The sequence below is a fragment of the Cervus canadensis genome, chromosome 1 (assembly GCF_019320065.1).
Source record: "Cervus canadensis isolate Bull #8, Minnesota chromosome 1, ASM1932006v1, whole genome shotgun sequence".
In the NCBI taxonomy this organism is placed as follows: domain Eukaryota; kingdom Metazoa; phylum Chordata; class Mammalia; order Artiodactyla; family Cervidae; genus Cervus; species Cervus canadensis.
The window spans coordinates 23,570,351-23,714,529 of NC_057386.1; the positions used below are offsets into that span (position 1 = coordinate 23,570,351).

The 144,179-nt window shown below is 44.1% G+C and overlaps 2 protein-coding genes, 1 long non-coding RNA gene and 3 other non-coding genes across 13 annotated transcripts; 3 read left to right on the top strand and 3 right to left on the bottom strand.

The window, feature by feature from the left end:
- Nucleotides 1–495: 495 nt before the first annotated feature.
- ZNF652 (zinc finger protein 652) lies at nt 496–64,201 on the bottom strand. 4 transcript variants are annotated; one of them, XM_043470825.1, is made up of 8 exons: nt 63,857–64,201; nt 60,672–60,821; nt 60,332–60,400; nt 21,292–22,455; nt 17,944–18,091; nt 17,495–17,610; nt 16,894–17,038; nt 496–9,588 (listed from the first exon to the last, which is right to left on the bottom strand). In XM_043470825.1, the coding sequence occupies exons 4-8, from the start codon at nt 22,192–22,194 to the stop codon at nt 9,077–9,079; spliced, it is 1,824 nt and encodes a 607-aa protein (XP_043326760.1). In that variant the 5' UTR covers nt 22,195–22,455; nt 60,332–60,400; nt 60,672–60,821; nt 63,857–64,201; the 3' UTR covers nt 496–9,076. The 4 variants fall into 4 exon arrangements, with proteins under 4 accessions (XP_043326760.1, XP_043326750.1, XP_043326733.1 ...); XM_043470815.1 differs by having other exon boundaries at nt 60,332–60,821; XM_043470798.1 differs by lacking the exons at nt 60,332–60,400; nt 60,672–60,821.
- Nucleotides 25,197–25,303, top strand: LOC122424863. Its single transcript, XR_006264582.1, has one exon. It is a non-coding gene; the product is annotated as a U6 spliceosomal RNA (small nuclear RNA).
- Nucleotides 64,202–64,343: 142 nt separating the features above from the next.
- LOC122443051 lies at nt 64,344–76,262 on the top strand. 4 transcript variants are annotated; one of them, XR_006269887.1, is made up of 4 exons: nt 64,344–64,477; nt 69,971–70,193; nt 71,425–71,723; nt 75,468–76,262. It is a non-coding gene; the product is annotated as an uncharacterized LOC122443051 (long non-coding RNA). The 4 variants fall into 4 exon arrangements; XR_006269886.1 differs by lacking the exon at nt 75,468–76,262 and having other exon boundaries at nt 71,046–71,866; XR_006269883.1 differs by lacking the exon at nt 75,468–76,262 and having other exon boundaries at nt 71,425–71,866.
- Nucleotides 76,263–94,940: 18,678 nt separating this feature from the next.
- Nucleotides 94,941–105,561, bottom strand: PHB (prohibitin). Of its 2 annotated transcripts, none has more exons than XM_043470858.1 (7): nt 105,482–105,561; nt 104,128–104,242; nt 102,512–102,673; nt 99,931–100,073; nt 99,679–99,795; nt 97,412–97,507; nt 94,941–96,078 (listed from the first exon to the last, which is right to left on the bottom strand). In XM_043470858.1, the coding sequence occupies exons 2-7, from the start codon at nt 104,213–104,215 to the stop codon at nt 95,866–95,868; spliced, it is 819 nt and encodes a 272-aa protein (XP_043326793.1). In that variant the 5' UTR covers nt 104,216–104,242; nt 105,482–105,561; the 3' UTR covers nt 94,941–95,865. The 2 variants fall into 2 exon arrangements, with proteins under 2 accessions (XP_043326793.1, XP_043326801.1); XM_043470866.1 differs by lacking the exon at nt 105,482–105,561 and adding an exon at nt 104,675–104,758.
- A 4,806-nt stretch (nt 105,562–110,367) lies between these two features.
- Nucleotides 110,368–110,474, bottom strand: LOC122424803. Its single transcript, XR_006264540.1, has one exon. It is a non-coding gene; the product is annotated as a U6 spliceosomal RNA (small nuclear RNA).
- Nucleotides 110,475–115,169: 4,695 nt separating this feature from the next.
- On the top strand, nt 115,170–115,276 carry LOC122425092. The gene has a single exon (XR_006264693.1). It is a non-coding gene; the product is annotated as a U6 spliceosomal RNA (small nuclear RNA).
- Nucleotides 115,277–144,179: the final 28,903 nt, after the last annotated feature.

Here is a 144,179-nt window from a genome sequence, read left to right on the forward strand (position 1 = left end):
CATGAGAGCAGAGACTATCTTGTTTATGGTGGAACCCGCAGTGGGCAGATCAGTGCCGAGTACGTGTTAGGCACTCCATAAACATTTGTGGAGCAGACAAATGAATGCATGAATGAATGGGGAAGGGAGCCTCATCAAAGTACCACATTTTATAATCATTGCTTTTCACTGAATGTGCTTTGTAAGTGTTTTCCATCTGGCTTCTTTTTCTTCAGACTGATTCAGAACCCAATCATGATCCTTTTTTCAAACACTGTTTTCTAGGATAGGTTCAGATTATTGCTCAGTAGACAGAGTAGTGTTACTGAAACCAATCAGCATTGAGCCAGGCAGCAGAGAAAAGAGAGAACTAATCACTCTAACTTTGGCCAGCAGCCGTGAAAACATGCTACCCTTCATACAGAGGTCAGCAGGATTAATGGGCTGGACAGCGTGTTATGAAGACTGTCAACTGAGGATAAGGAAGAAATGAAGTGAAGAAAGACACGCAATGGATATGGCTACTTTTTTTTTTCTTTTACTGTGAACATTAGCATTAAATTGGTTACCGTACACATCCAAAGGCCCAGCATCTTGGAAATATCATGAAATGGCACACCTTGTACCAGAGTCTCACAAGAATAAAATAGACAATGCTACATCAAGTGGTTAAAAATACACAAAAAAGTAGTTTTAACAGTCTATAAATTTTTATACTTAAAATCATGATTGAGTTGAAATAAAAAAAGTGCATTTCAATTGCTAAAAAAATAATATTGGTATAGTTAACACGAGGCGGGGGGGGATCAGTACATTGAGGGATCTGACAGGATGCTGGAATACAGAGGACTCCGGGAAGCTGGGCACGTTTGGAGACGTGGGAGGGAAGCTTGGTTCCCCCTCACCAGGGTTCCCTGGGGCCGAGCAGCTCTCCCTCCCCAGGGTCTTTCCCATCTTATGAGATCCTGTCCCATTACCTGTCACCTCCCCAACTGAAGACTCCTCTAAACTTCTTTGCAGCATGAGAGGTACCTGCCCTACATGAGTCCAACTTGACCTTCAACTGCATCCTCACAGAGGTAGGAGAGGGACTCTGCCCTCTTCTGGACTTGACACAAGTACCCCAGCCACATGGCCTTAATCCTTATGACCTAGCAGGCAGAACAGGGACCAAGCAGCTTCTGTTTCGTCAAACTCCTTTGGACAAATGTTCAACATTCAACAACAAGCTCTGTAAACCTAACGCTGAACAACTCCTGGCAAGCCAACTGGATTTTTTCTTTAAGAAATGAGGAAAAGTGCAAGTGATTTCAGTACTGTCAGGGAAAACAAAAAATAAAGACAAACAAGTCACACCTGGCCCCGTTACCTAAACCAATCACAGCTTCAGTTCTCTTTTTCATCAAATGGAGTTACAAGCAGATGCCTCTGTCTACCTATAGTGCTCAGGGTCAGATTTGGCTGGGGAAGAAGGGCCAGGCAGACACCCGTTTGGAAGGCCATTTCAGGTGCAAACACCTCCCACTTCTACAGGCTAAATAGTTAGGGTCTGGGGTTTCCTCTTGGTTGATAACTGACCTGCGTCTTGTGAGGAAGACGCCGCTATAAGCACAAACAAACCGTGTGATCAGAGAGCTGACGAGGATTAGGAGCCTGAAGACAAATAATTGACACAGAGGGGACTTGAGCTGAACTCTAACTGGGCGGAGTGGAAGCCGTAGCAGACCTCCCCCAGGTCAGGATGCAGAGCTGACCCCGATGACGTGCTCCCTGCTATAACAGACATGTGCTCGGAGCAGAGAAGGTAAGAAGCATTTCCTCATTCGTACTCTAGTTATCCCTGCCGCTCTTCTTCTTCTTAGAGGCGTGATGGCCCTGCACTGGTGGTGGGATTTGGGAGGCAGTAGTAAGGAGGGTGGCCTTCCTGCTTTGCATTTAGCACAGGACAGATCCCTCTCAAGGGAAAGTTCTGGCTTTCGATTCAGATGCCTGACCCACAACGACACCTGACCCACACATCAACCTTTGTTTCCATAAGGCTGAGCACTTAGTAATATGGGGAAATGTCTTGAAAACCAAGATCTGAAAACAAATATTGAGTCAAGAAAGGATATTCTGTAAGAGACTTTAAAGTGGGACGTTGCTTTAGAAGGTGAGAATAAAGAAGCTGAAGTATTTTGTTGCTCCCTTGTGGACAAAGCCAGTACTGCTGGTGGAGCAGAATCAAACTGCCCGTGTCAAGAAAAGAGGAAAAGGCATACTCAAACTTGCATAAGATTTAGAATTCATCTGAGGCTGCATATGTATGGTTGGGGATACAACTCTAGCAGGAGACACCAAAATTATGCCACATAGTTTCTTTCTTTTCACTTTTGGAAAAAGTCTCAGGAGTTGAATGATCAAGCATAGAAAAGGTATTTCTAGGTCAAGTTAGAGATTCTAAGAGAGTCAAGTATTTCCCCATGAGCTTTCAAATGCAGTTAAACATAGCCTCAAGTCCTATGCAGAAAGTGAGTTGGAGTCTCTGGCCTTGCAATCACAGTGTCCCTTTCCACCCGTAAAAGGCAGCTAAGAAGGAAGCTGTGTTTGTCAAGGGAGCTGGATATTTAGAAACAATGGGACTCTTTGGCGCATCCACTACAGAGACAGGCTCTTTGGTTGACCAAACCCAACAACACAAGTACCAGACTTCCTTCCAAGTTTGGAAGGAAAATTCAGCTCCTACCCCTTCTTGCCCTGTCCCCCAAATCATTTTCAAGTAATTTGTAACATCCCGGATCTCATCAGGGAAGCTCAGATAGTGTGAAACTAGAAAGTGGAGGTGACACTTCTCCGGGGCAAAGATCCTTAGCTACCTGTGCCAAATGTCTCACACAGACATGGACATGAAACAAGTCAAGTCTGTCTCAGGGATGTGGCTCCTCCGTGTGAGCCCCCCATCGCTGCCACTGCTGTACTACCTGAGAGTCCCAGGAGAAAAGCCAGATATACAGAGTGGTTGCTTTCAGTAGAAAGTTACTACATAAAAGAGGCAAACTTCTAGGTCAATAATGGGGACTACCAAGGCATAGCAAAGTAAAAAGATTTAAAACAACAAGAAACTTTTGTTACTTATTTCTGTAGAAATCAACTTTTTGCATTTCGGAAACTAGTATTCCCATTCAAAATAGCCATTGAAATCTTCAAATGTCTAGAACATATTCATTACCAAACATAAGCATTCTCACAATTTTGCACTACCCCATCAATAACATACTGTCACCAGATAAAAAGCAGTAAGAATTTATAAACAGCTGCCTTCTTAGACTCCCACTTCATGTGGATATTAGTTAGTCTTGAAAACCTGAGTATTAGAATTATTAACTTTAAGGAAAGAGACATGACATTTCAAGTCAGAAAGGAAAGATTTTGACTAAGGCCAATATACTCAACTTAACAGCCTTCTTTTACTTAAAAAAAAAAAGCAATCTAATTTCCTTATTTGAAAGAATTGAATTTGTTTTCAGTTTCGGAGGAGAACTGAAAGGGAGCAAGAGACCTGTACACAGCACAAACTACAGTGTTGACCGTGAAAGGTGAGCCAATGACTAAAAATGTTTTTATCAATAAGGTGCTCATATCACATGGAGAATACAAAGAAACCTCCTTCTTATTACGTCCTTCATATATTACGTATCAACAATATTTTAAAAATTAATTAGATGAGAACAGTAGAAGAGAAAGTAACTGGAAGTTTTTGAGGGATAGGATAAGAGGCAGATCAAAAATCAGTAAGGGACTTCTGATAAACCCAGAGAGCAATTTGAAATTAGACTAAAATAAAATTATGAGTACAACCTTGCAAAATGTTTCTAGAAGAGAGCGAGCACATAGAAAGAGGGCATAGCAACAGCAGCATTCATGATCCCTTACTCAGAAAGGGGAGGCATTCAGGAAGACTAAGATGAGAAAAAGATGTTCAGAAGAGATACTTAATGACCTTTAATTTGAAAGGAACATCTAGTTTCTGGTGAAAAACACATGAGGAGTAAGATAAGGATAAAATATTTCATCATTAGAGATGTAATACATGGAGAAACAAGATATAAATAAAAGTTTAAAGTGTAATCTAAATGGGGGAACAAAACAGAAATGTATAAAAAATTCACACCCAAGGTTTCAGCAAGCTGGTAGAGACAAATCAACTGGAATATAGGTGCGTTCCAATAGTCGTGGAGGATGAAATATTCAGAGGTAGGATTCAGATCAGGAAAAGAATGTTCCAGGATGCTGGCTTTTTGAAGGCACTCGAGAACAGAGTGAGAGGGACTGAAGTGGCAGTGAGAGAGATCAGAGAGATGGACACTCACTAATCTGTCGTAAGAAGATTGAAAACAACTCCAGGAGCACTGTGACAATACATATATTACCAAGTTATACACAGAGTATAACAAGGTTGAAATCCACTTTGTAAGTAGTTTCTGACAATAGTATAGCTTCTACTTAGGGGATAAGGAAGAGAAGTTTGTTTTCTGGATATGCAATTCTGCAAATGATAAATGGTATACTATCTAATTCTTTAAACAAAAGTACTGAGTTACAGCTTCAAAGCTGGGACAATCAAGGAGTGTGATTTTCCTTTGAATACTGCAAAACCTATCCTCTAAGACAAAAAGATCTGATCACAAAGTCTATAAAAAGTCCAGAGAGTATAAAAGTACAGAACTATGAAAGTAGATATCTTGATGGCAACTTTTATGGCTTCCATAGAAAGTCTAGAGAGGATCTCTGGTTTGCTTTATCGAGGTAGTGTCCAGGGTTGGAAGGTCATTGTTATTTGTCACAAATGCTACAGATGACAGAAGCAGGTTAGCTAGGGTGTTGCTAGTACATAATAATGCCAGTATCTCTTAATGGCTGACCTTTCATTCCTGAAAAAAAAGAAAGAAAGAAAGATCTTTTGGGAAATTTCCTATCTTGGTTCAGGCAAAGGAAAATTAAAACCCAATATTTACTTGCTCAATTTTAATAGTCTGAAGAAATCCAAGTGAGTTGATTTTTGTAATGGGACATAGTTCATAAAATTCCTAAATGTAATTTATCCCTTTTTCATCAAATACTTCCCATACCATCTGGAATAGCATCAAAATGTTCATCATGTTGGTCAGCAACATAATAATAAAAGTCGTCTCTTCTATACAGTAGCTCAAACAGAAAGGTTTCTCTAACTTTAGTTTCTCTCTCTTTTTTCAGACATTAAAATCCCACCCACCATTCTGTATTTCACTAACTGAAATCTTTAAGATGTGGTAAATACACACACAGACACACACATATATATATACACACACATCTGCAATGAATTTCTGTTTCTGCTTGATTTTCTTAAAATTTCCAGTGAAATAAAAATTAAACTAAACAAGCCATTCAACAAACATAAAAACTGAAAGAAAAAAAAAGTCAAGAAATAGAAAATAAAAAGTTTACAAGCATCTCTTCAGAGTATTTTGCCTTTAGAATACAAGGGACAATCAACCACACATATAGAGTGTATATAGGGAACATTCTAACCACAATGAAAATGTTCTTCCAATCAATGTTGGTTTAAGAAAGATGGTATGACTATGGTAATGTCCATGTTGTCGTTAATTTAGAACAGAAAATGTAAATGGTAGACTGTAAAAGTATACGTAACTGATTTGTAAAGGCTACTGTGAACTATGTAGCGAAGTTTTATGTGGAGACTTCCCTGCCTGCTAAAAATAGGAATCAAATCACAAATATGCATGGAAAGGAAGCCACATGCTTTAAACTGCTCATCTTATTTTCTTCATTCAAATGGAAAAAATCTAACTCTGTATAAGCCTGCCCCTCTCAATTTGAGAAAGCAACAAGCAGCCTTTCATTAAGGATAAGGAAGAGTTTATATTTGAATGACAAATCTACGTGAAAGAATAGAAAAATGTAAAAAGTAAATTAAAAAGCAATTTATCAATTCAAGTTGGGAATTTCTAAGTAAGTCTTAATTCTAGCAATGGTACAAGCCTTTGAAGACAGTAAAATTGAAGTCATGAAAAACAGCCTCAATTTGATATCTATATTAATGCTGAAATGTGGCCTTTGTTGTCTTTAAAATTTAAGTACAGATAAGGGCTGAGAACTCAATTCCTCCAGAGTTCTTTTTTTCATAAACAGATAACAAATAGGTAATAATGTCTGAAGAAGTCACAGGGTGCTGTACTATAGGTGGGAGGGAACACACCACACAACACAACTTTTATCTTAGTAAAGGATCCCAATCAAATTTTTAACCCTGAGTTTGAGTCTTAAGCGTGTTAAACCTGATGCACATAAATGTTTAAGGCTTCATCCTGCAGTTCTTCTATTCAGAAACACTGTTACGAATATTCTCAATGCATTTCATTAGGTATATGTAATCTGACACTGATGAACAGCCAATATGCTCCGAGCAGTTTTCCTGAAGACCACAAACCCCAAATCAGGGAAGATATACTTAACTAGGGGAAAAATTTAAGTTTCCAGGTTGTTCCATAATACATTTCACTAAGAACTGTGTGAAAACAATGCTGATTTTTTAAAAAAAGATAATCTTTTTTTTTTGGCTTCCATTAAGGGTGGTAGTGATTCTTCTGCTTAGTATTGGTTTTCCTACATAGCAGATATTTTCTTATGGCTATATTCACTTGAATGAAAAAAGAAATATGACTACCTGAATTTTCCAGTGTGTAGTTTATAGTACACCTCATAAAATGGTTGAGTCTGTAAGTCTCCAGTTAGAATTCAGAACTGCAGCCCAATACTGTAAATTTATTTAGAATAAAATAAGGTATAACCAATTAATTAAGCTCAATTTACATCTTAAAAATCATTTTAATATTATAAGCTTGGGCATGAAAAAATGGTATGTCCACACAAAGGTGTATACCCACAAACTTGTCATGGAATGGAAATTGTGGAAGTAAGGGGAGGCAGCCACTAAAGATAGAGCAGTCATAAATAAAGAATTAGCTTTTCTTATTGGTTTGGGTACTTGAGTGTTCAAAGAATGTATACAAACATTTAAAACAGCATTCTTTAGAAGTTACATCCAAAAATATGGAGAAAAGTATGATACTGAAGGTACTTTCTTGCCTCACTTCCAAATTTTGCTATGCTCACTATAGAAGACAAAGGCGATAATCAGAAAGAAAAAATTTGGAAGTATTAAACCAAAAAGCTAGCAGAGAATGCAGTATTTTAAAAATAGGGACTTAACCTCAATGGAGAGTTCCAGTTTTTCCTACCACAGTTTTTCCGAGCTAATAAGCCAGAAAAGTGCTGCAAATATTTCTGCACACTTAATATTAAAAATAAAAAATAAATAAAAGTCAGGGTTCCGAGTCACGCAAAGATTTAAAAGCCCGAGGAAAGAAAAATGAAGAAATTTCAAGATTAAAAAAACTGAGGAAGGAAGAGAGAGAGAAAGTAGACTTTGCACTGGAACTCAGTTCATTGACATGAAAAATTACAAAACTTTTAGCTATACTGAGTCTGGATAAATGTGATCAGTTAAAAATAATCTGTTAGCCCTTCTTCTCAACCTTTCCTATAATGAACCCCCGATTGACCATGCTCTTTATAAGTTACCCAAACGCTTCCAAACCTGCCCCAAATTAGAGACTGGCTCTTCTTATCACCAAGAAGACTGCTACCAGGTAATTACTTGCAGAGGACAGGGCAGCAAAATGTCACTTTCTTTCCCTCACTGCAATTTTAACTGTGTTGAACAGCTTGAAGTTGTGACTATATCCACTGATACAAGAGACATTTTAAAAGTCGTAACCCATTTGTGTTCTTATCCAAATTTCTCAGCCACTATCAGCAACATCATGTTTTGATTTTAATGTACTATTTTATCTTTCCACAACAATTCTAGAAAAACAAAGCAACCTCAAAATGAGCAGTGTGGCAGGAGACTTCAATCTGTCATCCCACCAAGGTTGAATCTGAACACAGTTCTGAGGGAAGTGAGACGTGACTGAGCTGAAACAGCCTCCCCAACTTCCTCCTCTTGATGGTGTACAGCTTGACTCAGATTTTCAAAACAGGCCAGCTTCAGGTGATTTCCCTGGAAAAGGCTCAACCCCCTGCAAATCATTCCATTTAACACACTAACTGAACCAAACAGAACATGGAGGACAGAGCATGTCCATAAGCCTAACAGACCCCCCAAGTGTTAAGCAGAGATTAAAAAACTACCAAGGACTTACGTCAAGTTCTGAAAGCAAAACCTCATTTTTTGCAGTAACTTGGTCTGGAGACCCTCTGAGATACATCTACTTTCTGAAGCACCTTTGAGTTGTACGGATGTAAGAATAACTTTGAACTATAGAAGTTATATGCATCTTTAAGAATCACATTTTGATGATTATAAAAATTTTTTCTATTTTACAACATAGGTCCAGCTACACTGAAAAAATTACACCGCTTATTGAAATACATTTCATTTTAGAAACAGACTACTAAAGAAGTCTATACAAAAACTCTAAAATAATTTCTGTAGTAAAATAAAGAGTGCATTAGGAGAGCTACACAAAGAAGAAAATTTCTGTCTTTCTCTATAATGCTTGATATACTGTGAAACACAGCTAGCTCAACTCTGAAGCCAGCACCAAAAGCTGAAAATAATTTGTTACGATACACAGTGATACAATTAATGCTCTGGATTAATCTCACAGCCTTCCCGATTAGTACAAAGGAAACCAGGCCTGTCCCCTCTTTGAGGAGAAGTCCAGGATATAAAAGCAAGCATACCTCATCAGCTGATATGAAATTATAAAATTCCACAAGTCTGAGTATTTGAAATTTATAAAAGTCACCAGAAAATGCAAGCAAATTGGGCTTTACTTCGGTGGTTCCCTGGTTTAGATGACAGTTCCCTCTGTGAGCTCACGGTCTTCTCGTTCACTCCCTCGGATGTGCTGATTCACCAAGACAATGACAAAGCTCCTGGTGGAGGCTGAGAGTCTGACAGCTACAGAAATGCTCACCAACCCCCTCTCTGCAAGCTCACACCGGGGCACGTGACTCGTGGAGAACACACTTAAGGAGATGGATGTTAGTGATGCTGTGCTGCACTGCTCTTCTCTGCCAGGTGCCGCAGAAACGTGTCCTCACCCTGGCCTCTGTTATTTAAAGGCTCACTCTTAAAGAGAGCTGGAGGCGGGGGGAGGTGAGGGACGGGGGGAATGGGCAGGTGGTGTGGGTGGTGAGGGTGAGCGTGGATGTGAAGGTGTGAGAAGGGGTGCGGGATGGGCCGGGGGGGCAGAGTGCCGACAGGGTTCACACTGACGGGAGGGGCGGGGGTCGTGGGGGTGTTCACCGCAGAAGGAACTGGGGTGGCTGGGGAGGTTGTGAGTGGGATCTGGACAGCAGGCGGCACGTTCACGGGGCTGGTCACCCGGAAGCACTTCTCCTTGTGGGCCTTAAGCATGTTGGAGAAGCGGAACCGCTGGCCGCACACGTCACACGGGTAGGGCTTCTCGCCTGTGTGAGTCCTACGGTGCCTCTTCATGTTGGGGCGGCTGGTGAAGCTTTTGCCACAGATTTCACAGATAAAGGGTTTCTCTCCTGAGATGAACACAGACACAAAGACATGATTAACACTAGGCGGTAAGTATGTGCTCCAGCTACCCCTCACATTAAATGAGGAGGTTCCCACTCCTCTCCCTTACTGCATGTTATATTCTAATAGTCATAAGAGAGTCCCCCGAAGTTGGGACTTCACAAAAAACAGCAGACACAACTAAAACTTACATACAACCTACCACTGGGGCTTGGTTAAAAGATTTAAAAAAAAAAAAAAAAGACATCTACAAAAGTGAGCTTCCATATCCTACAGGAAGAAGTGGTCAGATGGCTTTCCTGTGCTCACGGGGACCAAGCCCACAGAGGAATCTCTGCTTTTAAGCTAGGCAGGCTGATCTGTGAGCAATTTCTGACATTCCAACCCAAAGTAGAATTTTGCTGAAAATGTCCCATGGAGTAAATAAGTCTCCTTATGTCTACTCGTACCCAATCCATAGCACGTGGCTTACCTTCTGGAATTTGGGGAAATATTGGACTGACTCACCCTACAACAGGGCTTTCACAATGCGGTGTTTCTCTGTAGGCAGTTCTCTACCACATGGGACTGTCTGCACGTCTGAAGAGCACTCAGAGGCCTGGTTCCAGGCTACTAAATGCCCCCAAGACATTCTGACCATCAAAAATGTCCCCATACCATTTCCAAATGCCCATGGGTGTGGGGAGGGTTGAAAGGCAGGCTACCGTTCCTGGTGGAGAACCTTTGGGACAGGGACTCAAAAAGGAAACAAAACCCCGTAATTCTAAGTGCGCCTGGGGAGGAACTTGGGTTTGGGTTCTAAGGGATTAATTTTTAAGCTTTCCTTTGAATTTACTGCATAGCGGACTTACTGCTTATTCTATGCGTTTCCCTGCCCCTCTCCCTCCCTACTGTTTGGGAGAAACAAAATGATGTTTGAGCATATATGTCTGTGATCACTTCATCCAGGATGCTGTGGTACAGTGTGAAGTACCTGTACACACGTGCATCAGTGACCATGTGCTTGTTCATCAATGCTTAGTGTATGGAGCTTCTGTCTTTACTGCAGCTCCTGCTACAAGAGTTTGCTTTCACTTCAATCATTGCTCCCTTTCTTTCTAATAGATGTCCTTATTCTACTCAGTATAAATAAAAGCTACTGCATATTGTTCTAATATGCAGTATTACTTACTTACTGTGTTCTAAGATCTCATTAACCTTTGGTGATCCTGACAACCTTATGAGGGATGTATGTTGTTATCCCTATTTTACTGATGAGGAAATTAAGAAACTTGCTAAAGGTTCTATGGCTAGTGGAGAGGCAGGATTTAAAATTCTGCAGAATGGCTCCAGACACAAAAAGCACAGCACTTTACACCCCAATGCGTTGTGCCTTCCTGCACACACAAAGGAATGTTGTTTTCTTACTGTTTTCCTCCACTTCAAGACTTCTAACCCTTTGGCAAACACCTCTTTATCCATATTGCAGTCTTTACTTCTTCTGTCTGCCTTTGAAAACGGACATCTCCTGGTGCCCTCCTTCCATGGAAGCCAGAATTGTCCTCACTTCCTGAAGACTGAATTGAACCGTCAGGACAGACCAGTTTTCTCCACTGTTACCAGTACTATCTGCTGACTTAGAATATTTCTTTTATCTTCCTACCTTTCATTATTCAATCACTGCCACTCTTCACTGTGATTCACATTCATCTTTCTAGATAAATTCTGTACCCATTTGCTTTCCTTCTTTTTTTTTTTTTTGCTTTCCTTCTTTTTAATCCATTTCCTCCAATTAAAAACTTAAAATTCTATGTTAAATGGAATCGAAATTGTGGTATAATTATCTAATGGAGAATGTCATTAAAAACAATATTTTAAAAAGTATAGAAATGTAATTATTAACATGAAAATCTATAATCTATTATCTGTAGTCTATTAAGTAAAACAAGCAAGTTATGAAAATATGTGCATGTGTTATCAAAATGCATACAGGAAAATATGGAAAAACACAACAAATGTTACAAGTGATTATCTTTAGATAATGGGTTGTTTTATTCTCTTTTTTATGCCTATATGTACTTCCTGTTTTCTAAGATAAACATGATTCATTTGTATAATAAAATGTTTTAAGAGCACACCTATTTGATAACCTATTAATCCCCTTGACCCTTTCCTCCTTGACTCTCCAGAGTTAATATTCTTCATTCCTAACAGCCATATGGAACCAGAGCCAAAGGATCTAATCTTTGATTATTAATCTAATACAGGCAAACACTCTCCATTTCACTGATCACTTCATTGGTTCACTATACATGTTACTCACTGAAAGTTTATTAAATATATGGACATGTAACTTTCTGTTACGTGTTCAAACCTGGGTCCAATACCGGATCTCTCTAATCATCTCTCATTTGTAGTCTTCCAGGCTATAATGATTTGCCACAGATAGATCAAAAACTATTAGAATTGGTCTACCACAAATCCATGTAGTCAAATTTAAATGAGTCCTTTTTACTACTTTCTAATCTTTTATCCATTTCTTGAGGTCCTACCAAATTTTCCACATTTGCCGTTCGAGACATAAACCCACAATCTCATGTAACTCTAACTCTCATTATTTATTAGACCCCATCTTTTAACTGTGCTAATGACTGATGATAAAGTTTCCCTGAAACCTCAAGGCAAGATTACAATGAGGCTGAAACAAGGAAAAATAAAAATATAATATTTGAAATCAACCACCTGTACAATGTCCTATTTTAAGGAAATGCTAGTAAATGGGTGGCTGGAGGAGGTACTAACATCTAAGTCCATCAAGGTAACTAGAAACACATATATCAATACATCTTATGATGTGACCTAACTGTTACATACAGATAAAGCTAACCTAATTGTAAGAAATAGTATTATAGTGAATCTGAAGAACACACAATATAAATGAAGAGAGAATCTGCAGGGAAGATAAAAAAGAGCAACAATTTGGCTAGTTAGCTGTCTTCTGCATTGTTCAAAGGAAAAAGTGATCTGGCCAATAAACATAACCACTCTAGTCTGCTTAAGAATATCCATGAGCAGCATCAGAAATCTGTATATCTATATATCTGGCCTACCATAAGATTACAATCCTTCATCTGGATTACTGCAACAGCCATCTGACTGGTTTCACCTTATCTATTCTTGCTCCCCACTCTCCAATCCACTCTTCACACTGTGTAGCCAGAGTGAACTTTCAGACAGTTTTGTCACACTCTGCTTAAAACCATTTAAGGACTTCCAACTGTCCTTAGAACAAAGCTCAAATTTTTCTACAGGGCTTATCCTGTGATCCAATACTTGCTTATTGCTCTCAGGTATCATGTCTTACCATATTCCCTGTCTCCTCTCCTGCCCTAATTCATCAAATTCTAGCCAATTTCATTTAGTTATATTTACTATGCTCTCATCACCAAACCACTGTTAGGCCTTGCTTGTCTATCACCCTAACCTGACAATAAGGTCTGTGAACCTAGGGACTATTTTAGCCTTGTTCACTACAGTAACCCCATTGAGTAGATTCTTAACATCAATAAATAAATATTAGTTAATTCTAAGACATGCATTCCCCTCCCATACTGACATCTGTGAAACTGATATATACCATAACAATCGATGGCATTTCATTCTTTAATTTGTAGCATTTTCTTAGTGATATATAAACTTAGCTTTGTCATGGAACTGATGACTTCTTGAATTCAGTGAAGGTTGGGACTCACCATTAAGATCATTCGATTACCTTCCTTGCCTATACTTTCCTGTCCCTGACAATCTTGTGATTATAATTTAGCAACTAATATAAATTTTACTTTAGGCAAAGAATATTCTGACCAAAGAATATAGAGTTCTGAACCACCTATCATTCAGCCTTTTCATTGTAAATTAGCAATTTTATTAATATATCATTAAGACTATTTAGCATACACACACAAAAAGACTATTTAGCACACACACACACACAAAGACTATTTAGCACATATCAATCCCTCTGATCCTGACTGGGTACGCTGACAAATTCTACAAGTTGAGAACCAGACTCTGGGATGGTGCTTTTTGCCCTCATGATGTCCTGTGTATCCTTCCATTTTTTTACTTGTTTCATTAAATTTGTATCAGAATAACTGAGTATGTGTTTCTGGAGTCAGATTGCCTTGGACAAGTTTTTTACTCTCTAAGCCTCATCTGAAAAATGAAGATAATAATAGGTTACTGTGATAAGTTAAAAATTCGAGGAAAGTGCTTAGTACAGTATTTGATACATGGTAAACATTCAATGCATTTTAGTGCTACTACTACTATTATTATTACTATTATTATCATCATTACTATCACTGGACTATAAGCTTTTTGAGGGCAAAAACCAGGCCTTAATTCATCCTGTATCTCTAGGTACTTAGCACTATGCCTGGTACAAGGAGAATCAGCAATTATTCTATGTTGAACTCACCCCGTGTCCACACCATCCCAGGAAACCCTGCCTGAGGGCTGGTCGCTTCCCTAGATAAGATCTGCCTCACTTCTGTTTAACTGCAAAGAAATAGCCCAATCAATGTCAGTTCCTGCAATGGCCTTAATCCCCACCAAAACACACTCTACCAGTGGTCCAACCAGCTGCAAAAGAGCTACCTTTTTTCTTCTGTAAAAACTAACCCTTCTTGGGTCCTCTCCAAGGTACTACCGTCATCCTTATTTAATAGTGATACCCGTGGAACCAGAGGCCTACAGGAGTCGCATAATTCAGGTGAGGTCACACTGCTAGTGAGTGGCAGTGCTTTCCCAGTGTGAGCATCATAAGCAATATTAAAAGGCAGATAACAAACCAGGGGGAAGCATTTTAATACTGCTGTTAAACAAGATCCAGGGGACATAAATATATACAAAGAGCTGTTATATAAAGAGCTACCACAAACAATAAGAAAAAGCCAAACACTGCAATGAAAGGATGCATACAAAAAAGGCACAAGCAATTCAGAAAAGAAAATATACTGATACCCAACAAGTGTACTGAAAGAAATGTTCCATCTTACTTAGCAAGTAATTACAAATTAACACAAAAAGAAACCATTTTTCACCTATTAATTCAACAATTATTTTATTTACATTGGACAGGGTTGAGAAAATGAGTGTTTTCATGCACAGCTGCTAAGAGTGTATATGGACAGCTATTTGGCAATACATACCACCAAGTCTTAAAAATACACACATCCCTTTGCCCTAATAATCCCATTTCCAGGAATTTATCTAAGTAAATAATCATGGATGTGTTAGCCAGAAAGTTGTTTGTCACAGTACTATTAATAACAGTAGAAAAATTGGAAAAATCTAAATGTCCAATGGGGAACTGGTTAAATAAAATGGAGGTAATATCCTTAACAGGACTGTGGTAAAGGTTAAATTGATTAAATGAGATAATGTATGTAAAGTGCTTAAGATAATACTTGGCATATATGTGCATAATAAATATGGCTATTATTACAACAAATTTATAAGGACTATTACACAACCATTAAAATGATATTACTGTTAATGACACAATACAGTTAAATAAAAAGTAGGTTATAATAGAGCATAGAGACCCAATTTTTGTTTTATTACTATATATATGAATATATAAAGTTTTTCACAGTATCTATATATATTAAGAAATTACAGAATTTAAAAAATATATATCCTTAAATGTTAACAGTAGTGATCTCTCACTGATAAGATTATAGATCATTGCAATTTTCATATTTTCTAATATACTTTCATAAGTATGTACTACTACTTTTAATGAGAAGAATAAACATTTAAGTGGATATAGGTGGCTATATTCCTTTAGAAGAAATAGGAAATGTTCAGGTTGCCTATCTGGTCAAAGAAGAATACATTAAATATATAATATGAAATGTACACTTCAGTTTCATACTCTGGACATTTCAGGGCCTGAAAAAAGAAAGAAGGACAAAGGAGAAAGAAGAAAGAGGAAGAAACACAGAAGGAGAAGGAGAGGAGAAAGTCCGGGAGCAAGAAGCACAGGGAGACAGGCAGAGAAGAGGCGAGCACAGAGGCAGAGAAGAGGCGAGCACAGAGGCAGAGGCTTACACGGTGGACGTTCCTTCTAGTCTTGCAACAAACATTAACTGGGCATCTACTATGTGCCAAGCACCGTTTGTGAGTGTCAAACAGCTTCTGCAATCAAAAAGACTTATTTTCTGCTGAATAGTTTCCTGCTGAATTAACAAAAAACTGTGCCCTAAAACTGACTCAGAACTAAGAGTCTATTCAAGAACCACCAGACTTTAAGGGAAGAATCTGTTAAATACTCTGATATATACTGCTATCTGCTTAGGCTTCAAAGTTAGCATTACCTTTTGAAATGCAATTTACTTAAACTTCTCTCGTGACTTTTCCTCTAGCTTATTCCTTAAAATCTGAGGTGCTCTGCTCTGAAGGGGAAAGAAGCCCATCAGGCAGGCATTCTTCCTTGGACTTTAAATACAGAAATGGGAACTACAGAGATCCAGACATGGACAGAATTTCCTTACCACTTGTAAGCAGGCTAGGCAAGATAATCTCTTGTGATTCTTTCTAGCTCTGCTACTCTGCAGACTAATAAAACCTAGAATTCTGTGATTAGATTTTATTTAAAAGCTTGAAAAATGTTTCATACTGTTCAGTTTGTGCAAAGACATCTAATTCCAGAGCATCAAGATGAGATGGAGATACAATGCCTCAGTGTTTACACTGGGCTATTATTCTAACTAGCTCTCTGAAGGCTGGGTGATCAAATGCTTACAAGACAAATCTATGCTATGAAGCATATACCCCTGAAAACGTAAAGCAGTTAAAACATTATTTAACCTCAGTTGATGGTTATGTTCATGAAAAGTAGTGAATTTTGGTAAATCAATTCCAATCAAACTTTAAGAATACTGAGAGGGTATTCTGCTAAAAGCAGTCAATACCCTCCATTTTTTAAAGACACAGACTCCTTTCCTCAGAAAAATAACATATACACATACACAAAATAAGTTTCATACAATTTCAGGAGATCCTGTGCCCCAAATACAGAGTCCATCACCTTGAAGGAACTCACAGTTAAAAGGCACTAACAATACTTTTTGAAATCAATAAATTGATAAAAGCCTAATTTTTCAGTATTATAAATTTGTATTGTTCATTATCAGATTTATGTAAAGCGGCATTTGCACTTAGGATGCAGAGGCTTGTGGTTTAGAATTTTAAGTAAACAGACTCACAGGTGATCATTAGCAAGTGCCTGAGACACATCTGTACCTTTCTCAAGAATTCCTTACCAGTGTGTGTTTTCATGTGCTCGTCGAAGTACTGCTTCATGTTGAAGTCCTTGCCGCACCACTGGCACATGAACTGCTTGTGCCCGATGTGGATGCTCATGTGGGAGCGGAGCTGGTACTTGTACTGAAACCTTTCGTCACAGTTCTGCATTGGACACAGTGGAAACTTTTGAATGCCAGGCATAGCAGCTTTACCTGTGCCCACCCTATACAGTCTGAGATCAGGCTTATTTTTCATACTCGGAATAGAACCTACTTGTGTCCAAATGTTTGGCCCTGCTTGTATTTCCAGGCTGAGTTATTAATAAAGGGGGATATTTCCTAAATAATTATCACTGAAGTATATCCAACTTCTCTGAATTAGTGAGAAATGGAAAATAATTCATCACGTGTCAGTCCCAATTTTAACCTAATCTAAGAAAGTCAACACCGTGTTAAAAATGACTGCTCTTTACCCAGCAGTGAGCTAACAACACACAGCGCTCAGCACACAGGTCTGATGGTTCTGTGGAAACGCATGCCTTTCTTCCACGGCTCACCAGGAATACACACACACAAGCCAGCCCCCACCCCTGGGCCTGGTGGGCAGCCCAGGCCTTACCTCACATCTGAAGGGCTTCTCTCCAGAGTGCTGCAAGGAGTGCACCTTGAGTGACATACTGCGTTTGAATGACTTTCCACAGGTTTCACAGGTAAATGGCATATCTTTTGTGTGGGCTGCAACACAGAATGCACTTATACTCAAAATCAGTTCACCAAAAGGCTCAAACTGGAAAAGAGATATGTTCTACTGTGAGGACATCATTTACTACGCTCTAATCTGTGAGGCTGTAACAGCGAAGTTGAAAGAATAACAACGTTGAAAAGAAACCTGGGTGTGGAAGACTCTACCATCCAATCTGGTGATGCTTACTGAAGACATGTTGCATTTGGTTTCAACAAGTCAAAACTGATTCAAGTAAGGCAGCTTCTCATATCCTGCCCAATTCAAAGCATAAAACTCACCAAAGAACAAGGGAAAATTATAGGTGTTAGAGAAAAGCAACTTACCAACCATATGTTTCCGTACATGAGCCATGGTATAGAATTTCTTCTCACAAATTTCACAGGAAAATTTCTTTTCTGCGTATCCATGGACAATCTTGATATGTTCATGAAGGGACCAGAGTTTCTTGAACGATTTATTACAGGAAACACACTGAGCAGGATAAACAAAAACAATCTTTATTTATAGGGGTTTCCAGACGCCTCACCTGTGGCCCAGCAGCTGAAACTGGCCAAGGTGAATGGGTTGCAGTTATTATAGTTCCTTCGACCAAGGACTGAACCCAGGACACAGCGTAAAAGTGCAGAGTCCTAACCACTGGACTGCCAGGGAAGTCCCATGAAGTGGGTGTGCTTTAGATTTGTGGCACAGACCAGAATCCAAACAAATGCTATTCTTCCATGAAGTCCAGATTTCAAAACCAACATCTTTATGTTCCATTTCCTAAGATGAATTTTTTAGAGACACTTTGGGAGTATGAAAACAATGGCAAAAAGTAAGACAAAAAGAAATGCAAAGCTCCACTAATATCAAAGAATTGACTGCTTTTATCAAATTAGTACTGTACCTTTGAAAAGAACCTTCAAGTTTTGTTTTTTGTAAAATATGGATTACCGTAAGCAGCTGTTTCCTACACATGGGTTACTATGCAGTTAATATGTATTTACCAGAGAATACAAACTAACTTTAAATTAACATAAAAACAAGATAAAACAAAGCATATGTGAATGGTCATAGATCTACAGAAGAATAACAATATTTTTGTAGCTTAGCGAACATATTCAGAGTTTTCATTAATACAAACTACTGAGATTTTACTATATTTTCCTAATTTTCTCTACTAAACATTTCCCTCTGGCAGAATTTAACATAACCACTCAGCTGCTGGCATCCTCCCTTTTCCTGAGGAGCTCAGATCCAGATCTCACACAGGCATCTGTAGGAGACACAGACAATCCACCTACTGCCCTGTATTATGCATCATTACTAGTCTAGGATATCATAACATGTATTAAAATAAAATACTTCTGGTTAAAAACACTATTAGGAAGTTCTAGGTAACCATCAGACTCCGTAATACATAAGGGAAAAAGTTGTTACTTGCTGCAAAATTTAATAAACATCTCTAAACACACTGTCACTTCAGGAAATGAGGACCAAGAAGAGTCACAGAGATAAGCCTCTAGCTGGATACTGCTGGAGGAAAGGATAGACAAACCCTATAAGCCATTCATTCTGTAGAGCATAGTTTTAATTTTTACTAGTTATTAGGTCATCAGGATTAGAAATGCAAAACGAGTTCATTCAGCAAAATCCACAAAACTTAAATTATAAGTTTAAATGAAATTACAGTGAGGAACAGTGAATACAGTCACACAAATAAATGATTTATTAAATGTTTTCTTTTCTGCATTTCTTGTTGTTGTTTAGTCACTAAGTTGTGTCTGACTCTTCGGGACCCCATAGACTGCAGCCTGCCAGGCTCCTCTGTCCATGGGATTTCCCAGTCAAGAATATTGGAGTGGGTTGCCATTTCCTTCTCTAAAGGATCTTCCTGACCCAGGGATTGAATCCGCATCTCCTGTACTGGCAGGCACTGGCATGAGGATTTTTTTTTTTTTTTTTTTGATTGGCATGAGGATTTTTAACCAGCAGAGCTACCAAGGAAGCCCCTTCTGTACTTAATGAAGCAAAGTTAAAAGAAAAAAACACAAAAAACATCTACACAAAGATCCAGATCAAGAGACACCTTTTCAGCAATGAATCATTACAGAACTAACTTTGACCTCTAGGGTGCAGCACAGCATCGCACTTCCTCTGGCCTGAACTGATGCAACCAATTGGGAACCAAGCCCCGGCACCAGTAGTTACTGAATGACAGGCGCCATGATTCAGTCTTCTTTTATTTACCAAGTATGTCAGAGATCAAGTCACATCTGATGAGTCAAAATGCAGAGAATTTTTAGCAAATATAACTTACACATATACTTATTTATACTTTATTTTTGGCAGCGCTGGGTCTTCGTTGCTGCGTGGGCTTTTCTCTAGTTATGGAGAGCGGGGGCTACTCTCTAGCTGCAGTCAGAGCTCAGGCTTCTCCCTGTGGTGGCTTCTCTTGTTGCAAAGCACGGGCTCTAGGGCACAAGGGTGTCAGCAGTTGCAGCACATGGGCTTAGTAGTTGTGACTCTGGGGCTCTAGAGCACAGGCTCAATAGTTGTGGCACACGGGATTAGCTGTGGCATGTGGGATCTTCCTGGATCAGGGATCAAACCCATGTCTCCTGCATTGGCAGGCAGATTCTCTACTACTGAGCCAGTGGAGAAGCCCCTAATTTATATTTTTTAAAAACCTCTTTAAAGTAATGATTTCAGTTGCTGATTAAAAACAAGAAAGAAAAATGCAAAATAAGGAATATTCCAAATCAGGAGTACTCCAAGAAACACACTGAAACCAAACAATTTCATCTTCTACAAGAAGTTCAGCTTAAGTATGGTACAAGAAATCTCTATTTTACATATCTTTTGGAGACATTAATACACTTACCTTTCATGAATGCTCATATTCGTAAATATGCACTTACATGTGCAAACCAACATAGCTCAACATAATATCATTATGTTCACACAACATGATATAATTAGCACACCTCTTAACCTATCACAATACAGTCCTTTCAAGTCACCAACCTGGTTTGAATACCATGTTTTGTTATGTTAATACTACACAGTAGCATTATATAAGCCTACCGCCTACCAGGTAGGCAATATTTTCAATCAGCTCAGCCTCCTTTAAAGTTTGCATATTCCCATGAGCTTAGCCTCTTGACAAATTTAGTGCTGTCATCTCTCCACTGCTTTAGAAGCAAACTCACTCTGGAGATCTTCCATTTCCACCAGTCTGAGTCATTATGGTTTTTGTCCCCAACAGCTGCACTAGGACCTGGCATCCTTTCAAACCTTAGAAAAGGACCTCTCTCTACTCCTTTTACTTGATATCTCCCACCTTGACAGCGAAGACACCAGAATGAACTATATTACATGTCTTACAAGAGTAAATCTCAGTGCCAAGTCGGTGTTGACTTTACCTCCTTGTCAATCACCTATAACAGATTCCCCTTTCCAATGGACCTGGGTTCCCACTAGTCCAGCGTCGGTTAAATTTATGCTTTTGAAAGAAAATGTTAAGCCTGGTTTTGAAAATACCAAAGCAGGGGCTTTAAAAAAAAAGATAAATTGGTGAAAACTGTCCCTTCAGCCTCTATTGTATTTATTCTCTTGGGCAGATACCAGGTGAGTCTGAAAACAGCCAGGTTCTATCCTGGAAAGTTTGCCCTCTTGGTGATAAGACCTACCTGAATATTTTTTTCACAGTCTGTTTGCTGGTGAAGGGACAGCTCACTTTCCAGGACAAACTTCTTGCCACACTTATCACAAATCTGCATGCGCCTATGAGTAACGTTCATGTGCTTCTCCAGGTACCAGCGAGTATTAAACACCCTGGGGCACTTCTCACAGGTCAGAGTCTCTTTCTCTTCACACTTAGCTTTCTGGACTGGTGCTTTGGGCTCCTTTGTGGCCCGCTTCTTACGCTTAGGTGGCTCTACACTCTTCCTACGACCTCTCGTAGCTCTGGGAGTAGGGGAAGTGGCAGCTGCGGCAACAGACGCAGCTCTCCTGGTTCTCCTCTGTGTAACGCTGACCTTCTCCACCGTCTTCTCCTTTTTCTTCTGCCTTTCATTCTCTCCATAGTCATTGCTGTCATCCGTGGCCTCTTCCTCACTCTCTTCCTCTTCCTCCTCACTGCTTGTCTTAAGAACAGGAGTCTCTTTGGACTGAGAAGAGACACCCTTTTCCCCTTTAGACACATTTAACGTTTGATTATTAAGGTTTACCTCCACTATGATCTGCTCCCTTTTGTAGGAGACTTCCTCCTCCTCCTCCTCTTCTGTGTCATCAGAATTCTCTCGGTCTTCTTTAACACCGTGCACGTCAGACACTGCTCTTGTCTCCCTGAAATACGGCTGCTCCTCTGTTTCATGGAGATGTGGCTTGCTCATCTTGGTGTCCACTAACACAGAATAAGGACTTCCTGATTCCCGTTTGTACACTTTGGTGGACAGGTCGAGTTCTTGGTTGGCACCATGATAAAAGGAAGATGGCACTTGACCACGACGGCTATCTTCTTGTGCCATTCCTGCTACGTGCACAGCACGGTTTTCAACCAGCTCCTGACAAGAACTGGCTGTGTGGCTCATTAGTAAGTGGCCTAATTTATTAAGCAGTTCAGACTATAGAGAACAGGCTTAAAACAGGGTAATTATTAAGACTCAAATCTTTTTCCATCCAACGAAGAATCACTCAAACCGGGGGGGAAAGGTATTCCTGGAACCTGTGTGCAATTCTTCCAGTGTGTTGCAGCACCAATGCGTAAGTCAAAAGGTTTGGTATTATGGCAAGAGCAGAGCACTAGTGATTTTCCTTTTGCAGAGAGCTGCAAGTGACTTGGAGCATCTTATCTGCAAAGAAAAGCAAAGAGAAAAAATATCAGATATTTCTTATTTCCTTCTTATAGCATGCACTGACATCATATAACAGACATACCTTAAATGATTAAACTCTTTATATACACAATTCTTTATCCTGCTCAAATGGTTTCAGTGTGGGCCATAATTTTACTGCATTACATGAATTCAACAAACATTTTGTTAGAAGGTAAATTCTAAGACAGCAGGAGTCATTGTCTGTCCCATTCACTGAGATATCCTTAGAGCTTAGTACAGTGACTACCAGCAGTTAGCTGGTGTTCATTACATACTCAATGATGCTTAGTGAACATCTCTTTTTGCAGAGCAGTCATTATCCTGGACATACTGACATGGTAGAAAATATGGTCCATGTCCACAAGGAGTTTACAGTCTAGATACACAGTATGTGAGGTCCATGAAATACACAAGAACCTCATGCTGGCTGGCTTTCTTTTCAACATCAGACACCACCATCCATCACAGTGAGAGCTTAAGGAACAAAGGCAGTAGTGGTCTAGGCACTGCGGACCAGAAAAACAAAGCAGCTAACTGACATAACAAGGGAGAGAGAGATATCCCTGGCCTTAAATAATTTATAATCGAGGTATAGATATGATTGTTTTCAAGTTTATTAGAGTAATTTCAAAGTTGCTAGGTATTTTAAAATTTGTTCTATGCATAGCTCTCTAGATTCACTCAATAGCCAGGTGATTTTCATGTGTCAGCTGAACAGAAGTCTAAATTCTAAGAAACAATAACCATAAAGCTGATATGGTTCCAGGAAAAATAAAATCATCCATTAAAAAAAAAAAGATGAGAAGGGTGCATAATTTGCTTTGTGACGTACCTCACATTGCTGCTTAGCCAACCACTTAACTTCTGAGTCACATAAATATAACTACAGGCACATACCCTGTCTAATTAACAAAAGGAAGGAAACTAGTACTTACTGAATACCTGCTATGTGCACAAACACTGTAAAGGTGCTCATTATTTGTTATTTCTATTTAATACCCACTACAAAACTTTGGGGTTGATTTTTAAACTTATTTTAAATCTTTCATCAAAGTAATCACTAATAAAAAAAGCATCCGCAGTTTTACAAATCAAATATACTGCAAGATTTATAACAAAAGCAGCCATCCTCTGTCTACTTTATCCCATCTGAGTCCTTTACCAGAGACAAAAGTGTTTCTTTTAGCTGTTCCGCTTCCCTTTCCCCCTGTATTTACTTTTATATTTCTAAACAATGTGGTTATATTTCTTTTCTTTTTCTGTTTTTTTGGCTGTTCCACATGGCATGTAGAGTCTCAGATCTCCCATCAGGGGTTGAGATGGGGCCCTTGACAGTAGAAGGGTAGAGTCTTAATTACCAGACCACCAGGGAAATCCCTGTGATGATATTTCTATTGCTTGACTTTTTTCCCCCTAATTTTAGACACTACCACTTAACTCCCACTAAGTTTTCTTACCTTAATGCTCTCAAATCTCCTTTCATCCTCCCAATATAGTTGTATCACTTTTTTATAAAGTGCTATTGCTTACATTATTATGACTATAATAAGTAATTCACAACTATTTCTATCATTCCTCTGCTACTGTCTCTCTTCCATTGTCTAAAAAATTATTTTAGGGAACTCCCTGGTGGTTCAGTGTTAGGATGCTGTGCTCTCAGTGTCAAGGGCCCGGGTGCAATCCCTGGTTGGGGAACTAAGATTCCATAAGCCGTGTGGCACGGCCAAATAAATAAATTAATTAACTTAAAAAAATATATTTTACTTTCATCTTAGTAGAATTTCAGAAAGGAGCAGCGATAAATGCCACCGTGCTTTACTTGACATTGAATATATATATATATATATACACTTCTTTGTATTTATAAAAGAGGAAATTATGCCTATGAGAGTTTAAATAATTTGTCTAGATCACATATCTGTTAAATGACAAAAGCAATATTTGACCCCAGGCCTGCCTGATTCCAAAGCTTTATTTCTACTATGACAGATGACATTCCAAAATAATTTAAACTCAACTCTTCCTGTAACCATATAGCTTTTTAATCAGTTTTGTACCTTGCATTTTAAGTAGGAAAATCACAGTAGCTTTATTTTATATTGCCCAAACTTCTGAAATAATGTAAACTACTACAAGTACCAGTAAATAAAACCTACCCACATTAATTATCTCAAATTAAGCAAGGGAAGAGGGACAGCAAAATTCAATTAACCAGCAAAAAATAGGAGTAGAACAAAATCATGAAGAAAAATAAATGAAAGGACGTCCTCTATGGTAGTCATTAATGTGTTCTTCCCAAATATCCTGGCCCTCAGCCCTCCGGACACACGACAGGGCTGTACTCTCTGACTGCCCTCCCCAGGAGGCGGGTGGGGCCGCGTGACTACTTCCGGCCAGTACAGCTGAGTAGACGTGACACGTGGACGAGCAACATGAGACCCTCCAGGCCTCCCTCCCACTGGGACAGCGACCAGCAACCCTGAAAGTGATGACTGCTATGGCTGCCATCAGCCTAGGACCCTGAGTAACAAAATGACCCGCAGGATATGCACAGTGCAGCAATCATTAAAATTCTTTTGTATTTTAACTTGAGGGAGAACGTTTTCAAAGCCACTGAGATCTTGTGTTGTTTATTACTGCAGCATAACCTGGGTCTCTCCTAGCTGATACAGGCGGAATCCAGAAGTGTGGTACTGTCTCATCAAAAAACCTAAGTAGTGCTTGCTTCGGCAGCACATATACTAAAATTGGAACGATACAGAGAAGATTAGCATGGCCCCTGCGCAAGGATGACACGCAAATTCGTGAAGCGTTCCATATTTTTAAAACTGGAAATAGAACTGCCATATGACCCAGCAATCCCACTTCTGGGCATACACACTGAGGAAACCAGATCTGAAAGAGACACGTGCACCCCAATGTTCATCGCAGCACTGTTTATAATAGCCAGGACATGGAAGCAACCTAGATGCCCATCAGCAGATGAATGGATAAGGAAGCTGTGGTACATATACACCATGGAATATTACTCAGCCATTAAAAAGAATTCATTTGAACCAGTCCTAATGAGATGGATGAAGCTGGAGCCCATTATACAGAGTGAAGTAAGCCAGAAAGATAAAGAACATTACAGCTACTAACACATATATATGGAATTTAGAAAGGTGATAACGATAACCCTATATGCAAAACAGAAAAAGAGACACAGAAATACAGAACAGACTTTTGAACTTTGTGGGAGAATGTGAGGGTGGGATATTTCAAAAGAACAGCATGTATACTATCTATGGTGAAACAGATCACCAGCCCAGGTGGGATGCATGAGACAAGTGCTCGGGCCTGGTGCACTGGGAAGACCCAGAGGAATCGGGTGGAGAGGGAGGTGGGAGGGGGGATCGGGATTGGGAATACATGTAAATCCATGGCTGATTCATATCAATGTATGACAAAACCCACTGGAAAAAAAAATAATAATAATAAAAATTAAAAAAAAACAAAACAAAACAAAACCTAAGTATATGGTGAAGGCTAAGGAGCTAGGGAGAAGGAGGTAAGGAAAAACTTACCAGAGGCTAAAAGGATAGCAGCTCATAGAGTGCAGTGGCGAAGAGAGCTAATATGCCTTGAGAATTTATAGCTCTAGTGGGAAAATGGACCATTGAGAGATTGTGTTGGTTACTGCTGGCTGTATTTAACAAATTATTGGATGAATTCAGAAAAGAATTCATCAGTTTCCAGCAATTTGTGGGGTCAGAACAATCAAGTGCTTAACCCCAAACCGAGAAGGTCTCTGAGCTACAAATGCTGATCGGAGTCCAGTCTTGAGGTCAAGAATCAAGTCAAAGATTTGGCCTTTACAACCACTGAAAAAACCTCCCAATTGATTAAGGTACTGCTGAATAAAACAGCATTTCTAAAAAAAGACTGAAGAGGGGTTCTCTCATCAAAACAGCCTCTTAGTCTGTTTTGCTACCAAGCATGTTGCTTTGATGTGAATTAGTTCAAATGCTATTAGTAAATAAGGATATGATGTCAATATAACACACGAAGTTAAGTTGATTTATATGCACTTTTCTCTTGTTGGAAGTAACAAGGAAAAAGCTTTCCCAAATTTAAAAGAAAGCCTTAGCAATATATGAAAACGCCAAGAAAGAAGCTAAACATCCCACTTATGTACCTTCCTTTAATGCAAGTCATGGCTGATTTAGCTGCTTCATGAACCACTGCATTTTCCATTTTATATCTGGTGAAGCTGAGGATGTATGTTTCTCCTCCTGTGTTTAAAGAAGAAAGTTTTTGATTGCTGATTCATACACCACACCACAGATCAAATTTTTACTGTAATGAAATTAGTTTCTATTGTAAGTGAATGTCTTCAAGACCCCAAAGTCTCAGAGGAAGAAACAAGCATTCCAAAGCCTGAGTCTGTAAAGTTTCAGCGAACTGATGCTGACTGCATATGCCAGTGGAGATTTAATATGCTATTGTTTTTATTTTAATTACTTTGTTTTTACTAGTGCACTGGTTACAGTGGTCCACAGATTTTGAGTCTGCACAATCCTATTTTTTCCCATAAGCCCTGTTTATTTTAGTGTGCAATTCTGCAGAATTCAGGAAAGCATATATGGCATTATAGCAGAAATATCAGTACTCAAAATTAAGTCAAGAAAGAAGTATGAGACCAATAAGGCAGAGCCACACAACAAATCTATGAACTTATGGTTAGAAAGAATTGTGGATGCGGCTAGGGCACATGGACCTGACTGGAAACAAATAAGTAAAAAGCCAACTAAGTTTTTGAGGGTTATACTGCTAAAAGGACCACCAGCCTACACTTGAGAGGCTGCGACTATTCAAGACGTTTTCTTTCTTTTTGGCCGCACCATGTGGCATGTAGAATTTCCCTGACCAGGGATCAAACCCATGCCCTCCTCAGTGGAAGCAGAATCTTAACCACTTGACCACCACGGAAGTACTCAAGACTTCCAGAAATGATCTTTGGGTTCCCAAGCATCCATGGCAGGAGGTGGATTAAAAAAGCTGTTCATCCCCTTAAGGGGGAATATTCCTCATTGTCCATTTGGGATACAGCCAAGGAACACAACAGGAGAAAAGGAGGATCAAGAAGATTAAGCCAGGGAGCAAAGAAAGAGCGGACAATTGAGTTAAGGAGCAAACTTGGGATCTCGTCAAGAACATTCACCATCCCTGGAGGGGTCCCCTCAATGACTGCTCAGAGGGACTGCAGTATTTGCTGTATGTCTCCTGTTCTTCCCCTTTTCAAATGGGAGTTTTGTTTTTTTTTTATCATCCTGCCACTAGTCACCACTGTACATTGTTTGTGAGGGCAGCCAATCATTTGTCAATTTTTTTCTTAAGTCTATGGATCAAAAAGAGCAACATTTGGGCCCTATGTAGAGACGACTATGCATCATCTCCTCACGAACAGACCACCAGGATCACATCCTTGCATCCGCTCGGAGATCCTGGACTTCAAGCTTAATGCCATGATTGGATAGGAACTTAGGTTTCCCTACCTGGGGAGGAAGTGAGTATATTTTTCCCATGTGAGAGAGTAGATCAACTAACTGGTGGCCAGAAGAATGGTGCTATTAATCAAATATTTTCAGCTGTCTGCCTGGCATAGGCATGTTATGTTTCCTGGCCCTGCCTAGTTACATGGGACCATCGTGTTGTGAAATAAGCAAAGTGAGTCACTTCTGAGCTAATGAGAGGCCCTCTGGACTTCATTTCCCTCTTAGCGTGATGACCAGTAGGGTACAAAAAGGTGGCTGGTTGTTCATTAGCCTGCATCACGGCGTGACACAAGCGGAGCTCCCCTGCTGATCTATCATGGCCACGAAGTGAGAACAAAAATTCCTTCCCTGTTTTAGTGAACCAGATTGGGACATGGTTTGTTATGTAACACAACATGGCTAATGCAGTTCTTTATGAATATATATACATACATCAGTGGTTTCAGTCTTAAGCTAGACAGGCAGAATTGCCAGGTGAAAGTTAAAAAATCAGAAAGATAATGAGATTAATTCTGTACTTAATAAGTTAGAAAATAAGACTTTTCCTTCTTTTAAAAAAACTAGACTTAAAGGGCTTTATTCTATTTTTTTGGGGGGGTGGTGCTGCATGGCTTGTGGAATCTTAGCTTCCTGAGCAGGGATTGAACCTGGGCCCTGGAAGTGAAAGCACCAAATCTTGACCGCTGGATACCAGGGAATACCCCTCCCCTCCTTTTTTTGCTTTATTCTATTTTTAACGACGTACACATATATGGGAGCTTCGCTGGTGGCTGCAGTACAAGAGATACAGGTTCGATCCCTGGGTCAGGAAGATGCCCTACAGAAGGAAATGGAAACCCACTCCAGTACTCTTGCCTGGGAAGTCCCATGGACAGAGGAGCCTGGCGGGCTACAGTCCATGGGGTTGCAAAAGAGTCAGACGCAGTTCAGTTCAGTCGCTCAGTTGTGTCCGACTCTTTTCGACCCCATGAACCACAGCACACCAGGCCTCCCTGTCCATCACCAACTTACCTACTAAAATTAGCAACACATATATGGATTCCCATATGAAACTGAAAGTGACATCTCACTACTAATAAAATCAGGAGAGCTCATAGAAACATCAATAAATGACACTGTTACAATATAAGAGGCAGTCTAATGGTTCACTCTGAAATACATATGGGCCTTCTGCTCACATTTTACTTTCTTAATTTGATTTTGGCACCTTTTCCCTTATCTGAGTTTTGATGATAATCTTCCTGAATTTTCTTTCCAGAAAACTTAAAAATATCTCATAAGGGCACAACTGAGTAACTTTTAAAAAATCCAAAACCACATTAGGGAAATTAAAACCTTCCATGTTCCATTATCCAACTCTTCGTGTGTAACTGAGGATAGAGTTCTATCCTTACTTATAGAGTAAGAGTTCTAACTTACCTATTCCAAACCATCTTAACTTAGTTTTTAAGAAGACAAAGTGAATATATTGAGCTCTAAGAAACTAGACAGAAGAGGCAAATGAGAAATAACCTTCACTGACATTTAAAGCTGTCCTATAGTATTAAAACAACATAAGTCCATCAGTTCTTAAAGATAATTTTCTAAAGTGTCATAAAATAAACTACAAAATAAAGTAGGTCATTCTTTGGTGTTTTGTTATAATTAATGTATATAACTTGGGGGAAATGTGGTGTGTATGTCAGGGGTACACAAGCTGAGAAGCAGTCGGTCCTGGTACTCTGCAAGTTAGACCAGCTATCGGGAAGAAAATACATTTTTTTTTAAAGTTACAAAATATGTTAGCATATATATAGACAGTAAAGTACAGCTTCCAGAACGTGCTTTTTTCAATGCCATTTCCCCCCAAGTGGACTACAAAATAAGTTTACGCAGCTCTCAAGGGTGTTTATTTGAATTTAGTTTTAAAAGGAAAATAATTACTTTGTTCCCTGAAAATTTTAAGTTAATTTCAACCAATTTAACTTTTTTTTTCTACTAAAATATGTACCTGTGCATTCTCCTTTTATGTTAAAAAGATTCTATTTGGGATGAGTCTTTTCAAGTTGAAAAGGCAATCTTGTAAGGTGTATCACTCTGGCACCTCTGCTCTGCTTACTCCACTTCCTTCGGAGCCACGGCCCCTGACCTGTTTCCAAAGCTCAAACCACTCATGTGCTGCCAGACCCTGGTCCTCCCAAATGGAGAGGTTTCTAAAGTACACAGCTACCTACAAGGCTCAGGCCAAAACTAAAACCACCAGGAAATGGAAAGGAAAAAGGAGGGAGAGGTAAATATGTATCAGCAAAGTTCTTTTGAAAAATAATTCATTAGAAAGAATGGACAAGATGGGTTTGTGATAGCAAGGGTCTGATGTTTTAGTCAAAGTTTTCTTGCTCTTGCTTAAGGCTATTCATTTCTTTCTTACTGGGAAAGTATGTTAGCGACACATTTATCAAGTAACTAATCTCAAAGTCTTTGGATGGGCAAGTAATCATTTAACAACTACTAACTATATGTTTACTATGAATTAAAAAAGCAGAAACCTGAAAGTTTGGAAGATAAAATTGCATTCAGGTGGTAAAATCAGGAAAGTTCTGTGAAGGATAGTACATTTCAGGAAAACCTGAAAGGCAGGCAGGTTTCAGACTGGCAGAAATGAAGGCAGAAGAAGTCATTTCTAGCATAGGGAAATAAGAATGGGCTAAGAGTGAGGTATCCTCTTGAACAAGAGACAGTATAAGTTGTTTAGTTTTACTAGAATATAGAGCTTGGGCAACAGAGAGATGGCAAGATAGGGGAGTTATTGCCATACAGTGACAGACCTTAAACCCGGGGCTGAAGAGTTTGTAGTTAGTATGGATGACAAGACAGAGCACAGGTTTTCCAAGAAGGAACTAATACAATTAGAGTCGTGTTTTAGGGGTCAAGTTATATCATAACAAACAACTGTAGACCTATATTTCAGTATGTCTTTGAAATACATACATATGTGCACTGGTCAGTTGCTCAGTCATGTCTGATTCTTTGAGACCCCATGGACTGTAGCTGCCAGGCTCCCCTGTCCATGGGCATTCTCCAGGCAAGAATACTGGAGTAGGTTGCCATGGCCTCCTCCAGTCTCCCACATTGCAGGTGGATTCTTAATCATCTGAGCCACCAGGGAAGCCCAAGAATACTGGAGTAGGTAGCCCTATCCCTTCTCCAGGGAAACTTCCCAACCCAGGAATCAAACCAGAGTCTCCTGCATTGCAGGAGGATTCTTTACCAGCTGAGTTAACTGGGAAGCCCAACATATACATGGCAAAACAAATATACAATTAAGCAAAATAGAATAAATTTAAAATATGTAAATAAATTGAAGTAGAAAAAAACTGAAGTAGGAAAATAAGATAATACTAGGAATTAGTGTAAAAACAAAATGAAAACACAATTTTATTCTAAATCTTATATTAGTACAGACTAAAATTTAAAATATCCAAATGGCAACTTTAAAGAGTTCTTTACAAGAATGCATTCTTTATGAAATAATTCCCTATTTAGTGATTAAACTGAGTTTAAGACTCATGTTCACACTAAAATCTTTATATATATATATATATATATACACACACACACACACACACACAATACAGCAGGTTCTACTTTCAGTAGGCCTAAAATAAGTGAAATCTTACCATGTCCTGTTTTTCCCTTAAAAATAATCTGTGAAAGCAGCCACTATGAAAAACAGTATGGTGATTCCTCAAATTAAATAAAAATAGAACTACCTTCAATCTAGCAATTCTACTCCTGGGTAATCAGCTCAAGAAAATGCTTATGTTCATTGTAGTATTATTTACAATAGCCAAGAAAAGGAAGCAACCCAAGGGCCCATCAATATATGAATGGATAAAGAAGATACAGTGTGTGTGCATGCACACACACACACACACACACACACACACACAGAGGAATATCACTCAGCCATGAAAAAGAATGGGCTTCCCTGGTGGCTCAGTGATAAAGAATCTACCTGCTAATGCAGGAGACGCGAGTTCAATTCCTGGGTTGGGAAGATGCTCTGGAGGAGGAAATGGCAACCCACTCCAGTGTTCTTGCCTGGAGAATCCCATGGACAGAGAGGAGCCTGGTGGGTCACAGTTTATGGGGTCACAAAAGAGTTGGACATGACTTAGCAACTAAACAACAAGAACAATGAAAAAGAATGAGATGTCGCCATTTGCAACAGTATGGATGGATCTAGAAGGTACTATGTTAAGTAAAATAAGTCAGACAGATACTATATGACTTCACTTATATGTGAAATCTAAAAAACAAAACAAGTGAACAAACAAAACAAACAGTCACAGATACAGAAAACAAACAGGTGGTTGCCAGAGGGGTGGAGAATGGGGGGGGAGAAGAGAAACAGGTGAGGAAGATTAAGAGGCACAAACTGTCACTTACAAAATAAATGAATCATGAGTATGAAATGTATACTGTAGGGAATATAGTAAATAATTATGTAATATCTTTGTTTGGTGACATATTTGTAACTAGACTTATTGTGGTGAAATTCATAGAAGTACTGAATCACTATGCTGTGTACCAGGAACTAACATAATGTTTTAGGTCAATTATAGGCCAAAACCAAACAAACACACTCACAGAAAATAGGATCAGATTTGTGGTTACCAGAGGCAGGGCATGGAAGGAGGGGGACCTGGATAAGGTGGTCAAAAGGCATAAACTTCCAGTTATAAAATAGTTAAGTAACATACAATATGATTAATATAATTAACATTCCTATCCATTATACACAAAAGTTGCTGAGAGTAAATCCTAAAAGTTCTCATCATAAGGAAAATTTTTTCTATTTCTTTCATTTTGTGCTTATGTGAGATGATGGATATTCACTAAACTTATGGTAACCATTTCATGATGAATATATGTCAAATCATTACGCTGCACACCTTAAACTTATACAGTGCTGTGTGTCAATTACATGTCTATAAAACTGGGTGAAAAAAATCTTAAGAAACCTTTCAGTATACAGTTGGTGCCCCCTATCCAGGGGTTCCACATCCACAGATTCAACCAACCTCACATTAAAAATATATATATTTGAAGGCGAGGGTGGGATGATTTGAGAAATAGCATTGAAACATGTATATTACCATTTGTGAAATAGATCACCAGTCCAGGTTCGATGCAAGAGACAGGGCGCTCAGGGCCTGTGCACTGGGATGACCCTGAGGGATGGGATGGGGAGGGAGGTGGGATGGGGGTTCAGGATCGGGGACACATGTACACTCATGGCTGATTCACGTCAACGTATGGCAAAAACCACTACAATATTGTAATTAGCCTCCAATTAAAATAAATACATTAATTAAAAAAATTTTTTTAATTGCAGAAAGTTCCAAAAAGCAAAACTTGAACTTGCAGCACCCAGGCAACTATTACACAGCATTTACACTGTGTATACCTAGTACAAGTAACATAAGTACTTAGAGATACCTACAGGAGGATGTGCACAGGTTATATAAATACTATATACCATTATATACAAGGAAGCATCCTTGGATTTTGGTATCATGGGAGTTCTAGAATCAATCCCTCATGGATACTGAAGGATGACTTTACCTTGTGGTGTACACCAGAGGTCTGAACTACTTACGATGATAAACTGCTACATAATTTTAAATAGTAAGAATCATTTAGACCCCTCTGTCCTTGTTCTTTTATATAAAACAAAGCCATATTATTATGGTAAAGAATGCATGATCAAACAGGCTTCATGATGGGACTGATAACCAGGGTTCATTTTTAACCTAAATTTTGGTATTGTCAACCCTTATATTTTACTAACCTATGTCTCAATCTGCCAATCTGGAAGATGGAAGTTAAGAAAACAAACTGCAAAACTTGGTAAATTCTACTCTCTAATCTATGAAACATATACGGTAGTGGAGATAATTATACACATTTACATGATACTTTACATATTATATAAAGCACATTTATCATACATTTGTTAAACATTAACTAAGTGCCTACTTTCTAAAAGTGCTCACAAAATTGATCTGGGTTACACTAGAAAAGCTATCAACACCAACACCAACACATAAAAGGCAACTTTACAACAAACAAAACCTCAAATGATATATATCACTGAACCATAGTTTAGATAAACGTCACAAAGTGTTCTCAGATGCCTATATTTTATATAGTTGAAAAATGTAACTAATTTTAATGCTGTCTTATCTAGCAAAATTTAATGTCAAATAATTATTTTTTAAGCAGTCCATTTAATCCATTAGTTATAAGAGCTATTGAGAAATGCCTGTCACCTCTGATTTTAAACAAACCTTCTGTAAAAATAAATTTCACTGTGGCTTCTTACATATGCATTTAAATGAGACTGTCACTGTGTTCCTTGGTGATATGCAAGTGAAGCTAGAAGAAGAGGACAAGGGAGAGGTACTCTTCCTAAGTACTACCTGATTACCTTCAAGCATCAACAGTCTCCACATTTCCATATAAGACAATAAAAACTAAAGTGCATTACTCATCACACAGTTGGCTTAAGCAACCTTAACTTTCACCAATAACTCCCTAGGATCAAAGAAACCAAACACTAAGTAGGCTACACTGCAGGACCTGGGTGATCACAGTATATTTTCACAACATCTTTCCCATTATTCAGTTTAATTCATAAATGTTATCTACAGACAGGAGAAATATAATTTAACAATGGAGTTATTTTTGAAAGAAGAGTAAGAGTTCTGTATTACTGTTATCTTTCCCAATAAAAACAAACAAAGTCCTGGACACATGAACACTCTCAGTGCCATTAAAAACAATTAGAAAAAACAAAACAATCAGAAGAACGTAACAACAAAATACATAATTTTTGGAATTCTCAGTCTAGCTTTGACCAAAGATTGTTTTATAGAACAGTTATTGCATTTAATGTACTAGCCCATTTTCAAAATGGCTATCAATATGAGTACCTTGATCATTATTAGTTGATATCCTGCCTATGAGAATGAGAAAAATTAGACTTAAAAGGCCTTGTGCATCTTACATTTCTTAAACTCCTAAAGGTAACATGTTAAGTTAGAATTGAGACCTATTTAGCAGGTACAGATGTTCATACCATGGCTACCTATATGGAAGCCATCATGAGAGGCCTATGTGTATGTTGACTAGATCACTGTGAACTTGAATTAAAAGCTCATTTAGAAAATGAAAATCAAGAAATTCTCTCATTACATTCATTCATGATACTTTACAAAAATAACAATCACAGTATTCAGATGCGTGGCCAACACCAGGAAATTATAGAATTTAAATATTTGACCTGCATACATGCCTGCTCAGTCATTCAGTCATGCCCTACTTTTTGTGACCCCACAGACTATAGCCCACCAAGCTTCTCTGTCCATGGGATTTTCTCAGCAAGAATACCATTTTTGGTTATACCATTTGTGGTTACCATTTCCTCCTCCAGGGGATCTTCCTGACCTAGGGATCGAACCTGAGTCTCCTGCACTGGTAGGTGGATTCTTTCCCACTGAGCCACCTTGGGGTGGGATATTTGACCTACCAAAAGACAAAGGATTGTTTATGTTTTCTCATTGTCGTTGCTGTTGTTGTTCAGTTGCTCAGCATGTTGGATTCTTTGTGACCCGATGGACTGCAGCACACCAGGCTTCCCTATCCTTTACTATCTCCTGGAGTCTGCTCAAATTCGTGTCCACTGAGTTGATGATGCCAATCAACCATCTGACTCTCTGTTGCCCCCTTCTTCTGCCCTCAGTCTTTCCCAGCATCAGGGTCTTTTCCAATGAGTCGGCTCTTCGCATCAGATGGCCAAAGTTTTGGTGCTTCAGCTTCAGCATTAGTCCTTCCAATGAGTATTCAGGGTTGATTTCCTTTAGGATTGACTGGTTCAATCTCCTTGCAGTCCAAGGGACTCTCAAGAGTCTTCTCCAGCACCACAGTTCGAAGGCATCAATTCTTCAGTGCTCAGCCTTCTTTATGGTCCAACTTTCACATCCATACATGACTACTGAGAGAAACCACAGCTTTGACTATATGGACCTTTGTCAGTAAAGTGATCTCTCTGCTTTTTAATATACTGTCTAGGTTGGTCATAGCTTTTCTTCCAAGGAGCAAGTGGCTTTTAATTTCATGGCTGTAGTCACCATTCTCCAGTGACTTTGGAGCCCAAGAAAATAATGTCTGTCACTGTTTCCATTGTTTCCCCATCTATTTGCCATGAAGTGATGGGACTGGATGCCATGATCTTCGTTTTTTGAATGTTGAATTTTAAGCCAGCTTTTTCAGTCTTCTCTTTCAAGAAGCCCTTTCTTCTTCACTTTCTGCCGTAAGGGTGGTGTCATCTGCATATCGGAGGTTACTGATATTTCTCCTGGCAATATTGATTCCAGCTTGTGATTCATCCAGCCCGGCATTTTGCATGATGTACTCTGTGTATGAGTTAAATAAGCAGGGTGACAATATACAGCCTTGATGTACTCCTTTCCCAATTTTGAACCAGTCTGTTGTTCTATGTCCAGTTCTAACTGTTGCTTCTTGATCTGAATATAGGTTTCTTAGGAGGCAGGTAAAGTGAGCTGGTATTCCCATCTCTTTAGGAATTTTCCACAGTTTACTGTGATCCACACAGTCATAGGCTTTAGTGTAGTCAATAAAGCAGAAGTAGAAGTTTTTCTGGAATTCTCTTGCTTTCTCTATGACCTAACAGATGTTGGCAATTTGATATCTGGTTCCTCTTGCTTTTTCTAAATCCAGCTTGTACATCTGGAAATTCTCAGTTCACATACTGCTGAAGCCTAGCTTGAAAGATTTTTAGCATTACCTTGCTAGCATGTGAAATGAGTGCAATTGTATGGAACTTTGAACATTTTTTGGCATTGCCCTTTGGGACTGGAATGAAAACAAATGAAACGAAATGAAATGGGCTATGTGGACACTAATACTTCAAAGATGGTCCAAAAGAAAAGATGAAATTAGGTATTCTATATAAAAATGACATTATTGATTTACTCGATAGGTCATAAGTGATGAACCGGACTCTTAGCAGGAGTGATGCAATGAGACTGAGTGGAAAATTTAAAACCACCCACAGTACTAAGGTCACAGGATTTAAACTGGCACTATTTTGGGCTCTTCCATACCACTGGGCAGGTTACTTTACCTTTCAAACCCTCAGATTTCTCATCTACATACTTAAGGGCATCCCTTCCACCAGTGACACTTACTGTTTGCACTCTTATTTCTTTCCATTCTCTTGCCTATTTCATCTGGTCACCTAATGCTGCACATTAACCCCAATCTTTTCAACAGGAAGGGCTATCATTTATACTCCCCTTGCCACTCTCATGATGCCCCTTCCATGTTTGCATGCAGTATTGTTTTTAAAAGCTGTGTTTAGGAATTTGCATTTAAGTCATACTTTAAAAAAATTTTTGTACTAACCAAATATAAAAAAATAGCCTACCTTAATTTTCGGTTAGGCTCTCCAGCTTTTACCATAATTTCTATTTGACTTTCTGAACACTAAAATTAGTTTATTAATCTCAGGATGGGGATGCCTGAGTTAAGGGTATATATTACCTACAGTCTTGAAAGAAGTATGACACTAGATGGGACTGGCCCATAGCCTGAACCACAGTGTAGGTAACTTATTCCAAAACCAACACTGGGTCCACCACACTTATTCAGAGTAGAGAGAGATACGACCATGCTTAACACCATTCCTTGGATGATTCAATCCTCAGCCTTGATCAGAAGGCATTCACGACAACATGCCAAATAGGATGTAGAAGAAATCTATTGAAGCCTCAGATACCTGCCATATCCATTGCTACCTTATTTTTAATGGTCCTTAAAAAAACTAAGTTGTAGGCTGAGTGAAACAAAACCAGGTAGCAATGCCACAACTGTGTCAAAAAGGTAGAGACACGTGTTAGCAAACTGAGCCAATGGCTCTTGCTTCTCTTTTGGGAAGTACAGCTGAATATAGAGAGTAGGTTGATACTGGGATGTGGGTTGTAACCCTAACCACACTGAGTTATGGTTAAAAAACTGTCACGAGACATCCAGTGAGTCATGGTCTTGGAAGTGACAGGACTCTACCAAAACTGCTGCTACTCAAACATAGGGTTTATTTGTGAATGTCCAGATATCCTTTCTTCCTCTAAGGAGAGAAACATTTAACTTTTTTTTCTGATTATTAAAGGCAAAGTTTACAGGTCAAATGTGTTTATACACTAAGTGTTTTCTGTCCAATTATAGCACTCTACTCTTCATTCACATCTGTCATCTACACACAAAGTACCAAGAGTCTAATATAAAGAGAAGATATTTATTTATTTCTTCAAATCATTACTGTATTGACCCCAACCTTCATAGACTTAAATTTGTCTGGAGAGCAAGAACAAAAAACAAGTCACAATTGCCCAATAAAACAAATGCTATTTTTTAAAAGCACCACATAACTATTTAAAAGGGCAAGAAAGATGTAGAATGTACAGCTATGAGAGACCCCATGAAGAGCATGAGATCTGAGCAAGGTCCTGGAGGATGGAGGGATCTCAAGAAGCAGAGAGGAAATGAAAACACAGGCTGAGGAGAGGGAGGCTGTCATCATGAAGAAGCACAGCATACTCAGGCCCAGTCAAAGAGATCTTACCAGGGGTTATAAGCTTATAAATGTGGTTAGTGCAGGGACAGAAAATGGAAGGGTTTGACTATAGGGCTGAGAGATACGGGCATTACTAAAAGTGGCAGAGAGCCAAAAAAAAAAAAAAAAAAGGGAAAATCAACAGGATTTTCTCATCAGATGTGAAGGATAAACAAAGAAAAGTAATGGACTTCCCTAGTGGTACAGTGGATAAGAATTCGCTGCCAATGCAGGGGACATAGGTTCAATCCCTGGTCTGGAAAGATTCCACATGCTGCAGAGCAGCTAAGCCCGTGTGCCGCAACTACTGAGCATGCACCCTAGAGCCCAGACCACAACTATTGAAACCCATGCACCTAGCGCCTGTGGTCCACAACAAGAGAATTCACCACAAGTAGGAGCTTGTGCACCACAATCAAGAGTAGCTGCCGCTCACGGCAACTGAAGAAAGCCTACGTGCAGCAATGTAGACCCAGTGCTGCCAAAAAGGAAAGAAAGAAAAGTATCAAAGATGACTTAAGACAATTTGAATTTCTGTATCTAAGGCATCCTAATTCATATGGTCATGTCTGAGATGCAAATTAGCCATTCAAGCAAAGATATCAAGTAATCAATTGGATAGAAGATCAGGGGAGAAGTCAGGACTGGAGTTACATATTTTGGAGACAGCAGCATACAGAAAGAATTTAAATTTGAGGACTGGGAAGACAGCATAGATAGAGAAAAGAAAGCTTTAGGGCACTCTAAGAGCAGAGGAGAAAAGGCCAACAAGGAAGAGTGAAAAAATTAACACTGAGGTAAAATGAAAAAGCTAAACTGCAACACACAGAAGCCAAAAGATTAAAAAGAATTTTTTTTTTTTTCAAGAAAGAACTGGTCAGCTGTATCAAATACTGCTAAAAACACTGAGTAAGAGGGAGACCTGATGTGAAGAACAGGCCCATTGGAAAAGACCCTGATGCTGGGAAAGAGTGAAGGCAGGAGAAGGGGATGACAGAGGATGAGATGGCTGGATGCCATCACTGACTTGATGGATATAAGTCTGACTAAGCTCTGGGAATTGGTGATGGACAGGGAAGCCTGGCATGCTGCAGTCCATGGGTTCGCAGAGTTGGACACGACTGAGTGACTGCACTGAACTGAAAACAGAGAAAAGTGATCACTGAATTGAGTGGCTGAATAATTCCTTAACGTGAAGCCCCCCTTGTCCTTCCACAGCCTCCTTCTCCCTGGAAAAACAGGCGTCTTGAGTTAATTAGTACAATACATCCCCTACATATGAATGAGTTCCATTTTGAGAACACATTTGGAAATCCAATATGCTTTTAAGTCCAACAAAGTTAGCCTAGGTACCCAACTAACATAATCAGCTATGTAGTACTATACTGTTATAGGCTTATAATACTTTTCGCACAAATAATACATAAAAAACAAACATAAAAAAGAAAAAAGTTTAAATCTCATAGTACAGGACAGCAGGACCAGCTGCATCACTGCTGCTTTTACGCTTGCTTCAGGACATCCTGGGCTTGAAATGCAGTCTGGTATATCTCAAGCCTACACACAGTACGTACAGTGAGCACACAAAAGCGCAGCCGCTTGTGAACGATGCGCGCACACCACAATGTGTGGCCACATGGACACCAGACATGCGAACTAACTTACGTGACGGGACGTGCGAAACGTGTGCATCTTCGAAAGTCTGCAACTTGAAGGTTCGTATGTACAGGCCTTACTGTGTAATGCTGGAGTGCTCAGACCCGGGCTGAGTTCTAGAGCTTCCACTCCTAGCAGTGGGGCCGACTCAACTAACCAGCTCGTCCTGAGAGGAGCAGGGAATGGCAGCTAAGGAATGGAAACTGAAACAGGACTCCAAAAACACACAAAGTTTGATTTGGTTTTCAAAGACGGGAGAGATTTGAGTGTGTTTAAATGCTGGTGGGAAGGGACACCTTTTACCACAAAGAACCCACTACAAGAAAAGATTTTAGAATTTCATTATAATAGGTTAGTTTATTAAGCTTTAAAAAATTATATACAGAAGAAAAACTATGATAAAGTCATAAACTTAATCTCCACCTCATTTCAGAACATATCAACCAAAAACAAAACAAAACAAAACAAAACCCTATCTACCACAATAAGTAGTAACAGTAAATAAATGAAAAGTAGAAAAGTACCTAATCTCTTGGTTATATTAAAACAGTAATTCCAGTATTAAAACACTAGGTACTAAATCATAAAAGCTCAGATATTTTAAAAGCTAAGGAAATCTATAACACAGCTACCTAAAACCATTTGGAATACGCTCCTAAAACACTTTCAGTCTTTAATACATTCTCAAATCTTAAGTATTTTTTCCCTTTGGTCTTACTGAAGAAATATGCTGTCTAGAGATAAGCTTTCTATAAACTTGTGTACAACAACCACATAAAAAATACTAAAACATTTTAATGTTCACTTCAGAAACTTCTAAAATTTAAAACCGCTCCAAATTAAAATATGACCACTTCAAAGAAAAAGGGATAATTTCAAAGTTAAGACCAAAACAGCTTTTGATACAAACCACTGCATGTTGCAGAAGCAGTAACCTAGTTTCACTTTGAGTGTAGTGTTTGTTGCCCTCAAGGGATCTGCAACTTTCAAGAAAGATTTTTTTTCACTAAATGCCATATAACAGGTAAAGCAGTGGAGAAAAAAAGTCAAACACATCTCAATAGTTCAGTTTAAGGAAAGAAAAGCAGACTCCTTACGAACACATACATATACAAACATGCATACATATACATGTATCATACTGACAAACCTATGCTAGTTATTGGCAACAAAACACTAAAATTTTAACTCAAGGCCAACCCATAAAACATGTGGCAATTTAACAATGTGTTTGTGAGGAGCAAAAATCCCTCAGCATCACACAAAATTATTCCTCACTATTTGCTCTGTGGTTCAATAATTGGTCAGGAGTAACCTGAGCAGAGAAAGCTGGTGAAGATGTTCAAATATACAAAGGTTTTTCCACATAGAATTCTTAATTACTTTTCCCCAAACATGATTCTCTATATTGAGCTGTGAATGACTGTGCATATTTCAGTAAGACAAAAATTCCAAACATCCATATTTCTGAGCAAACAGCCTGTTCCAAGGCACTGTCTCCCTATAAGTGCCAGAGAGGTTACTTTGAGGGTATAAAATAAATTAATTAGTAACAATACACACTTTAAACATTTATATTTTAACTGCACTGGAATGTCTAGAAAATGAGCTTATGAACAACAAAGGCACCGAGTCCAAGAGGAAACGAACAGACTCCTGGCTTGCAGACAAATGAGTGGGCAGAGGAAACATTTATGTGGGGATGATTTTTATATGATGTTTTTCTTAATCTAAAGAAAACCACAGCTCTTCACAGTATATGTGCTATAAATAGATGTAATCAGTCAAAAACCTGAATATTTATTTGCCTACTTTTTTCTTTTTAAATAACTTTTGTCATAACCCAAATCCAATGAGTGATCAAGATAAGCAAGCCAATATGACCAAGCAGGTTGCCCAGTCAAAGCCTTACGGACATATGACCAAGACAGATTCTCCTTCACCTGTTTATGCTGAAGAAAATATTTTAAATAGTAATGTGGACTTTTATTGTTAATATCTTTAAATATACCTTACTCACCAAAATCAAAGTGTTTTCACACTGGTTCACATCAATGCAAAATTTCTATCAACTATTTTTGACAATACTTTTAAGAAACGTTGAGAGTTTTAATCACATAACTATTGTTCAAGTAACTGCTTCCTCCTTCCCCAGCTCCCCCCTCCCCCGACCAAAACCCCACATCAATCTAAGAATTACAAAGTTCCTGTCAAATGCGTGTAAGTCTCCTTTATAAATAGAGGAAATTAGGGTCCGCTGGCTAAATGGTGAGTGACAGGGACTCTGAGAATTAAGAAGTAGTTGAGTATATAACTGCTATGCTCTTTTCTCCCTTAAACTAAAATCCAATCAAAGGATGTTGTTATTCTTTAGTTGCTAAGTCATGTCTGACTCTTTTGCAACCTGCCAGGCTTCTCTGTCCATGGGATTTCCCAGACAAGAATACTAGAGTGGGTTGCCATTTTCTTCTCCAGGGAATCTTCCTCACCCAGGGACTGAACCTGGGGTTGAGACTCTTGCTGAGTCTCCTGCACTGTGGGCAGATTCTCTACTGTTGAGCCACTGGAGAAGCCCATAATCAAAGGTTAGATGACATTTTTTGGGGGCGGGGAGGAAGTGGAGGTAAGAGTTGCTGGTAAAGAGGTAATCTACATATTCTAATATTTTTACAATGAACATGTATTATTTCTATAGAAATAAACAGAACATCAGATCCTAAACTTAAAAATTAAATGAATTCATCAAATCTATTCAGGTTCAATGTATAAGATCCTTTAGATGCAAGTGGTGATGAAAGCTGGAAGAAAGCGCAAACATAATTTAACAAAGCGTAAAAAACACTTAAATCTACACCAAGCCTCAAAATACCAGCAGATATTCAGTAACACTCAACAAGTATTTAATGAGCACCTACCACATGTGAGGTACCACAGACATAACGACTAACATGCTAATATGATCCCTGGTCTCTGGAAGCTTACAATATTGCCAATTAGTTTATAAACAGGGTGGCGGTATAGTCCTGATTTATACCTATTTCTCCCAGAGTAATTATTAATAATGCCCCTCTCACATATCTTCCAGTCTGGACAATAAATTATATGGTTACATATTTATGCAAAAAACAAACATACTATTGTTCCTGCATGGCAACAGGTTTGTAAAATGTGTATCATTTCCAGGTTTTATCTTTTTAAAGTCATTCTATTAATTTTTATTACACGTTAAATTTTAAAAAATTATTTTAGACCTTCATCTCATTCTGATATATACCTATCATACAATAAAATAAAAGATTTGCTTCAATCAAGTAAGCAAAAATCAAAATCTGATTGTACCACATCAAAATGTATGCAAAGTAAATAAACCAAATGAATAAAAAATAAAAACTTTAAAGACTGTAAGCCCCTTGAGATCAGGTAGTTCTTTTTGAAATACTACTTCAGCTTTCTAGCCTGTGTCTAGCTCAGTACTGAGAACATACTGAGGTCCAGATATTTCCCAATAAAAGGAAACAGGACAGGAAACATCTAAGTCTGAAACATCTTGTCATAATGGAAAGCAAAGAAGCTATCAAAGACTACCAAGGTTGTGTCAAAAGACTCAGAAGCCAGCCTGATAAGCTCCTAATGGATAAAAACAGGACAACTGAGTTATCAACAATGATGAGCAACACATCAAATATGCTTAAATCCACTGGTTACCTTTAGGGGATGCCAGAAGAACAAGCTCATTCTTCTGAAAACTGGTTAGTGAAGGACAAGAGTCAAGCATTCAACTTGCCATTCCTATCAGATCTGTACCTCAAGGAAATTAAATATTTGTTGAGGGGAAATTTCTTTTTATAGAAGTATTCTAATTGAAGAGGAAATTATTTTTGTATCATTTTTCAATCCATAATGAATTAATAGATATAAACAATGATAATCAGTGGCTGTTGATCAGTACCAAAGAAGAAACAACCAACACTGTACATCTCCTGGTAGAGTTATACACCACCACCTATTAGTCTTGCCCCACACCCACAAAAAAACTGCACCTTAATCTGATCCAGTCTATAGATCTAAAAACCAATTTACAGGAAATAAAAAGGGACCAAGGAACATGTTAAATGTGTCACATGGATACAGTCAGCACAATCCAGACTATGGAAGATTATCCAGTAAACGACATGCATTCCTCAACAAAAATTCCAAGGAAAAGGAGAAAGGAAGGAAGGCGAACCTATATATTTAAAGAGATTTAATAGACATACTAGCCAATCACTCTTTCTTTGGACCTTAATTCAACATTCTAGCCGGTACCTTAAATGTTGAAAAAACACACTGAAAAAACAATTATGAGTCAATTGGGAAGTATAGACATTGATTACTTAATGACAGTCTGGAAGTTTTTTTAGTATAATGGTATTTGTCTTTTTTAAAAAAGAATTTTCATATATAAAAATAATATGACATCTAGACCACTTCAAAGTAATTGGAGAGAGGGAATTACAGTGAGGGTGGATATATATGAAACAAAATTGTGTGTGTGCTTGGCTGCATCCAACTCTTTGTGACCCCATGGACTGCAGCGCACCGAGCTCCTCTGTCCATGGAATTTTCCAGGCAAGAATACTGGAGTGGGATGCCATTTTCTACTCTGGGGACTCTTTCTGAACCAGGGATAAAACCTTCGGCTCTTGCATCTCCTGCACTGGCAGGTGGATTCTTTACCACGATACCACCTGGGGAGCCCGATGAAACAAGATTAGCCATGTGCTAATAATTGTTGGGCTTCCCTGGTGGCTCAGTGGAGAAAAAAACATTTTATAACTACAATTAACTCTAAATTAACTTTTTGATATGACTAAACTAAGGAATTACAGAGGTAAAATACAGTTTGAAAATCCCCTACATTATGACATTTTCTTTTCCATAACATAAATTTCACATCTCTAAAAACTATAGTATAAAATGTACCAAGTATGGTATATGTTTGATATAATAAAACTTTAATTCCAAATATGCTAACACAGAATAATAAAAAAAAGTTAAATATGTTCGATTAAAACAATTTGCCTAGTAAGATCATCACTCAGTCAAGACTGGTTAGACAGTAGACACTACTGTATTCTATACACTAAGTCAACTTTTAATTTTTCAATGAAAGGACAATAAAATTGAACTACAAACTTCTATCTTCATGTGGAACTTACTATGTAGCTGGGGCTACAGGTAAGGTTTTAGGTCTATATTGCTTACATGCATAGCCAGTGTTTTATTAAGAACTGGCATTAAAGCTGCTTTACATGTGTTCTCTAGCTGATGGACTACACGATACATTCTGTCACCTTCATATATACACAGGTCCAACTAAGGAACCATTAGCCAAACAAAGTACGAGTATGCTTATAAACAAGAGGCCTATGGGTGAGCAGAAGACCATTTTAGATGATTTTCTAAATCCGCTGTACTGTGAGGTCACCAGGATTCTCATCTGCAGTCAGTGCTGTGGGGTTGCTATCACCATAAGTACATCATGTGCTCAGTTGCTCAGTCGTGTCTAACTCTTGTGAGTCCATGAACTGTAGCCTACTAGGCTCCTCTGTCCATGGAATTTTCCAGGCAAGAATACTGGAGTGGGTTCCCATTTCCTTTTCCAGGGGATCTTCCTGACCCAGGGATCAGACTCACATCTCTTGAGTCTCCTACGGATTCTTTACCACTGTGCCACCTAGGAAGCCCAAGCGAGAATATTGGAGTGGGTTGCCATTCCCTTCTGCAAGAGATCTTTCTGAGCCAGGTATTGAACCCAGGTTTCCTGCCTTGCAGGTGGGTTCTTTACTGTTTGAGCCATCAGGAAAGCCGGTAAGTAAGATGGCCTACACCATTTCACCGTATAAAAATCAGACGCAAGTACAAGCCATAGCAACGGTTCTCCACCGTTAAATGAAAAACTACCTTCCTCCTTCCCTGGTTTGCTTTCTCTATCCTGAGTCACTTCTAAGCTGCATTTTATGGTTTCTAGAACAAGGAGACTACATAATTTTCCTCAGTTCTAGGATGTTATTGATTTTAAGTTTTTATTTTATGGTCAATTTTGTGGAAAGTCCAAATAAATGAAGCAGCTGTAGTTTCTGACTGAGGATCCAAACCTCAGGTTCATTCTGGGCTGTTCCCTCTACCTTACCCCAATACCTAATGAACCAACAAGTCCTGTTTTTAAAAACCGACGTGTCCTCCCTATTCCAATTGCTAACATAACCTCTGAGTTCAGGCCCTAATCAACTCATACACACATTACAAGTCTTTCTGCCTCCTTCTTTTAAAACACCTTACACAGAGATTTTCTAAACTACATTTTCCTAAAGAATTTGGATCATGTCATTTCCTAGCTACAAAACCATTATTGGTTTCTAGAGCCTTGGAATAAAGTTCAATACCTTAGCAAAGCATTCCAAAGCCCTCCTCCATCTGACCCAACTGACTTTTTCAGACTTGGCTCCCCAAATCCTTCTCTCCCACCTAATGTCATCATGCTATTTCTAAAGTGCACTCTTTTTCCTCTTCTAAACCTTTGGTTATGTCATTGTTTCCACCGAGAACATCACCACTCCACCCCACAACAGCCTATATGACTATAAAGTTCTAAGCAGCTTTGCAGTCCTAGCTCAAAAGTACCTATCTCCTTCATGAAGCTTTTCTTGACTACCACTTTTGTTTCCAAGAATGCTTAGGAAGATTTTTATTTACTTGTAAAAGGACATGCAAGCTAATAGAACATTCAACAGTTTTGTTTAAGCTGGGAGGAAAGTGATTTTTAAAAATCCATACCCATGTGATGTTGCCAATTTCTTCTGCCTCTTCCATAATGTAAACTGTTTCAATAAATCATTTAAATAGAGTGAGTTTGGATGCCACAGTTTGCCTCAGGAGGGATTCTCTGCCATTAGCAAGTGAACAGTGAAAGATACCCAAGTAGTACCCCATCTATAATGGTTCAGTTCAGTGCAGTCACTCAGTCATGTCTGACTCTTTGTGACCCCATGGACTCCAGCATGCCAGGCTTCCCTGTCCTTCACCAGCTACCGGAGCTTGCTCAAACTCAAGTTCATCGAGTCAGTGATGCCATCCAACCATCTCATCCTATTGTCCCCTTCTCCTCCTGCCTTCAATCCTTCCCAGCATCAGGGTCTTTTCCAATGAGTCAGTTTTTTTGCATCAGGTGGCCAAAATATTGGAGTTTCAGCTTCAGCATCAGTCCTTCCAATGAATATTCAGGGTTGATTTCCTTTAGGATGGACTGGTTTGATTTCCTTGCAGTCCAGGGGACTCTCAAGAGTCTTCTCCAACCACAGTTTGAAGGTATCAATTCTTCGGCACTCAGCTTTCTTTATGGTCCAACTCTCACATCCATACGTGACTACTGGAAAAACCATAGCTTTGATTATAATGGACCTTTGTCAGCAAAGTAATGTCTCTGCTTTTTAATATGCTGCCTAGGTTGGTCATAGCTTTTCTTCCAAGGAGCAAGCGGCTTTTAATTTGATGATTGCAGTCACCATTCCCCAGTGACTTTGGAGCCCAAGAAAATAATGCCTGTCACTGTTTCCATTGTTTCCCCATCTATTTGCCATGAAGTGATGGGATGAGATGCCATGATCTTAGCTTTTTGAATGCTGAGTTTTAAGCCAGCTTTTTCATTCTCCTCTCACTTTCATCAAGAGGCTCTTTAGTTCCTCTTTGCTTTCTGCCATAAGGGTGGTGTCATCTGCATATCTGAGCTTATTGATATTTCTCCTGGCAATCCTGATTCCAGCTTGTGCTTCCTCCAGCCCAGCATTTCACATGATGCACTCTGCATATAAGTTAAATAAGCAGGGTGACAATATACAGCCTTGATGTACTCCTTTCCCAATTTTGAACCAGTCCATTGTTCTATGTCCAGTTCTAATTGTTGCTTCTTGACCTGCATGCAGATTTCTCAGGAGGCAGGAAAGGGTCTGGTATTCCCATCTCTTTTAAGAATTTTCCAGTTTGTTGTGATTTACATAGTTAAAGGCTTTAGAGTAGTCAATGAAGCAGATGTTTTTCTGGAATTCTCTTGCTTTTTCTATGATCCAACAGATGTTGGCAATTTGATCTCTGATTCCTCTGCCTTTTCTAAATCCAGTTTGAACATCTGGAAGTTCACATACTGTTGAAGCCTAGCTTGGAGCATTTTGAGCATTACTTTTCTAGCATGTGAAATGCGTGCAGTTGTGTGGCAGTCTGAACATTCTTTGGCATTGCCTTTTTTTGGGATTGGAATGAAGACTGACCTATAAATGGTATTCTGCTGCAAAACCAGCACCATTTTCTCTTTCAAGAACCGCTTAATATTTATATTCTCTCAGAGCCAGACAATGCAACCATCCGGCACAAGTTAATTTCTTAGTAAAACAAAAGGTAGCTATGTGCTCCTGGAGATAGGGACTTGTAACTGGAATGAAAAGGGTATCACTGTGCAAGAACTATACTTATTCATATTATAAATTATGCTTCTGCATGGTCACAAGAAGGGTGGGGGAAAAAGACCTCCAAATCTACCCTAATACAGCCTTGGGCAGACATCTGTGAACATCAAAAGATAACTTTCAAAGATAACAACATCAAAGATACTTTAAATTTATCTAGACAAATATAGAGATACATTATACATGGTACAAATGTACAATGTATGACTAAAATTAATCTATGAACAGATATTCAAGCTTATTTAAGCACAGAGTTTAAAAGCTTGATTTAGGATGTTTCCAAACAGAAAAAAAGTGTTAGTTGAAAAATTAGTGAAATCTGAACTAAATCTGGAGTTAAGCTGATAGTAATGTACAGCACTGGTTTCTTGGTGTATGTAAGACTTTAACAATAACATAACTAGATGAAGAGAACCATATTCAGTATTTTGTAATAATGTGTAAGGGAAAATAATCTGGAAAAAAAATAAAGATGAATATCTGAATCACGTTGCTATATACCTGAAACTAACACAACACTGTAAATCAATTATACTTCAACAAAAATATAGTTAAAGTTTTAAAAAAAGAATTAATATATGAGAAAAGTATCTCAAAATCCTATTTGTTGTTGTTGTTGTTCAGCTATTAAGTTGTCTGACTCTTTGCAACCCCATGGACGGCAGCACACCAGGCTCCCCTGCTGTCCTTCACTATCTCCTGGAGACTGCTCAAAGTCATGTCCAAAATCCTATACAAATGTTATAATTATTACTATGCTTTGTGTTTATATGATTTTCAACTTTATCCATAAGATATAATCATCGGGAATATTTTCATATTCTACCTTTATTGTAACTAAATGTGAACAAAATGTCAACACAGTGAAGTAATTTTCGAATGCTAATTTTCAGTTTGCCAAATATACAATAAAAATGTACCAACTTTAATGTTCTTGCCATTTTATTTTACCTGTTCTAACAACTATAAGAGAACAATGAATTTAGCTAAAAATAATTACAGATTCATTTCTCTAATATAAAGTACTCAACTTTTAAAATCTATGTATAACAAGTAATAAGCTCAGAAATATTGATATGTAATTGCTTTTTAAGTAATAATTTGTTTTCAATTTGGTTCAGAGTAATGTGAAAGACTAAATTATATTATTTTAATGGCTGTTAGGTAAACTCTCAGTATCCCAATTAGGTTAGGAAACGGAAACACAGTCATAGAAAAAACAAAAATAAACCTTTAAAAGTACTGGACCTTAAACTCTACCATTATTCCATAAACCACAAGAAGACTATGAAGTTATTTAAGATTATCAATCGCATTTATAATATTTCTATAGTCAGTTGTACTGTGTTACTGTAACATTTTTAAGTATATATTTTAACCTAAGGCTTTCTTTTTATAACCAAGAAATAAATGCATATACATTCATCTTAAGAAAAAAGAGAGAACTGAATGAGGTAGATATACAAGTACCTGTTTTAGTCTACAAACAATAAATGCTGGAGAGGGTGCGGAGAAAAAGGAACCCTCTTACACTGTTGGTGGGAATGCAAACTAGTACAGCCACTATGGAGAACAGTGTGGAGATTCCTTAAAAAAACTGGAAACAGAACTGCCATACGACCCAGCAATCCCACTGCTGAGCATACACACCGAGGAAACCAGAACTGAAAGAGACACGTGTACCCCAATGTTCATCGCAGCACTGTTTACAATAGCCAGGACGTGGAAGCAACCTAGATGTCCATTGGCAGACAAATGGATAAGAAAGCTGTGGTACATATACACAATGGAATATTACTCCACTATTAAAAAGCATGCATTTGAATCAGTTCTAATGAGGTAGATGAAACTGGACCCTATTACACAGAGCGAAGTAAGAAAGAAAAACACCAACACGGTATATTAACGCGTATATACGGAATTTAGAAAGATGGTAACAATGACCCTATATGCGAGACAGCAAAAGAGACACAGATGTAAAGAACAGACTTTTGGACTCTGTGGGAGAAGGTGAGGGTGGGATGATTTGAGAGAATAGCATTGAAACATGTATATTATCATATGTGAAATAGATCACCAGTCCAGGTCCAATGCATGAGGCAGGGTGCTCAGGGCTGATGCACTGGGATGACCCTGAAGGATGGCATGGGGAAGGAGGTGGGAGGGAGGGTCAGGATGGGGAACACATGTACACCCATGGCTGATTCATGTGAATGTATGGCAAAAACCACCACAATATTGTAAAGTAATTAGCCTCCAATTAAAATAAATTAAAAAAAAAAAAAAGTACCTGTTTCTCATCTTTTCTGTGAAAAATTATTCCAAATTTTAATTTTTTTTTAATTTTAAAAAAGAGAGCTTACAGGGTAGTACAAATTGAGGTATAACCACATTAATGAAAAGATTTTCTTTGAATTAAAAAAAACAAACTGCTTTATTAGTTTTTCTCAAAAGTGAGGACTTTTTTTTTCTTTTATTTTTATTAGTTGGAAGCTAATTACTTTACAAAAAGTGAAGGCTTTTAAAACTTTTTTTTCCCATGCCACGTGGCTTACAGGACTTCAGCTCCCCAACCAGGGACTGAACTGCGGCCTTCAGCAGTGGAAGTACAGAGTCCTAACCACTGGATCACTAGGGAATTCCCTAAAAAACTGCCTTTTTTTTTAAATTGCTTTTTTAACTTTGATGTTTTTCAACATTTTCAGATTTACTTGGTAAAGACTATCAATTACCAAATGGACTGAGTTTTTCCAGCAGGATCCACCTACAAACATGTATAGATATGTTTTATGGCTTAAATCCCAAACTGGCTAACGCCAAGATAACCGGACTTCTGACAGCAGCTGGTTTGGCCAATATAGACCAGAATGCTATATGACTATGGAGCAACTCATTAGAGCAACTCAGCACTATTTTCCTAAGTGTGAAGTGTGCATATTTTTGGACCCAGCTATTGAGAACTCATTAATAGATAATAACACAAATATAAAAAGGTATGTATACAAGGGTATTCATTTCATAGCACTACTTAATATAACAAAAACTTGAAACATAAATAATGATATACACACACATACACACACACACACACAAATAATAATGATACACACAGATTCTGGCATACTACACAGTCATTCGAATGATGATGTAGGTTTATATTAATTGACACAGAAATATGTCCACATGAGAAAAAATAAGAGTAAAAGTACATGTGGGAATGGAATCATGCAATCCCACTACGTAAAACTATGCACATACAACTATGCACATGTATGCTCACACTGAGAGATACCTAGGATGGAGTAAAGATGAAGAAGGAGATCTTTTGTTTCTTCATATTTTTCTGTAATCCTTAAATAATTTTGGATAAGCTTGTATAATTCTTTAGAAAAATAATTAAATTATTCTTCATAACACTATAGAAGCAATTTGTTTCACACTCAAGTAAGACACTAAGTACCCAAATACGTAATTTTAAAAAAATGATCCCCTGTTCATGACTGAAAATGGTAAAATATTTGTTACTGAACTTACTGTAAACAATAGCCCTAGAAAGCTGAGAAATAGTTCTATTATGAAAACATCCAACATTAGCCAAAGACTCTAGGTTGTCAACATTAACTGCAACATTAGCTAATGTAATTTTGGCTTGTAGACATGACAGACACATCTCAGTATTATAATGCTTAGCTAGAGCTAAATTACAGTTATAAATATCAAGTTATTTCACACAGAGTCTACTTGCAAATAGACATATATTGTTTATAGTGTTTATACCTTAGCTTAGCTCCGTCAATAGGTTTTTTTGCACAAGCAACGCAAATCTGTCCTGTTGCCAAGGATTTATGCTTCCATACCAATGAACTGGGGAGCTGCAAGACAACTTACAACATATTCAATATTCTCTATTATATGAGAGATGCAAAGAAAAATGAGGCTTTAAAATGTTAAATGGTTCCAGTAAGGTCAACAGCTAGTTGATGGCACAGCTTGGTCTATTACCCAGATTCTGGTCCTAAGTGTCAAAATGAATTATTTCTACATACTCATTAGGACTCAGGCTTCCCTGGTAGCTCAGATAGTAAACAATCTGCCTGAAATGCAGGAGAACCGGGTTCAATCACTGGGTCGGGAAGATGCCCTGGAGAAGGAAATGGATACCCACTCCAGTATTCTTGCCTGGAGAATTCCCTGGACAGAGGAGCCTGGTGGGCTATAGTCCATGGTTTGCAAAGAGTTGGACATGACTGAGTGACTAACACTTTCACACACACACCCATTAGGACAGTGAAGATAAAAAATACAATTTCAAGTGTCAGCAAAGATGCAGACCAAACAAGACTTTCGTGTGTTACTGGTGGAGATACAAAAGGGCACACTCTCTCTGGAAAACAGCTTGGCAGTTTGTTACAAAGTTACACACACACACACCATATCATCAAGCGATCCCATTCCTAGGTATTTACTCTAGAGAAATGAGAATTTATATTCACCCCAAACTAGAAATAATCCAAATGTCCTTCAAGAATGAATAAACAATCTGTGGTATACCCACACAATAGGATATTACTTGGTGATAAAAAGGAACAAACTGTTGATACCCAAAAAACTTGGATGAATCTCATAGGCATTATGCTAAGTGGAGGAAGACAGTCTCAAAAGGTTACATACTGACTGATCCTATTTACAGAGCACTTTCCAAAAGAGAAAACTATAGAGGTGGACAACAGATCAATGGTTGCCAGAGTGGAGGGTGGGGGAGAGTACCAATGCAAAGGGATTACAGGAAAGAGTCTTGAGTGATGGACTTGTTCTGTATCCTGACGTGGTGGTGGTAACATGAATCTATACAGGCACTGATACAAAGAACGGTACACATGCCAAAATATCAATTTTACTGTACATTAATTTAAAAAATAAAACAGGGACTCCCCTGCTGGTCCAGTGGTTAGGACTTCAGGCTTCCACTGCAGGGGCACAGATTTGATCCCTGGTCGGGGAACTAGGATACTGCACACTACGTGGCATGGCCCAAATATATATTTTTTTAATAACAATTTAACGAAATTACTTACATAGTCTCTGGCTTCTAAAAGCCAGAAATATTTATGGATTTTTAAATTTAATTTTAAAACTAATTTTTCAATTACCAAAATAAAATCATTTGATGGGTCTTTTCCTAAAAAATCTCAACACCAAGAAAAGAATACATTCACTTTGGCAAGTTACATAACCTCCCTTTTGTCTTAATTTCTCTGTTGAAAAATGGGGATGATAACATCTACCTCAAAGGGTTATATGAGGATTAAATGGCAGATAAATAAAGAAAAATACAAACATATTCACAGTATACATAACTTTGGGTATGGAAATGAAAGACAACTCCACCCAAGTAACTTTTAAGTTTTGTCCTTCTATTCAACCAGGTTCTGATGATTGCTTTTCTGACAGAGCTATCTCTGAAATATAGCCAAGCCCAGAGTCTGATTTTCACACAGAGGTAAAAATTCACCACTGGGTCCTTGATGTATTTTTATTCTATAACCATTTTACACAAGTAAATTGTTACTTAAACCACACTTTGTGTTAAAGGTCATGCTGTATATGTTTATTACATTTGTGTATGTTTATATGTATTTTTATCTATTTCTTAGTCCACTCAATTCTACAAGTAGCCAGTGCTTGACTGTATGTGTGTCTGTATTAAGCAATAATAGGTATCCCATCTTTTAAAAGAACATAGTTTAAATGCTAGGCAAAATAAGAATCCAATTTTAACCTTTCCAAAGTTTAATCTTTAAGAATTAACTCTATGCAACAACTGGGCTTCCCTGGTGAGGTTGAGCGGTAAAGAATCTGCCTGCAGGAGATGCAAGTTCAATTCCTGAGCCAGGAAGATCCCCTGGAGAAAGAAATGGCAACCCACTCCAGTATTCTTGCTGGGGAAATCTCACAGACAGAGGAACCTGTCTGGGGGTTACAGTCCATGAGGTCTCAAGAGAGTCAGACACAACTTAGCGACTAAAGAACAATAATGCAATAACTAAAGCCATAACTATGATGATTTCCTTCATGCCACGTTTCTTAACACTTCAAACTCATACCATTAAGCACAGCTTTTCATTTTACCACTCCCCCCATCCCCATTTAATCCAGTAAGCATTTGTTTAGCATCAACTTCAAGAAAATACTTTTTGTTAAGTTCTACTTAGGGCAGTGATTTTCAAACTGTCTGTCCCAACCCAATTTTTACAAATGAAACAGTGTAAAATAACAGACTATCTCACAGATGGTAAGGCTAAGTACTGTTTCTAGAGCTTTGTTTCAGTTGTAGGTGGTGGAACACATGTGAGGGAATACATGTGGGCATGCACATACTGCTTCTCTCTGTGGCTCATGGTCCAGAAGTTTGAGAAACAGTGTTACAGAGAATTAAATAAACACCAGTTCTAGATTTAGAAGAGTCCAACCCTGCAACAGCTGGCTCTGGGGACATGTCTTTAGGACTCTGTACCACCTGACCTTAGAGACACAAGTCATCTTTAAAGAAAAAAATCTAACTTTCCATTTGAGGTGATGAAAAGGCTGAGGAGTTTCTGAAAGGCAGAAAAAACTACCTTTTGGATACAGTTTCAATTCCTTACAAGTTGGAATGGATGCATAAGTGTATAGGTTGTTTACCACAATCTGACAGGAGGAAACTAGCAAATTGAAATGATATAATTTTTAAATTAGAAAAATTATTTAGTATACACGTGCAAGGATCAAAAATTTTTTAAGTACAAAAGAGAATATAGTGAATACAGCAGCATTACTCATGACAGCTACACCAGAAACCATCCAAATGTCCATTGATGGTAGAATGGAGAAATAAATTATAATGTATGTATACAATGAAATATTATATGAGAATAAATGAAGTACTGTTACACACAATATAAGTGAATCTTATAAGACATACTCAAAGGAGTACATATTGTATTACACTTACATATGGCTTAGAGATTTTTCACAATAATATATCGCTTCTTCATTCTTTTTTGTAGCCATATAAAGTTTACTCAATTGCATGAATATACACTAACTTATGTATCCAATTCTTACTATAAGGATTTAGGATTTTCCTAAACACTTACTGAGTTAATTTAAATGACTTTGTATGCCTACTGCATATGCCTGGTATGCTGAAGAAAACTGAAGAGCTCAGGATGCTTCAGGCAAGGTTAAGTTCAAACTCTTGTTCAGTCACTCATTCATGTCTGACTCTGTAACCCATGGACTGCAGCACACCAGGCTTCCCTGTCCTTCACCATCTCCTGGAGTTTCCCCAAACTCATGTCCATTGAGTTGGTGATGCCAATCAATCATCTCATATTCTGTTGTCCCCTTCTCTGCCTGCCTTCAATCTTCCCCATCATTAGGGTCTTTTCCAATGAGTTGGCTCTTCAAATCAGATGGCCAAAGTATTGGAGCACCAGCTTCAGCAACAGTCCTTCCAATGAATATTCAGGGTTGATTTCCTTTAGGATTGACTGGTTTGGTCCACTTGCTGTCCAAGGGACTCTCAAAAGTCTTCTCCAGCACCACAATTCGAAGGCATCAATTCTTTGGCACTCAGCCTTCTTTATGGTCCAGCTCTCACATTCATACATGACTACTGGAAAAACCATAGCTTTGACTAAACAGATCTTTAGAGGCACAGTAATGTCTCTGCTTTTAAAGACGCTGTCTATGTTTGTCACTGTTTTTCTTCCAAGGAGCAAGTGGCTTTTAATTTTATGGCTACAGTCACTATCTGCAGTGTTTCCACTGTTTCCCCTGCTTCCCCATCTATTTGCCATGAAGTGATGGGACCAGATGCCATGATCTTAATTTTTTGAATGTTGAGTTTCAAGCTAGCTTTTTCACTCTCCACTTTCACCTTTATCAAGATGCTCTTTAATCTCTTTAATTCTTCTTCGCTTTCTGCCATAAGGGTGCCGTCATCGGTATATCTGAGGTTATTGATATTTCTCCCCTCAATCCTGATTCCAGCTTATGATTCATTCAGGCAGGCATTTCACATGATGTACTCTGCACATAAGTTAAATAAGCAGGTTGATAATATATAGCCTTAACATACTCCTTTCCCAATTTTGAACCAATCTGTTTTTCCATGTCTGGTTCTAACTGTTGCTTCTTGACCTGCATACAGGTTTCTCAAGAGACAGGTAAAGTGGTCTTGTATTCCCATTTCTTTAAGAATTTTCCAGTTTGTTGTGATCTACACAGTCAAACGCTTTAGTGTAGTCAATGAAGCAGAAGTAAGATGTTTTTCTGGAATTCTCTTGCTTTTTCTATGATCCAATGGATGTTGGCAATTTGATCTCTGATTCTTCTGCCTTTTCTAAATCCAGCTTGTACATCTGGAATTTCTTGGTTCACAAACTGTTGAAGCCAAGCTTAAAGGATTTTGAGCATTACTTTTCCAGTATGTGAAATGAGTGCAATTCTGTGGTAGTCTGAACATTCTTTGGCATTGACCTTCTTTGGGACTGGAATGAAAAATGACCTTTTCCAGTCCTGTGGTCACTGCTGAGTTTTCCAAATTTGCTGGCATATTGAGTGCAGCACTTTAACAGCATCATCTTTGAGGATTTGAAATAATTCAGCTGGAATTCCATCACCTCCACTATCTTTGTAGTGATGCTTCCAAAGGCTCACTTGACTTCACACTCCAGGACGTCTGGCTCTAGGTGAGTGATTACACCATTGTGGTTATCCAGGTCATTAAGATCTTTTTTGTTCAAACTCCAGCTGTTAGTATATTAATATAGGAAAAGTCCATGGGCAGCTGGGACATAGTTTTAAGAGGAACTGGGGGAAAAAACCAGATTTATCTACAAAACTGAGGTCATAAGTGCTCTCCCTGCCAACCCCTCAAGAAACAAAACAGCACTTTACTGTACTATTTTTTGCATTTCAATATTCATAGGTCACTGATATTATTCTAGATATATTAAAATGATATATTCAAAAGGGTAAAAACAATTTATAAGGGCCTAGTTATAAATCTCATTTTATAGCTCACACAGTATAATTAAGAAGTTATATTCTGGGACTTCCCTGGTGGTCCAGTGGTTAAGAATTCACTTGCCAACGCAGAGGACACAAGTTTAATCCCTAGTTCAGGAAGATCCCACATGCTGTAGAGCAACTAAGCCTGTGCGCCACAACTACTGAAGCCCCTGCACCTAGAGCTTCTGCTCCCCGAGAGAAATCACCACAGTGAGAATCCCATGCACCGCAACTCTAGAGCAGTCCCTGCTCAATGCAACTAGAGAAAGCCCACAGACAGCAACTAAGACCCGGTGCAGCGAAAAATAAACAAAAAATTTTAAAAAGATTATTTAAAAAAAGAAGTTATATTCCATTGAATCCCCCGAACTGAATCTAAATCACAAAGCTGAAAGTATAAATGTGTTGAAGATTATATTCTACACTAGCATTGAAGTCAAAAGGAATCACCCACACTGCCTATGTTGGTGAAATCCAGGTAGAGTCACAATTCTCTGATACCATGGTCTTTACTTCCATGGAAAAGACCAAAAATCATGCTCAGGAGCCATTCTTTGCATTATTTCCATTCTTATTCTCTTCCAACAATCCCTTCTCACCACATACTAACTGGTGTATCGAGAAACTGACAAAAGCAACAAGCCATCTACTGAGCCATTTGACTCCAGTAAACTAGACAGAAAAAAAAAAATAGCACCACTTCCAAAAAAAAGTTTACTTAGCAAAATATATTATAGTTTAGAAAAAATTATGTTAACTCAATCATCTAAACCTTATTTAGTCAGTGGGTTCACAAAGTATAAATGCTGCTGTTATACATTCTGGCCAAGGCTAAGTTTTTTTTCAAGTGTTCTGCAAAGTCTAAGGTGAGTCTAAGACCATTACTTGCCAATTCCTCTTTATCAGCAATCCAATACTAGTGACTGATTCCACTGATGGGCAAACCCCTAAGTGGCTCAATGATAAAAGAAAATAAGGCTTAGCAGATTCCCTTGAGCTATTTCCTAATGCATTACTGATGTCCCTACCTTATTGGAAAAGTCTCTAGCTAACTCTTGGGTTATGGACTTATCATAGTGATAGTCTGCAAAAATGACAGAATAATTTAATTCTATAGAACTCAAGAAACCCTATTTTAAAAGTTCTGTGTATTGAATAAAACTGTATATGTTCCCTGAAACTACTTTTCAAAGTAACTAGAATCTTAAACTATGTTTATGTATGTGAAGTCGCTCAGTCGTGTCCGACTCTTTGCGACCCCGTGGACTGTAGCCTACCAGGCTCCTCCATCCGTCCATGGGATTTTCCAGGCAAGAGTACTGGAGTGGGTTGCCATTTAAAAAAAAAATGTATTTTACCATAAACTTGCCTTTTTGACTAAAAACAATGCTGGGAACTATATACACAACCTAAAGGTATAGGTCTAAAGTGGAGAGCTGATCAAATTTGACAGGTAAGGGACCTTACTTTTCTTTCCTTCACCCATTAAAGCAAAAATGCCTTAGGCACTCAAACTTATAGCCCTAATAATAGTTTATGATCAAAACCTCAGAAGAGCAATGAGAATTTGTTGTTGTTTTTTTTTTGAGAATTTTTTAAGAAAAAAATGTTCGTAAGTTTTTTCAAATATCAAAGATAACTGCTATATAAACAAACAGATTAACTAAAATAAGCATCTGATGTCTTCACTGATTCCACCAAGCATTTATGACTTGCATTAACCATGAAAATTTACACAAGGCTTTGCACGTGATTCAACTCTGGACACAGAACTCATTGAGCTACATTAGTGTCCTAAAACACCCCTTTCACCACGTAAGCTCTGAAAAGGCTTAAAACAAGCACAGCCTGTGGGTTAACACTGTTGAATTTGGAGCTAAGTTTTATTGTCTCCACCAAGTTCAGCCAGCCATAGAGCAACAAATCAAAGTTCCAACAAGCACGGTGCACCTGCAAGACTTAGGTATGCACCAAGTTAAATATTTGCAATTTTTTCATCTCAAATTGGCACAAATTAAAGTATGCAGATCGCAGCACCAGACTTCTAAATCCTGTAAGCCAAAATGATCAGTAGTTTCACTCCCACATCACTCCTGTCCTACTATTGAGTCCTTAATGTGTATATGTGCCTGTGTTCCAGAAGTTCATATATATTATCTCTAATATCATAACAAACCCCATTCTTCTGATGAGGAAACTGAGGCTAGAGAGAGGTCAAGGTGACTAGTCCAACGCTGTAAAGGCAGCGGAGCTTTATTCAAACCTAGTTCTGTCTGGCTCCAAAGAACCATCTCCCTGATCCTCCCTCAGTGAAAGTCACTAACTCCAACACCAACTAACTTTTATTAAAATAAATTCTGCTTATCAAAATCATTGTATCAAAATGCTGTCTGAAATGATGACAATAGATGAGAAAAACATCATACCTAAAACAGTAGCGTAAGACTCAGGAATTCCTGGCGAGGAAATGCAGTCACCTCCTTTAGTTCCAAAGGCTATGATTCAAAATACGAGAGAATCCAGTTGAGTTCTTTTTTGCTTCTGGTTGTCTCTCAACTGACTTTTTAGAACAAGGGAAATGAAACTCAAGAGTATATTCACATTTTGGTGAAATTTTCTGAAACTCTTGAGAAAAGGGTGATTTGTTTTTTAAACAGTTCACTTTTACAAGTTTGCTTCTTCGAAAGGTTTCAGACATTCAAAAACAAAATCACATCAGCATTACTAATCAACTTTTTTCTACAGACTTGAAAAGTATTTTCTTACCACACTACGAGATTACTTCCCATACTGAGAGCAGAAATGGAAACAGCTCTGGGTGTCACGCATCAGATCTTGAGGCCACAGTTGCAGAAAGTAGGTGCTGTTTCCCTTGAGTAGAAGCTGCTGATCTGAAACCTCCTAAGGGAAGGGTGTCTGAAGAAGAGCGTTGAAAAAACTACAGCAAGCCGTTTGTGTTAATGAGAGTGAGCTGCCGGCACCACTACTCCGGGTTTCACTGCTATGCAGTTGTTTTCCAGCTTCCAAGCTCTGAATTTGGCAGAGAGAATGCTGTTCTCACAGCCATATGAGTTATATGATCAGCTGCTTTGTGGTGTGTGGGTGTTTACCTAGGTAAGTGACTGGTTAGAAGAGGTTCTGTGATGTTAAATCAAGGAAGCACACTGTCCCCTGAGATTTTAATGATTTGTCATATACTAGAGACAGAAAAGTAACATATTTGCAATTGTGAAATTCCTTGGGCTTACAATAGGCAAATAATTTCTGACAGTAAAACTTTAGGCATGACATGAAAAAAAATATATAACCTGCAATATATGCCACCTCAATCATGTTTATTAGATAATAAAAATGCAATATTTGCAATCTCAGCATGCTTTGAAATTTCATAGGATATACTGCGTAATTATTAGAATAAATGCTATCCTTCAGGTGAATGAAACAGGTTTTATGCAAGATTCCAAGGCTCCCTTGCCATCCAAAATGCTGTTAATACCATAAATTCCTTAGCCTCTCAGAAACTCCAAAATACCAAAAATATGAAAGTCCTAAAGGATTTTGTAAGCGAAAAATATTATCAGAATTACAAGCTCCTGGAGAGCTGGGGACCTGTTTCTTTTATCTCACTGCCCATCATAACACTATCACACACTGTCTCCTGACTGAGATATGGTCAAAAGGCAAAGGCTGAGGGCAGGGTGATTTAAACAAGAATAGTTGATATTTATGGCCTGCTTATTGTTGAATGGTGCAACATTCATACCTAGTTCTAGATTTTAAACATGGAGACTGAATTTCCTTATTATAATTAAAATCCTTCCATTAAAACGAAATTTAAAAACGGATGATTCTGATGGTAATATCATCCTGAAAAAAAGACATGAAATCACATTTAATAAAGCTGAAAAATCTTCACAGAGCAGGTACTCTACCATGGGAAAGATAAGGCCTTCTTTTAAGAGATCAGATCAACCTCAAACAACACAAAATGATTCCAGATAGGCATTAGAAAACAGACCACTGATTCTGCTGTTGAAATCTGCTACATTTAGAAGATAGTGCCAGGCACATTTAGACAAGTTACTTTGACTCCAGTTTTAACTTTTTCTGAAATTCTCACATACATTTCTTTACTGAAAGACAGGGAAATGATACCATACAAATACCTAACTCACTGTAATTAAAGAACAAAACACGAGGATGCATATTTCATCTAGTTTGTTGCTTACTGCTCAGGACCAAAGTAATGCCAATCCTCAAGAAAGGAAGAAAGCAAAACACAAAACTCAAAGTCCTTTCAATACAGATTTTAACCTCAGGGCCCAGGACCAGGCTCAAGATGATGGTAACTGCATACAAAATTATGAGTGTCTATTTCCCCTGGAAGAGGGTCCTAAAGGCTTCCATGAATCCAAAGAGAGGTTAGGAACCACTAAAACAGACATTTTCAGAATCCCGAAAACGCAGCAGTGTACATTTTCAACAAAATTATACTAAAGGCAGTATCTATCTGAATATATGTGCACAGTCCTGATACAAACATCCCAAATGCCTGCCAGCCCTATCACACACAGTACAGCTCACCACTCTCAAATCAGCCCTACATGGGAACACAACCAGCATTCAGGGCACACACTCTCAAACGCCAGCCACAGCAGCTCTTCATTCCCTAAGCACACACATGTTGTCAACAAAGCATGTGCTACTTGCCATTCCCAGAACAATACGGACCATGCCATTTCTGGAAAAGAAAACAAACACATTCGTCCCAAAATATTACCCTATATATTTACTATGCCTTGACCACAGATGTTAAACATTACAACAAAACAAACGAAATTTTTAAAAAAATGAAATTCCCACACACCATACGTAATTAGCTGGGGAAAAAAACCCTTCACTCAGGGATTACTGGGGATCCACGGGAGATGTAATGTATATAGGGGAAACACTGGAAAGATGATACTTGAACACAGAGGCAACCTGAGGACAATCAAAGACAGACTCACAGGGCAACATCCTGAGAACATGGCTGTGGAAAGCACCCTTCTCCAAAAGCAAAAGCACATTCCTTTGATTGGCACAAGCCATTCCTGACAATGGATTCGCGATGACAGGGACTGTTCAGTAATCAGGAAGTGTGTGTGTGTGTGTGTGTGTGTGTGTGCGCGCGCGCGTGTGTTGTGGGGGAGGGATGTGCTAGATGTGATCAAAGACTGGCCCTCTTCAAGAAGGGCAGACGGGATCTTAAATCGTTAAGACAGTGTTCCAGGGTGAAGCAGGGGTTATTTTTCATTTCTGGCGGAGACATTCCTCGACAATGAACATGTTCTGTGCAGATGTAACGGGGGTGTCACTACCTTTAGTGGCTCCCATCTAAAAATCTTAAGCAGAGCCTGATTGGAGGGGAGGCTGTGGTGGGGGTGGAGAAAGGTCTGTATTACCCTCTGGGTGAGTATTGGGCGGGTGTACACTTAGATGCATTTTTATCTCAGGCGGCACAATACTCCCGGGGGTTGGTGGTTTGGGCGCAGCCGCAGGGCAGGGGAGGCAGTGGGTGCAAGCCACCAGCAGCGGAGCAGGAGAATGCTCGAAGGAGGACCGGTGCAAACCTTCCCTCGGCCCGCTACCCCGTGCAACCCCAGCTTCCCCTCGGGCCTCCGGGCGAGCGCACTCTGCAAAACTGGAGCCCAGCCCGGGTCCGAGAAAGAGGGGGCGAAGGGACAGAAGCGGGCGCCTCCAGCCAGGCTCGGGGCCAGAAGAGCTCAGCGCCCGGGGCCTCCCCGCCGGATGGGGGCTGCTCCGGCCTAGTGCACGCAGCTGCCTCGGCGAAGGGTTAACCCGGCGCCCAGAGCCCCTGTCGGCTCGGCGGGCGGCAGAGAGGAAGGGCTGCTGCCAGGGGCGCTGCCGCGACTGTGGCGTGTGCGTGGGGGGCAGGGGCCCCTACTCACCCTGGCCGGCCGCCTCCGCCTCCGCCGCCCCGACCGCCGCCTCGGCGGTCCATCCCTGCGGCGGGGGGCCTGTAGCCGCGGCGCTCGAGTAACAACCGCCGGCCGGGCCGGCCCCTCCCCCCTGCCCAACGTCTGTCCTCAGGGCCGCTCCGCAGACCCGGCCTCGGCCGCCGCCGCCGCCGCCGCCGCAGCGCTACGTGGCCGCCGCTCCGACGTCTCGCGACTCCCTTCCGAGCGCGCGAGGGCGAGCGGGGCTGGCGGGGCGGGCGGCGCGCGGGGAGGGAGGCAGGGGAGGGGGGTGTGCGTGTGTGGTTCTGTGTGCAGAGAGGGGGGCAGGGAGAGAGGGAGTGCGAGCGGCGGCGAGAGCGCGCGCGCGCCCGCGGCCCCTTCCCTTGCCGGCCCCCCCCCCCCGCCCGCCCAACAGGGAGCCCGACACCTCCCTCCTCCCGCCCCCTTGCATCCCGGCCGCTGGGCGCGGCGGCGCGCATGCGCAGCCCTCGGGGCCGGCCCTGGCGCACCTTTTCTCCCTCCTGCCACATTGTGAGCGCTTCGCCTCCCACACGACCGCCGACTCCCGCTCCACCCCCGCCTCCCCTACTCCGCCCACTGCCGAGCGCCCAGGTAAAGGCGTGGAATGCGCGTGCGCGACGCTCTCCTTGGGTCTGGGGGCGTGGCTGCTGAAAGGAAGCCGAAATGTAGAGTAGGAGGGAGCTTGGGGCTGGAGACTGGGGGCGTTCCACGAAGTAGAGAGCGGGTTAAGATTAGGGAAAGCGAAGTTCAGAAAGGGGGCCAAAGTAGAAAAGTAGGTCCAAGCGAGATTTAGTAGAAGTCAAGGAGGTTTTTTGGTTTATAAGGTAAACAATCAAAAAACAACTTGACTCTGGCCCCCTTGTTACTGAAGGGCGGTGTGGATGACAGAAGACAAATAAAAAAGACAGAATGTAAGCAGTAGGGGGTTATTTGTCTGATGAATGGGACAGCTAATAAAAACGAGAAATTTAGAGATCGCCCAGACTTGTCAGAAAAACAAATTTAGAACCCTGCTTGTTCTGCGGCCAGAAATAGGGAAGGGGATTGTGTGTGTGTGTGTGTGTGTGTGTGTGTGTGTGTGATTGTGTGTGTGTGTGTGCAGGCGCGCGCGCGCGTGTGCGCGATTGTCCTTGAGATATGGAGCTGCCGAAAGAAAGGAAGCCTCCATTTAAGCATTACAGCATCATGACTAATTAGCTATTAATCATTAATATAATTAATGGTACTATTAGCTAACAAGGTAGCATTTATCCAAGTTCATCGCCAAGAGAAGCTGTCCATAATTGAAAGTGCTTGGAGTACAGGGAGGGGAAATGAACCAGGCAAAGTAAAGGCCTCCAGTGGAGTAGAACCAAGTCATGACCTTTCCCACCATAAACCAAAGTTCCCTGCTATTTTCCAAATTTTATCTTAATTGGAATTCTTTATTATTCTTACACTACACTTAATAAATGTTCTTGCACTAAATCTAAGCTCTCAACATTTTAATGAATACGTATGCAGCTACTTCTCCAAAAATTGCACCCCCAAAAATTCCTGTGGGGAATAAAATGACCTGAGTCTGGGAAAAGGGAAGAGATTGAAACTTTATAAATAAAAGGGTTCCAGGGCTAACTCTATCCTTGGCTACTTCTCAAAACAGATGCTTCATTTTTATTACACTTGGACTCCAGGGATCATAATTTAGCAACTTTGGGTCATGTTCTTCAATAGTGAGTGTCTTCAGTGGATAAATACTAAAAATAATGTCATATTGAAGCAGGTGAGAGAAAATCTTCAAGAAAAACAGGAGGAAACAAGAATAAGTAGTAAAAGGAAAAGCTTAAGATTCAATGTGAGAAAAACCTTGGCATCCATGGAGGCCAGTGAGCCTAGAACATCTCACTGAGATGTCTAACTTTGCCTTCTTGGACATTTGTTCCATCCCTTCTCCAATTCTGCCTCTTGAAAGAGGGATATGCAGAGTGATGGCTGAAGAACCAAGTCTCTAGGAGTTTCTACCCATGGGCCAAACCTCTGAAAGGCTCCTAGTCATTGGAATAGTAATATTATGACCTTCCACTTGAAGAGTGCTTTATGGTTTTTGCAGACAGATTATATCCATTATCAGATTTTCCAACAACCCCATGATGCAAGCAGAACTGGTATTATTCCCAGTGAAGGCAATTCAAGCCAAGGTGTGTCTACTGGCTCAGCCTAAGTCACCCAGCCCAGTCAACAATGGAGGCAGGCAGGACTCAGTCTTCTGACTCCCAACATGTTGTCCTCTCAAAGGGTTTAACAGGCCTTCTTGGAGAAATGGCTGCGTTTTCCCATGGAGTGAAAACAAGTAGCCTCACCATGTGAGGGATAATAGTTCTAATATTCAGTTTTACGTATCTCCTTTATTTCATGTCTTTTCCCTCTTCGCTCTCTCCAGGCACTTGGGACTTGACCAGTGTATTTGAAGCGTTGGTGACAGGTACTTTGGAAGGCCTTGGGCCTGGCATGGTGATCCTAGTTCCTCTGCTCCCCCTTAACTCTTCCCCCTTGAGAACCTACCAGAAGTGCTGTCAGCAGTCATTACAGGCAATATTTAGCACCCACATCTGGCCTTATTGGAAAATGAGACTTCTGTTATCCTGGTCTCCTGGCCCTGGATAATTCTTCACTATCTCATTAAAGCCATCAGCCAAAACCAGCAAAACTCCTTTGCCCCCACCCTTTTATTGGCCATGCCATGTAGCTTGTGGAATCTTGGTTCCCCAGGGATTGAACCTGGGCCATGGCAGTGAGAGCCCAGAACCCTAACCATTAGGCCACCAGGGAACTCCCACCATTTTTTTTTTTTAAATTTAAAAATTTTAGTAAAAAGTTCTGTATATTTTGACAGCTCTGAAAACCTTAAAGGTTTAATTTAAACAGCAGCAGAGCCATCTGGCTCCTATAAGTTGACCTGGACAGCCTGGTACAAGCTCCCGATTCACTGCATTTCTTTGCTCCCCAAGTTTCCAGGGGTGTAGCCCTAGTCAGTACTAGTTCTTTCCACGTGGAGGGGCAGTGGCTGTGGCTCCCTGCCTACCCACTGACTAGTGTTACCCCATGTATTGCACCAGACTTGGGGCCAGAGTTCTGTTCGGGGTTTCCTAGGCCCTCATACTTGTGGTGCTGTGACCTTTGTTCAATCGTTCCACCTTTGAGGTTTTGTAAGAAGAGGGGATTATATGGCTCTTAGAGCCTTTCAGATGTAATACCTAGGATTCTCCTTTAGAAAGTTGACTGTGTCCCTTAATACCTTGTAATTCCATTCCTTTCCTAAGAGTTACTATCCAATTTCTCATCTCGAAGCCCTTACTATAGGAAACTTGCCCCTTTTACAGAATGGATACAGTGGTCCTGGACTTCCCTTTGGTAGCCACTTTTTTCTCAAGTGATAATGTCTAGAGACAACCCAGAAAGCTGGACTCTTGGCTTGTCTGCCAAGGGGCTTGTGTGTGTGCACTTGTGTGTATGTGTATATAAGGCCCATGGGCACTTTCATTCTGTGCCCTCTCAACTTGCACCACCCCCACTAAAATTCCAATGAAAAGTTAAAACAAATGCCAGAATGCACTAAAAGGTCAGGTATGTGAGTGGAGCTCTTTTGCTTTGGGGACAAAGATGAGGGAGGCTCTTGAGGCTATTGCCACTTTGATCTCAGCTGATTTAGCTGCAGCATGGTCTGGGACCATTATCTGGTTCAGAGCCCCATACAGCTGTGGTCTCTACACACCAGCTTCTCCAACTGAAACATCTCAGAGTTTGGGTCATAATTACTCTGGTGTCTTTATCATCAAAAGGCATTTTATAATTTTTTTTTTTTTTACTTCTACTAGTTTATTGCTATCAATCCATCTCCCTCCACCCTCATGCTCAGTCATGTAACCCCATGGACTGCAGCCTGTCAGGCTCCTCTGTCCATGGACTTTTCCAGGCAAGAATACTGGAGTGGGCTGCCATTTCTTTCTCCATATAATTTTTTTAAAAAGCACACTTATGTGATAACTTCTACAAATCTTTCTTTTACAATATTTCACTTAATTCTTCCCTCAACACCAGAAGGTAGGAAGGGCAGAAAATGTTTGTTTCTGCTAATTTTTTCAAAACAATATATTAAAAACAAGGCCCAGATTTTAAGGGTAACATGGCCAGAATGAAATCCTGGGTCTCTAGGGTCCAAGTCCAGGACTTGTCTGTGATACTGTACTGCAGCCCTTTGCTGGCCACCATACAAAGCAAATGGAACACATGTGGTCTCTGCTCTCTGGAAGTTTGGACTCAAATGGCCAGCCGTGATTCTGGCAAACATAAAAGGACAAAAAGACTCACAGGTGACTCACATATGCCAATAAAGAAATGAGTTAAATAGATAAGGAAAGCCACGTTTACCTGGCCTTCTAATGTGTTTGTTTGTTTGTTTGTTTAATTCCAGTTGGGTAGAAAGGACAATGTTAATGAGGCTAAGGTTTTAGGCCAGTCCCATCTGCCTACTTGCTTTGCAGGTGGAAAACTGTGGATGTACTGCATGCTCTTTCCCCTTTCTGTCTTCAGCATTCTATGAACCTTCCTGAAATATCTACCAAGTGTCTGTCATGCAAGGTGGGAATCAAGGACCATTAAGAAATTCTCTCTACCCTCAAGCAACATCTGTGACCGTTTTCCTAATCCAAACCATTGTGAAAGCATTAGTTAAGCCTGTGTCTACCATCTCTATGGGTGGAAGGACAGATTAACTTTGTCCCCATCCTGTTGTGTGAGGGCCTCAGATTCATCTTTATCCACGCAAGATGGCCAATTAGGACAGTAGAGAGGTGGGCTTTGGAATTTGAGAGAGGTTGTTACTACCCTAGAGAAACCACCTGAGCTTCCTGACTATTTAAGCAAAGGCCAAGAGGAACCCTGGGGTTAGGGAGCGTGGGTGGCCCAGGGCAGGGACCCACAACAAGAGAACATCTTCCTTTCCTAAGTGGACTGCTGCAGCTTGATTCCTCCCCTGGGGGTTCTGCCTCAAGGGCCATGTACAGCTGAGTGATCTAAGGCAGTTAGGCTCGAACTGTGTTTGAGTTGTTTAAGAGGCTCACAGCTTCTTTAGGCAGCAGACTTAATTGTTGTGTGTAATTGATGTGACATGTGCCCCAGAGGCATGCACTGAGGTCCAAATGAAGAGATGATTTTTCAAAAATTGGAAGTAATTAATTAAAGAAGGCAGCTGCACGGGGCTGTGAGTTAGTGCCAAACTCTGTAACCCTAAACCGGCCAACCCACCCAACCGGCCTCGCCACCTGAGGAACAATCCTGAAGGTCTCACGAAGGTGGGATGAGAGACCTGGGATGCAGTGTAGGACGTGGGGAACGCCAGGGTGAAGGACAAGGCTCAGGGAACCCCCTCTTAACTTCCGTGATCCTCAAAAGCCTTGGCTCTGGAGGGCAGTTGGGGAGTCAAAAGAAATGTGTTGGGGGTGCTAGAAAACTGCGGGAAAGGGGAGACAAGGTCAAGAGAGGTGTGTGAGATTACATGGGGGAGAGGTGGAGAAGGGGATGTGGGTGTCAGGAGCTGGGAGCAGCGGGAGCTGGAGTGTTTGCGGGACTGAAGAATGATGGGGTCCCTCCGATAGGGCCTGGGAAGATCTGCCAGGTTGCAAGGACCCTGAAGGCGGAGCTCCGAGGAGGTGGAGCCTGGATGTGGGGGTGGGAACACCGTGCCTGGGGCCTCTGGCAGTCAGAAGAGGTATTCATTAAACCCCTGACCTGAGGTCACTGAGAGAGCTGTGGCAGCTTTTCACAGGAGCTGGGTTAAGAACAACAATAACAAAAATAATAACAACAATTAACGATAATGAGGCCTTATCTGCAGCAAGTTGTTCCTAGAGCTTTGTAGGCATTAAGTCATTAATTCCTCTGGCCCCTTAGGGCCACTTTTTCTAGAAGTAATGGAGGTGCTAGAGAACACAGTTAATCCTGTGTGGTTAGGCCTCCTGCCGTCAGCTGCGTGGGTCAGTTCACATCCAGAGGGAGTAAAATTCCTTCCTGTTTCATAAAGTGTTATAACCTTTTGCATTTACTTAGAGTTTCTGAAATGATGCTGAAATGGGGGTGAGTACAGAAATGTAGAAACCAGCCATCACAACACGTCTAAACAACTTGGATGTGAAAACTCAAGTCCCACCTGACGGCACCAGGCTGAACAATATATGCTGCAGTGGAGAGTGGCTGCAGGGAGCGACCTGGAAGTGATCATCTGCTTGAAGTCCTAACTGGTGGCAGGGCTGAGCCTCAGCCTGCAAACAAGGTAAGTTGGAAGATTTCAGGTGTTTACCCCCTCCCACTCCCCGCCACAGACGGACGTTTAGAGGGCTCAAGGTGAATTAAAAAAGGAAGGTCATTCTAGATTGGAGGAGTTACATGGGATGGAGCCTGAGAGCCAAAGCTTGAGCAAACCTAGTGTCAACAGTGACTAGCCTTGCAGATTTCAGCTGTTCTTTCATTTATGTGTTTTATATAACAGTGACTGCAAATTATACACACCCAATCCAGAGGCAGACTCTCACTTACATCCCATAGATGGTGAGAGTCATCATCATTATCCTAGTCCAGATCAAAGACAGCAATATAGTCTTACTAGCAATATAATCTCAATATACTTAAGCAAAATGGGTGTCCTGGTCACCCTTGGGTCCTGGAGCAGCAGGGATGATCCTCCCCACTAATGTAGAGGGCATGTGCGATACAGAACAGGAACTGAGCTTCTCTGAATCTCAGAGTTGGGCAGAAGAAGAAACTGCATCACAGCTATCACCATTCATATCAGAGAAATAAGAGGGACCAGTCCTCACTATTTGGACCCTTGCCATCCCTCTGGAAACAGTCTTCCCTCCTTTCCCTGTGTTAATACAGAGAATGTCTACCTGCAGAAGGTACGAGAACTTTCAGGGCTTGAATACCAATCTCGTTTGTAGATTACATCAAAGAACATAAAGTGTTATATGATGAATTTAGGGAACAGAGTATTCTGGTTAATCAAATAATCTGGTTTTTAAAGTATTACTAAACATATAGCAACATTTGAGACATACTAAAATCATTCATTGTTTATATAAAAATTCAGGTTTAACTGGCTGTCCTGTATTTTATCCATTTGCAGGTAAACTTCTAGGCAATCCAAAACTGCTCCTTTAGAGTTCCGTAAAGAAAAAAAGCAACAGAAAGGAGAGTTGTGTTTTTTTATAGCTTCAGGTTCATTGGTACCAGAAAATGGGGACAGAGAAGATAGGGAAGAAGAGGCCCCAAACCAGTTGTCCATCAACTCAGAAACACACTCATGGGCACACTGGGTATGTGGCTGAGATATCGCCAGGTCTTTCACTGGCTCCGTGTCAAATCAAACACTTGTTCCAGGGATCTCAGGGAAGAACTTAAGACAAAGCATCACCTCCGCTCTAATATTGTCCAACACAGATGGAACCCCACCTAAGGATAGGAACAGACTGGTGCAACTCCTATCGCTCATTTCATTTTGCCAGCAGACAGGAAGAAGCTGAGAGCTCCACTGAGCAACGTGTTGCCATTCAGAGGGCCTGCGTGATTCATCTGTGCCATAGAATCCCCTGCAGCTTGGAGACCCCCTTCCTATCGTGTTGATGGTCCTGTGGAAGCTACGTTCTGCTCTGCAAGGCATTGACTGCAGTCTTTTTCCTGGTCAGATTGCTGTTCTTAGCATGTACTGAGCACCAAGATGTCCCCAGCTTATTGAGTGCGTTCCACTGTCCTAAGTGTTGCACCTCTGTTAGTGTGCTGAATCCTTCCGACTATACCTTTAGAGGTAGGTATTCTCATTTCACAGATGAGGAAACAAAGACAGAGAGAAATGAAGTAGGAAGTGATACCAGTTCAGTTCAGTTCAGTTCAGTCACTCAGTCGTGTCTGACTCTTTGCCACCCCATGAATCGCAGCACGCCAGGCCTCCCTGTCCATCACAAACTCCCGGAGTTTGCTCAAACTCATGCCCGTCGAGTCAGTGATGTCATCCAGCCATCTCATCCTCTGTCATCCCCTTCTCCTCCTGCCCCCCATCCCTCCCAGCATCAAGTGACATAAGGTCACATAAGTCTTTCATGATGGAGTCAGGATTGAATCCAAGAGGTCAGACGCCTGCTGCTGCTCTTTGAACCATGGTGCTGTACTACCCAACACTCCAATTACCTCACGCTTCTGCTCAGAATTCTGGAATGGCTCCTGTGATAAGCAGAATAATAGCCTTCTAAATACGTCCACATCCTAAACCTGGAAGCTGTGAATATATTCCCTCATGTTGGTGAAACAGACTTTGCAGATGGGATTAAGTTAAGGATCTTGAAATGCAGACCTTAACCTGGATTATCCAGTAAAAGAAAGAAAGAAAGAAAGTGAAGTCGCTCAGTTGTGTCTTGACTCTCTGCGACCCCATGGACACCATGGGATTTCCCAGGCAAGAATACTCGAGTGGGTTGCCATTTCCTTCTCCAGGGGATCTTCCTGACCCAGGGATTAAACCTGGGTCTCCTGCATTGCTGGTAGACTCTTTACCATCTGCCATGGAAGCCCCATTATCCAGTGGGTCCAATCTAATCACAAAGATCTTTAGAAGAGAACAAGAACAAGAGGCTTTAGAGTCAGCATTAGAGTCAGAGGAGAAGTGACCGGGAAGCGGAGGTCAGAATGTTGTGATCGCTGGCTTTGAAAATGCGAGAGGGACAAGCGCCAAGGAATGTTGGCAGCTTCTAGAAACTAGAATAAGCAAAGAGCTTTCTCCTGGAGCCCCCAGAAGGAACACAGTCTGCTGACACCTTGACTTTGGCCCAGTGAAGCTCTTGACCTCCAGAACTGTTAGATGATAAATCTGTGTGGTTTTATGCTGCCAAGTTTGTGGTAATTTGTTACAGCAGCAGTAGGAAACTAATTCAGCTTCCATTGCTTAAGGGGAAATCTGAACTGCTTTGCAGGACGTTCAGGGGCCTCATGCTATCTTCCCCTCATCTGACTGCCTGGCTAGTTTATGCACACCCCACCCCTGTGCCACCCTCACCATTCTTTACAGATTGAATTGCTTCATGATCCTCAACAGCCATACCCTTCCTCGTGCCTTTGCCTGGAACACTCTCTCCTCACTTGTTTGTCTGGCAAACTCCTCACCCTTTATGTCTCAGCTATTATAAAACAATACCTCCTCTGTGAGGCTTATCCTACTTCCCCCAAAGGAACGTGGGACTCCTTTCCTGTATCTCATGCCTCTGCTGTTTTTCATGTTCACTCCCATTAAAGCAGATTGTAAGAACTCGTCTGTTCCCTTCCTGGATTATGAGCTATTTGAGGGCAAGGACCTCTCTTTTCAGCTTTGATCTCCCTTAGCACCTAGCATGGTCCCCAGCACATCAAAGGAAAGTCCCCAGAGAACAGAACTCATATCCTGACCTGTGCCTCCCCCCGTGATGCAGCCCCTCCAACCCCATTTCACCACCAGTAACAAGCGTTTCAGGATGTCATCCCTTCCCTTCCCTGCTGAGAAATAATGACAAAGAAAATCAGACATGGAAGTGTTTCAAGTTTTCTTTAAAAAGTAGCACTCAACAAAGTTTTGTGATATTCCAGCTGTACCTACAGTAGAAAATGCTTCCTGTCCAAGTCTCAATTTTTTCAGCTGAGAAATGAATCAGAGACGGAGAGCTGTGGCCACTTCGCATCCTATTGTATCCCCCGCATCTACCCTGCTCTTGACTCGGGTGAATCCTCTGATGTTGGTTGGTAAAGGTCTTGGGGGAGGTTTTTCCACATTCTTCGGATTCATCACTTCTCTCTGATGTGCACGCCAAGGCTGGGTCTCTTGAGCGAAGGTTTCCCCACGTCACGTTCTGTGTAACTGAGTTCCAGAACACTGAGTCAGATGAGCCTTCCAAGCCTCCAGACTCACCCGAGGGCTCTCCCCCAGACGCATCAGATACGGGGCTTCTCTCCAGTAGGAGTTCTCTGATGTGTAAAATGGTTGACAACGCCACCCAAATGAAGGCTTATTCACTTTTATTGTTTTTATTTTCCCATGTGAATTCTCTGATGTTTAATGAGAAGTAAAGGGCAAGTGGAGGTCTCAATAAAGGCCTATTAGATACCCAGCTCTGGGCTGAGGGACTCTAAAATGTAAGGAATGTAGCCAGGACATGGAAGCAACCTAGAGGTCCATCAGCAGACGAATGGATAAGGAAGCTGTGGTACATATACACCATGGAATATTACTCAGACATTAAAAAGAATTCATTTGAATCAGTTCTAATGAGATGGATGAAACTGGAGCCCATTATACAGAGTGAAGTAAGCCAGAAAGATAAAGACCAATATAGTATACTAACGCATATATGTGGAATTTAGAAAGATGGTAACGATAACCCTATATGCAAAACAGAAAAAGAGACACAGATGTACAGAACAGAATTTTGGACTCTGTGGGAGAAGGCAAGGGTGGGGTGTTTCGAGAGAACAGCGTCGAAACATGTATATTATCAAGGGTGAAACAGATCACCAGCCCAGGTTGGATGCATGAGACAAGTGCTCGGGGCTGGTGCACTGGGAAGACCCAGAGGGATCGGGTGGAAAGGGAGGTGGGAGGGGGGATCGGGAGGGGGAATACATGTAAATCCATGACTGATTCATGTCAATGTACGGCAAAAACCACTACAATATGGTAAAGTAATTAGCCTCCAACTAATAAAAATAAATGGAAAAAATAAGGAATGGCCCCTGCCCTCTAGACGTTTTCAACCTGGTTGGAGAAAGAAGACTTGTAGACAAAACAGCTGGGGAGCACCAGACACTGTGTAGTCGTACCAAGCGATTCAGAGAAGGGAGTGGACAGCCGGAGATTGACTGGATGGGAAAGGTGTGTGAAAGAGGTTAGCCTTTAGCTTGACCTGAAAAGATGGTAGAATTGAGGCTGGAAGAGAGGAAGAAGGTGTTTCCATTGAAGGAGAAACAAAAGGAAGGATGGAAATAAAGAAGGGGGGAGGCAGGAAAGATGGAGGGAAAGAAACTTTCTAATGTAGGGATTCGCCTGTTGGTTTAGGAAACCCCCACAGACTTAGGGCAGCAGCCTTTGAAAGTTTTCTTCTGATGCTTTTCTTGTTTTAGCGCTCACGCCACTTTCACTTCTGCGAGGCACATCTAAAAAGGAACTCTCTACTGCTGCCTTGCACAGGCCAGCCCCACCCCACCCACCACCTCCAGAACATTCTTAGGGCCCACTCCATTTCCACAACCAGATGATAGAGGCACCAAATGGGGAGACCCCCACCCACGAGAAGTCCCCGGGGAAGCACCCAGTAGGCTTATATTCAAGAATATGGGAGCTCTCTGCACCCACCCTCTTACCCCACCATCACGTCCTCTAAAAAAAGTTTCTGCACAGGATCCTGACCTTTACAGAGAATGACGGTCATCAACTCTGAAACCCTTTTACTTTTGTCAGTTTTATAGATGTTTTCTGAAAACATTAGGAGTAGGGGATCCTTCATAACTTTTCCTTATTTTCCCCATTCCACAGAGAGCAGTGGACAAGCAAGCCGAGTGGAATATGCAGTGTCTCGTCTTGGTTAGATTGTTGGAGGACTTTTCTGCCAATTATAGTGGTTAAGTACTGACTCAACGTCCAACAACTACATGAGAGCTCAGAGCCTTCATTCATGGACAAGTTTCAAAATGAAGCAGCGTCACCACCTCTCATGGGCCATGTAGTCAGAGGACAGAGGAGAGTGAATTTCACCCTTAACAAAGTGGCTGCTTTCTGGAGAAGTGGCAGGATCTGGTATTTCCCAGCACGGTGAAATTGGGAAGTGCCTTTTGCAGCCCTTCTCACTTTCATGGTTTGTTTGGACACGGAATTCTTAAGCTCTTAACTCTGTCCCTGCTTCCTGTGTCACTTCCCTAGGAGACTGAATTCAAGGAGGGCGGGACCTCCTCCCCAAGGGAGGGGGGAGAACAGAATGGGGACTGATGCCTTTGGGCTCTTACCATTTAGACATCCTGTTGGCACATTCTCCACTGCTCCCCAGCAAAGCACACCCTGCTCTGTGAATAATCCAGGCAGGAAGTAAAAGTGATCTGTGCAGCCACAGTGGAAATGCCCAGACTCTCAGGAACCCTAGATGGTCATCCAGTCTGATCACACATCCCATTCTGTTTTCATTATTAGTGTCTGTCCTGTCTGTTCATGGGTTCCCCCAGGACAGGAGGCATTTCTGCCCTAGTCATCATCAGAGCCGTCTTAGTACATCACAGTGCCTGGTACAGAGTGACTGTTAGTAAATATTTGTTGAATAAATCAACTATAAACGTGGAAGTGGTTCCCTTAAAGAGCTCTTTGCTTTTTCTCAGCTACTGAGTTAGAAGATGAGTGTGCTGGTGGTGAGAAGGGACACCGTTGGGTTATAATAAAAGGAGCTAGAAGTGTGTGGGAGGGCTCCTAAATGTTCCAGTTGTATCTACTAAGCAACAGGGAACCTCTGCAAGTTCTTTAGGTCACCAACAGGAGATGGAGAGCTGGTGGGGGCTGTGTTGTCGTTGTTCAGTTGCCCAGTCGTACCTGACTCTTTGCAAACCCATGGACTGTAGCACGCCAGGCCTCCCTGTGCTTCACCATCTCCTGAAGTTTACCCAAGTTCATGTCAGTTGCATCAGTGATGCCAACCAGCCATCTCATCCTCTGACACCCTCTTCTTCTGCCCTCAATCTTTCCCAACCATAGGTGACCCCTGGGAGTGGGGACTTTGCAGGCTGTATTTGATCTGGAAGAGGGTAGGGTCACCTGAAGAACAAGTACATCTTCTTGAAGAAGTCAACCATAGTTGTAAGCTCCAGAGATGACTTTTGTGACTGAAGGGTGAATATTTTAGCTAGGTGAGTGTCAAGAAAGTGGTAGGAATTCTAGTGAGCCTTGCTCCTGAGTGAATTCAGAGCTGGCATTGGGAACAGAAGCAAGCAAGTGCAGTCATGGTCAAAAATGGCCAAAGAGGAAGATGCCTCAGGACTCAGCCCAGGATCCTGGTATTGCACTACGTGGAGTGGGGGGTGAAACCAAGTAGGAAGATTTGTCTTTATTCTGAAGGCAGAGGCCATGGCTTAAGGATCAAACCCACGGCTCAGAGCAGAGCACCTGACACATCATAGCTGCTTAATACATGCTTGATAATGAATGAAATGGGCTTCCCAGTGGCTCAATGGTAAAGAATCTGCCTGCCAACCCACTGGAGACGCGGGTTCAATCCCTAGGTCGGGAAGGTCGCCTGGAGAAGGGCATGGCAACCCACACCAGTATCCCTGCTTGGAGAATCCCGTGAACAGAGAAGCCTGGCAGGCTGTAGTTCATGGGACCGCCAAGAGTCAGACAAGACGGCACACAATGAGTGCTTGGGTAGTTGGCTGGCTCTGGGAGTCACTGAGGACGCGAGAGCTCGTGGAGGCCTCCACAGCTGTGTTTACCATCCTCTCTTCATCCTTCTCAGCCTGCCCTCTGGGGTCCCACCTCTGCATTAAGCCAGAAGACGTTCCCAAAGCTCACCGCTCTCTCAGTGGACAGCACCAGCTGGATCTCAGCCTCAACTGATCAGGCCATTCCCTCCCTTCTCCTGGGGGCTCCCACTGCCAATAAGATCCCACTCAGCCCCCCACCCAGTCATCAGATTGTTGTTCACATCTTGTGCTCTTCGATCTCCTCTGGGCAGGCAGGGACATGCCACTGCTAGAAGCCTGGCCTTAACGAACGCGTGTGTGTATGCACACATGCCCCTCTCCCTGTCTCAGAGCCTCCCCTGGCCCTCCACCCCTGGCCTGGCCCATCTTTATGAGACTCGGGCTCTTCCTCTCCAGGTGCTGAATGCAGTGTCTGATTTGAGAGAACCAGGCATTTTGCAGGTCTGCATCTGTGGCCTTGGCCTCCCTCAGGGGCTTGGGTTGATCCACCCATAAGGAGGGACCTTCCAGAGAGACGCCAAACCAGGAGTCTGACCTCATGACGCCCGCAGCACCTGGCAAGGAGGGTACCAGCTCTGCTGTCCTGGCCCAGACCCAGTTCTCTCTTCTGGCATCCACACCTTCACCTTCCCTGGCTCCCCTCCAGGCCGACAGGACCTGCCCCATCTGGGGAAGGATAAGCCTGGTCTGGTGAGTAGGGCCAGGAGAGTGAGGACCCCCAGGATCTTGGTCAAATCATTCCCTGGCTCCGTGCCTCAGTTTCCCCCCTGAGAAAGTCTGCCCCTGGTTCCAGGGTTAGGGAGTTAGTTCCCTGGTCTCACTGGGGAAGAAACCCAAACTAGTGTTGTGTTCCCTTGCAGCCAAGACCTGCCCGCCCCGCCCTGCCCCAGGAGGCCTTGCTAGTTGGTGACGCCAGGCCAGCAAGGCAGGGTCCTACAGGATGAAAGCTCAGAGAAGCCAGAGCAGGAATAATAATGATAATCATCAGCTGTGGCGTCTCAACCACCCGGGAATGCGAGGCCCACGCCCTGTGCTCCCCACACCCCGAGACACTCTGAGGGCTCCTCTCCCTTCATTTTATTGCAGTGATCCCACACTCAGCCATTCCCAGCCCAACCTATGTGGGTTCCCAAGGACTGCAGTCCAGCTACCTGCTCACTCAAGCCCCATGGGAAGAGTGAGCTCGACAAGACCCACTTGTCGAAGGTAGGACGCCTGGCTCCTTGGAGACTCAGGCTCCTGGGTTTCCCAGAGAAGCATCTGGCCATCCCTGGCCTGAAGCACTTTCCCACAGACCCATTTCTGTCTGATTAGCGTCAGGTCTAGGAGCTTTGCCTGTGTCAATATAAATCTGCATTCAAGTCCTGGCTGGGCCACAGATTAACTCACCATAGGACCCTGGACGAGTTTTGTTTTGATTTCAACATTTTGTGTCCACTACCTCACCTGCCCCCTGCTCACTGCAGACAAACTGAATCTTCTAGTCCAACATGTGGCTGTTGAAAATCTGGTTTTAAATCACTTTTCCAACCCCGCTGTTCATTCTCTAGATGCCAGCCAGAGGTGACTCCTCACTGCTGGTCATGCATATCCCATGCCTTCCCATTCCAGAACTTCTGTCCTTCTTTGGGAATGTCATTTGCTCTGTTTCTACCTTGTCAGGACTTCCTAGCCTTTGAGGTCCAAGCCAGGGACATCACCTCCATGACTGTGCCTGACTCCCCACCCACCTTAGAACGCTTGTTCCTCTTTGTCTGAGCCTCAAGCCCCTGGGTCTGCCCTGTACCGTGGTATGTGCAGATCTCAATTTGCTCACTGAATCATTGATGTGCTGGAGTCTCCATCTCTGGGTCCTCCTGGTGCCTTGTATAGCACCCTGCATACACAACACATGCTTGATAAGCGTGTTGAGCATAAATTGTGGGAAATAATCATCCCCACCCTATTAATTTCCCCACACAAATGTGCTTTGAAAAAGTAAAAGTACTTATTTTGACATAAAATTGTATGCATGTGTGTTCTCCCCAGCTTCCTCGGGGGCAGTGGGATGCAGGTACCCAAGTGGCTGGGGAAGGCATTAGCTCCCTGGTGTTGGGCCAATAGGTGGAAGGCTTTCCTTAACCAGTCTGGTCTAGTCTGGTCTTGGATTCTGGCTCAAAGGAGATGAGCACTTCCCTCCTCAGAGAATAGCAATCCCATCCCTTTGGGGCTTCTAGACCTTAGCAGCCTCTATGCCCCATGGGACTCATACACCAGCAGGACCCCTAGATTCAAGTGTTGTAAAGAGATGAGTGGTTGGATGTGTTTAGAACCCTCTCAGCTGGATCCTATGAGAACACCTTGGAGCAGCGTTCACTGCTGCTGCCTGTTTAGTGTTGTGAATAATATTAATAGTAACGTAACTTCGGCAACGCCTTATATTTACTTACTGCTTTTCTCCAGGGAGCTCAACTAATCTTTCCCTCATCTCCAGAAGGAAGAGAAGGACCAAGGCGATGAAAAAGTGAACCACTGGGGCCACACTTTGAGTACAAGCATCCTTTGTTCTAAGAGGTAAATGTAAGATGTAGCATTTCAGATGTGTGGAACCGATAAAGTAGGAAACCTGTTCATGTCCTGGGACCTGGAACCTATGACTTAAGCATTTTCTCGCAAATCAAAGCCTGTGTGAGATGACAGCTCTCATACTGAGAAGTTACATCTCATCAGTAATAAATTTTGAGAACGCACCCTTAACATAAGTTCAATCACTTACAAATCATACACACAACCCACTATCATTATATTTCAAGACACAAAATACACTTGGGTGAGGTCTGTTTTTAACAATGGTAGGAAGTGTAATTCACATTTCAAACAGTGACCTTGATAATTACAAATTATAAAGCAAGTTCGGTGGCCATCATTGTGTTAGACCTGATCAGATTGTCCCCGTGTTACCCTCCGGATGGGGCTGACCAAGAGCTCCTGTGAGAAGCACCAGTGGGGCCGCTTTCTTGTGTGCTGGCGCTTGCTGAGTTACAGACATCCTTAACCTGCAGCGCCTTTGCAGGAGTCATTTTAATTCCCATGTCCATTTTGTGAAGTTAATTTAGTTCAAGTTGGATAATATAATCCAAAACATTGTTTAACCAGGCAATGGAAACTGTGATATTAATACTTTGTGGTTTTCTAGCTATGAGCTAAGGATTCAGGGAGCCCTGTCAGCCCCTCTGGTGTCACCCCCTCTCGTATTAGCTCCTCTCGTGTCAGCCCTCTGGTGTCAGCCCTCTGGTGTCAGCCACTCTGGTATCAGCCCCTCTGATATCATGCCCTCTGGTGTCAACCCCTCCGGTGTCAGCCCTCTGGTGTCAGGCCCTCTGGTAACAGCCCATCTTGTGTCAACCCCTCTGGTGTCAGCCTCTCTGATATCAGCCCTCTGGTGTCAGCCCCTCTGGTATCATGCCCTCTGGTGTCCACCCCTCTGGTGTCAGCCACTCTGGTGTCAATCCCTCTGACATGCCTCCGCGCCTCTCCCAGCAGTCCCCTGGTGTCTACCATGGCCTCTGGCTTCATGTCCTAACTTGCTTGATTCAGTCTAAAGGGAGTCTTCTGCAACTGCACCTCATTTCCATCACTGAACTACCATTTCCTCCATCTCCAAGCCCCTCTTGGCTATCCCAGCCATCTCAAGCTCACCCTTTTTTTTTTCTTTTTTAAAAACTGTTTAGTGATTTATTTATTTTTGGCTGCCCTCGGTCTTCATTGCTTCAGGCAGACATTTTCTGGTTGTAGCCTGTGGGCTCAGTAGTTGCTTCATGAGCTCTAGAGCATGGGCTGAGTAGCTGTGGCACACGGGCTTACTTGCTCCACAGTTTGTGGCATCTTCACAGACTAGGAATCGAACCTGTGTCCCCTGCATTGGCAGGCAGATTCTTAATCACTGGACCATCAGGGAAGACTCACTCTTTCTTTCTCTCTTTTTTTTTTGGACTGTCCCATGGGGCTTTCAGGATCTTAGTTCCCAGATCAGGGATTGAACCTGGGCCCTCTGCAGTGAAAGCGCTGAGTCCTAACCCCTGGGCTGCCCTGAAGCTCACCCTTCCTAAACCTCCTTTGTCAAGCCTACTTTGTTCCCTTTCTTCCCCATCTCTGATGAGGACACCACTAAACACTCAGACTAGAAACTACAGAGTCATTTCTTCTCCTTCCTCCTTGCCATCCTTCCAAACTAGTCCACTTTCTTTTGTTTTCTTGAGCAGTGTTTTTATTTTATTATTATTTTTAATTGTATAGTTGCTGTACAATATTGTATTGGGTTGGCCCAAAAGTTTGTTCAGGTCTTTCCATAATGTATTACCTAGTATGTTGTTGTTCAGTCACTTAGTCACGTCTGACTCTCTGCGGCCCCATGGACTGCAGCCCGCCAGGATTCCCTGCCCTTTACCATCTCCCGGGGCTTGCTCAAACTCACGTCCACTGAGTCGATGAAGTCATCCAACCGTCTTGTCCTCTGTCATCCCCTTCTCCTCCTGCCCTCAATCTTTCCCAGCATCAGGGTCTTTTCAAATGAGTCAGCTCTACATCAGGTGGCCAAAGTATTGGAGCTTCAGCTTCAACATCAGTCCTTCCAATGAATATTTAGGATTGATCTCCTTTAGGATGGACTGGTTGGATCTCCTTGTATGTTATAGGTGTACAATATAGTGAGTCACAGTTTCTAAAGGCTATACTCCATTTATAGTTATTATAAAATATTGGCTGTATTCCCCACGCTGTACTATATTTTTTATTTTCTAATTTTTTTACATTTTTTAAAATTTTATATCAGAATATAGTTGATTTACAATGTGTTAGTTTCAGGTGTACGGCAGCATGATTCGGTTATATATACACATATATCCATTCTTTCATGTTCTTTCCCCATATGGGTTATTACAGAGTGTTGAGTAGGGTTCCCTGTGCTCTGAAGTAGGTCCTTGTTGTTTCTCTATTTTGTATGTAGTAGTGTGTATGTGTTAATCCCAAACTCCTAATTTATCCCTCCCCCCGTTAGTCCACTTTGTAAGGGCCCTCCCTTTGGTGTCTCTGGCCCTTCCCATTGCTGGGCCACTAAACCAATCAGCCTCCTTGCCACTGTTCTGGTCCCTCTCATTTCCCCTCCATATTTCTGCCAGAGAATTCTTTCAAATACATGAGTCTGATTTGGGTCTCTCCCTTCCTAGCCTCTCCACATGCCTCAGGCTTAAAGGATGAAGTTCCACCTCTCAGCAGAGGATTGTATGGCTGGGCCCTGCTGATCCTTCTAAGCTGGTCACTCCCAGCTACTCTCTCTGCTCCTGACTCCCAGGCATTCACCCAGGAGCCACACCTTGAATACCATGCTCCCTTCTCAGCCTGCTGACTTATTCTACTTGACTTCTAAGACCAGTATGCCCAGCACCTTCCAAACACTGAAAGCAGGGAAGTTACTCCATCTTCATGCACTCTAGCACTTGGTATGAAATGCTTTTGTTTTATGCAGAAATGTGATTAGCTGTCTGTATGCTCTGTTGGTTCCTGAATGCTTAGGCTACATCTATCTTATTTCTATCCCCTCCTTCCTTCCCTTCCTTCCTAGCCTGGTGTGGTGCAGGCTGTCTGTGAAGCACTGGCCCCTGGACATGAGGCATTGGGAACTTCTTCCCACCCATCACCTGCACTTTCTCCTACTCCGGTCCCCAATGGCTAATGCTGAAAAAGCAATCCTCGGTACCAGGTACTGCTCTAGAAGCCTTGGGCATACTAGCTCACTTAATCCTCCCCACAACACCATGAGGTTGTCCCTTTTGGCATCTCCATTTACTGATGAGGAAGTTGAAGCACAGAAAAGTTATGTATCAGTCCCAGGTGGTGGGGCTAGTAAGTGGCTGAGTCAGGAGTCAGACTCAGCATCCTGGATACAGGGGCTGATGGTCACCTCTGGTCAATGCCGTGCCACCTCACCCAGCCCTCTCACTGTCCTCCCTTCCCTCCACAAGAGTGGGTGCTGTTCCCAAGGCCAGTTGAACCCCCTTCCATCCTGCCCAGGGGTGAGACTGAGAGTCTGGTGCCTCAGGTGGCTCTCTCCCCACAGAGGGAAGGACAGACATGACAGGCTCCCGCTGGTCACCCCTGCCCCCCTGTCCCTGGGGGCACTGCCTTCCTGGGCCAAGGCGCTTTGTAGGGGATTTGAGCCCTGGTCTCAGTGGATCCGAATCATCTGTCTGGGAATGTCTGCCTGAACCCCGCCCACATGCCCATCGGGCACCTGGAGGGCTTTCCCCACCTGTTTTACCTGATCAACTTCCGGCCATTACTCACATGTCTTCTCCTTCTCTGGGCCTTTTTTTTCTATTCTGCCTTGCTTCCCCACACTTCCTTCCTGTTCTTCTTTCTCTTTACAAGAAGACTGGGTATTTTTAACCTGAGGTTTCCACTCACCTCTTACTGTCCGGCTGGGACTAGGTGGGGCTGTTGGCATGGTCTGCCACCCATGGGGGTTACAGTCTGTGGCCTCCCTGCCGAGCCCAGCCTCAGCCCTCACCCTTAGCCGTCTCCCCTAAGCTCTCCCTTCTCCACTTATAGAGGAAACACCCTAAACGGGCTGTTCACTGAAGCTTTGGAAATTGTGCAGGGCAGGTAGGGAGCTGACTCCCTCCCCCTCCTGCGATGCTGGGAGGATGCTATGGAAGGTGAAGATCACTCACACTGGAGCCTCACCAGGCCTCCAGGGTCAGCTCTCAGCCCACCTGTGTGACCCTCATTAGGAAGCGTCGGGTGGCTGCTGCACCCTGGTCTGGGTTGTTTCCGCATTTTCGGAGAGGCAGCTCTGACTCCCTCTCTGCCCTCCTGTGCTGTCCGACTCTCTGCCTCCTGGCAACGCTTCCTGCTTTCACCTTCCGCCTCAGCCCCAGCCCGGTCCCCCATGGCTCTGTCCTCACCGGCCTCCAACCAACCCCCCGTCCAGGCTTCCCTGCCCTGCCGGTGCTTAAAACAGAAACTTGTATTTGAAGACCAAACAACTGCAAAAGGAAGATAACTGGGCTTCTAGAGTTTCCCAGTTATTGTTTATTTTTGTTTGATTTCTGTGCTCAGCTTTCTTAAAGAAGAGAATAGTGGCAACTAAAGCTGAGATTCTCTTTTAAGCAACTGGCAGTGACTCATTGCAGGCTCCTGGGCCCACGGCTAATGTTCTCTAAATAATTGATAGGTGTAAGGACCGCCCCGGGCAGTGCAGTATCCCACTGCGCCCTCTGAGTCACCACGAAGGATTAAAAGTATATTCAGCATTGTTTTTATGTTGTGCATGTGTGCGAGCCGAGTCGCTTTTAGTCGTGTCCGACTCTTTGCGACACTATAGACTGTAGCCCGGCAGGTTCTTCTGTCTATGGCATTCTCCAGGCCGGAACACTGGAGTGGGTTGCCATGCCCTCCTCCAGGGGATCTTCCTGACCCAGGGATCAAATCTGCGTCTCTTATGTCTCCTGCATTGGCAGGCGGGTTTTCTTTTTTTACCACTAGCGCCACCTGGGAAGCCTGTTTTTATGTTGACTGTGCTTTAAAAATTTGAATTCCTTAAAAAACAGGCCCTCCCCCCGCCCCTATATAACCTATATAGTAACTAGCTGATTACTGATTGGAAATGGGCCTTCAGGCCTTGTGGACCTGATAGAGTATGTGCAGCCCTCATACCTGGCCTCGGCCCCAACCACGTCTCTGCTTCACACTCTCTTAACTGACCCCCCACTCCCCCTGGTCAGCTGCCCCACCGTCCACTCCGAAGCAGCGATGCCTTCAGGCCCCACCATGAGCTGGGACTACAACTCTGTCCTGCCTCCCCTATTCCCTGGCACCCCTTTTGGAGTTGGTCAGTCATTCAGTCTATAGATACTTATTGGGCATCCCCCATGAGCAGAGTGCCCTGCTGGTGGGTGCTGGGACAAGACAGAAACGGTTGATGCCACCTTCAAGGGGAAAGCTCTCCCACCACAAACACCCAGAGAGCTGCTTACTGCAAGTTCACAAGAACTCTGTCTCACAATCAAAGAAGAAGGGGGAGTCAAACAGGGGTGGGCTTTATCAGAAAAGTTTTCTTGAAAGGGAGAGGCTGGAGTCTAACTTTGATTCTCAGTAGGGCCGTCCCAGCTGGGCAAGTAGGTGCCCAGGGCTGTGAAGCTCATCTGGGAGTGGGACCAGAATTCCCCCCCACCTCTGCCCGGCAGCTGCCTTGTGAATCCTGGGCTGCCCCTTCCCCCCGGGCCAACTCGGGGGTGATAAGGACGGGGGACCAGCCCCAGCAAGGAGGAAGTGGCCTGGCTTCCTGTTTGTTTGTAAATCTCAGAGCAGCACCATGGAGCCATGAACCTCAGCTAAGCAGAGCAACCCCAGCCTGAGCCAAGAGCTCTGGGGAGCTCGCCAACCAACCCAGCAAGCCCTCAGCCAGCTGGGACTCCAGAGCAGGGACCCATCCATGGCAGCCGCGCTTGGATGGCCAGCCTGGTAGCAGCCATGCCAGCTTGGCAGGGACAGGAGGTGGAGTAATGAGTTCTCCAAAGAAGTTAGAGTCACACACTCACAAAATGAAGCCTCTGGGCAGCTCCAAGGGCTCAAATAATACCACCCCCCACCCCAAAGATTATTTCCTAGGACCCTGGGCACATCTCTTTTGCCCTAGAGGAAAACCTTGTGCAGAGATCATTGGATCCTTTGAAAAATGGAGCTGCATGCATTGTGGTTTTGTTTGCAACAGCAAAATACATGAAAAACCACCACCAAGTCATTCAAAAGCCAATTGGTGACAACAGAATATGAGATTCAGGGGAAGTGCTGCAGCCATTCAAAAGAATGAGGTGGATTTGTTTGTGCTACTGTGGTGAGATGTCCAAGATAGTTCAGTAAATGAAAGCAGTCAGATATGGAAGAGCATGATCCCTTTTCTGTAGATAACCAAGACAGCAGAGGACATGTTCATATAGGCTTAGAGATGGATGTGCTCCTGAATACTTGACTTTTTATTTTCTGAAAGGAAATTTAAGTGACCTAACAGTGATTATTTTGGGAAAAGCAACTGTGGGAGGAAAGTGTTAGAAAGGTTTTCACTGTTCACTATTTATCTTCCTGTGCTATTTTCATTTTTAAGTGATGTATATATGACATTAAATATAATATTTAAAAAACAGTACCTGTGGGTACTGGGATTGTGGTTCACTCTGTTTAATTCTTTACACTTCTCTGTATCATTTAAAATAAAAAATATTAGGCTTCCCTGGCAATCCAGTGGTTAGGACTCTGTGATTCCACTACAGGGCGCATGCCGTTTGACCGCTGATGGGGGACGATCCCACATTCTGTGTAGCCAAAAAAATAAACAAATGAAATTAAAATATCAAAGCAATAAGTATTATTTTCAGGCCAATTTAAGGAGTTAGGCAGTGTGAATTTGCAAGATTAAACAGGGTAGAGCTAGGATCACACATTCTCCAGAAAAATTGACCAGAGGAGATGGGGAGAATGCTTTGCTTTAAGATCAGTACACATGGGTAAGAGTGGAGCCAATTCAATGCTCCTCTTTATGGATTCCTATGGCAAATGTTTGAACTGTTTCTGTTTTCCTTTTAGCCATTCCATTTCCCTGTTTCTCCTCCCATTTCATGGCCTCATCATTTAACTTCTGACCTGAACCAAACAGGAAGAAACAGAAATCTGAAGGGAGAAGATACATAGTATGACTTCAATACACACGACCCCATCACCTGTCACTGACTTAAGTTGTATTCACTTCTTTTTAAAAGATCTGTGTTTGACTCATCTTCTGGTTCCTGAAGCATCTAGCCCAGGACTGCACCCAGCAGGCACTCAGTAATCACTGTTGGATGAGTAAATGGACCAGCTTGTGTATATGACACTTGTCCTTTTTAGGTCTATTCATTCACAGAGCATCCACGCGGTGAAAGTCCAAACTACCCCTGAGACTATCAGATTTTATTTTGCTTTTCCTCATGAGTGTTTGGGGAGTTGGAAGGAAACTCTTGGGGTCTCAGAAGGAGAATGTGATGTCCCCTCTGTGTCTCACTAATTTATGAAAAACTGGTTAGTTCCCCCAAACTGACCTCAGGCTGCCAAAGCCTGAGTATCCAACACCATTAAGAACCTGTCTGGTTTTAGAAAGAGTTAAAGCTGAACTAGTGGCGATCTCCCACCTGGCAAAGAGAGGGGTAGCACCAGTTTGGCCGGTGGTTGGGGCAGAGCATTTGGAATATTTACAGTCGCAGATGCCCAGGGGGTTCTATATCAGGAAGTTGACTGCAGAGGGTCACCTCTGTCTATTTACTTACCCTCCTGGTTAAGGATAATGCTAGCTGGCGCTGACATCCTCCTGGTCCTTTCCCTGGGATCTTTATCTGAATATCTTGTACTTGTCAACACAGCCTGGCACCTGCAGCAGCTGGAAGGTTGCTGCCACCTGGTGGAGAAGAGACGCCACAGCCTTGCCGGGCCGGGCCTGAAACAGACTTGAGCGATGGAAGGAACCTTTGAAAACAACTTCCATAGGACAGTGGATTTCAAAATTTTGTAGCCATGGATCTCTTCCTTTAAGACCACTAAGTGACTGAGGCCTTCCTGGAAGACTGCTAAACTCAACACTGCCGTGGCTGTAGCTGGGGAAGCAGGGACTCAGAGCCCCAGGGGAAACGTTCCACACTCCCCGGAGCTCACTTGGCCAACAGCTGTTTACTCCCTCATTGCAAGGATGGGGAAATGGAGGCTTGGAGATATAAAGAGATTTGTGCAAATCCTTTGTATGAAACACATTTTGGAATATGTGCAGCCAACTTGTACCCCCCAATCTCAAGTAAGGAAGGTCTGAACACAGCTTTTCTGAGTGCTAGATCAAGCCCCCTCTCTCAAGACATCTGGGCTCCAGGGAGGAGGAGCCTGGAACTCAACTCCTCCAACATCTTCTTGTTTGAATCAATCCAGGGGCAGACCCATGATGGTCCCTATGCCCCTCTTCAATAACTGGCCTCGAATCAGTGACACGTTGATGCCCAAATAAGTCTTTTGATATCTGACGTTAGGGAGAGGCAGGCAGTCCCTTTGAACACTAATAGGGATGGGAACAAGGAGAGCTGGGCATCTCCTGTGTGCTGAACCCTATGCTGAGCCTTTTTACATCTGTCATCTCACTTATTCCTCAACAACCCTGTAACGTGGATATCTGTGTCCTTAGTTTTGATGAGACAAAAAGGATGGTTAAAGTTGATGAGTAATTTACCCAAGGTCTCCCAAGCTGGTAAGTGGCAGAGTCAGAATCCCAACACGAATCTTTCTAATTCTAGAACCTATATTCTTTTACAAACTTAGTTGTCTTCTGGGGTGAGAAACCTGGGACTTCCAGGCCAGCTCAGAGTTTCACAGTGTCAGCAAGGCTGACCGTAGTGCCCTGGCAGGAGGGCCTTCGAAGGCACAGGTGCTGTCTCTGATTTCCAAGTGCTATGGTCTAGCTGGGGATGGAAGTGCGCCCACAAAGGGACTGAAGACCCCACATGCACTTGCACACCTGTGAGTGCCAAGGATTTACAGGACAGGGGCTCCTGGGTATAGAATCCTGGAAGCTGAGAGATGGGATGGAAACAGTACTAGATGGAGGGTGGATGCCGGATTCCACCCTTGGCCTTACCACCTGCATCCTATGGGATGTTGGGCAAGTCTCCTCTCCTCCTCCCCCAAATGAAGGGACTGTTCCTGAGGCCCTGAGAACCTTCTGCTCAATTCTGTGCTGTTGTGACTGCAGTGGAGATCCCCGAAGGAAGTGAGTGAGCTGGAGGGTTGTGGACCTGGGAGAGGGAAATAGCATTTCACACTGAGAGGCCGGTGGAGGCAAGCAAGATAAAGAAGCCATTGTTAGCCAGAGATGGCAAGCTCCTCTGTTCTTGAATGGTTGGTGGAGAACAGGGTTGGCACAATCTACAGTGAGGAACATCTATGGGTTCTTTTAGGGTCTCTGATTGTCCAGGATAGACCCCGTCTTAACCAAGAGACTCTCCCACCCAGCGGCTAAATGTCCCAGAGGCCCTATCTCTGAAGTCACTGCTGCACTAGGCTGCCTTCCTTGGCCGTGGCCTTGTCTGGCTTGGAAAGGACAGTCCAACAGCAAACCCTCCTGGAGGGCAGACAAATGGAAAAGAAGTGGTTTTACCCCAGGCCTGGAGATCCTCAGACCCCTCGGTGACTCTGGGGTCACCTAATTCCCATCTGTCTCCTACCCCATTCCCACTCTGCCTGTTCCAGAACCATGTGCAACCATGGAGACAGCTGGTGTTATAAGTCTGTGTGCCGGGGCCTCGATGTTACTTTGCTTCCCACTTCACTGTAGCCTCGGACACAATCAAGGACTTGGGTGACAATTACATCATACCTGACATAAAGCCCTCAGGCCTGAGACATCCAAATTTCAGGGTTCACCCCATCTCTAAGGCTATCTAATCTCCTTAAGTCAGAGGTCAGCAAACATTTCCTATAAAGGGACAGACAGAAAATACTTTAGGCTTTGCAGGCCATATAATCTCGGTTATAAGTATTCAAGTCTGCTGCTATAGTGCAAACATGCATAGTTATTTTCCAACAAAACTCTACTTATGAACACTGAAGGCTGGTTTTCATATCTTTTTCGTGTATCACAAAATAGTATTCTTTTTATTTTTTCCAACCAGTGAAAACCACTGTTAGCTCATGAGTTGTACAAAAACAAGCAACGGGCTGCATGTGGCCTGCATGCCAGACGTTGCCAGCCCCTGACCTGAATGTTTGCAGCTCATTCAGGCAAATTTAGATGGTCCAAGCCTGTCATCAATAAAAGGCTTTTCTGGCTAATCCAGGTGGTTCGTCTGATCTTCCCTGGGTGACAACAGCTTCCAGTTCCTTCAAAGTAGCCTTGCCTTTTTAGCTGTACTCTCTCTCCCAAAGTAGCTTGATTGGAGGATGCTGGAAATACACCCTCCTCCTTCTCCACACAGCGTCCTGGGCAAAGCTGTCCTCTTTCAAATCTAAACTAGCTTCCCCAGGCCAGTACATTTCCATTCTCTCTTCCAGCCATGTGCATCTGGGCCTTGCCAAAGCATCCCAGCCTCTACCAGCTGGGACAGGCCTCTTCACTCCTTTTTTTTGTTCAATCCTCAACCCCTCTGTTGCCAGAGTTCCAGAGCTAAAGTCTTTTGAATAAAAGGAGACCTTATGTGTAAAGAAAGGTGGGAAGAGGCAAATTCCTGGAGAAGAAGGATTTTAAGTTGGGCTTGAGACAAAAAGGGACTGGGATTGAAAGAGGGAGGTGAGAGAGGAGAGGTGCTCCAGAGAGAAGCAAGGGAGGGCAGAGGAGAGCGAGAGGAGAGTCCGCACACGCAGGCCGCAGGAAGTGAGAGGGTGGTGGGACCTTTGTGGATGGGTCGGTCTGCAGGACTGTGAGCCCTGCTTCAGAGCAGCCTGAGGCCACTTAACATAACGGCGAGGGGAAAAGCCCTCACCTCACCTCCAGCCTCAGTCCTGTATGTCTATTCTTCATCTCTTTATCTGACTAACATTCAGTAACTGCCACCAAGAGCCAGGCATGTTTGACTTGGGGGAAAAGGTCATGGGGGTTGGGGGGAAGAAGAGGAAGGGGAAATGTTGACTCGCATAAGGGTCCTGCCCTCCTTAAATGTAGGGCTGGAGGGAGAACACACACCTGCAACCCAAACGAGCACAAAGTGCTTCACAGGATGCGGATCAGAGAAGGTGTGTGCGTGTTAGAGAAAGAATCTGAGCTGGCATGCAGGGTGTGGAGGAGGAAACAGAACAGACTCCATCTTGGGCTGGACTCTGGGCTTTGAGCTCTGTGCCCGGTATCTATGGCAACGACATACCAACTGGAAAACCAGACCCCCGGATGGAAGAGCCCCAGGGCTCCTACCTAGACTCTCCACATCCTAAAAGAATACCCTAATTATCTGTGTAACCGAACAGAATCATAAATTCTATTATACTTATTGAGGTGTGACCATGGGCCTATTGATAATTGTCCACTGTTAACTACCTAGGCTTAAGTTAGGCATATGAATCACGGGTTAACGTTGATTGTATCTTTCTTTTCCTTTGTTCAGGCTAGTTTCAGGGAATTTGGGGAGGTGGGTTTGGGCACGTACACTTAGGGTATATAAGGTTTTCACAAAAACTGGTTGGGGTCCTTGGCTAAGAGGAGACTCTGCTTCGGGCCCCTAATAAACTGCACTCCACTATCTGCATTGTCCTTCTGGGTGAGTTTGTCTTCCGAACGCGTGGCTACAACAGATGGGGGACATCTGGACTCGTGAAATGTGGGGCAAGGGCTGACTGGAGAAGTGGCAGTGTGAGCAGAGGGGTGCAGCGAAAGTGGGGGGTATGCCGACAGGGGCAGTTTGGTGTGTGTTTTCAAAGGGGGGTTTCAGCATTCCATTTGGGACTTGTGTCGCGTGAGTCTGTCCCGAACGAAGTAGGCCTCGTGGTGCCCCTGCCACCTGCACGCCCCGTCACCTAGTGCTACTAGCAGCTGCCCCTTTCCACTTGCATTTTCCAATAGCACTCCCCACCCCATGGGGCCATGAGGTAGGTAAGTGACAGTAAGCAGTCAAGAATGTTGGACTAGAAAGGAAGTGAGGGGAGGGCCGCGAATGCCCGAACAAGGTATTTGCACTTTATTAACCAAGGGAGGCTTCCCTGGTAGCTCAGCTGGTAAAAGAATCCACCTGCAATGCAGGAGATCCCGGTTCGATTCCTGGGTCAGGAAGGTCCACTGGATGATAGGCTACCCTATCCACTCCAGTATTCTTGGGCTTCCCTTGTGGCTCAGCAGGTAAAGAATCCACCTGCAATGTGGGAGACCTGGGTTCGATCCCTGGGTTGGGAAGATCGCCTGGAGAAGGGAAAGGCTACCCATTTCAGTATTCTGGCCTGGAGAATTCCATGGACTGTGTAGTCCATGGGTCGCAAAGAGTTGGACACGGCTGAGCAACTTTCATTTCACTTCAACCAAGGAAGGAGTGGCTGCTGAAGGTTTTTAAGGAGAAAGGGGAAGAGAGCTACTTAGAAAAATGAAGTTTGTTGACATATATTCATTACTATGTATAAAATAGAAAACTAACGAGAACCTACAGTATAGCACAGGGAACTCTATTCAATGCTCTGTGGTGACCTAAACGGGAAGGAAATCCAAAAAAGAGGGGATGTATATATATATGTATGTGTACTAAGTCACTTCAGTCATGTTCGACTGTTTGTGATCTTAAGGACTGTAGCCCGCCAGGCTCCTCTGTCCATAGGATTCTCCAAACAAGAATACTGGAGGGGGTTGCCAGGCCCCCCTCCAGAGATCTTCCCGACCCAGGGATTGAACCCATGTCTCATTATGTCTCCTGCATTGCAGGAGGGTTCTTTACCACTAGCGCCACCTGGGATATGTATACATATAGCTGATTCATTTTGCTATACAGCAGAAACTAATACAACATTGTAAAGCAACTATACTCCAATAAAAATAAAGAAAAATGAAGTTTGGAACAGTGTGCAGGATGCAGGAGGCCAAGGAAAGGCATCAATTACAGCTTCCTGTGACTGTCTCACCAAGGTTATTATCAGTCAGAATGGGCTGCTTTGCCCACAGTATTGGCAGATGGCAAAGGTCAAGGGAGGGCCTAAACACTTTCCTGCTGACGGCTGGACCACTGGCTCATTGGAAGAGCATTTGCTACACCACGCTTGGACAATGTTCCATTGTCTCTCTCTTTCAAACTGACCCACCTGGGGATGACAGCACAGCTCTGCCCACTTTGGTCCACACCAGCAGAACTTGCATAAAATGCAGCAACCTTCGAGGGTCTCCTTTCCCTGGTTCCCCCAGTTCAGGGCCCAAACAAGGGAGCTATTCAGCCTGACCAAAGGAGGCAGGGACGAAGACCCTCCCTGCTTGGCCCCCTCCCTGGCCAGGACAGGACAGGGCTTTTGATCCAAGGCCAAGAGAATCCTGAGCTGATAAAAGCCCATTGTGGCAGTGTCTGGAGAAACCCGGAGGCCTTCAGGGGACTCTGGGGCTGAGCAGTCAGTTAACAGCCCTTGAACATTTGTGAAAAGAATTACTTGGCGGAAGTCAAGGCAGAATGAGGCCCTGGGCTACCACTGGCACCATCCATGGCAGGGAGGCTACAGACAAAATCAGCAGGAACTGGCCTGCCTGCTGCTGAAGGGCTGACCTGGAGGCAGAAAGAACTCAGAAGCTAGGGAGGGCTCCCTCACACACCTGGGTGGGAAATCCAATCTCCTGCCAAATGCGGGAAACAAACTGCTCTTTTAAAAAGGGCCTGGGGCAGAGAGGCGCCTCCTGCACCACTTCTCCCCTCCTCCACCCCCAGGGTGTCCGGAGCAATAAACGGCAGGAAAGGAGGAAGGCCGCCGAGTGGAAGCAGATCTGGAACCTATTTAGCAGTCAAGCTCTTTCTGCTCCAGTCTTCCACGCGTTTTGAGTTCCGGAACCTCACCCCTTGCAGGCGTCGCTACTCTTACAGCAAAAAAACACAAGTAGGAAGAGTTATCCTGAGATGACCGATGCCAGGGAGGTGGTGAGGTGATGGGCTGAAAAAGGCTCGCTCAGCATCAGAATGAAGCTTTGGTGGGAAGTTCAGCTGAGGGTCCCGAGCCCGTCACACGCCTGTCGGCATGCTCACAGTGGTGGGAAGGGATGTGATCCCCGTGTAGGGGCCCTGAATGGGGAGCGGGGTGTGGTGCTGGGAGAACTCCGTCCCTGGCCCAGCCCCGCATCGGTGCATCTGTCCCCTTTCCCAGCTGACAGCTGGCCCTACCACTCTGGGAGACGAAATGCAGAATCCAGGTCACAGACCAGCCTGCAGAGGCCTCTTAAGAGGCCGCTCTCCTTGGCCAGGTGGTGAGCCTGGGATTAAGCCGAGAGCAGAGGTGAAAGCACAATCAGTGTGGGTGCTGACTGCACACTTGTTTCCGTTTTGTTCCTGAAAGGATCTGAGGTGGGTGACCTGCACAGCTCATTTCTCAATCCTGCCCCCCCTCCCCCCGCCCTTCAAAGACCAAGGCCTTTCCACATCAAAGTAAAGCAGAATAAGCAATACAATCCCATGACAGGCAAGGCACCTGAAGCCATCTACTGTGTGTCAGTCCAACCAGAGCGCACTGAGGGCTTGGCACAGTGTATTTTATGTCAATCCCTCTTTCAGCAAATGTGCCTACAGCTCCCAACTCAAAGATAACAAAGGAAGTTAACAAACCTCCATCCGACCTTACCTTCTAAGTACCCATGTCATGATAAACCTCACTTGACACCACTGATTAATTTCAGGCTGGGGATGGATCTGGAACACGGCAACCCAGTGTTTTCTGAAACTAAAGCATTTCCTGCCCTGCTGGAGAGTCTGTCCTCTCTGGTGATACAAATGTGCACACGAAGACTGCTGGAATGTTCTGTCCTGAGCCCATGGTTCCCACAAACAAACAAAACAAACCCATAAGACTGAGCTAGGTCTGGGTGTCATTTATTGATAGTAGTTTACACACATTTGTCTTCTTCCCATGGTCATTTCCTTCAAGGCACAGGCACAGAGCCCTCTAGAAGGGCAGTCTCTGAACCAAGGAGCCAGGAACACTGGATGCACACGTCTTTGGCAGGCCCGTACAGCTCTGGCCGGATGCAATCCTTCAAGCTGGAAATCCGCCGGGTATTTGAGACACAAAGGTGGGAGGTGGAGAGGAAGGCCACAGGACTCTCATCTCAGTCCAGGCCTGCTCTCTCTATTCAAATCCATTCCAGGACTCTGGGGTGGGGGGAGAGCAAATCAAATCAGGCCCACCCACCTTCACGGAGGCAGATTCTTCGATCTGTGCCGTTTGTACACACCTGCTTCCGCTGGTCCCGCAGTTATAGAGCATCAGATTTATGGTAAGAGATGGATCACTTCCTCTCTGACCCTCCCCAGCACCTCTCTTCAGCTGGGTCTGTGCAGGAACTGAGGCCTGTGTTCACCATTCATCTGCGTGTGCCATCTTCCTCAAATCCTGAATGAAGGGTTGGTTGGAGGCTACAAGTTTACTCAGGCCTCCCACTGACTCCCAGCTCATTACACACAAGGCCCTGCCTTTCTTCTGCCAATTGTCAGTGCCTGGGCAGGAGTGCCAGCCGGCCCCAAAGACAGGGGCCAAGCTGGTCTGTGTAGGCACTTAGCAATTTTGGGTAAGAAGGTAAATTAAAAAAAAGGGGGATGGAAATGAGAAAAATCAGAGCGTTTCATCTGATTGAGTAATTAAGAGATCTGAAGTGATTTTACTTTTATTTCCTTCACTTTAAGCCAATCATGAAGTTTCACAGTGATTTCTGGGGCAGGAGAAGGAAGGTGGTGCTGAGCAACTTCGGGGCTGTGGTCCAGATGGCCCAGGAGGCGTGGGCCTCACTGGGGCAGCTGGAGGAGCACCGACTGCCCGGCGGGCAGGTAGGTGATGTTCCGCGAGCGTGACAGCTGGTACGCGATGTCTTCCGCGGCCTCCAGCTTGCGCAGCTCGATCAGGCCGTCGCCTGCAGTGGCGAGTGAGTTGGCGATCAACTCCGCCGCCTTGGAGTCGCCCTCCGCAGAGATGATGGCTGCCTTCTTCTGCTGCTCAGCCTGCAAGGGTGGAGGCAGAGACCAAAATGACACCCTGGGGCATGGATGGTGGGTTACACCCTCAAAAGGACTGCATTAGGCACCCTCTCTGGGTCCTGAATGAGCTCTGGGATTTTACCTCCCCCTTCAGAAGGGCTCAACAAACACTGTTCACCCAATCCTCTGTCCCCCATCATGCCCACTGCTCACTACTATACGGACACATTTCGCTTGGCTGTATAGAGAGCTGTCTGATTATTTCAAAGTCCTCAATAACATTAACAGCAACTGAAGCCAGCCACCTACTATGAGCCTAGAGGATCCCAGGCCACGGAAAGCAAGAAAGAAAGGTAGACTCAATCCTCATCTTTCCCTCCAGGCCCAAGTCAAAGTGACTTTCATCAAAACCAGTGCAGCCAAGTAGGAGCAGCAGGCACAGGATGCTCCTTAGAGTGTGGGCTCAAGGGTTTCCCGACCAGGAACTTGGGCACCCAGTACAAGACCTCCTGGCTTTCCCAGCTCTTATCAACAGGAAGATGTCTCTCTACAACGCATGACCTTCAGAAGGGTGGGAGGAGAGTTACCGTGCAGAGCCTTTCTGAGATTAACACACAGCTGCTTAACTGAGGCTCTGGGGCTGTTCACTCAACAAATGTTTATGGATACCTAGTGTCTACCTCAGGCATGGTTCTGGACATGTTCTAAAAGCTGGAGAGAGGCAGAAAAAAGAAAAAAAAAAAAAAATCTCCACCCACATGGAGTCTATCTTCTCTGAAGTAAAACGTCTACCCATGTATCTCTCTTTGCTTGATTCTAAGGACTAAGGCATCTTAGATTAGGAATAAAAATCCAAGTGTATTAGTGGTGGGGAGAAGGAGATACATGAAATAAATACAAGACCAGGCCCTGTGCAAATCCACTGCATCCCAGCACACTCTGACACATCTGGATGGATTTAGTGCTTGAAAAAAATCCAGCAACAATAGTATATCTGGTGCAACGTTTGATCCTTTAGGCTGTCAGCTTTCACTGTGTAACCAAGGTTAAAAACAACTTCTCAGTAAAGCTGAAAATATTCCAGAAGAAACATTTTTATTTGTGGGAGAGTGTTTTTGATCTTAGGGACGTGGAAAAGAAATTACTCTTCAATGATTTAGGAACATAACCTCACATATCCCTGACTAGACCCTAAAGACTCTGGAACCAATTGCAGGAGCACAGTCCTTTCAATCCCCTTCCGATGATCCCGGAAGAAGAGATGACAGATGATGAATTTCCAGGCCACCCAGCAAACGGGGCGGCTGAGCACAGGAGAAAGGGGAGAGAGGCTCCTGCCATCTGGTTGAGCACTCACCTTTTCCACCACAAATCTGGCCCTCTCTGCTTCCTGCTGAGCCACCTGTTTGGCTTCCACCGCTTCTGTGAACTCCTTCCCAAAGGTCAGATGCGTCTAGCGGGAGAGAGTGAGAGCAAGATGAGGCATTGTAATTGCTTCGACAGGGCTGCTGCAGAGCCCCCATGGCGGCTGGAGGAAGAGGCCAGGAATGGCTCTAGCAGCTGGAGATAACATGAGGCCAGAACACCCTTCCACCTCCACATCCGTGTCCAAACTGAGTTCACAGCCCAGAATCCTCAGCTGCCCAAAGTGCTCCTGTCCATCACTGTCCTCAGGTAGGAAACAGCCCATGGGCACCAGAAGGTGTCTACTCAATGGACCACCTCCCTAGGGGAGGAGAACTGTGGGCTCCAGGACCCCCACCACCGACAAGCACTCTTCCAAGGCCCTTTGATGGTCTGTTCAAAGCCCTCAGAGACCAGAAGGAAAACTGAGCCCCTGAGAGTGAGGCACGCAGCTGGTTCTCAGGGATTCAAGAGTGTGAGGCTCTCTGCTTATAGATTAACCAGTCCACTGCTTTCTCACAGCATCTCCACCACAAAACAGGAAGAGGATGAGTGAGACTTCCAAATCATGATTTTGCAAATCACAGTATTCCTTATGAGCAAGTGCTTCTGGTAAAGGGTTTAAAAGAAAGAGAAAACAGGTAAAGATTACTGTTAGAGTGAAGGTTTAAAATTCTGATTATAAAAAATAAATAAATAAATAAAATTCTGATTATGCATAGGCCTTCCCTAGTGACCAAGTGCAAACAATGGGAACAGAGCTCAGCACTCCTAAAGTCTAATTTATTTATTTATCTAACTTTTTATTAAATGGGAAGAATAAAGGGGAGAATAGTATGGGTTTTGCTATCAAATTCTACTTGTTTCATTCCACCCCCACACTCCCAACCTCTGCTTTAAAAAAAAAAATAAGCAGCTCAAAACCTCTTCTGGAGAGTAAATTACAGTCCATTGTCTTTCCAGAATTTTTAACACTTCTAACTCTTATACTGCAGCTGTTCTACCTTGCTTGCTCCATTTCTGGACTCCTGTTCAAAGTTTGGGGAAGAAAATACGACCCTGAGAAATGAAAATGAAATGCGCATATTAAGGAATAAAATTTTTTTCCAGAAGGGCCAGCTGAAGGCAGCAAATGCCCCATGAAACCTAATTTTCTCCTCACACCTCTTCGACACTGTTTCTTGTGGTCAACCCGCATTTCCCGAGAATGGACTATGTGGTTAAAATTTAGCAAAATGCCAAGGTTCTCCTTAGGTTTTTACTTACTATGTTCTCATGGCCGAGGTGTTTAGATTAGCACTAAGTGTGAGGGCCTGAGAAACTGCTCTGGTCACAAGGGCCAAGTGGCTGCAGTCTGGCGTCTTGCCAGTAGAGGGAACCCAAAAGCCTTCCACGGAGGCAGTGCCCTGGGGTGAGCAACGGGCGTGCGCAGGGTGACTGTTTAAACAGCTGCGCAGATGCTGAGTGGGAAACGCTGCCTTCCCCAGCGATGCACAGGAGAACGGAACAGGAAACACTCTACTCCACTAACCGAACAAATCACTCCAAGTGATTTTTCCCAGAGAATCAGAAACACGACCCCTTTCCCTCACCCTCCCTGATCTGAAACGCTATCTTGCCTGTATTGCTTTCTGTCTGCACTGCGGCATTCAATGTCGTATAAATACACAGACCACACAGTCTCAAGAGGGTAACTCATGCCTCAGAGATGCCCCCATACCAGGCTTTGGGGGACGGAACCATTCATTTACACTCTATCACCTTTCGTGGGGAGTTCCCAGAGTTCCTGTCATGGCACTTCAAACCCTAGGTGTTAGGAAATTCCCAAGGGTCAGGCTGGGAGGTCTGGGCAAGGGAGAAAAGACTATCCAAGCTGCTCCCTGGTCTCTTCCAGGTAGTTTCTGTCTGTGTCAAACGAGGTAAACATGACAACACTTCCCGGGGAGCTGTGAGGAACACTCAGTCTGGGGAAGGTAAAAAATCAAGTGGCTAGGGACCACCTGGGGAGGACCAATAGTCAAAATAGGAATGTCTGCGGCACAGGGGAGGCAGAAGAATCCTCATCTGAAAATAAACCCAAGGAGACTGTCTCATACCACTAAGAAGGTTCCACCTTTTCAAGTCTTCATCAAGGAAAGTGGAAGGTAGGACCTCACAGTATCTACCCAGAAATGGAGCCAGGCACCCCACCCCACCCCCCAGGCTCCCCAAGACCCTTACCAAGGATACGTCATCCAAGATGAGCCCAAAGGTCGCTGCTCGCTCTGTGAGGTCATCGCTCACCTGTCTGGAGACCAGCTCTCTCTGGGTGATCAGTTCTCCAGCATCAAAGCGAGCCTGGTTCCAAGGGAAGGCAGAGGAGCCAGTCATGATTGCAAAGAAGCAGAATCCCAATCAGCCATCACCAAGCTCTTCCTGCCAGTGAGTGCGCTCTTGGGGGCTGGGCTTGAGGCCGAGGCCCTGCTCACTCACCACCACGGACTTGAGGATCTCTGTAGTGATGGACGGCAGCACGCGCTCATCGTAGTCCTCTCCAATGCTGGTGAAGATGCGAGGAAGCTGACTAGCAACCGGCCGGAAGAGGATGCGCAGGGTGATGTTGACATTCTGTAAATCTGAGGGCAGGACACAAATGCTGGAGTTAAAAATACAAATCACATGGCCTCCTATGACCTCCCCTATGCCAAATCTGCTACAATTTATAAGTAAAGTTGCTGATTAACCAACCCTTCAAGGTGAGGTGCACAGGTTCATGGTTTCTTTGGTAGAGAACCCAGCAGAGCACCAGCGCTAATAACTTCCCAAAGGATTCTGGTGATGACAGCTTTTCCGTGTCCTGAATGCCCTCTGACACGAGCAAATTCTGATTATAGGTCTAGTAGGTGCCGTGGAATCTCTGGAATAATGAATATTTTAAGCAAAGAAATAGGCCAATGCCAAGAATTCTAGGATAAGGCCTCTCCAAGGCCGGGTTAAACGTGGCTCAAGGCAGGAGTATGCTTCGGAGAGGTGATTGTGGGTCCAGTGGACTAGCGGCCCAGGGCCTGGCTGTGCCTTAACTCTGATGTTTACTTATTACACGGACCCACTAAGCCTTAGCCTCTCTCAGCTTATTTCCTCATCTGTACGAATGGGGATGATATCATCTGCCTTCCAGGCATGTTGGGAGAAACTGAAGGAGGAAACAGGTACAAAAGCACTCCGTCAAATATGCAACAGAGGTGAGGGGTTATCAGACTCATCGAGAGGCTGCTTCTCATTACCAGTCAAAGGACCCAGGGAATTACAACTTCCCCTGACAATCCAGCTGTGCTTGGAGCTGAGGCACTGCTTGCAGTCATCAACAATATGGACCAAGTGCCCATGAGATGAGTTCTGAACCAGGCACCAGAGTGGGAAATGGTTACACACGTGCTCCTTAAGGCCTTTAAGTTAAGATAAGATGTTTCTTAATGAACCCCACCCCACTGTTGATCTCCTCTGAAGTAGCAGGCAGGCCAGACCCTTTACAGGAGGCTCGTCTTCTCCCTCGCTGGGAGAAACAGGATAGATTAGACAATACCCTGTCCCCTCCCCTGTCCAACACACTTCTCATTCTCAAGCATCAGCACAGACGCCTGTTCCTCACAGTTCCCCTCTGCTCTCTTATACGCTGCATTCACCATATCCCAATTCTCAACACCTGTCCACGTCTGTCTCCCTTGCTAGATCGATCTCCTAAAGGCTCCTGCTTTACTCATCAATGAACTACCGCACCCTCCGACCCAGCACAAAGCCTGACACGACTGTAGAAAGCAAACATCTGCCAAGGACCAGGAACATCCACGCGACCCTCTCCTCTCGCACAGAACAGTCACAGCCGAGCCAGCATCTGCCGCTCCATTTACTGCAGTGCACCTCTGTGTGTACGATGTGGGGGAAGAACAGTGATAGCAATTCATTTCAGGCTCCAACTAGGGAGTCAGTGGCCTGTCAGACACCAGATTGCTCTCAGGGACGTGTGCCTTGGCCCAGAAGGTAACAGTGTGAGAGCAGCACTGCTGGAAACATAGGCCTTGGAAAGCAAGGCAAAGGGTAAGTCAGCTGTGAAGGCAAACACAATGGCCGGAGATCAGTTTACAGTCACCGTGGGGGAACAAGAACTGATGGGAAGGGTCAACCAAGAGAGAGCGCAAAGGCACATTCAGATTTCTTTAAAACTGGATCGCTATGCAACTACTGAAATATATCTGTTCATTTCTCTAAATTCATACAGTTGTGTATGTATCTTGAACATACAGGCACACCTCATTTAATTGTGCTTCGCATACACCATATTTCCTACAAATTGAAGGTCTGGGGCAACACTGTATCAAGCAAGTTTATCACCACCCTTTTTCTAACAGCACCTGCTCACTTCATGTCTGTGTCACATTTTAAAAAATATTTATTTGGCTGATTTGGGTCTTAGTTGTGGCACACGGGATCTTTTGCTGCAATACGGGGACTCTCTAGTTGTGGCTCGTGTGCACCCCCTTAGTTGTGGGATCTTAGTTCACTGACTGGGGATCGAACCAGTATCCCCTGCATTACAAGGAAGATTCTTAACTACCAAGAAAGTCTCTGAGTCACATTTTGGTAACCCCCTCAATATTCCAAACTTTCCCAATATTATTACATTCATTATGGTAATCTGTGATGCTACTACTATAATTCACTGAAGGCTCAGATGATGGTTAGCAATTTTTAGCCATCAAGTATTTTTTAATCACGGTATGTACACTGTTTCTTTAGAGATAAAGCTATTGCACCTGTAATAGGATACAGTATGGGATAAACATCTATATGCACTGGGAAACAAAAATATTTGTGTGACTCGCTTTACTACAACATTTGCTTTGTTGCAGGTGTCTGGGACTGAACTTATATGTCTTGAGGCATGCTTGTATATTTCTTTCTCGGTAGCCACATAAAACTCTTGAGGAAAAGTATTTAGGGAAGTTCAACCCATTCTGGATCCCACAGCACCCGTTCCACACACTCTACTTCTACCTGACCCACAGATGAGACTCACCTTTGCTACCAGTGATTACTGGCACGTTACGTGGTCGAGAGCGGCAGTCAAATATGATTGGCTTCTGTACCCAAGGGATGAGGAAGTGAGTCCCTTCTCCTACGACAATGTCCTGCACTCCCCGGAACCGGTCAAAGATGACAGCTCTGTGCCCAGCATCCACTGGGAATGAAGGATAACAACAGGTCAGAAAAACCCCCTCACCCTTTAACCAAAAGGATCATGTCTGAAAGACCCCTGGTGTTTTCTGTTCATATAGTAGGTCTCTCGCTCTGTCTTCCCACACTTCAGGACTCCAGAGGCTTCTTAACAGCTACAAAACAAAGCAATCACTTTCTGTCCGGTGTCCTCTCAAGGACGTCAGTAACAGGATCTATTCTCAGCCTTCTTCCTCCTTGAAACTGGCTGCTGATTTTCTGATTAACCACTCCACCCGTGAACTCCCACCAACACATTCCTAGGAACCAGCTCCCAAAACTTCCTTCTAAAACTCACAGTCCATCCTGGTTCCAATTTAACCCAGTGTTCCCAGAAGTAGCACCCTTCCTATGGCAATCCTAAAATTTGGAAGTCCTCATTTTTTTCTTTCCAACAGCTTGGTTTCTCTAAAGTCTGAAGGGGTTATAGAACTGTCTTGCTAATTTCAGAGAGAAATTAATGATGGTGATTATAGTCTAGCCATGCAGGGTGGCCAAAGAGATCAGAGTATAAAGCTGGGCCACAGAAGCTGAGCAGGCTTTTCTATCAGCCACTTTCTGTCTCTGCCTTTTTGGACTTTACAGTTGGTCCAGTATCCTCACTCTGAAAGTAATCCTCCTGTTGTCAGAGTCTCAAGTGAGGTGGGTCAATCTACTGCTGCTTTCCAACGGTAAAAAGTTAAGAGAATATCAAAGCAGGAGGGGTCTTAGACACAAACTAGTTCAGTCCTGCTGCTTGACCAACGAGAAAGCTAAGTCCTATGGAGCGGAAGGTGACTTGCCTAAGGTCACCCAGAAAAGTAGAAGAAAACCTAGCTAGTTTTATTTTTTAAATTTTTGGCCACACCGCTCCACCTGCAGGATCTTAATTCGCCAACCAGGGACCAAACCTGCGCCCCCTGCAGAGTCTTAACCACTGGACTGACAGGGAAGTCCCCAAAAGATAGCTTCAAGTCTGGTTACGCTGTTAAAAGCTGGGCAATGTATCTCAAAGATATTTTCTCGGGAACAACTCAACTAGAGCAGAGCAAAAGTTTCTGCTCAGATCAAGGTCACCAAAGGTCTAATGACCTTGCTGAGTTACTTCCCACACAAGCAGAAGAGAACGCACTCTCCATTTCAACTGGCCAGCAAAATTCCGACATATTGCTACAGCATCACTTTAACAAGAGAAGGTGGAAACACCCAACTAGCTTGGGAGGCTCTCTGTAAATAAAGGCTCTGAGAGAACCTATGGCTACAAGGACAGAGGTTCTGATGACAAGGCCATCATATGGTGCAGGATGGCAGCAGGTGAGCCTTCTTGGTCACAAATATATTCACAGCAAGCGCTTGCCAACAGGAGTGTCACACGGGCTAGGCAGACCAATGAAAATCCTCTGGCAAAGGTCAGTGACCCACCACCCCTCAGAGCCTCACCATTATACAAGGCAGAGTTCACCACGCCTCCTGCAACGGCTAAGGCAAGACCAAACTTGCCAATGGACTCAAACACTTTGGCAGCCATGTCTCCTTTGGCTGGACCCACTCACACCTAAGGGGGTAAAAACAAAACAAACAAAACAACTCAATCCCCAATCCTCAGAGGAAGCCCTCTCTGAGGCATCACATGCATTTCTCAAGCTAGCTATTTATTTCCCCACTCCTGAGAGCTCTAAATCTTCAACTGAAAGGCATTTCATGAATAACACTATGCAGCTTGTAAAAGTGTATAATCAATTCCTCTGATCTTCTTTTCCCGCTGCTTTCTTCTTTTTCTACTAAAGAAATGGCGACTCGGGTATTGGTTCAAAATGGGAAGGAGACATGGGCTGGATTACCCATAGAAAACTTAGCAACATACCAAAACTGCCTCTCATCTCCTGGACCTGCAGGCCCCAGAAGAGAGCCTCTAGAAGAGGGGTTGGTTCTGTGCGATTTTGATTCAGAAAAGAACGTGATTCCAACAACAACAGTAGCAGCTAACCTTTACAATAGGCAGTCTTCTAACAGCAATTTGTGTATTTAATCTTCACATCAACGCCTATGAAGTAGAGGACTACACAGATGAGGAAACTGAAGCACAAAGAGAGGTTTAAGTTACAAGAGAAGCCTAAGATCAGGCAGCTGTGAAGGAGGCAACCAGGATTGGAACTTGGAGGTCTAATTCTAGAAGACCGACCACGGTTAACTCCTCACCACGGTTTCTCAACATCAGGTATTAAGAATGAATGACCTGTTATTATGGAAGCAGGCCCTGGCTGACGTTCTGGGGCCAACAAATCACGAGAAATAACAGGGCCAAAAAGGTACTAAACAGCTGCACCGCGAGCAACAGCCCTGGAACAGGTCGGGGTGGGGGCAGAGGCGAGGTGGGCGGGAGCGCGCCTGACCGCTCTACAATCTGCTCTTGCACTTAAACTTTGTCTTTTCCCCGCCCCATCGTCGTCGGCCACTTCAGCCTCTCCCACTCCTTCTCAGGCCTCAACTTCTAAGTATCTTCATCTCTATCCGTGCACTTAACTATTCCATTTCCGTGATCAGGACGCCCAGTCCTGACCCCTCGGCCTTTCCATTCCTAATAGCTTCTGGATTATTCCTCGCCCTGCCCCCATACACACCTACCTCACTCTACGCAACTCCTGGCTCCTCCCAGGCTCACCCCCTTCCCCTCTGACACGAGGCGGACCCAGGCACACACCCTGCCCGCCCCAACTTGAGAAGAATGGGAACGCAGAGGGATAACTGCAGAGACGCCAGGACGCGGACCACAGCCGCTCCTCAGCATTCTTACCTGCTTCCACTCTGACCTCCACATGAATTCCCCAGCCACAGACTGCGCGTGCGCCGGACAGCTCCTCCACGTCCCCGCCCTACTTCCAAGGTCCGCGCTTCGGATTGGTGAGCACGAGCGCTATGCATTCTGGGAACGGTGGCTTGCTGCCTTACTGTTGTTCCCAGGCTCTTCGCAGATGAACTACAATTCCCAAAAAGCCATGCAGGGGCTCACCTGCGCTGAAAAACCTTTTGTCTTTGGTGGTACTGAAGGCCCAGAGGTTGCCGCAAAGCATTTAGGGGGCTGTAGTTTCTTGGGGGCTAAATGCACGTGCCTGTTGTGAACTGAAGCTGGAGGCTACCAGAAGATGAGCCCTAAGGCCCTCAGAAAGAGTAGCTGGGCCTTCTGGCTGATGGACGAGATGGGCAAGGGCAAGTTTATGGCTGATGAAAGAGGGCGGGTGTGCACGCGGGATAAAGTTGTGAAGTAACTGGTGGACTGAGAGACAGAGGAGCTATCTTTACAAAGCCCTGTCTAGAAGCCACCTGAGTTGTGGAACATTGATTGCCAGAGTCAGAGAGAACCTTAGAAACCATCCGGACTAGAAAGTGAGGTCCAGAGAGAGGAAGGGAGTCATTCAGGGTCATGCAACAATTTAAAAAAGGGATTGGGCTTAAAGTCTGGGTTCGGTGGACACATTTTTAAAAAAGTCTTATTTGTCGGGAAGGGGAACACATGTAAATCCATGGCTGATTCATGTCAGTGTATGGCAAAAGCCACTACAATATTAAAAAAAAAAAAAAGTCTTATTTGGAGAATTTGCAAAGATAGTACAGGGAAGATGTGTAATCTTTACTCAAATTCACCTACCGCTAACAATTTGCTCCATTTACTTTTTTGATCTAAAGCAATAAAATAGCCAGTTATTTTATCAGCAAATTGGTTTTACTTAAGAACAGCAAAGAATTGCAATTCTTGGTGAGCAATTTATGGCAACTCACAGGCAAGTCTGCAGAACAAGGAAGAGGACTTTTTTTTAGTGGAGAAGGGTGACTTGGAAGGGACTGTCATAAACAAAGAGTTAGAGGAAACTGGGAATTTGAAAGTGTGGCTTTTCATTGTCTCAATTGTGACAGTCTCTTATTGGCTGGGCTGTTTCTGAGCAAGGAGAAAATTTTCTTTCCTTCTGCTGGAAACTAAAGTAGTAACCTTCTTATTGGGGATGCAAAGCTGTCTCTTCCTGTTGAGTCTCTACCTGTTGGTAGGTTGTGAGAGTTCCCCTTTCTGTACTCCTGACTCAATTTAAAATGAGGTTTCTGCTTATTAATTTTCACATCTTATCATTTGTTCCCTCCTTCTCTCCCTGCCTCCTTTCTTCTCTTTCTTTGTATCTTCGAAGAATAAGGGTATCCTCTTACATAACTTGAATAAATTTAATCTAACTTCTGCATTCCATTTTTTCCATTGACCCAATAATGAACTTTATAGCTGTCTTCTCCCCTCACCCTCCAATACAGGAGCCAGTCAAGATTAGGTACTATATTTATTTTTCATGTCGGTTTAGTCTTCTTAATTTGTCCTCAGGCTTCCTTGCCTTTTGTTATATTAAAATAGAAAAAAAGAATGTTCTGGTATTGGGTTTCTCTGATGTTTCCACATAATTAGATTTGTTGTTTTGCATTCTTAACTGAGGTAGCTAAGTGGTGTATGGACACTTAATTTGAATGAAACCAGGCCCATTTCTGGATTCTGGTATGATTGGATTCTTTCAGCTTCTTTTTCCTGCATTCCTCTCCTCTCTGTCTTTCTCCTTTGTCCCCACTTGGCACCCGTGGGGTAACAAAGGGCCAGAGATATGCATGGCAGCATTCTCCAGGTAGTATGTATTTACCCTCAGTGCCCACAGGCTTTTCCTCTGCCTACCGGAATGCACACTCTATGAGAGCTGAATATTTAGTCTACTACCTTCATTGTTCTGTTCCCAGAACGTACGACAGTGCTTGGCACACGGTGGGCACTCAGTAAGTATTTATTGAATGAATGAATAATGAAGAGCATTGAAGTGGCTGGTTAGGCAGACTGTGGCCAGGAAGCGCAAGGCAGTATGCTCCAGAATCCTGCAAGAACAGCCATAGTATTGTCCGCTTCCGTTCTCCTCTCACCAGCAGAATGCTGAAAATATGAAAAAAAAAAAAACAAAAAAAAACCAATTTTTGTATGTTTTATAACTTTCAAGTCTGTGTATCTACAACATCCCACATGAGCATCATCACAACCCCTTATGTTCTACAGATAAAGAAGTCAAAGTTCAGAGGTTAAATCACTTGTTTGGGGTCACTCATCTAGTCAGAGCCAGACTGGACCGGATCACATGTCTTCTAGGTCTAAGCCCTGTTTCCACTTCCCCTCTGTGTCCTGGGAAGCAAAGGCAACAGGAAAACTCATGTGACATGAGGGCACTGTGTGGACCTGGGCTAGTTGTAGGTGGAGAGATGGGAAGGATAAAGGATAATCATACTGAGGGGGGTATCTGGGAAGAATTTAATTGGGCTGAGGCAAAAATTAAGGAAGAGCAGCATTGGGGCAGTGTGGAGATTCCTTAAAAAGCTGGAAATAGAACTGCCATATGACCCAGCAATCTCACTGCTGGGCATACACACCGAGGAAACTAGAATTGAAAGAGACACATGTACACCAATTTTTATCGCAGCAATGTTTACAACAGCTAGGACATGGAAGCAACCTAGATGTCCACCAGCAGACGAATGGATAAGAAAGCTGTGGTACATACGCACAATGGAATATTGCTCAGCTATTAAAAAGAATGCATTTTAATCAGTTCTAATAAGGTGGATGAAACGAGCCTATTATACAGAGTGAAGTAAGTCAGAAAGAAAAACACCAATACAGTATATTAATGCATATATATGGAATTTAGAAAGATGGTAATGATGACCCTATACGCGAGACAGCAAAAGAGACACATATATAAAGAACAGACTTTTGGACTCTGTGGGAGAAGGTGAGGGTGGGACATGTATATTACCATATGTGAAATAGATGACCAGTCCAACTTCAGTGCATGAAACAGGGCACTCAAAGCCAGAGCACTGGGACAACCCTGAGGAATGGGATGGGGAGGGAGGTGGGAAGAGGGCTTAGGTTGGGGGACACATGTACATCCATGGCTGATTCATGTCAATGTATGGCAAAAAAACACTACAATGTTGTGAAGTAATTAGCCTCTAATTAAAATAAATAAATTAGTATTTTAAAAAATTAGGGAAGAGCAGCTTTGGGGTAGCAGCTTCAGGGGTGGATCCAATTTATTGCTACACAAGTCATTTCCCCTTCAGCTCTTCTTCCAGCCAGGTGTGCACATTGGTGTTAAGAAGAAATACATCTTGAACACTGACTGTGAACCACTTGCTTCATAAATACAGTCTTATTTCAATTCAGTTCAGTTCAGTTGCTCAGTCGTGTCCAACTCTTTGCCACCCCATGGTCTGTAGCGCACCAGGCCTCCCTGCCCATCACCAGCTCCTGGAGTTTACTCAAACTCATGTCCATTGAGTCGGTGATGCCATCCAACCATCTCATCCTTTGTTGTCCCCTTCTCTTGCCGCCTTCAATCTTTCCCAGCATCAGGGTCTTTTCAAATGAATTGGTTCTTTGCATCAGGTGGCCAAAGGACTGGAGTTTCAGCATCAGTCCTTCCAATGAATATTCAGGACTGATTTCCTTTAGGATGGATTGGTTGGATCTCCTTGCTGTCCAAGGGACTCTCAAGAGTCTTCTCCAACACCACAGTTCAAAAGCATCAATTCTTTGGCACTCAGCTTTCTTTATAGTCCAACTCTCACATCCATACATGACTACTGGAAAAACCATAGCTTTGACTAGACGAGCCTTTGTTGGCAAAGTAATGTCTCTGCCTTTTAATATGCTGTCTAGGTTGGTCATAACTTTTCTTCCGAGGAACAAGCGTCTTTTAATTTCATGGCTGCAGTCACCATCTGCAGTGATTTTGGAGCCCAAATAATAAAATCTGTCACTGTTTCCACTGTTTCCCCATCTATTTGCCATGAAGTGATGAGACCAGATGCTGTGATCTTAGTTTTCTGAATGTTGACTTTTAAGCCAACATTTTCACTCTCCTATTTCACTTTCATCACGAGGCTCTTTAGTTCTTCTTCGCTTTCTGTCATAAGGGTGGTGTCATCTGCATATCTGAGGTTATTGATATTTCTCCCAGCAATCTTGATTCCAGCTTGTGCTTCCTCCAGCCCAGTGTTTCTCATGATGTACTCTGCATATAAGTTAAATAAGCATGGTGACAATATACAGCCTTGACGTAGTCCTTTCCCCATTTGGAACCAGTCTGTTATTTCACGTCCAGTTCTAACTGTTCCTTCCTGACCTGCATACAGGTTTCTCAAGAGGCAGGTCAGGTGGTCTCGTATTCCCGTCTCTTTCAGAATTTTTCACAGTTTGTTGGGATCCACACAGTCAAAGGCTTTGGCATAATCAATGAAACAGAAGTAGATGTTTTCTGGAACTCTCTTGATCCAGCAGATGTTGGCAGTTTGATCTCTGGTTCCTCTGCCTTTTCTAAATCCAGCTTGAACATCTGGAAGTTCACGGTTCACATACTGTTGAAGCCTGACTTGGAGAATTTTGAGCATTACTTTGCTAGTGTGTGAAATGAGTGCAATTGTGTGATAGTTTGAACATTCCTTGGCATTACCTTTCTTTGGGATTGGAATGAAAATTGACCTTTTCCAGTCCTGTGGCCACTGCTGAGTTTTCCAAATTTGCTGGCATATTGAGTGAAACACTTTTTTTTTTTTTTTGCAGTTCAATAACTTTATTGGACCATCAGCAATTAGTTCTCGTCCACATTGAAAAATATGGAACGCTTCTCGAATTTGCGTGTCATCCTTGCGCAGGGGCCATGCTAATCTTCTCTGTATCGTTCCAATTTTAGTATATGTGCTGCCGAAGCGAGCACTTGAGTGAAACACTTTTACAGCATCATCTTTTAGGATTTGAAATAGCTCAACTGGAGTTTCATCACCTTCACTAGCTTTGTTTGCAGTGATGCTTCCTAAGACCCACTTGACTTCATATTTCAGGATGTCTGGCTCTAGGTGAGTGATCACACCATCGTGATTATCTGGGTCATGAAGATCTTTTTTGTATAGTTCTGTGTATTCTTGCCACCTTTTCTTAATGTCTTCTGCTTCTGTTAGGTCCATGCCATTTCTGTCCTTCATTGTGCCCATCATTGCATGAAATGTTCCCTTGGTATCTAAGTTTCTTGAAGAGATCTCTAGTCTTTCCTATTCTATTGTTTCCCTCTATTTCTTTGTATTGATCACTGAGGAAGGCTTTCTTATCTCTCCTTGCTATTCTTTGGAACTCTGCATTCAAATGGGTGTATCTTTCCTTTTCTCCTTTGCCTTTCACTTCTCTTCTTTTCACAGCTATTTGTAAGGTCTCCTCAGACAACCATTTTGCCTTTTTGCATTTCTTTTTCTTGGGGACAGTCTTGATCCCTGCCTCCTGTACAATGTCACAAACCTCCATCCATAGTTCTTCAGGCACTCTGTCTATCAGATCTAATCCCTTGAATCTATTTCTCACTTCCACTGTATAATCATAAAGGATTTGACTTAGGTCATACCTGAATGATCTAGTGGTTTTCCCTACTTTCTTCAATTTAAGTCTGAATTTGGCAATAAGGAGTTCATGATCTGAGCCACAGTCAGCTTCTGGTCTTGTTTTTGCTGACTGTATACAGCTTCTCCATCTTTGGCTGCAAAGAATATAATCAATCTAATTTCAGTATTGACCATCTGGTGATGTCCGCGTGTAGAGTCTTGTCTTGTGTTGTTGAAAGAGGGTGTTTGCTATGACCAGTGCATTCTCTTGGAAAAACTCTATTAGCCTTTGTCTTGCTTCATTCCATACTCCAAGGCCAAATTTGCCTGTTACTCCAGGTATTTCTTGACTTCCTACTTTTGCATTCCATACCCTATAATGAAAAGGACATCTCTTTTGGTTGTTAGTTCTAGAAGGTCTTGTAGGTCTTCATAGAACTGTTCAACTTCAGCTTCTTCAGCATTACTGATCAGGGCATAGACTTGGATTACTGTGATATTGAATGGTTTGCCTTGGAAACAAACAGAGATCATTCCGTTGTTTTTGAGATTGCATCCAAGTGCTGCATTTCAGACTCATTTGTTGATCATGATGGCTACTCCATTTCTTCTAAGGGATTCTTGCCCACAGTAGTAGATATAATGGTCATCTGAGTGAAATTCACCCATTCCAGTCTGTTTTAGTTTGCTGATTCCTAAGATGCTGTTCTTGGAACCGTGTTCACTCTTGCCATCTCCTGTTTGACCACTTCCAATTTGTCTTGATTCATGCACCTAACATTCCAGGTTCCTATGCAGTATTGCTCTTTATAGCATCAGACTTTACCTCCATCACCAGTCACATCCACAACTGGGTGTTGTTTTTGCTTTGGCTCCATCACTTCATTCTTTCTGGAGTTATTTCTCCACTGATCTCCAGTAGCGTATTGGGTACCTACTGACCTGGGAAGTTCATCTTTCAGTGTCCTATCTTTCTGCCTTTTCATACTGGTCATGGGGTTCTCAAGGCAAGAATACTGAAGTGGTTTGCCATTCCCTTCTCCAGTGGACCACGTTTTGTCAGAACTCTCCACCATGACCCATCTATTTTGGGTGGCCCCACACGGCATGGCTCATAGTTTCATTGAGTTAGACAAGGCTGAAGAAGTGGAGATTCAGAGAAGCAAGGTAACTTGGTTACTGTCACATGGCTGGCAAGTGACAGATATATCTTAAACCATAGCCTGTGCTATTCCAAGCTGTGGGACTGCGCAATCTGTAATTAATATCCAAACAGAGGTTGATTCTACTTCCAGGATCAGTGCCATAACTGGAAGGATGGTAACTAAAGCAAGTAATTATAGAAAAACAACTCTTTCTTTATTCATTTGACACATGTTATTGGAGGCCTCTTGCATCATGCTAGACACTGGAGATAAGTGATGAAGAAGACAGAGAAGGCTCCTGTCCTCATGGAATTTACATTATGGGATGAAGGGAGAGTGGTGTATTCAGACAAAAGAGAAGTACACAAAGGAATAAATGATATGGAATTTTGACTAGCTTCGTGAAGGAAATAGTAAGACAATGATGCATCAGTAATGAAGTACTGCAAGTAACAGAAGAGTGGACTCGGTTGACTTAAACAGTAAAGAAATATATCAACTAGCAAGTCTCAGGGGAGAGCTGGTGTGGTGTTGGTTAATTCAGTGGCTCACCAAGCCCTCAGTGACTCAGAATGTTTCCATCTTTCAGCTTTGCCATCTTCAGGTGTTGACTTTCATCCTCGTGCTTGTCCCCACAAGGACACAAGATGACTGTAGAAGGTTCAAGTTTAATGTTCTCACACAATAATAACCAAAGGCCAGAAGGCAGGAAAAGGGCATGTCATGTTTTTGGCCCCCTTAGATGAGTGAGGTAAAGTTTCTCAGAAGCACACAAACAGACTTCCACCCATGTGCTATTGGGCAGAACTGTGTCATCTGCCCCTTTCAGAACAGTCACTGGCAAAGGAATGGCATTACAGTGTTGGAATTTGATGAGCCAGAAAGTCAGCCTCTGGGACTGGGGAGGGCTGGCCTCTCTTCAACCACATGAGAACCTAATATGCTAAGAAATCAAAATGAGGCTGTTTGTTAGCAAGGAACAGGATGCAAGGGAGAATGGATGTTGGAATTGCGACCAACAGTGTCTGATACGGTGCGTCTGTTTTGAGCGAGCTAGTCAAGGAGGGCTCCATGAGGAAATAACATTCACAACAAGAAATAAAGAAGTTAGATGTGAAAGGTTGGGTGGGATGGGAAAAGAGAATAACATTGACATGCCCATCCCAAGGAAAGGCATGGCAGAGAGATTTGGCTGGTAAAGTGACAAGGAGCCCTGTTTAGATTCAGACAGTTTATTACTTATACAGACACCAAAAGGAAGAGTAGCCAAAGATGCTAACTCCTAATGACCTTTGAGTAAGGCATCACAGAAACAAATGGGGCGGGAGGTTAGGACGCCCTGTTGCTGAAGAGCCCGCTCCCTAAGGGGGTAGTGGGGTGGGTGAGACAGAAAGTCTCAGATCTCACCAGAACCAAGAGGCTAGGAGAAACTATTTCCTGACAGCTTTCCTGGTAGATAAGGAAATGAGTAAAAAATAGCCTTGTAGCAGCTCCTCACTGGCCTCTCTTTTGTCATAGGAGGATCACATGGTATTCTGCAAGACAAATTTCGCTGAAGTTCCAGCATTGCCGATGTGGACTCTGTTGAGCCATGTAAGGTTGCCAGGGTTGCCTCAGTGAAGCCGTTTCCCTAGAGTGCAGAGACCTCCAGGCAGGCTGGACCTTGGTGCCCTGAAGGAACCCAGTGTGGTCCAACTATAATGAGTGAATGGGACTGGGACAGTTACCCACCATGTTCTAAGTGCAGTGAGAGGTCTCTGAAAGTTTCTAAGCAGGAGAAAACCCCACAGATCCTGACAGTTGGAAATCCCCACTGAAAGGACCCTGGCAGGTCATCCTTGTGCAATGGTTCTTAAACTTTTTGATCTTAGGAACTTCTGTGTTCTTCAAAATTATTAAGTATTCCAAAGAGCTTTTAAAAATGGATGATGGGGGGTGCAGAAATTAGGAGTTTGGGGATTAACATATACATATTACTATATATAAAATAGGTAACCAACAAGCACCTACTATGTAGCACAGGGAACTAAACTCAATATTTTGTAATAACCTACAAGGGAAAAGCATCTGGAAAAAATATATATTACTTATTTATATGCATATACTTTTTCAGGTATATGTTAATCCCTGGGCTATACACCTGAAACTAACACAACATTGTAAAGCAACTATACTTCAATTTAAAAAAAGATACATATTCAAGATTGAAATGAAAAAAATAGAGAATATTTACTTACTCATTTAAAAATAACTAACAATAAACTATGTGTTAATGTATTTTTATGAAAAATAACTATAGTTTTCAAGTAAAAATATTTAGTGAGAAGAGTGGCATTGTTTTACATTTTTGCAAATCTGAGGTTCTTCATTTATTCTGTTATGCTATCACAGGTCATGTAGCCTCTGGAAAACTCTGCTGACACTCAGGAGAGAACGAGAGTGAAAAAGGTAAATAATAATTTAGTATTGTCATGAAAATAATTTTGATTTTAAGTACCCCCTGAAAGGGCCTCAAGGACCCCCAGGTTATCTGAACCACATCTGGAGAGCCACTGTCTTGGAGTGAAACTCACCCCTGGACATTCACACCAGTGAAGCTTCCAGCCAGCTTTTCAGTGCTTGTATTAGCTGGAATATCAGTTAGGGCAGAGTTTGACTTGCTATAAGGAGACCCCAAAATACAGTGGACTAAAGAAGATAGAATTTAGTTTCTCTTTGTTCCACAGGTCATTCACAGACCCAGTTTCCTTTCGTTGGTTTGTCATCCCCTAAAAGATTGTCTTCATTTGATCATGGGCCATCTGTGTTCCAGCTTGCAGGAAGGAAAACAGGAAAATCAGGGCAGCAATTTTGTTGTAAGCATACGAGGCAGAAGCAGCACATAGAAATTCCACTTCAGTGCTCGCTTTGGCAGCATATATACTAAAATTGGAACGATACAGAGAAGATTAGCATGGCCCCTGTGCAAGGATGACATGCAAATTCATGAAGCATTCCATATTTAAAAAAAAAAGAAATTCCATTTCAGTTTATTGGTGAAACTTGGCTGCGTGACCTCATCTAGTCACGGAAGAGGCTAGAAAATGTATCCTTTAGCTGGGCAGCCAAGTATCCAGGAAGAAAGGATTGGGGACTAACCAGCAGTCTGAGTACCTCACTTTCAAATATGAATAGACAGTGATGTAAGTCCATTTGAGAAAGTCATAAAATGAAAAAGAAAAGCAAAACAAACAGAACAACTAAACAAAAGAAAAACAAAAGAACACAAACAAAAAACTTGGCAGAATAAAAAACAAGGCAAAGAGCATCGAAAATCTAAACCAAGTAACCAAACAACACTGTAACGGATATCCTCAAGTAAAGGCAAAGAACCTTGAAAGATGCATGAAATGAGAACAGATGCTATTAAGAAAAATGGGTAGAGATGAAAGGTGTTTTCCCTTAAAATCAAGATCAAGGTAAACATGCCCACTTCCATTACTTCTATTCAATATTAGGAGGTCTTTGCCAGTACAAAGCTATAACAGGCACAGAAAAATAAACAGGAGGCATACAGACAGGAAAAGATACAGTATAACTGCTTTTGTTTATTGTATATGAAGAAAATCCTAAACATTTTAGAAAGAAGCAATTAGAACCAATAAGTGAGTGTAGCAAGGATGCAAGATGTAAGGCTGATAAACAAACTGAAAGATGGAAATTGAAAATTAAAAATACCCTTTACAATAGCATAAAAAAATGAAATACTTAGGGATAAATTCAATACCACATGTCTGATAAAAACCACAAACATTGCTAAGAAAAAATTTAAAAGACCCCTAAAGAAATGGAGAGATCCACTATATTCATTGAATAAAAATTCAATGTTATTGAAATATCAATTCTCCTCACATTAATCTATAGATTCAAAGCAGTCCCAAACAAAATTTCAGCAAGTTTCTTTTGGATAAAAATTGACAGGCTAATTCTAAAATTTAAATACAATTGCAAAGGACCTAGAATTGGCAAAACTATTTTGAAAAAGAAAACAAAGAAGATTTAGTGTATATGGAGGGTATAGTGTCCATTTATCCATAAAGCTACAGTAATCTAGAAGATGTGGTATTGATTCTCAACAGAAAATAGAGAATCCAGAAATAAACCCACACATCTGTAATCAGTTGTTTTTTTGTTTTGTTTTGTTTTAAAAGATGACAATGTAATTCAATGATCAATGGATTGTCTTTTCAAAAAATGACACTGGAGTGAGTGAATATCCATATGGAGAAATTAAAGGACTTCACCCTAATCCTTCTCCACACACAAAAGTTAACCTGAAGTGAACCATGGATGCAAACATAAAAGCTAAATTCATAGAACTTCTAGAAGAAAAGCAGGACAAAATCTTCAAGACTATGGTAAGAATTTCTTACATAGGACACAAAAGACACAAATCATAGAAGAAAAAAAATGGATAAATTAGACTCCATTAAGATTTAAACTTTTGTTTTTTGAAACAGACTGTTAAGAAAAAAAATTTAAGCTGCAAACTGGGAGAAAGTATCTGAAATATATTTATATGAGAAAAGACTTGTATCCAATACATGTAAAGAACTCTTACAACTCAAGAACAAGAATATAAACTCAGTTTAAAAAATTTTTAAGTAGACAAAAGATTTGAATGAATCCTTCATCAAAGTTCCTTAGCGTCAAAAAGCTAACAAACACATGAGATTAGTCACCAAGGAAATGCAAATTAAAATACAACAAGTTACTACTATACATCCTCTAAAATGATTAAAATGAAAAAGCCTAAAAATATCAACTCCTGGAAAGAATGTAGAATAATTGGAACTCTGGTGGTGGAACTGCAAAATAGTACAACCACTTTGGAAAACTGTTTGGCATTTTCTTATAAACTTCAACATATAACTATGCAATTCAGCAATTTCATTCCTAGATATTTATTCCAAAGAAACGAAAACCTGTGTCCATGCAGAAACTTGTGTACAAATGTTTATTTCAACTTTCTTCCTAATCTCAAACTGGGAGAAACCCCAGTGTCGATCACAAAGTGAATAGATAGAAATCTGTGGGGTGCAGTGGAATACTATCCAGCAGTGAGACGAAATGACTGATACACAGCAATATAAAAGTCTGAAACCATTTTCTTCATGAGAGAAGCCAGGTGCAAAAGAGTGAAATTTAAAATTCCATTTATATGAAACTCAAGAAGAGGTAAGTCTAATCTGTATTGTCATAAAGAAGATTGGTGGATGCTTGAGACCAGGATAAGGGGATGACCAAGTGCAAAGGGACTCAAGGGAACTTTCTGGTGTGGTGAGAATTTTCTGTATCCTGATTGTGGTGGTTACATGGGTGTATTAATTTGACAAATTTTACCACACGTAAATAGGTTCCTTTTACTTCATGTAAACTACACCTCAATAGGGTGGTTGTTGTTTTTCAAAGAAGTAGAGTATAAATAGACTCTTAAGAACGTCAGTTTTTGTCTTTCTTCACTGTTAGATCCCTGTCACCTAGAAGAATGCCTGGCATATGCTAGATTCTCCGTAAATATTTGTTGAATGAGTTATTGAAAACATTAATAAGCTCTTGGAGATTAAAATTTTGAGATAAAATTTAACACAAAAAATTCAATAGAGGAACTGGGAGATAAATTACTCCCAGAAAACAGAACAAAAGATAGAGATGGTAGTAGGAGAGAAGAGATTGGAGAATCAGTTCAGGTCTGACATCTACTAATAAGATTTGCAGAAAATAATAAGAGCAGAGAAAGCAAAGGAGGAGGATATGATGAAATAGACAACATAGTGAACTGAAGGATATGAATTTCAGATTAAAAGATCACAACAAGTAGGGCATAGCAAATGAAAAAGAGTGCTTGACACCAGCACTCATCATCATGAACTTTCAGAACGATGAGGACAAAAAGCGGATTCTCAGTGCTCCCAGAGAGAAAAGAACTGGAATGGATGGCATGAACATTTCACCAGTCCCACTGGAACTTAGGATATAACAGAGCAATGCTTTCAAATTCTAAGGGAAACTGATTTGCTACCTAGTATTCTATATGCAGCCTTCCGAACGTGTGAGAAATCAAGACATTCTCAGAATACAAAATCTTAAAATTTTTACCTTCCATGCACCATTTCTCAGGAAGCTACTTAGGGATGAGCTGCATTGCAGCAAAAGAAGGAGAAAAAAATTTTAAAGGATTTAGGAAATAGGAGATCTAACCACAAGAGAGGCAAAAGGGATCTCTAGAATGATGGTTAAAGGAGCAGGAGGAAGCAGGGCTTCAGGGAAAATATTGTGAGTAAAAATATTTTGTTTGGGGCTTCCCCAGTGGCTCAGATGATAAAGAATCCACCTGCAATACAGGAGGCTCAAGTTTGATTCCTGGGACGGGAAGATCCCCTGGAGAAGGGACTGGCTACCCACTCCAGTATTCTTGCCTGGAGAATTCCATGGACGAAGGAGCCTTGAGGGCTGTAGAATGGAACGGCTACCCACTTCAGTATTCTTGCCTGGAGAATTCCATGGACAAAGGAGCCTGGCGGGCTGCAGTCCGTGGGGTCGCAAAGAGTCGGACATGACTGAACAACTAAACACTTTCACTTTCCCTCAGTGGTAAAGCATCTGCCTGCAGAGGATACAGCTTTGATCCCTGGGCTGAAGGGATCCCACATGCCATAGAGCAGGTAAGTCCAGGTGCTACAACCACTAAGCCAGTGCTCTAGAGCCCAGGAGACACAACTACCGAAGCCTGTGCGTCCTAGAGCCCCTGCTCTGCAACAAGAGAAGCAGCCACAATGAGAAGCCCTTGCACCGCAACTAGAGAGTAGTCCACACAGCAACTAAGATCCAGCACAGCCAAAAATAAATAAACAAATAAAATTTTAAAAGTCTGTTTGAAAATACTGAGAGATTTTCATTTCTGTCAAAGAGTGTGGGGATTAGCAATAAGCACATAGAAAATAAGCAAAATTTCTAAAAAGACAAGTTTAATTCCAGAGAAAATGAAGTTTTTCAAGGTAGGAAATAGTATCATAGTACACTAACTGGCTCAATGTGAATAACATCCTCATAGTCATAATAATACAAGCACTTAACAATCTCACAAAAGGTGAGACAGCAGCTCCATTGGGAAGATGAGGAATGAAGATGACGTGTACGTGTATGAGCTAAATCTCCAACTTCCATAAGTAATACTGACAACTAAACATTCAGCAAATAGTTCCACAAGCATGTGGTTTAGAAACGTGAAGGAAAATACCAAAAAAAAAAGATACAAGGACTTCTGTTTGTAAGGCTTCTGAAACTCTTTGAATTATTTAACTATGTACATATGTATCTTTGAGTAAAATGAAAACTAAAAGAATAAGGAAGAAAGATGGTAAAAAGGAGAAAGCATACACAAGAAGATATGACAAAAATTGTCTCCCTAAACTTCTAACAAATAATTACAGAAGAAAAAAAGCTGTGACGATTTGGCAGTACAAGAAGATGTATATTCTACTTAGGCAGAGACACAACAGACTTTTAGTTCAAGAGAGGCTTCTATTCTCTCATATATATTTTACTTTTTTGGATTATAAAAAGGTAAAATGTGTTCACTGAAGAAAATAGGAAAAAAGAAAAGCATCCAAAGCAAACAAAAATCACCTCTAATCCCAACATCCACAAATGACCACCGTTAGAATTTTGCTCTTTCCTTCATTTTTAATGTATAAATAATTGGAATCAGACAGAATATGCAGCTTTATATCTGGCCTATATTCACTTTACATTCTCTTATGAGAATTTTCCTGTCATTAACGATTCTTTGTAAGCATGGGGGAAGAAAAACAGAATAGGAAGCAGGGAAGTGGAAACTGAGTGTGTCAACAATTCTTTGGGGAAGCAGAGAAGAGAAATGAGGTAGAAGCTGGAGAATGACATGGGAAAAGGGGGGGTCCCCCGCCCCTGGGAGTTACTCAGTCCTGTTTGTAGACTGATAGGAATTATCAGGTGGTGAGAAACGAGGATTCCAGAGGCTAGTTCACTGAAGGAGCAATCTTCGGAAAGGCAAGGAGTATAAGCGGAGGCATCGCAATCTCAAGCTGAGAGGAGGAGGAAGGATGGTGTGATGCAGGATGCAGGGAGTTTAGGGTTTGGTGGTGGGAAATGGCAGTCAGGTCAGATGGTTTCTCAGTTAAGTACGTGTAGGATCATTAGTTGAGAGGCGGGAGGAGGAAAAAGCAATGAGATGTCTTGGGGAGTGAAAGCAAAGCTACCAGAGAAACAGCAGGATGGCTGGGCAGAGTCAAGCCCACCGAGGTCTGTGAGCCTCAGTACCCAGTGACCTGCTCAGCCTCGAGCTTCTCTGCAGCCACGGCCAGCTACTCACGCCAGGCTTGAGGGATGTGCATGGCTGACAGTTTTGGGATTTTGCCCCGTGGGTTATGACAACAGAAAGAGGAGAAGGGTGGGTAGAGGGACGGCTAGGGGTGGACCTCAGAATCCAGGCTGGGCTAAAATGGGGGTGGGGGAGTCAGGAAGGGCTTAATCGCTAGTGAGAAAGTGGTACCCGACAAGGAGGTCTGAGCTTGAAGTGTGGGCTCAGCAGGACCCGAGAAGCAAGTTGGAAGGACAGGAGGTGGCGTTTGGAGTCAGAGATTTCAGAAGAGCTGTAGTTTCTGGTGAGGATGAGGTTCAGGGAGGTGGATTAAGGAACGGATAGTGACAAGCTGGGGAGAAGGTAGATGGATCGCAGGAGCTTCAATAAAGAAGAAAAGAAGGAAAAAAGAAATTGGAAGCAAGGACTCTTGTCTCCCCTTCAAGCTGCAAGGTGTTCAGGGTGTGAGAGAAGAAAAGCTTTCAACTGAATAGGCTTCAGGAGGGGCTGCCACGTGGGACCAGTTGCTCCCGACAGAGGGGAAGACAGAAGGCAGTCTGCCCGCCACAGGCTGGGAGCCCCAGGGGGCCCTGTGGGAGGACTGGGGGCCAGGGTGGGATTTGGGTCCACTGGAGGGATGAAGTGGGATGAAAAACCTGGGGTGACTTCTGGTGGAGGTGGAGGTGAAAGGGGAGTGAGGCTGGGGACTGGTCTGGGGCTTTGGGGATGGGAGTAGGTTGAGCTCTCTTCCCTCCCTCCCGTCTGTCCCGATGCTCGCTTCCCTCCGTGGCTGGCCTTCCTCGGCAACAGCTCTCAGATCCTGCTGCTGGACCGCGCTGCCCAGTCGAGGTCCCCTGCTCCTCTTCCTCTCACGGGTCTTCTGTGCTGCAGCAGAACCTGGAGGTGCCCTGTCTTCCCTGCAGAAGGGAACCGCCTCAGCCCTGGATCATTCATGTATTGGCTTGTTGGTCCCCCTTGCCCTGAAACCTCTGGAGGCCACGCTGATTTCCCTTTGAGCGCGCTGTGCTTAGACCACGCCGTGCTCCAGGTGGTGCTCCCCAGGCTCCTGCTTGATTAAACTGAACTCATTCAGGAGGGGAGAGGGGAGGGGAGGCATGCTTAATGAGCGCCTTCTGCATCCAGGCATTTGTTAGACCATTTTTAAATCATGTTTGTGGTTTCTCTAGTGGAGCACTGGCACTCAGCAAATGTTAAGGGTTATTATTTAATCTTCCCAACACCTCACCAGATAGGTATTATTAACTATTCTATTCTATGTATTCACGTGTTTCTTGAGTGCCAGCCGGATATCAGGCACTACGTTAGACTCCTGTAGTACTAAGTGTATATGAGTGTGCTGGTCCATCTTAGTTTAATCCCAGATCCACGAAAATAATTGGGAAAAAAATTAAAACAAACAAACAAACAAAAATCCCAGATCCACTTCTGTCCTGCCTGTAGGTAGGCAGGCCAGTCATTTCATCTGCATCCAGCCAGCTTGCCCACTACTTCCTGGTGAGTTAGGCCTGTGGGAGGCTCTGGTAGAAGATGGGGTGAGATGGAAATTGAAGTAGTTCTTCCTCGCGCCTCCCTTGCTTTGGGCTGGGTTTCTGGCAGTAGCACAACCACCACACAGGGCCACCCGCTCCTTGCAGTTCTAGCTCTTAAGGGACTTTGGTAACAACATTCCCCTCCCTTTCTCAGTCTCTGGAAGGTCACAGATTGTGTAAAGGGGGCACCTCTGTTGGAGAGAAAAGACAGTGAACTTGAGAATCAGGAGACATAGGTCCCAGCTTTGGCACTCTTGCCAATTCTGTGACCTTGAGCAACATATTTGCCTCAGTTTCCTCCTCTGCTAAATGGACATGGGAGACCATACCTTTCATGTTCAAAAGTCTTGCACAGAATCACCTCAGGACTTGTGCAGATGTTAGTTGCTGTTATAATCACATCCAACCCTGTCCCCAGGGCAGGACACCCCCCTCACACAGGACATTTTCTTGCTTCCTCAGAAATGCAGGCATAGCCAGGAGTAATGAAAATGTTGCACTCTGGTTGGATGCCACACACAACTGACTCTTCACATAAAAAAGGAGGGAAAAACCTATGAAAATTACACCACCTTCCTCCCCTCCCCCAGATTTTTTTCCCATTTTTATTCTTTTTCCTTTTTTCCCCCTGCCCCAGGATTGTTGAATAAGCAAAAATCTTCAATTTTTAAAAGACCATGTGGAAAAAAAGAGAAGGATGGGGTCTGGGAAGTGCTGACAAAGCCTTGATAAGGTCTCTGATTCACCTTCACTCTCTGAGGTGGAGTCGGGGAGGGGGGGCAGGGAAGGCTGGAGCCTGGAGGGCTGGGGGCTCGGTACAGACCCTTACAGACAGCTGGATGCCGTTCTGGGAGGTGCTTCTCCATTTCCCCTGAAGCCTGGAGGGACTGGCACCAGCCATGCAGAGTCATCTGGGTTTTTTAAAAGGGGGAGCTTCATGATGAGCTGAAACTGAGAGGAGGATGCTGGTCTGGGGAGTGTGTGCAAAGAGGCCGCGCTCTGAGCCTGGTGGGCGTCCGTTGAGCACACAGTATGTGTGAGTCCTTGTGTCAGACTCTGAAGATATAGAGGTGAAGTAAGCATGGTTCGTGCCCCGAGGAGCTTTCCATCTGGCGAAAGTATCTAGGTATAACAGGGTGGGATGTGGATTATAAGCCATGGAAACACATCAGTCATGGCCCAGGAGTCTGTCCTGGAAGAGAGAGGGTCTTGCTGGGGTCAGGCCTCAGCTCTGGGGAGAGTGAACGTCCTACAGTTGCAGTCCTCTGTTGGGGAACGAGGAGCAGGGAGTGGGCCCATTCTGGAGACTGGTCAGAGGGGACTGAGGTCCTATGCTCCAGGGACTTGGACGCCACGCTGACCGGGGACCAAGAGCAGTGCTCCGTGTGACCACTAGGAGGCGCCAGTGTCCTCGAGTGGACTGCAGGGTGGCGCTCTCTAGGGAGAGGGAGCATTCAGCAGGAGGGAAGGAAGAGCCCCAAAGGCCTGACAGAAACACCTCCCCTTTGACCTGGGCTCTGGCTGCCTCCTCTGTCACACTCAGGGTGGTGGGGGGAGTGGGGTACCAGGTTCTGTGGAAATGGGCAGCTTGAGCGTAAATCAAAAGCAAATCTAATCATTCCCCCCAACCCAGAGGAGGAGCAACTTGGGGGGCAGTTTTAGCCAGGCCATTCTACTCACCTGAGCCTGAGTTTCCCCATCTGTAAGATGTGAGGATTCGATCAGCTGGATGATTTTTGAGGCCCTCTGCTACGGTTGAAGAAAGGATTCCATAACCACGGGGTCCTGCCATCCGCGGTTCCCAGCACCGCCCCTTCCCCTGGACCCCTGGCCTTCCCTGATCTCTGCAGGTGCACAATGCAGAGCGTCCTGCCCCTACTTCCCCCTCCGCAGCCCCCAGTTCAGGGGCAGTTCTCTGCGGAGGGGACTGTTGTGACAAGCAGCATCCCTAGGAGACTGGGGAACCTACGCTGAGATCCTCCCTACTCTCTCAGTATCTCATTTGCAAGCACAGCCTGCTTCCCAGCTGACAGCCAGACCCCCCTGCCTGCATCTGAACGCACCCAGGCTGAACCCTCCACACCGATTCTAAGCTGTTCTTGTTCCCTGCTGTTCCTCCCAGGGGCGGCCCTGCCACCCTGCCAATCACCCTGACCTGAGGTGTGGGTATCAGCATCAACCTGTCTCTTCTCACGCTTCACTTTCTCATATTCACCAAAAGTCCAGACAGTCTTACCTGGAATGTGCCCTTCTCTCACCCCCTTGCCACCCCTGCCCTGGTTCAGCCTATGTTATTTCTTTCCGGAACTGGTCTGTCTCTCTGACTCCAGCCTGTCCTCTCTCTAATCTATCATCCATCTGTGTTGCTGCCAGAGAGCTCTTTCTAAAACACAAATCTGATTATGCGCATCTCTGCTTTAAAATCTTGGCTGTAGCCTTGTGGCCTAAAGATAAATCCAAAGTCCTAACGAGCTTCCAAGTCCATTCATGGTCTGACCCTTGCTTCTGCAGCCAAGTGCATTTCCCAGCATGCTCCTCGATCTATCCACACCACACTTTGCCCCACGAAGCAGCCCATGTTCTTTCAGGGTTATTGCCTTGGCAGACATCACCCCCTCAACCGAAAATTCTGACCCTGATTTTTGCTTGGTGAACTTGGGCTCCTCCTTGAAGTCTGATCTCAAAGCTGTGAAGCCTTTCCCAGTTTCCCAGGCATATCTCTACTATCTGTCTGCCTCCCCCACTAGACTGTAAGCCCCTGTTTAGCTCTGTATCTCCATATCTAATCAATGCTTGATGTGTGGCAGCGATTCAATACCGGAGTCTGAATGAATGCATAAATATATGAATGGCCTGGGAAATTGCACGCTGGGTTGAAATCTTCTTTTTTCTCTGCTAGAGCCCATTGAGAAAAGGAAAGGCAAGAGTGGTAGGAAACGAGGTGGGGAAAGTTGGGGAAGCCCTTCCAGCTGGGTCCTCTGGATCAAAATAAGAGTTTGGATTTCTTTTTCCCTTACTGGATCTCAGGTCCACAAATTTAATCATTCAGCTCACATTCTTAGGGTGATGTAGTAGCATCATCCTCAGCCTTCTAATTTGACTATTTTCTTGATGTCTTCCCTCACACTCAGTGAGAACCCACCATCATTTATCTCATGTGAATCTTCCATTCTCCCTGCTCCTATTGGATTGACAAAAAAGCTCATTTGGGTTTTTCCGTAACAACTTATGGAAAAATCCCAAAGAACTTTTTGGCCAACCCAATAAAGAAGAATTTGAGTTTCATTCTCAAAGCAGTAAGTCTTCAGAGATTTTTAAGCAAGGGTGTGACATGATCTAATTTTCACCTCATAAAGATTGCTCTGTCTCCTCTGTGGAAAATGCATCACAGGGGACAGCGTGGAGCTGAAACACCAGACAGAGGCCACCGAAGTGGCCCAGATGCCCAATGGTGTTAGCTGGAGAGTAACAGTGAAGGCAGAGGAAGTGGGCAGGTCAGCGCAGGTTTGGGAGGGAGAGCAGATCAGATGGGTGGGTTGGTGCATGAGCTGTGAGGATTAAGAAAGAAAAAGAGGAGGAGGAGCGTAAATTAGGAGTTTTGAATTAACATATACACACTACTATATGTAAAAAAGATAATCAACAAGGACCTACTGTATAGTACTGGGAACTCTATAGTCAATATTCCATAATAACCTATATGGGAAACGAATCTGAGAAAATGATATATTATAACTGAATAATTTTGCTGTACACCGGAAACTAGCACAACATTGCAAATCATCTATATTCCAATAAACAAAAAGACCTCAGTAGTGAAGGTTCCAGAATTTCAATATAGAAGGCTTTTGGGAGCAGCCGTGTTTTTGGAAGGGGAGCCAAGGACCATCTAGCAACTGTGTGCATAGCCAGCACTGTTCTTATTTATACTGTGTTTATTTGGGGCAGGTGAAGAAGGATGCTTAGGGGTATAATGGAGGGGGCAGTTTGGGCCCTCCAAAGTACTTAATACCATCACCGGCCACAGGGCCTTTGCATGGAAGGCTCTCACTCCAGCCTCACTGGAGAGAGGACCTCTGCCCTCCTGCCCTACGATCACTCTGTCATGCTCTTTTGCTTTCTTTGTAGCATTTATCAACGTGTTGGCACTGTTCTCGGGTACAGCCCCTTTCTGGAGCTTTTGGTGCATTTTCAAGGCTCCTCTCTGTTAACTGCAAACTGGCACTTGCCATGGGCACTTGCCATCTACCTCTGCAAGGATTAAGTCGCATGCTGATGTAGTTGCTAACCTTCAAGCCCGGAAAGGAGCTGAGGGTAGAGAGCAGAAATGAGGCACGCTATGCTGGGAGTTAGATACTTTCAGGAGCCGACTTCAAGAGCCCAATTCTTGTATCTTCTCACATCTAGAAAAGTACTAAAATCTTTCATGGTGACAACGGCTCCTCATGACCAGCAGAAACTTTCTGGAAAAATATGTGCTTGATCGCAGGTATTCCCGCTTCACCAACATGGCATATATACTGACCTTTCACCCCCAGCCTCTTTGGAACAGTTTCTCAGAACTGTCTGAGATGCTGTCTCCTGGGCTGCAGTCCTCATTTTGCCCCAAATAAAACTTAACTCGTGACTCTCACGTTGTGCATTTTTTATAAGTTGACCCTCTCCCTGCTGGGGGACCTGGGCAGGTTGGATGGCAGCTGAGAACTGAGCAAAACTGGGCTTTGTGAGGAACTGGTGCCAGGGCCGCATCCAGGGCAGGAGGAGAGTGGCCGGCTTGGCAGTCAGGCTGGAGTAAGTCTAACCCCAGAAGGTGGTGGCTGTCCCCCTATCCCTACTGTCTCCCCCTCCCCCAGCTCAGCCAGCTGCTGGTGAGGGAAGCTGGGGAGGAAGGAGCCCTAGTGATTAAGAGCTCCGGTTTTCAGGGCTGGGGCCAGGGGGCACGCCCCCTGGGTGACATTTTCTCGCATTGTGTCCTCAGAACAAAAACGAGTCTTATTTGAGGAGTTGGAGGGGGGCGGGGGCAAGGGGCCGAGTGGAATCGTGGCTCCAGGGAACGACGATTACTCATCAAAGGCCAGGGCAGCGTCTTTGTGTGCCCTCCGCAGCCCGCCCGTGCCTGGCCACAGGCCCTCAGCCATAGACTCCCCCGCGTCCGACCTCCCAAGAGCCTGGCTGGGGATCGTGTGTGGGCAAAGAGCCGCTGCAGGCACGGTGGGGGGAGGGGGTGTCCAGGCAGACTTCCTGGAGGAGGGGAGACGGCTAAGAAGAGAAAAATGGAGTGGGTCTCCCGAGACCAGAGGGTGAATGCAGCGGGAGGGCGGGGCAGAACCTCTAAGGTGTCAATTCAGCCCCCGGATGGAGAGCCCTGGAGGGGTCAGGGGAGGGGGCTGCTTCCTGCTAGGAGGGCTATTTTGGGGCCTGAAACAAATCAAATCCGCCGCAGCCCCCAGAGCCCCCAGCAGCTGCGCAGAACAGCTGTCCCGCGGAAGGCGCCGAGGGGTGGAACCTCGCTTCCTGCCCCCCACAGATCTCTCCCGCCGCCCGGGGGTGTGGGCTGCGGGGAAGGGGGAAGAGGATGTAAAAGGGCTTTAGGCTCGAGTCAGAAACCTGGGCACAACCTGGGTCTTTCCTCCTCCTGTGCTGGGCTGCCACGGGGCTGAGACTGGCTACTCCATCAGTCTTTGAGATGCTCCTGATCATGGGAGGAGAGTCACCCCAGAAGCTCTTCCCTGCACCCCCCACCCTTCTTTGAGCCCTAACCGGGTGTCTCCCCAGGCCCAGACATTCCCTGCCCACAGTCCCTGCCCAGAAGCTCTCCTAGTGTCCTCTGGGAGAGGTAGGTGGGATGGGCAGGGTCCTTATCTAGTCCCTCCCACCACAAAGGCCAGTCACCATGCTCATTTCCCTGGGTCTTCTTGCTCTCCATAGGGTGAAGTGTGGGTGCAAACTGCCCCAACAGACTGACCCTTCCTCCAGTGAGGGCTGGGGGCTCTGAGAGGGCGAGGGGTCTTATCAAGGAGAGGGCAGGAGCCAAGTCCTTCATTGGAGTAGAAACTCCCTGGAGGCTGGGGACACATCTCCTTTCCCCAAAGCAGTGCCCAGCTGGGTGGTGTCACTCCACCAAACTAGCTTTGATTGCTTCCTCTTGACCCACAGGGACTGGCATGTGGGTGCTCTGGGACATTGTCAGCTCCAGGGCAGGTGCTATTCAGGCTCCCCATTGCACTGAGCGGGGAGCCCCATGCATGAACACCCACCAGGCCCATCCACCAGAACCTAAGATGTGGGCGTGTCAAGGAGCTGGAGGGGAGTATTGACCCCTCCTCCAGGGAGCCTTCTGGGACAGGCAGACAGGAGAAGCTCTCTTTCTCTTTGGTCCACCCTGGCTCAAGGCCAGTCAGTGTCCACAAGTGTGACCAAGGCTGGGATATGCCCTGGGGCAGCCCTGTCCCTCAGGTCACAAGTCCATGCCAGAGTCCCTCGTGCCCATCTTGTGCAGAAAGAGCCCCGTTGTCCTGGGGGCATAGCTGAGGGGTGAGTTCAGAGCCCAGAGATGTGGACCACTTGACTGGTCACAGGCTTTCTGACCGCAGTAGGAGGGAGTCAGGGAGAATCGCTGGGCTGCTTGTTGGGGAAAGGGGCTGGTACACACAGCTGCACACGGAGGGGCTGGCGCACACAACATGCACAGGAGCTGTAGCCCAGACACTGCCATCTTCACTCACAGGCCCACTTGCTCACAAGGTTCCCAAACACACACACACACACACACAATCTCCCTTCAGGGCAGCCTCTCCTCGCCTCTTTCCACATTCCTGCCAGCAGATGCTCTGTTCTTTCCTTCCGGGAGCTATTGAAGCAGAATCTCCCCACCTTCCGGGGGTGAGGGGTGGGCTCCGGACATGGCAACAACAAGGGGATTGTGGCACCTGTCCGTGGGGGCAGGGTCGTCCCCTGGAGCCCCACCCACACTGGGCCGAGACTCCAGGTGCTTTGATGTCCTGTCTGGGTGCACTTGTGATGGGTGCTGCCAAGGTTAACAGAGATACCCTCTTTCGGTCAGTTCTGCATTCCTAAGCTAGAGTCCACATCTAAGCCCGCATCTTCCTCCAGAGCCCTCTCCTCTGATGAAATCCTCTCCCTCTCACTGAGCACCTCACCGTATGGAAACCTCTGTCCCCTCACTGAATTCTCTTAACTCACTGAATTCGTCTCCTTTCCCACCCCCATCTGCGTTCCCCCTTTCCGAGAGAGCAGCATCCTTTCCTTCTAATGTCTGTGGACCCCAGAGGGTCTGGTCTACAGCACAGATTCCATAGATGGTGCTGAGACAGTTGCACTGGCCCATCACCACCACACCACACCACCATCACCACCACACAGGCTGGGCCTGTGAAGGCTCATCGGGGCCTGGATGGTGGGCAGGTTTGGTACCAGGCATTTCAGCAGGTTGTTCCTCCTGGCCCAGCAGGGCCCACCAGGCTTCAAGCAGACCAGGGCTGAAGAGAAATGAATGGCCGAGGGATAGGTTGAACTTGATTCAGCTCTGAATCCTGGCCTCCTTGAAGGATCATTCCCAGAAATCACTATTCCCCCTCCCGCCCCCGCACCCCGCTGCCCTGCCAAACTTCCAAAAGCGAGGAAGGTCCATTCCCCATTCCCACCCTTTCTCATCCCAGACAGCTCAGCCAACTGGCCTGGTCTTGGTGGCCAAGAAGTCACCATATCTGCCTGGTCCCAATCCTTCCTGCAGTGGTGGAGGCCCCACCCCAAGAGAAGCAGGGCCTGTGGGATGTGGGGCTCAGGGAGGGGGGAGGGTGAGACCCAGGGAGCCAGAGACAAGGACAGAGTCAGCGAGCCAGAGAGGAAACGATGGAGACACAGGGGGCAAGAGGGAGGAGGAAAGAAAGGGAAAGAGAAAATGAGCAGACCAGCAGGGAGGGGGGCAGAGGAGACTGAGAGGGTAGCCAAGTGCTGAGCCAAGAGATAGGAGGAAGGAAGCTATTGGCCTCCCTCCCTCGCACTCTGCTCCTTCCTCCAGCCTGGCCAAGCCAGGCAGGCTCCAGATACAAATGTAGCCTACTGGGCACAGGCTCCAAAGTGCTGCAAGGTCCTCTTGGGCTCACCTGGCCAAGGGGGTCGAATCACGCATCACCCGTCACCCCACACCCCCTAGAAACACAGGCCATGAGTTCCACTGGGAAGATGATTCTGGGAATCAAAAAGAAGAAGGCAAATCAGCTCAAGCCCCCCTAGAAAGCTCAGCTCCTGCATGGCTGGAAATTCTCTCCTCCCCTATAACAGGGCTGCACTGACCACCAGGCGGCCAGGCCTGCTTGCAAGAACAGACACCACCCCCAACCTTCCGCTGTGCCTTGCCAGTGACTATTTGCTGACTGTCTCTTTCATGTCGCTAATCGCCCGGCCCCATCTAATTGGTAATTAGCCTTGAGAGCCCAGCCTGTGCTTGGCTAATTGCTGTTTGTCTCACCCTCATCTCCGGCAGCGGAGCCGTGCCAAGGCTGCTGCCTGGGCTCTATCTGGGCTGCTGGCATCCATGCCAAGGCTCCGTGGAGGTTTCTGCAGCCCCACCCTGCTGTATTCCGAGGGGGCTGCAGGGTGGAGCATCTCTCAGCAGGGGTCTCTGCCCTGAGAGGAGTGGGCCCCAACAGGTCTTCTGGGATGCTGTGAAGAGTGGCCCCAGCCTTCAACCATGTTCCACACCCAGCTGCAGAAGGAGACGGCCCTGAGTGAGCCATCCTGCTGGGGAATAGAGTCTGGGAGGGCTCCAGGGAGGGGGAGCTGTCTGAGATAGTTCCTTGAAACTTGTCTAGGATTCAGCCATCAGAGAAGGGAGAAAGGTCATTCCAGGCAGAGGGTAAGGCAAGCAAGGGCTGCTTGTAACGAGGGTTCAGGCTGTCCACTACCTGGAGCTGGTTGGCCCAGTGTGACTGGAGGGTCTGGCATGTGGGTGGTAGGAGAGGAGGCTGGAAAGGCAGGCAGGGGCTGGATTGTGGAGGAGGGGCTTTGGGTGCCAGGCTAAGGAGTTGGGTTTCATTTTTCCCGGCAGTGGGAGCCATGGATGTTTTTTCAGCAGGTGAGAGGCCAGATCTGCTCTGCTCTGGAGGCCATGAGGAAGATGAGGTTTGGTGAGGAGAGACCAAGACAGAGCACTTGGACCAGGCTGCTGCTTTCTGGTTGGAGGTAGAGGAGGGAAGAGTGGAAAAATCACTTTAGAGGAATCCCCGGGATTTGTTGACTGAGTAGAAGCAGGAGTCATCCATGAGGACCATATGCTAAGGGTAGAACCCACCAAGAGTCATCTCCTCCCTTGATAACCCTGTTGAGGGGCAGGGCAAAGGGCACCTCACATGTTTTCTGTGGCTCAGAGTAGCTTGGGGATCCATTTTGAGAACTAACCCTTCTGGTCTCTTTAGGAGCCTCTAAGGAGTTGCTGCCATTGCCACAAGAACTGACACTGGCTGGACCCTTACCATGGGCCCGTGACTGCCCACTTGTTTTGTGTTCAAAGAATCCTAGCTGGAAGCCCCTATTATTAACTTCATTTTTCAAATGACAAAACCAAAGCTGGAAGAGATTAAGTCACTTGCCCAAGGACACACAGCTAGTAAATGACTGAGGCTGGATGTAAACTCAGGTCTAAGTCCTCAGCCAGAACTGTAAATGTGCCTGCCACTCTCCTATAACAACTGTTTATTTTAGGGTTAGGGTTTATTTTATCTACTGATTTAGTTTAGCCAAAATGGCACTAACCAGCTTTTTCCCTCTACCTGGAATCCCCTTCCTGTTTAACTCCGTGTTGTGTTTAGTCGATCAGTCATGTCTGACTCTTTGCGACAGGCTCCTCTGTCCATGGGGATTCTCCAGGAAAGAACACTGGAGTGGGTGGCCATGCCCTCCTCCAGGGAATCTTCCTAACCCAGGATTGAACCCAGGTGTCCCGCATTCCAAGCGGATTCTTTACTGTCGGAGCCACCAGGGAAACCCAAGAATACTGGAGTGAGTAACCTATCCCTTTAGCAGGGAATCTTCCCAACCCAGGAATTGCACCGGGGTCTTCTGCATTGCAGGCAGATTCTTTACCAGCTGAGCTACCAGGGAAGCCCTCTATCCAAATCCTATTTAACTCTATCCAAATCCTATTGACCCATTTAAGCTCAGGACAAAGCCTGCCCCTCCAGGAAGTCATCCTGGATTCTGTAAACCCTTCTCCACATGCTGGAGATAATCTCTCAGGTGTGCTTGATTTTGAACCTCATGGCAGCCCTTCTCCCACCTTCCCCCTTGTTCTGGAGCACCCCCGCGCCCGTGCATGGAAGGCCTGACCTGCAGGAGGCCCCACACGTGTTGTCCACATCACCCTGGACTGCTGGGGGTCTTCTTCCGCACTGGACAGCGAGTGTTCTGGACCCCTTAGTCTTCTTTGGTCCCCCACCCCCACCCCAGCCTGGCACTGCGCCCCTGGTCTGTGCCTGCTCACCGGCTGTGTGCTGAGTGATGCTTGCCTGCCCGGATGGAAGCAGCGCCTCTCACACACCATGTTGGACTCTAGGGGCTCTTGGCTGCCCCCACACTCAAGTTGAGTCCTCACGACTAAAATCTTTGACTTTGTGCTAAAGAGCCAGAAGGCTGAGCTGCTAGGTCTAAGACTTGCCCACAACCTGGGGCGGGGGAGGGGTTCCTAGAAAGAGGACTTTGAAAGGGACCACACGTGGTCTGATGAGTGACTCCTGTTGCTTTTATCAAAACCATCAGTGACATCTTGTGCTTCCCTTTCAGGGCCCCTCTTTCCTCCAGCAGTGCTGGCCTCAAGCCCCTGGAAGACAGGCACTCGTACTTTCCACCCAGCCTGAAGGGCCTTCGGTAAAAGCTGGTGGAGCTGCACTAAAGGTGGGCTGGTGGGCAGATGTGCCCATCGTCTTCTGCCCTCAAGTGGGTCCCAGACTAAAGCAATCTAAGACTCATCTAAGAGCCATGGTTTGGAGACCCCACTGAGGACAGGATCCTGGGGGAAGATTTTGAACAGTGTTTTCAGTTGTGATCGAGAGGCCTGCGCGATCCTTTGAGGTGCCTCGGGGACCACCTTGGGGTATGAAAGGGCATCATCTGGCCCTGGTTCCCATAGCCATTGCAGATGTGTGTTCTGTGACTGAGCTGCCTGGGTTCCACCCGCTCTTCCTGCCCTGCCTATGTAACCTCAGGCAGTCGCCTGACATCTCCAGGCAGCATTCCTCATCTGCAATACAAGGACATTGATAATCACATCCACTTCAGGGTGGGCTGTGATGGTTGGAAAACCCATAGCAGGATGCCTGGTCCTCAGGAGGACTTTATAAACTTAGCTTGTATTACTTTAACCATCTGCTTGTTTTGGTTTTCTAATCCCCTCTAGTCTGTCTGCCAGACTTAGGGAACAGCTTGGCACAAGGCTGACAAAGACTGATGAGGCTCCCACCACTGTCTTACTTCTGGGCACCCTTCTTCCTGGCCAGCCAGGGCTTGAAGCCGAGGCGAGAAGAGCCAGGTGTCCCACAGCCTGGTCCTTCCGGGAGGCCCCTCGGCCTTCCCACCTCTGAGAACATTAGGCCTTTGAGATGTGCCCCCGGCCTGCCCCCAACCCCCCTGGCCTGACAATGGGGGCTTCAGAGGGGATGGGTGGCAGGACACAGCCCCCTCTGTGAACTGGAGCCGCCCGCCAAGTTGGTGAGGCTCTGAGGACACATTCCTCGCGGGGCAGGGAAGGACGAGGGGAGGGGGCTGGGCATCGGCCCCTCGGCCTGGCCCTGACCCGAAGAGCTGTCGTCTCTGGGGGATTGGACAAAGGTCCCCTCTTCCTGCTCTATGCCTCTTGGTGCCCACCCCGGAAATGGTGCCAATCGGGCCAAGAAGGAAGGCATGAGGCTGGGATAGGTAGTGGTCACCTCCAGGTTTGAATATAGCAACCATAGCACTGTGGGGGGAGGAAGAGGGGAAGCACTATGGGGGGAGGAAGAGGGGAAGCCCTGTAGGCAGCCACCCAGCAGAGAGTCTGCTGGTGTGTGGTGGCCCTGAGGGCATCCTTGCTGCCTTCTCTGCATCCCCATCCCCATCTCCAGCCCTCTGGACCACCTCTTGGACAACATCTCCATCATTCTCAAAATTCCCCTCTTCCTCTCGGGTCCTCTTGGATTAATGGGGGAGTGGGGATGGCTTCACTCAACCCCGCTCAGTGTGAGGAAAGGAATCTCAACACCGTGTGACAACCCTCTTCCCTCATCAAGATCAGTGTCCAGATAGCCACGTCCCTTACCCCTGGCAGGAGGAAGATGTCTGAACCAGGAAACCCACCTTTCCCCAGCAGCCCCACCTCCCCTTGGGACTTAGCTCAACACTAAAGTGAACTGAGCCATCCCCACAGGCCGGACCTCTATGACATCACCTCACTTAGTCCTCTCACAGCTGAGGACCATCACTGTCCCCAAGACATGACCCAGGGTCATGCAGGTAGGAAGTAGAAGAGCCAGGATTTGGACCCAAGCTATGTGACCCCTGCGAGTCATTCACTTGAAGCAGAAGCTCAGGAATGATACCCTAATCCCTGTGCCAGGCCAGTGGTTCCAGGACCAATGGTTGCTTGACGCCTACAGGGGAGTCTTGCTGGTGAAGGTAACAAGGAGGATAGAAAGATGAGATTGGTACTAATGAAGAAGAACGTGTTGATGAAGAGGTTGGATTCCTAGAAATTCCTACATGGGAGTCATTAAGTTGTTCATTCATACATTCCATCATCCATCTAAGGAGCTCTGTAAGTGCAGTGGTGAAGAAGGCGAGCCCTGGAGGCTGACAGACAGGGTCCAAACCCCATCTCTGCCGTGATTCACTGTGTGACTTTGGCAAGGTGCTTCACCTCTCTGAGCCTCAGATTCCACATCAATAAAACGCAGACGATAAAAGTACTTGTTTTGTAAGGTGGTTGTGAATAATACATGATATAATATATAGGAAGTGGTTTGTATGGTACCTAGTACAGAATGAACACTCAATAAATGGTAGCTATTACTTTTACTCCTTGCCAGGCACTGGGCTAAGATGCCAGAGTTACAAAGATGAATGAGACTGCTTCTTCCCTGGAAGAGACTAGTGGAAGAGATAGAGGTGGACAGACAGTATAATAGGTGCTGGGAGAAGGGCCTATACAAACAGCTACTAACTGTGCCTGGAACATTGAGGAAGGCTTCCCGGGGGAGGTGACTTTATCTGGGACTTGAAGGATAAATAGGAACCTGTCAGGGAGACAGGCAAAGAAATGATAAAAGCCAGTCCAGCAAGGGAACAGCAAATGCAAAATGCTCTTGTACAAAAGGAGCATCATCAAGGGAGCAGGAGCAGTGTGTACTTGGCAGGCAGCAGGCGCTGGGTCTGGCTCTAGTGTTGGGTGTAGGGTAGGTTTGCAGCAGGAGGAAAGTCTCTTACATGACTAGGCCCATGATGCTTCTCCCAGACTTGGCTTCCTTAGTGGCTCAGTGGTAAAGACTCACCAGCCATCAGGAGATGCAGGAGAACCAGGTTCAATCCTTGGGTTGGGAAGATCCCCTGGAGAAGGCAATGGTAACCCACTCCAGTATTTTTGCGTGGGAAATCCCATGGACAGAGGAGCCTGGCAGGCTGCAGTTCATGGGGTTGCAGGGTCAAACACCACTTAACAACAGACTTTCTTACAGACAGGGATAACCAGTGAAGGGTTTTAGGTAAGGCAAGACATAACACAGTCTTAGTAAAGCAGATCCTGAGAAGATAGGTTGGACATGAGACAGACTTTCTGGTGATCGGGGACCCTTGGGATTTCTTATGCAGGAAATATGGAGCCCTTTGCTGATGCTGAAGGAGAAGGTGGACAGCTCTTTTGTGGAAATGAGTCAAGACACATTTCTGGGGCTCTCCAAGCACAGACTGTGGAGATCCTACCTGCCTTAGGGGTGTGGACTGAGATCTGAAATGTGTGTGTGTGTGTATGTGTGTGCACATGTGCACATGTATGAGTGTAAGGACACATGGGAGAGTGAAGGAAAGACCTAGAAACCATTCTGAATCATGGTTTGGAACTAGGAGAGGTGGACCCTCCCAAGAAGTCACAACCCTCTCCTAAGAATAGAGCAGAGACATGAAGAGTGAGCATCATAACCTCTTCCTGCTCAGCCTAACTGAAACCCTTGTCTACCTAAACAACTTAGAAGCACAGACCTGGAGTCTTGCCCACTTACAGTGGAAGATTCTAGAACAGTGATTCTCAAACTTCAGCCTGCTTTAGAACCCCTTGGGAATCTTGTTAAAATACTGATTCTGATTCAGCAGGCTGGGGTGAGAATAATGTGCATTTTTAATAAGCCTCCCCTCCCCCTTGGTGCTGATGTTGCCAATCCAGGAACCACACTTGAAGTGGCCAGGATGGTTTTTCTTTTGGTTGCCCATTTACAGTCATCTAGGGTCCCAGGTGGTGCTAGTGGTAAAGAACCTGCCTGCCAATGCAGGAGACATAAAGAGAGGTGGATTCAATCTCTGGGTCAGGAAGATCCCCTGGAAGAGGGCATGGCAACCCACTCTAGTATTCTTGCCTGGAGAATCCCTTGGACAGTTAAAATCCATAGAGTTGCAAAGAATCAAACATGACTGGAGTGATTTAGTACACACAGGGAGGTTTTTAAAAGGAAAAAAAAAGGATGCCAGGGACTCATCCCAGACCAATTCTGATATATCAGAATTTTTAGGAGCAGCGACCTGGGCATCCATCCACTCCTGAAATGATTCTGATGCACTGTGAGGACATGAAAGGAAAATTGCTCCAGAACGTGCCCATTCAGACTGGAGCAAGGGGTTCAGAACTCCCTTTCCAGGGCGGAAACTAGAAATAGAAGGCAAGTCACACAAAGTCCCAGGCCCTGATTCTGTGAACAGCATTCCTGGTAACTCCAGAAGGGCAACGGAGGGGTATCCATATCAGGAAGGGGAAGGGGCAGGAAGGGCAGCCCCCTCTCAACTCTGTCCCCACCAGCTCCTCGGAAAGTGGCTTTGTCCAGTGTTTGAGGCACGAGTCTAAATATAGCCTGGGCTGGGGGCTGAATTCAGTCTATTGAGGGAACAGGCCTGTTGCTGCCCTGCCCCAGGCCCAGGCCACAGAGAGCTGGTGCAGAAGAGGCTGGGAAAGAAGGGAGTAGGGGTGGGATCGGGAGTGTGGGCCTCCCAGAAGGTGGGGCGGGGTGGGAGAGAGTTGGAAGGGGAGATCCGAGCTAGATCATCCCCCAAAATGGGGATACAGTGTGGGGGGAAAGGAAGAGAGATGCTTCACCATGTGCTGTGGGCTGATTCATGTCTTGCCTAGAAATTGGTATGTTGAAGCCCTAACCCTAAAGTCATCATATTTGGAGATTACATATATATGGCCTGGAATGAGATAATTGAGGTTAAATGAGGTCACAGGGTGGGCCCCTGATTTGATAGGATTAGTGTCCTTATAAAAAGAGAAACACCAGAGAATCTGTCACTTCCTGGGCCACCTGCATGTATGCACCAAAAAAAAAGTCATCTGCAAGCCAGAAGAGAGGTCTCAGCAGAAATCAAAATGGCTAGAATCTCGATCTTGAACTTCAAGCCCTCAGAACTGTGAGAAAATAAATTTCTGTTGTTTAAGCCTCCCAGTCTGTGGTATTTTGTTATGGTGGCTGGAGCTAGAACAAGAGTCAAGTTCCCTTCCAGAAATTTAAGGATGGTTACTCTAGTCTCCCATCCAACACACAGGAGGAAGTTCCTCTTGCAATCTAGCCACAATCTTTACAGCTGCAACTAGACATGTAGGAGAGAAGAATGATGCTCAAATCCTAACCTGCAAAAAACCCACATTTCTTTGTTGGAGTGCCTACCAGAGGCTTACGGGAGGCACAGAGGTGTGGGTTGCGAGTACAGCAGAGACAGTCAAACCCACTCCTGGCCTCTGGCACACCCACTCCTCTCATACGAAGCCACTGTAGCAGACAGGCACCTCCGTAACACACACAGCATCCCTGAGACTCAGCTTGCCGCGGTACCAAGCCCCACCCTGAGGAGTGTGAGCTCTGTGGCTCATCCCCATCAGCCTGGAGTGTTTAAGTGGTGAATTTGCACAGCAGTGAGGCCAGAGGCACATTAAGGATTAACTTCCTGGCTGCAGCCAGCCTGGCTCAGTCTTCCTGTTAGAGGATTCTGTGGGCAGCCTCTGCCCAGAGACACAATTCTGCAAAACCACAGCCCCTCCCTGGCCTGGGCCCCCACACACCCACCACAGCCCCCTCTGGCGCCCAGGCAGGAGATGTTCCTGTGCCTCTTGCCAAGGCCTTCCAGATGTCTTTGAGCAGCCAGTCAGAGACTTGAGGGGGTCTCAGGTTGGGGGGAGGTGTGCAAAGTTGTCTTGGCTTTGCTGTTTCAGCTCTTAGCAATTATGCTTAACAAAGTCCAAAGGTCTAATTGGCCTGACTACCTTATGGAGGGCACACCCCACTGTCTGCAGTTCCCAGTCTGGATTTCGGGGTTTGGGGAGACACCTCCAGACTTCCAGAGCGCCCTCCCATAGAGAAGAATGTCTTGACTGCTCAGGGGGCCCCAGACCAAGGGGAGAGACACAGCCTGTGTGCTCAGGGCTCCTAATCTGACAAGGGAGTATGGACACATCTGGAGATGGGTGAAATGAAGTTGGGAGGATCAGAATGGGGAAGACAGAGAGGGGCATGCTGGGCTAGGCTGGGACAGTTATGGTGGAGGGGGGGGCGGGTGGTGGTGGTGGCAGATGTCAGGGAGAAGAGGATGTAGTGACAGGGTGTAAGTTGGTCTCACTGCATACCTCTTTTAACAGTCACCAGGAAAGCCCCATCTCAGGAGAGCTGCGCCAGCCACCCCATTGAGGGCAGAGCCCTCAGCCTTCTACACTGTGCCCTGTGTGCTGGACAGGGTCATTCTCCCTTCGCTCCCCAATGACAAGAGGCTCCCGGCGTGTCTTGGGGCCCAGACTTGCTCAGACTGGTCCAGCCTGTCTCCAGATAGCAATACCTCTGACTGGGCTCTGGGTGTTGCCTCCATCACCTCGCTCTTGAGCACCGGCTGCTTCACAGTCCCAAGTAAGCAAGGAACTGCTTGGGGTGGGGGTGGGGTGGGTAGTCAGTGTGTGAGGGGAAGGGAGCCATTAGAGAGCCGAGTTGCTGCAGGACTAGAGGATTCTAATCGATGAGCTCATGTTATATTTATCAGCCACAGTACTTAGGCGCTGCTCTGAGCAGGACTAATGGCCTCCCCATTGGAGACGCCATTACAGGAAGTGTAGGGGGAGGGCCGGGGTGCTGAGAGATGAACGCCTGGCAAGGTCTACTTCCCCTGGCAACGACCCTCCATCTCACCCCCCACCCCTACCTCTGGGGCCACTGATCTGCAGGCTGTTGCCAGAGTGTACTCCAGACTTCCTCTCATCCCCACTGACGGGGGAAGAATCACCCAGAATCCTCTGTCAGAGGTCACTCCAGCCATCCCTCTGCCTCCCTTTCACCTTTCCTTGACTGAAGCCACACCCCCTCCACCTTGTCTGAATGACAGCCATGTGAGCCAATCAAGGGTTCACACTTTTCCGGGGTGGAGCCAGCAGTGGTTGCCATGGTGATCTTTCAGGGTGGTGGCTGGAGGGGCCCGGATTCTTCCTGTAACACAGCCTTAATTGCTCATTTATTTAGGGCAATTAGTCCCTGGTGACCCTCCCTTCCTTGACCCTGGCAGTGACTATTCTCAGCTCACACAACATTCCACCAAGATGGGGTGGGGCCTGGACGGGAATGCCTGGAGTGAGGAGGGGCCAGGAGGCAGGGTGCTCCCAAAGTCTGAGAATCCTTCCCTTGTCCTGTCACTGGCCCCTGCACCCAGCGTGCTCTTGGCCCTCTCTGGGCTGTCCTTTCAGCCCCACGGGTGGATTCACCCCTCCACACTGCCAACGTTGGTGGTCTTTGGACAGCCACACTGTCCACTGATGGCACGAGGGTCTTCCCTGGCAGAATCAGTCGTGGTTGGCTCCTGCAGAGCTTTGCCCCTCCATCCCCGTGGCAGCCTCTCCCATGCTGAGGCTCTGGAGGGCACCTCGCTGCCCGGCCAGGTTGCACCACGTCTCGTCGGGTGACCACAAGGAGCCCCTTTGCCTGGGCCCCAGATCTGTACCCGCGCACCCTGCTTCCTAGGACATCTTAGTTGGGACTGCTAGAACTTTGGTTCGGGAAGGGTCTCGTTGAAGAGATGGGGGAAACTGACCCAGAGGAGTGAGGCAGCCTGGAGCTCTTGGGTGAGTTAGAGGCAGAGCCAGGACTAGAACCCAACACCTTTGATTCCCATCCTGGTGTCCAATGACACCATGAGGATGTGTCCTCCAAATTCCTCATAGAAGCCCTCTTGTCCCTCTCATCCTGCTTAACCCCCTCCGACAGTAGAGCCCCAGGAAGGCCTCCCATCTCAGCTTCTCCCATCTCAGTGCTTCAGACTCTGGCTGTGTTGCCCTTCCAGGCTGTGGACAAGCTCGCCTACCTTCCGCAGCCCCAGCGTTTCCGGTGCTCTGGGCCCCCGACACCCTCCGCTTCACCCAAAGCCTCCCCTGACCGTGCCTGTGCGCCTTCCGGGTAGAAGGTTGAGGCAAGCTACTGGGGCCTTTTGGATCAGACCGCTCAGGTTTTCCTTTCGAGTTGGGAACTGTCTTTATGGATGAAGCCACTCTAGAGTCTGGAGATCCTTGTGAGGAAGTGTCACCCTGTAAGTCTGGGACTGTTCCTCAGCCCCATGCCCTGAGCGTATCCGTGTCGAACCTTCTGCGCCTCTACCAGTGCCTCCTGCCTCCCTCCTTGTTAGTGCTCCTTCCTGTGCCCCTGGAAAGCCTTTCTTGGGGATGGGGGGTTTTCCAGGGTTTGGGGGACAGGGGAAGGATGCCTGGATTTAGCCTTGGTGTCTCCTTGGCTCTAGGACAAAGAGAGCCATGTTAGGGGTGACCTCACCCTTTGGGCATCCTCCTGTCGGACAAAGGGCCCGATTGTTCCCTGGTTTGGAAGCAGGAGGCGGGAGGATGACACTCCAATCCTTGGACCCTTTTTAAAGACTGCACTTTTAGCTGATGCGACTTCAGCAGTGTAGTGAGGCAGGTCCTGTGGAGGGAGGCTGACCCAATTTGGAGTCAAGAGCAAAGCCTGGAATATCTGTGAAGTCCTTCCTAGGGTCTAACTGCAATCTTGGGACACTGGAGTCACTGCTCTGAAGTTAGAAGCAGACACTCTCAGCTTTCTTTAATTCCAGCAGTGACCTCTGTCTGGACTTGGCGGGGGCAGGAATCTTGTCTTCTATTCCCTGAGAGAGCAGTGGTTTTCAATATTTCTTCTCTAATAATATTGGGAGCCTTCAAATGAAATCTTCCTAGAAGTCTGATTAAAATGAAAGTGGAAGCTATTTTGATTGAAGTGGTAGGATTGGTGAGGTGGGAAGCAGAGACTTCCTCAAGCCCCTTTTCCCATCCCCCATGGCAGCATCTTTGGGGTAGGGGCGGCCGCAAAGCTCTGTTTGAAAACAACTGCTTTAGACTTCTTTGCTCCATGCTGTTCCGTGTGTATCCAGGAGCCAGGTCTTTGTAGATGCTTAAAACCTAGTGGTTAAGTAAGTAAATGGATGTCTCCATCCCCTTGCTTATGGGCTATAAGATTTTGTACTCTGTTCTCTTAAGGGCCTGGCCTGGGGCCTCTCCCACTTACCCCTGCTCTAGGCATAATTGGGATCCTGGCATGTCCATCCCCAGTTAGGGGCTCCCTCTTGATTATGCAGAACTATCCAATGTCCAGGCACTAAGAACCACAGCAAGGGACATCAGCGGTGTCTGCTGAAGTAGTAAGCAGAGTGGGGGCAAGAATGCAGGCGCCCTGGACACTGGTTATCACACAGAATCTGCCAATAGCCCAGACACAGATTGAGTCCCCAAGACAGAGCCTGAAGTGGGACAAGCAATGAGGACCACCCTAACCCCATCCTCCTACATGAGCCAGAGGCCCTCGATTCTAGCCCCACTTCCACCACTTACTGCCACAGACCCATTGGCAGGTCATCTTCCTTCCCTGGGCCTCTGTTTCCTCCCCTATGAAACTGATGGAGTATGACTCATCAGACACTCTAGGCTCCCGGGTTCTGAGCTGTGCTCCTTCCCCTGTGGCTCAATGGTAAAGAATCTGCCTGCAGTGCAGGAGACGCTGGAGATGTGGGTTCAGTCCCTGGGTTGGGAAGATCTCTTGGAGAAAAGAATGGCAACCCACTTCAGTATTCTTGCCTGAAAAAAATCCCATGGATGGAGCAGCCTAGCAGGCTACAGTTCATGGGATTGCAAAGGAGTCAGACATGATTTAGTGACTAAACGATAACAAACCTAGGGTTGAGCAGGAGTGGGGACAAAGCCTGGGGTTGGTTGCCACGGGAGGCTACAGTAAAAGGGAGAGACATAATCCCTGCCCAGGAAAAGGTTCATCTGAAAGTTATGGAAGAGAAGGAAGGTGAGCAGAGCCTGGCCCCTTTCATGCCCTTGGATGCACAATTATGTCCTTGGTTTGGATTTCCTCCTGGGGCTGGGCCCAATTTCTTTGCCCTCTGCACCATTGTTCTTTGCCACTTTGCCCATGAAGAAGAAGTGAAATGAAGTAGCTCAGTCGTGTCTGACTCTTCGCGACCCCGTGGACTGTAGCCCACCAGGCTCCTCTGTCCATGGGATTCTCCAGGCAAGAATACTGGAGTGGGTTGCCATTTCCTTCTCCAGGGAATCTTCCCGACCCAGGGATCGAACCCAGGTCTCCTGCATTGCGGGTAGACGCTTTAACCTCTGAGCCACCAGGGAAGCCCCGCCACTTTGCCCATAGATGTTCCATATTCCTACCTCTCCCTGAATATAAGCTTCCCCTCCTACACATTCTTTCTCACCCATGTCTCTTTGTATTTTTATAATCCCCCTCCTCCAGGAAGCCCTCTCTGATCTCCATGTCACTGTGCCCTGGGCTGAACTCATAGCCCCTAAGCTGACTTCTCTCAAGGCCCTCCTTGTGTGTTGTCATCATCTTTTTGCTTAGAAGTTCTTGAAGATAGGGACACTACCTTTCTTTTTTTTTGACTAGGACTGAACCTCTGCCCCCTCCAGTGGAGTCTTAATCACGGGACTGTGAGGGAAGGCCCCAGGACACTCCATCTCTTCATCCCAGAATGCCCATCGCATGGTTCACAGCAGGGACTTGTGGAAGGCGAGACAGGAGTGACCCAGAGGGAAGCACTCATGTGGGGATTTACGAGTCTGGGCTTGTGTGCAAGGCAAACACTCCAGACCATCAAACTCACCCCCATGTATACACAAATCCAGACAGTCAGGCACAGACATACACACCCATGTATATGTCTGCGCCTGGTGTGAGCACCTCTCACACTGTGGCCCCCATGTGGGGCGGGATGTGCTGTGGAGGAGGATGTGAAGGGGACCACCCTCCAGATGTTGTTGGAAATCCAACACATCCCCTCCACCCCTCCCTCTCCCGCTTCCCATTCCATTTCCCCTAAATATTTACTGATTTTTATTTATATTCTTTGCCCGAGGTGCCCAGCCCCTGTCAGGTCCCATTTGCTTGCTCTTGTTCCCTCTTGCCAGTTCCCCTCCTCCTCCCTTGAATCTGGAGCCAGGAGTTGTGTGTGGCTGGCAAAAATCTCCTCCAGGCCTATGGGATCTTGGGGGCAGTGAAGCCAGTGGACCAGCAGCTCTGGGCAGGGCTGGGACAGACAGGGGTGGCTTGCCTCCACACTATGGCCTGTCCCCAATCTGGGATCGCTTTGGCGAAACCCTTTGTTTAACAGAGGCTTCTGGAAGGGACTGATGGATACCAGATGCCAGGAGCACAATCACCCAGAAAAGACCCTGAAGGGCGG

Excerpts from the sequence above, each read along its gene's own strand:
- ZNF652 (XM_043470798.1), bottom strand. The coding sequence starts at position 22,194 with ATGAGCCACACAGCCAGTTCTTGTCAGGAGCTGGTTGAAAACCGTGCT. Across the intron at positions 17,611-17,943 it reads TGTACGGAAACATATGGTTG|CCCACACAAAAGATATGCCA; the intron begins GTAAGTTGCTTT and ends TCTGTGTTGCAG. Across the intron at positions 9,589-16,893 it reads GCACATGAAAACACACACTG|GAGAGAAACCCTTTATCTGT; the intron begins GTAAGGAATTCT and ends TGTTCATCTCAG.
- PHB (XM_043470858.1), bottom strand. The coding sequence starts at position 104,215 with ATGGCTGCCAAAGTGTTTGAGTCCATTGGCAAGTTTGGTCTTGCCTTA. Across the intron at positions 100,074-102,511 it reads AGTAATCACTGGTAGCAAAG|ATTTACAGAATGTCAACATC; the intron begins GTGAGTCTCATC and ends TCCTGCCCTCAG. Across the intron at positions 96,079-97,411 it reads CCAGATTTGTGGTGGAAAAG|GCTGAGCAGCAGAAGAAGGC; the intron begins GTGAGTGCTCAA and ends CCACCCTTGCAG.